Here is a 121,896-nt window from a genome sequence, read left to right on the forward strand (position 1 = left end):
CATCCTTGGTGAACTTCCCCTTTAGACTTATCACAAATGGTAACCCATAATAGATAGAGCAATTTACATTCCGTTCATTGCGACGGCATGCCGACTCCTATAGAATTTATTACGCATATATTACATTTCAGAGCTGTTTTGAATAAAAGTGTGACACCCGTTTTGAACTGTCCTTCCTGCGGCAACGTAAACTTACAAAATTTATCTTTACAGTGGCCATTTATGGCAAAACATGAAAAGATAAGCTAAATGTGAATGGATGGTTTATATTGTCATTTAATATTGTTTTAAAACAATATAGCGGATGTCTATTTAAGCATAAGTACCCCCACCCAGCCTATAATGGACGAAAGCAAAATTTGCACAACGAGGCGGAGCCGAGTACATTATGGAGTGCAAAGTTTGCTTGATGAGTCCATTGTGGGAGGAAGGGGATATATTTATGCTAGTTTTTGAGATGTCACTGACTTTGAAGACGTAGAAAACATCTTTGGTAGCAATGATGGATAATTGGATACATTATCTGTAAGTATCTGAGGGTATGAGGTCACAAAATTCACTGGTATTGACAAAGCTATAATAATATTACACCTCAACTACAGAACAGATCTCGTGGTTGGATGAAACTCCGCAACGTGACATTCCAAAAAAAGTGTGACATAACGTGGCTTGAATTGCTATTGCGTCTCCGTCGAAATAATGGAACCACCTTCCTACATAAAATATTATTCATGACCCCTTTAAAAGTGATAACAAGCGACCTAACATCCAATACAGCTCCGCTGTGTTTTGTAGAGAATAACTGCTTGTGACACATGTGGTATGAAGAAGGTGGAAATCTTTGATAGCTCATTTCCGGATGACCTGACAAAAATGTCAAAAATAGCATACACCATTGAAGATTTCATCATAATTTGAACATATCACATTAAGATCATCCCTTAGAACATGTCAACCAAAGCTATGAGGCGAATAGTCTTATGAGAAACAAACTATTTTCCAAAGAGGGCAAAAATTAACCCCAAAATACAAAATTGCAGATTTCATCAAATTTTAATATACCATATTAAGATAACCCCTAGAAACTTGCATACCAAATATCAAAGCTATCAGACGAGCAGTTTTTGAGTAATTGTTTTTACCAAAAATAACAAAATTGCCCCTAAAATACAAAGCTGTAGATTTCATCATAATTTGAATATATCACATTTTCATCATCCCTATGAACCTGTATACCAAACATCAAAGCTGTCAGACAAGCGGTTTTGATGAAATAAAATTTCGACCAAATTTGACAAAAATTGCCTTAAAAATAGAATTCCTGCACAATTTGAACAAATCTGAAATTGGTCATCCCTAGGGACCTATATCCCAAATATCAACGCTATCTGACGTGCAGTTTTGAAGAAGATTTTCAAGATTTTTGACCGAAAATGACAAAAAATTGCCTTAAAAATACAAATTTGCATATTTCACCACAATTTGAAAAAACCTAACTGAGTTACCTTAAGTGAACTGTATGGAACGCCGTAGCTATCATAAATGCATTTTAAACATATTCTCTTTCCCATTTTTAGAACTTGTATGGCATTTTTAGAACATGTTAGGCATTACTCTTACGTCACTCTGCATTGAGATTATCATTTTAGGCATTTGCAATAACATTACTGACATTCAACTGATCGTGTAAGGCATTTCAAACAATGTTGTAGGCATTGAAATTATCATTTTAGGCATTCGCAATAACATTACTGACATTCAACTGATCGTGTAAGGCATTTCAAACAATGTTATAGGCATTGAAATTATCATTTGGATTCGCAATAACATTACTGACATTCAACTGATCGTGTAAGGCATTTCAAACAATGTTATAGGCATTGAAATTATCATTTGGATTTCGCAATAACATTACTGACATTCAACTGATCGTGTAAGGCATTTCAACAATGTTATAGGCATTGAAATTATCATTTTAGGCATTCGCAATAACATAACTGACATTCAACTGATCGTGTAAGGCATTTCAAACAATGTTATAGGCATTGAAATTATCATTTTAGGCATTCGCAATAACATAACTGACATTCAACTGATCGTGTAAGGCATTTCAAACAATGTTATAGGCATTGAAATTATCATTTTAGGCATTTGCAATAACATTACTGACATTCAACTGATCGTGTAAGGCATTTCAAACAATGTTATAGGCATTGAAATTATCATTTTAGGCATTCGCAATAACATTACTGACATTTAAACGATCGTGTTAGGCATTTCAAACAATGTTATAGACAATTAAGGTGATTGTTGAAGGCACTCGATTGTTCACTTTCGGCATTTGCAATACTGTTATAGTACTGTGCGGGCGCTGTTCTGTTATTTTAGATTGACCAACCCATTACCATGTCAATGGTAGGCTTGCACAATACAGTCAAAGTCATTCAGCTCATCGTCTTAGGCATTTTCATCATTGTAGAGCCCATTTGTGAGGGCGCTGTTCTCAACTCCGAGTCTGCGCAATAGGTCCGAAACAACAGAGCGCTCCCGCGAATTCCGCGCACTTTTAACCCACTTTTACTGCTATCGTCTCCAACGGGCATTCGCATGATATTGTACGCATTGAGCTCGAACTTTTCGCCATGGCCATGAAACGAATCCTCGAACAATGTCTCTCAGTACTTTGGCTTCAAATTTTGAAGCTGAGCGAATCGATCCAACGCTTGTTCCATCTATGAGTATTGTTCACTTACATTTGTAACACATCTTGATGTACCATACCATACTCTCTGTTAGTATGTGTCGAGTAAATAAAGATTGATTGATTGATATGAGTGAGGGCCAACTCATGCGACTGGGAGTTTGCACAATGGGTCTCCAGATACGTCTTAAACAGATATCAAGCAGAAACACAGGAAAGTGAAGGTGATCGACGCCGCCGTGTAATAAAGGGAAAGTGGCTTCACACATCAGCCACCTCGTCTTGTATGTGCTTTGGTGTGTTTAGTGTCTGAGTTGTGTTTTGGCTGTTAGTGTGGAAATTAACAAACGAGTCGTTAATTTTAAATAAGCCATGGCGAGACGTGGGCGCAGTCAGATGTGTTCTTGACAGCGGTGACTCTTTTTTATCCCCACGTTTCGAAACCAGAGTGGTCTCTTCCTCAGTCGCCTAAGATATGTGCATATCTTTTTTGTTTTATGTCATGTCGATATTGTTGATCTCCTGTGCTTCTAGCAGTGAAGCCAGAATGCTTATGTTTGGATCGTAATGTGTTCGTTCGTTCATTGACTTGTTTCTAATGCAATGGTTTTTAGCCTTAATCAGTGTGTCGCTTATGTTCGTATTTCTTTGTAAGCGATGATCGGTTGTTTAGGAAATAAATTCCTTAATGTTTCGTCCTTTTCTATGTGATCCCAGTTTTCACACTTGTCTTTATGTATGGGCTATATCTTGTTGTGAACACAAGTGTGTTTTTCGTTCTGTTTTTTGTTCGCTGGTGTTGTAATTGCGTAATTCTGGTGGCGAACTTTGTTTGTGATGTAAATTCTAGAGATTTCATCCTGTTTGTAGCCACGTTCAACTAATCTTGCATTGAATGAATTGACTTTAGCACTAAAGTCATTCTCATTGTTGCAAGTTCTGATGTACCTTAGTGGTTTCGCCTTTGATCAGGCCTTTAAAGGTAGAGTTTGGATGGCATGATGTTCTATGTAGGAATTGAAACGTAAGCTTATCTGTGGTTTTCGTGTGTGTTCTTATGTCCAGTATTTTCTCACTGTTATGTCGTTGACCTTTGTATACCACAAGATCGAGATCGAGATACCACAAGATGTCCCTCAAAAGTATCAATTACGTCCCCAAGGTTATGAGAGGCAAGAATCTCCGCCATCGTCTTCATTTTGAATAGATATTAGTATCAGTTCAGTTCTAGGTCAGTACAGTGAGCTTACACTTGCTGTGAAAGCAATGCAGTGTTGGAAAATCATTTATATTCTTTTCATGTGACTTACATGTGGTGATTCCTGTCTGAGAGTCACAAAATAAAGTGTCAACCATGTGAAAGCCTAAAAGAAGATATTTCATACGTTTTTGTTAGTTGATCTGATCATTTTTCGCGAATGACTCATTTGGGTTCAGAGGTCACTCGGAAATAGAATCATTTGAGGTTAGAGGTCATCCCTCCTTGAAAAAAAGATACTTCAACGGAATGTTAAAAATACCAACCATGATGTCATACTTGTATGCAAAGCTATTGCCAGGCCTGTATTGCTAATGCCTAAGATAAATGGCGAAGTGTCTATAGTAACTTTTACATTATTACAAATACCTGTCATAATAGATGAAACGCCTTAAAAATCTCGCTGATTCTTAAAATCATTACTTACATGACTCCAACGTTTGTAAAGTGGTAAAATAATTAATTAAAAGCCTATCAAATTGTTAAATGTTCGTAAATGACCAAATAAATGCCTAAAAATCAGTCACAAGGATATAACAGTAATAAAAATGCTTACAATTTTAAAAAAATGGTTATATCAGTGTTTGAAATGCCTAAAATAACAAACTGAATGCATTTAACAGTAAACTAAATTTTCTGTAACATTTATGAAAATGCCAATATAAATAACTGAATGCCTACAAAGCTATTGTGAATGCCTATCATGATTAACTAAATGCAAATGATGTTGCTTAAAATGCCAAACATAATCAACTAAATGCGAATGATGCTTTTGCAAATGCTTAACATGATTAACTGAATGCGAATAATGCCATTGCAAATGCCTTACATGACCATCTCAATGCTTAATGCCGTAAGAGTAATGCCTAGCATATGATTAACTGGATGCGTACAAATGTATTGCAAATGCCTAACATGATTTATTGAATTCCAATAACGTTATTGTAAATGTCAAAATGTTCATCTCAATGCATAGTGACGTGGGAGTAATGTCTAGCATATTATGAAAATGCGAATCATGTTCTGAAATTGGAAAAGATAATATGCTTAAAATGCATTTATGACAGCTACGGCTTTCCATAGAACTGCATATCAAATTTCAAAGCAATCGGACAAAAGGTTTCGGAGAAGATTTTTTAACCGAAAACAGCAAAAAATGCCCCATAAATACAAATATGCAAATTTCACCACGATATGAATAAACCCTACTGAGTATGAGGTCGACCAAAGTGAACTGTATTTCAAATTTCAAAGCGATCGGATATGCTGTTTCAGAGAAGGTAACCGGGTGACGGACGGACAGACGGACGACGACGGAAAATCAGCCTACTTGATAAGCTCCACGTCGCTGACAAAATTGATGAAACAACCCCCTCCTCCCCCCCCCCCCCCCCGCTGCACGCCATCGCTTTTTAGGAAATTTTGATATCTCATTATTTCGTAATTTTTGTAAAAGCTACAGTGTCAGTAACTCTACTGACATTTTTTTCGTTATTTTTGTTCCATGTACCAACTACAGTTTCTTGGCCCGGTCTACTTCCTATAGATTTTTGACATACCAAGTATCTTTAATGCAATTTGTCAGTGTGTCATGTTACATAGTCATTGTTGAAAACTCAAATTGAAGTCTGGACCTGAATTGGACCGTCAACACTAACAATGCAGGACACAGTGTCAACAAGCTGGGTATTTCAGTACGCTCTGGGAAGTACACACAGAAACGTAACTGTTGCTGACACGCAACAAAAGATGAAAAATAATTGTCAAAAGTTACAGTTAATACTAAGCCTTTAAATGCAGTAATGATCATTATTATAGATGTGAAATCACAGTCTGTGCATATTTATTGGCAGTCTCTTTTAATCTAGAATTAAATCAATTCGTTTACAATATAATGGCCGTTACCTGTACTTATGTATATACTTTTCACATGCATTGACAGGAGTATCAAGAACATCATGTTTTATATGTAGTATGGGCCCGTTTATCAGAAAGACTGCGTCACGTAGCTTATTGGTTCCAAGTAGTTATTATAAGACTATTGATTTTGAAACTTCAGATACTGCATTTTAATTAATGTATCTGAAATGAGTCTCACTTTAAGACACATCCACCATGAAGTAAATATAATTTAGTCAACTGTCAAAGGTTCTATACGCAATATTGGCCCATGTATAGGGTGTAGGCTAAGCCATGTCCCATGTTTAAACATTTCGCAAAAGTTTATCAGAAAGCCGTTAATATTGAAACTTCGAAAGAAAGTACTGTACTTATCCGAAGTAATCTTACTCTGATTACGATCCACCAGAGAGTAAAAATGATTTGTGAAAAGTATCATGTTTCCTGTTATATGGGCCCCAAATGTATAAGGTGGTTAAGCCATGTCCCATGCGTTAACTCTTCCAAAATTTTCATTAAAAGGCTGCCGGTATTTTTAAACTTCAAATAAATATAGCATTCTAAATGTATTATCCTAAATAAATCTTACTTTAATACAGATCCACAATGAAGTTAAAATAACTCAAATTGTATCGCGTATCGTATGTTTTTCGTTGATATATGGGTCCATATACAAGGTATATGCTTAAAGCATGTCTCACAGCTTACATGCACCTAACTTCAGCCACAGCATGCTAAGAACCTACCATTCCCGCCCTGCTGGTAAAAGTTGTTATAAGACTATATATGTGGACTTTCCAGGACTAAATGTTATGAGGCAGAAACCACATGTTCTTGTATTCGGACCACAATGTAATGACTTCAGAGAATGAAAATACACCAAGAATCACCTTTCATTTCCTGGAGTGTGACGGTTTTGGTACAGTGAAACGAGTATTTTTGACAAGCTGAAAATTTTTCTGAAAATCGAATGACCGATCGAATGACTGATCAAATCCCCCACCCTGGATTTTGACGACCCATCTCCGTCCATGATAACTGAACGCTCTCTTAATACAGGATCTGCGATTGATTTGTAGTAATAGTTCAGTGCACATTCGTGTTCCAGTGGACCAGTGCAATTATTCAGGGTCCATTGTTTGACGCCCTCTATGTTTGGTTTTTGTTTTCCGACAGCTCGTTCACTATTAAATATCTACAAGTATGCGCTCTTGCCTGACATACTGTTTTCGGCACCGTTTCGCCACTATTTGCACACCACTGAAACAGTAACATTCCCAATGTATTTGAAAGCAAACGATCATGGACTCGTTCGTTTGTTTGTTTGTTTGTTTTCAGAATTATGAAATTATGCGTGTGACTACCCATATAGTGCATTTTACAAAATATCCCGTACGGTTCATGTACATTTCAACGTAACTACACAAATGGACTTGAATGAAATGAGGCAGAGTTATTGGAACTAGCTTAAATATCGCGATGTCGTAATGGCATCGTAAGTTTCCGCTGAAACTTACTTAGTAAGTTTCCGCTGAAACAGCGTTACCAACACATGCGCAAACGCTACACTTCTGAAAGGACAGTGAAAGATCATATTGCGGTCTTCCTGGTCAAGGCATTTCACATAAAACGTAACACTAATGCCACGAAATGACTTTATCTTACAAAAGAACAGACTTGAACCAAATCTATTGCACACATATTGTTAAAACATCATAGGAAGGCAAGAAAGAAAAACTAAGCTAAGGCAATCGACGTAGAATAACTTGGATCAAGTTATTTGCATATACGTAAATTGACGAACCTACTAATCACAACGGCCCAAGTATTTCTTTATAGAATAAATTCTCTGTAGAATCCTGCATAGAATAAAATGTTCCCAGCTTGCCCTAAAATAAGTCCCTTTCCAAAGCAACAATAAAAACGGCACAAAAAACAAGGGTGGTACTTAATCATGCCGAAAAGTTTCATTTAAGACAGGAGGGGAAACCCCACACAACATATTTTAGGACATCCGCCCTCATATTCCTAGAAGTCGTTTGCATACCTATTGTTATCATTTAACCACAAACAAAATCAAGCTGTTTGTGCTACACTCGGAATTTAGTAAATCGAAAGCTACAATTCAACGTCGAAGGTGACGTCTGGCAAATTTTGTTGGGGTGGGGTTTTGACCGCAATATATGTCTACATTTTACAATACAGAATTTAAATACAGTGTACTATATGATGACGGTATTTTTCAGCGCTGTACCGTAACCGTGTCTGAAGGGAATGCTAATTGGACAATTCACACTCGGTCATGTACATTTGCTGCCAATCTAGTGACATCCTGCCAACATGCATGGAAAAGTAAATTCTTCACTGATAGGTCCCTATGTCCGCATTCTCGATGTACCATCAAAAACCTCTCTCTCTCTCTCTCTCTCTCTCTCTCTCTCTCTCTCTCTCTCTCTCTCTCTCTCATGACTCGGATGGCATCAGTGAAGGGTGTCCACTTGTTCGGGACGAACTGCAAGGCCACTGCACAGCTTTTAAACGCCGTATAGTACAAAGAATTTTAAAGCTTATCGCATTACAAGCGATTGCAAAGATTCCAAAAAATTCTAAATCTACGGGTGATCTGCTCAGATAGTAGTTCTTCACGAAATTCATGTTGTCGATAGTTCTCCGTGTTTCCAAGCCTGAAGGCCGATTGGACCAAGTAATGATGAGGTAACATTGTACATATCCGCATCCATGGTGACGCATAACGAGCAATGTTAGAAACGAGTGCATATGAATTACTCAGTCACCCACACGACTAGTACCTAACATCGAGAATAAGGGCCAGTATTGCCTCAAGTACACATCCCCATTCATTTTAGAGCATGCTTGTATGGTACATGTACTATAAGTTTAGGGACTGGTCAGTTTCTTCAGCCTGGGGGGGTGGTGGATTATTTTTGCCGACGTCAAAAACTGGTTGACCCCCCTATTCCAAATTTTGAAAACAGGGTGACCCCCCTATTCCAAATTTCGAAAACAGGGTGACCCCCCCCCCCCCGGCGCGTGACATAGGTAAAACAAAAGGGACATAAATTATATATATATATATATATATATATATATATATATATATATATATATATTATATATATTGTATTTTACATTTTATATATTTATATTTTAAAAAGTCATTCTATGTTTTAATGCAATTGTTGACATGTCAGTTGTAAGATAGGAATTTCAAAATGTAAATCTTAAAGTTTGAATACAGTACATTTTGAATGAGCTGTATTTTGAATGAGCTGTGAATGTATTTCACACTTTCTATGCTTAACCAGATGTCCTGAACTGTTGTATAGAAATGGATGTCAATCATTAATATCAAAGAGGAAAAAGCAGTGAATCAAAAACTTTTATGGGTGTTAAGACTTGCCAACCATCCAATTAAATCTCCTGAGGAGCCATAGATAGCTTTTTTAGCCAAATCTGATGTGTACAGTGTCTGAGAGGACCTTTTCTTGTAACATTGAAACCATAAAAGCACAGGTAATAATGACAAAAACTGCCCTTTTTAACTGTTATTTTGTTCATAAAAAAGCATCTTTCTACAGAAAACCAGTGGCACAAAGGAAAATAATTGCATCAATGAGAAGGAAGATATCTTGTCATTTTTCTATTTCTAAAATAAGTCACTGTATCAAATATATATTGTGAAATATTTGTGCATGTTGCTTTGTCATACTGAATTCTCGTAGAGAGAACAGAAAAGTATCAGGAATTTGTCATCCTTTTCATATGAAATGCAGATTTCATAATGGTACACTTTCACTTAGCAAACATCAAGATATCTCTGAAATATTAAAGTATGGCGCCCGAAGGCGCGCCGAAAAATATGAAACATCCTGATATCTCCGATATATATGCCTTGTATATTAAAGTCATGCACCTGAAGGGCATGCTGAAAAATGTCTGATATATAAAAGTATGAGCTTGAAGAGCACGCTGAAAATATTAAACATACAGATATCTCTGATGTATGTATGCTTGATATGTTAAAGTTGGGCGTGCTGAAAAATATGACTGATTATTAAAGTTACGAGCCCGAAGGGCGCGCCGAAAAATACAACTGAATGATGAAATTTGTGGCTGACACTAGCATTTTAGGCAATGATGAGTCTGTGTCAAAATTCAAAAACACACTGACCCCCCCCCCCCTATTGGGCATTTCAAAAACATGGTGACCCCCTATCACCAAAGTCAAAAACAGGATGACCCCCCATGAATCCACCGCCCCCCCAGGCTGAAGAAACTGACCAGTCCCTTACGACAAAAACGATGTTGCAGAGATCCAAAAAGGAGGGAAAATTAAATACTGAACTATGACAACTTCCACCACGTGATGACAATCCCGTACACCTTTAAATTTGGAGCCTGTCTTACATGTCATGAGATAACACTTTAAATGAGTGACAGTTTGCTGAAAATTTACGAAACCATTCATGGTCTTTGTCACGTAACAATTTGTTACAATAAAAGTATTTCCCGGCTTGAATACGGACGCGGTACCGAGCACGACGTGATCATCTCACGACCTCAGCTCCAGGAGTGAGCAGGTGCACATGGGATGACTTGAGGACTTTGAAGCATGCTCTCGGCAGAAAACAAACAGAAACACTGTCGCTCAAGTACCAGTCGATGAGACAGTCAGCCCAAACACGGCGTTCTAACCGTGTAACATTCCAGTCGACCTCAAATGGAGACAGTTGTGCTTTTCTCTTCAATCACCAACGTTACTATTTGAGGAACAAGACTTTGAGACTAAGTGGAATCCGCGACACTTCCTGCGAAGTTTAGAGCAGATATCACCTACTGTACTTTATTTTGAGGGTTGTATATCGCTGTGGCGTATTGGCGTCTACAGCAGCTACAGTGGAGGAACTATGTGTAGGAATACTTCACGTGTATGCGTGTTGAGGGACTATAAAGTTTGGCATCTTTATCTTCAGGGGAGGCACTCACCCCGAGCTAGAGAGGAGTGTACCCAGGCCAGTTCACTGAGTTCAAACTGCAAAGCATAAACTTCAATTTTTCGTTAAATGGTAGCGGATCAAAAATATATGCATGTTCGTACAAAATGATAGGTCAAAAGTACTTATTTTGGACCGAAGGTTGTACTCGAGTCAAAAACTGCTATGTCAAAAATGTACACGAGGCAAAGAGGGCGGTAGCTAAAACCGCGGTAGATATGTATACATGTACGCCATTTCTATAGTTGTGCTCTTCGGCCGAGCTTTCCATCCTTTGCCACACAGATCGATGTGATGAAGACTAAGCATACGAATGCTCAACATTTCTCATTTGTTTCTCGGAAAGCTGAGCTATTTGATCATCCTGTAACCATAATCGTAACCATAGTGAACTTACATTTTTGGGTGAAATTCCAATAGCATAAGCTTATTTGTTTAACATAAATGGACTTCTTACCACCGTACCCAACTACACACATGTATGAATGCAAAGATTTAATAAGTGTTTTTTTGAAAATGAGCTATGCATGATGGCTAGCATCATGTATATTTGCATGTAGCTGAAATTAGCTCCAACTTTGGTTGTGATCGCCTATATCTATATGAGAGAGAGAGAGAGAGAGAGAGAGAGAGAGAGAGAGAGAGAGAGATTTATACAGTATACCACTTTCATCTGTGCCATTCAAACAGCAAACATCTATATATGAAACATGGTGTGATGTATACTGTGGGGCAGCTATTACAATTCTTGTACTAGGTTTATCAGTTTATTGTGAAAAGTTTTTCAGTTATGTAAATAACAGATTGAAAATTTGCATTCATCATAAGATTAGCAAATATAAAATGCTACCCTCCCCTAGACCAAGTTTGTAAAATGTGACCCTCTTCAAGGCAGGTTTGTAAAAAAGGACCCTACCTAGACTTGGTTCAAGTCGATCTACCTAGACTTGGTTCAAGTCTGTGATTTGTGAGTGTCTGAGTGGGGTAAACGCGATGATTCGTGTTCTGTTTTCATGTGAAACGCGTGAGTGGGGTAAACGTGATGATTGGGGTGAACGCTATGCAGGGGAGTTTCTCCCGATGAATCCGGCGGAAACTAACTCACGACTACACATATTGAAGGCAGCGCGTGCAATCGCTAGGAAAACCTGGCCTGGCTGCCAAATCAAATAGGTTTGTATGAAAAAGGAGAGACACATGAGAAACAACTGGAAATGATTTTATTTTTAGAAATTCACCGACTTGAACCAAGTCTAGACCCTACCCTAATTCCCTGGCCAACCACCTCACAATAACTGGAAAGCTCCCCACTGGTGTCCGACGGGCTTTATATTATAATGCAGTGGACCTTATGCGTGGTGCGTACGTTCCTTCGCATATTTGTCCAAGCCTTGAGCAACAGGTGGTTTCAAACACTTGAATGTATGGAGACGTTTGCAGCTTTTTTATTTGCTATTATAGAGAGAAACACAAATCACGCAATACCTAGAATCAATCTTTATTGGCAATCTAGTGTACTGGATAAACAAAATGAAGTGAGAGTTAATTAGCGTCAGTTGCAGGATAGAGCGGCCACCCCTACAATTGAATGGCATACGCCATAAAGATGTCCACATAGAAATATACGTCATCACTTCTGGCGGTCCCAGCACAGAGGCGGAAGTGCATAGTCGTGATTCTCGGATACAGAGAGTGCGTGTCCGTCTGCAAAGTTGTCACAACGACTTAATGGTCCCAAACACGTCCGAAGTGAGTTGAAATGAAATCAGGTAAATCATTTACACGTTTACAGATTCCATACATCTCCTTGATTGAAATTCACGCCTCGTAAAACTTTCATCACTCAACTTAGGCAGCTGTGTGTACATGTACGGCTCTGCCACTGTGCCAGCCGACTGACAGACGCTATCTCAGTATCTGTGTATTCTCGAGGAGGCGTTTTCGGGGACCACGGTACTCTGAGCTTGCAAGCTGTAGGTATCGTTTTGTTTTGCATTTTCACTTTCCATGAGATCTCACTCAGGTCATGGCATCACGGTTGCATAACCCAGTTACTGTCTAGCCGTAGCATGGTTCAACACGGGACAATTGTTTGAGAGGGCATACCAGCGTTCGGCGGGCTGTCAGTGCTGCTACTGGGCAAAGTAGTTTAGCGTGTTCTCGGTAATGAGTAATGGTGCGATCGAGAAAACACACAATTCACGGAACCCCATCGCGCGCTCGCTCTCCCAACAATTACACGATTCTACCCTTACGCGCGTCATCCATGTTTACATTGGATTGTGGGAAATATAATAAAGGTCACGAGGTCAATCGTGCCAAACAGCGCAGCGGTAGCAGACGATCGAGGAAGTAACATAAGCGCAGCGCCACTTCTTATCTCGCCAAATTTCTTTTGTTTTTGGAAAGTTTTTCGCTCAGGAAGGATATTTATATATACCAACACGAAGAATCTGATACGTAAGTGTACATAATTTCATCTAACTTGTTTAAAATTATTTTTTTCGTGTAAAATTACGCGTTGTATAAGGACGCAGTCTTTCATGCTATAGAGCCTATCGATAACGAAGCCTTGGCCTAAAATACAGTTGATGACGGACCACTCGGAATATTTGCATTGTTTTGTGATTTTTTTTATCAGGACTAACTACAATGTGAAATGTTGTAAAACATCTCTGGGCTACTTTTGACGGGAAAAATTTCTATTAGGCCTAATTTCTCAATCTTTGGTCCAAAGACGTTGTGACATTCGGAACAACAACTCACACCTATCGTATAAGAACTTTTCATCATTTGACTAACTGGTATCTTAGACGTAGGCCTATCTGATGATTAATTTTAGGAGATATAAAATCGAACATAAGCAAATCTCCCCTTCTGTTTTGTCATAGGTACTCAGTGTTTGCCATAATGGCAGCTACAGATGAAACCCAAATGACACCTGATTTGTTCCAAACATGGTCTGTGAATTCTCTTAAAGAATACGTATCTCAAAGAGGACTCAGTAAAGACGGTACGAAGGCTATGCTTGTTTCTCGCGCTTTTGCGGCATGGGAGATGCATCTACCCATATTAAAGACACGGGAGCAAATGCTTAAGGAAAAACAAGAACTGTACAGTACGCTGTTACAAACTACGAGTGGTCAACTTCCCAATCCGTTCCACTTAGAGGATGGCTGGTTCGGTGAATCAAGTAATGGACTAAAGAAGTGGCCCCCAGTATATTTTAATGATATCTGCCAGTTCGTTATGATTGACCATCCAGGTGGCGATATAGACTTACGAAAAAGAATGTTAAATGAATATAAAGAAGGGAAATCTTTCCGATTTTTCGAAAATAATTGGATAAAAGAGATATTTGTCCACGAGATTTCAGAAACTTGCAATTATGTGTTTCTGCGTTCAAAGTGTACACCATCACAACGGTTAAATTGTCCTCCACATGACTTGTGGGTATGTGCGACAAAGGAAGGCAACATTCACTCTGCATACTGTACTTGTACTGCTGGGTAGGTGTATATATTATTTTATATTATATTATATTATATTATATTATATTATATTATATTATATTATATTATATTATATTATATTATATTATATTATATTATATATTTTTCATGTCACGTCACATCACATTATATCACATTAGATCATTGGTACAATATACTATATCATGTCAAATCATATTGTCTGATATTGCGACATAAATGATCCCTAATAATATCATATTCAAGACAACATCGATAGATTTTGATTACATCAAAGATTTAATATGTCATGCAACTGTTCTTTTTTCGAATTTGTTTCAGATTAAGTGAAACATGTTGTCATGTAACGGCCCTGCTCTTCAGGGTTGAGGCAGCCAATCGGTCCGGGATGACAAACCCAGCTGCAACACAGGAAAGATGTAGATGGAATATTCCTTCTCAAAAGACGTCCATTCCATATATAAAAGTGAGCGATATGAATTTTAAACAGGCACGATATAATGCTACAGGTAAGTATCGTCAAAGTGAGTATTATATCATTTAACATGTGTAAAATGTTCGGTGTGGTTCATCGATCTTTTGATAGAGACAGAGAGACGGAGACAGAGACGCATGTAGAGAGAGAGGGAGGAGGAGAGTGTGGGAATACATTTAATTATCTATTAATCATTAATTATATTACTTATAGTGGTGATATAGCGGAAATTGTATAAATCAAAATATTTACGCCGCCATGTTCACTTCTCATTCATTTTCAGGATTTGTGAAGAGGCCACTAGTAGCCGCGACGAAACGATTCTTTCGACCACTCCCAGAGGATCACAATACATCACATGACGACAGGCATATTATTACTTTGCACGATAAATTAAAAAGAGTTGTACCTAATGCTTGCCTCCATACGTTGTTTGAAACACCAATTGCCGAGAATTCTGTTTCTGATAATAGCAACACTGTAATTGATAACTGTGTAGAGAATGCATACTTACCGGACTTGGCGATCAGACTTAATGATAATTCAGATACTTGTAATTTAGATGGCAGAGTTGAAAGATTTCTCACTTCATTGCCCCTTTATTCTGACAAAGATATTAATCATTTTGAAACACAGACAAGAAAACAACATGACAATCCAATGTGGCATAAACTCAGGTCTGGGAGAATAACAGCTTCCAATTTTTACGCCGTGTATACGAAAGTTAAGAGTATGAAAGGTCACAGTATGTCTGGTGACATAAACGTATCATCTTTAGTTTCACGCTTAATGGGATACAATGCTGTAAGCCCAAACATTGCTTCTTTGAAATACGGCCGAAACATGGAACCTGTAGCTAAAGTTAAATATACGGATATTTTGCAACGATGTCATGTTGACTTGTCTGTAAGGGATTGCGGTATTTTCATCGATAAAGAGCGGCCATATTTAGGGGCAACACCAGACTACCTTGTCAACTGCAAATGTTGTGGTAACGGTTGCTTGGAAATAAAATGTCCGATCAGTATTTCACATACTACTCCAAAACTCGGACATCCAAGTTATTTAGTCGATGATAATGGTAAATTAGGTTTAAAACAGAATCATGCATACTATGCACAAATTCAGGGGCAGATGGCCATCACATGTCGTAAATGGTGTGATTTTTTTGTTTACACATCACATGGCTATCACATTGAGAGAATTATGTTTGATTGTACATACTGGGACAAAATTGTTACAGCTTTAGATTTTTTTTTCAATAATTTTCTTGCAAAAGAGCTTGTAAATAGTCAATCCAAAAAAAATTCAATTCAGCCAGATGTAGAAATTAGCGATTCAATTCATTCACCGGACACAAAGCAGGCCTTCGCATTTATGGACAACGCCATTGAAACACAAGTACCTAAAACCACAAAAACAGAGAGAAAGAAAAGCAAAGTTGATAAAAGGAAATTAGATGAAATGAAGAAAGTCATTTGTCCTTCTTGCATTGAGGTTTGTTTAGAACCCAATGACATCCAGAGTTTTGAACAACGGAGCATTCAATGCGACGGTTGTGACAGATGGTATCATTTTAAATGTGTCAAAATAATTTCAGCATCAGTACTAGAAAATATTGGCGCAATCTGGTTATGTAAGTCATGTACTGAGTGAATAAGTGGTTTCAATTGTGTTGTAAAATAACATTGAACATTTTTTTAGTATTTAATATGAGCATTTCATTTGGAAATAGAAAATGTATTTTTGAATTGATACCAGTGTTTTCTCTGCGTGTTCATTGAAAGGGGCACATGGTGCCCCATTCATAAAAATTATGGGGCAGATTAGGGGCAGTCACTGTTGATTTTGATTTTGACTTCCTAGGAATCACTTCCCCGATATCATTACGATCGTCACCGAGTTCAATTTCGTTGTCTATGTCGCATGCAGCACCCGTACTAACATCGACATCATTATATTTATCATCTTGTGATGTGCTCAGCTGCTCACCATCTTCTGTCAATTTTTCAAATAATTTCCCAGGTTTTCAGATTTTCGATAACGCTCGAGGTAGAACGGCGAGATTTGGTAGACACCCTGGTGGTGTTTGTACAATTGTACGCAGTCACCTTGGAAAATATGTCAAACAGATTAAGTCAAATCTCCATGATTGTATTTTTCTTCTGTTTGAAGGAGGTATTTTTAATTTAGACAAAGATCTTCTTTTTTGTAGTATTTACATTTCTCCTCGGTACTCTACTGTTTACGAAAAATTGTCCTCTTTAAATGGTGTAGAATTATTAGAAAATGAACTGTGTAACATTCTGCAAAATTACCCGAGGTTTATTTGATATCACTGGGGATTTGAACGCCCGTACTGGTGAAGAACGGGATTATATAATAGATGATGACACAGAACACATTATTGATTGTGCGTATGTGTACGACAGAGATTTTTTCAATATGCAACGTGTGTCAAAAGACAAAGAAGTAAATTCCTTTGGTCACTCTCTTCTTTCTCTGTGCTGTACTTTTAATTTGCATATTGTAAACGGCAGAGTTGGTATGGACGCAAATATAGGTGAATATACATGTGTTGCAAATGCTGGTACGAGCGTAGTTGACTACACTATAGTATCGTCAAAGCTGTTTCTATCCTTTCATCTTTTGCTGTAGAAGAGCGCACCGAATCCGATCACTTTCCTTTGTCCTTTTCTGTTAAATCAATGGATAAGTCTGATGTCGGGTGCGTGCATGATCATAACACAGTAGCTCTGAAAAAATGTATGTGGCGTCCTGAAAAGGAAACTTCCTTTTTAAATGTTTTCCAGTCAAGTGAAGTTAAGGACAAACTTGATGAATTAGTCGCAGATACAAACTCAAATATTGGGGATTTTATCCATGAAATAGTTGATTCATTTATGTTGCCGCAGACAAATGTGACATGGTAAAAAAGGCTTCAATATTTCAAAGTATAGAAAACAACCAGTTTGGTTTGACAGAGAGTGCTCTGATTTAAAGAGTAGAAAGTACTATTTTTTAAGAAGATTTAGAAAGTCAAACAGTACAAATGATTTACAGTTGTATAAGGAATCACGAAATCAGTTTAAGAATCTGTGTCGTAACAAACAACGTGTTTACAACGATGATGTAAGAAATACACTAACATCACTGTCCAGTTCTAATTCAAAGTTATTTTGGGGAACTTTGAGACGTTTGGTATCTTCTTATCCAGCGCAAGTTAATATTATGCCAAGGGAATTTTATGTTTATTTCAGTGAGCTGTTTGCACTCGATGAGTCTTTTGTAGATGATTTTGCTATGTCCGATGACCTAGAAAGTCTTTTAAGAGGGGTTGACATGTTTGAAAACTGCGATGAGGTAGAGTATGAAATTCTAAATCGTCCTATTTCAAACGATGAGATTGTTAAAGCAATATCTAAATTAAAAAATGGAAAAGCAGCTGGGCCAGATTGTCTCTTGGGCGAATTCTTTAAATCCACTAGCAACTTTTTGGTTCCGTATCTCAGTGTCCTTTTTAACAGGCTTTTTGAATCTGGTACTTTTCCAGAGGATTGGTCCAGAGCTATTATCATTCCATTACATAAGAGTGGTTCATTTAATAATCCTGAAAACTATAGGGGAATTTCTTTGCTTAGCATTTTCAGTAAAATTTTTACTTCCATTTTGAATAGTCGTTTGACTTTCTGGTCAGAAGCACTTGGAAAAGTTGACGAAGCACAGGCAGGTTTTCGTGGTGGTTATTCGACTGTTGACAATATTTTATTCTTCAGTCCATCGTCCAGAAGTATTTGTCACGTAAAAGAGGCAAATTTTACTGTGCATTCGTCGATTTTTCCAAGGCTTTTGATTCAGTGGAGCGCAAGCGACTTTGGTATATCCTCTTACGAGGTGGAATCAAAGAAAAATGTTTAAGATTCTATATGCAATGTACCAAGATGTGAAATCATGTGTACGGGTAAAACATCAAGATACAGGTTACTTTGATTGCCCTATTGGCGTACGCCAAGGTTGTATGTTAAGTCCTTTTCTGTTCTCCTTTTTTATAAACGAATTAATTAGTGAAATACAAAATAGAGGTTATCGTGGCATCCAACTTTTTCCAGATTTAATAGAAATTTTTTGTTTGCTATTTGCAGACGATGTTGTATTATTTTCAGATACGATTGTTGGCTTGCAACGTCTACTTTATTGTCTAGAGTCATATTGTAAAACATGGAAATTGTCAGTGAACCTAGCTAAGACAAAAATTATGGTATTTAAAGCAGGTGGTTTTCTTTCAAAAGCTGAGAAATGTTTTTCAATGGGAAAAGAGTACAAGTTGTTTCTTATTATAAATATTTAGGTATTATGTTTTCATGTAGACTGATATGGTCGATGGCAACTAAAACGTTAGCACAGCAATCACGTAAAGCTTTAATGGGTATTTGTAAGGCTAGCAGAAAAATTGGTATGCTTCCTTATAACACATTCTTTAAATTATTCGACACTATGATTTTACCTATTTTGACATATGGTCAGAGGTTTGGGGTTTTGAAAGACATGACAGTCTAGAGAGAATTCAATATTATGCCTGTCGTTATTTTTTAGGAGTTGCTGGAAATGCACCAAATGTCGTAGTTTTAGGGAATGTGGTAGACATCAAATCTTTTTATATACGGCAAAACGGTTGCATTAAATATTGGACAAAACTTCTGAAAATGCCTTCAAGTAGATACCCAAAGAAATGCTACACATGCTTTATACCATTGACAATCAGGTGTTAGATCCAAACCAACATGGGTACAGCATATTAAAAAATTGTTGCAGTTATGTAATTTACATGATGTTTGGGAAAACCAAGAAATAGATGATGTAAATTCTTTTATGCAAACTTTTGTTCAGAGATTTAAAAATTACCTGTATGATAAGTGGTATAGTGAAGTCTGTTCACTCGAAAAGTTGACATGGTATACAGACAATTGAAATCATACATTGAGCCGGAAAAGTATCTTTTTTCTGTGAAAATCCTCGCACATGCGCGAATGCTTGCAAGGTTTCGCACTTCTTCCCATTATTTACGGATTGAGGTGGATCGTAAATTCGGAATAGATCGAGATTTAAGATTTTGCTTACTATGTGATAGAACAGAGATTGAGGACGAATACCACTTCCTTTTAATTTGTCCTTTTTTTGAAAATCAGAGAAGGAAATACATTCCTGTAAGATTTTTTAATCCACCTTCTGAAAGGAAATTTATTCAATTGATGACAACTGATGATATAGCTACTTTGCAATGTTTATCTGCATATGTTTTTCATTCAATGAGACTGAGAAAGAGTTGAATGATATGTAAAAATGTTAGTGTGTGATATTCTACTTTCCTGTCACTTATTTTCATTTGAATACTATGTAAAGTATGATGGGCCGAAGGCCTTATATTACTGAATAAAGACCTTAGACAAACAAGAGTTCAATTTCGTTGTCTATGTCGCATGCAGCACCCGTACTAAAATCGACATCATTATCATCTTGTGATGTGCTCAGCTGCTCACCATCTTCTGTCAATTAGTAACCCACAGGTTTTCCCGACTCAAAATTAGACGCATTTGTTCCCTTACACACGATTTGGTCCGAACTTTGTGATTTAATTCAATGAAAATATGCGCCGATCAAACGATTGTGTTTTATTGCGATTGAGATATCGATTTATCGTCACCGCAGCAAAGCTGGAATTTTCTACTATTGCCTCATTGATAGAGTTTTTCAGGTTCTGCTTTCAAACTTTACCGCTACCAAAACATGAACGTAAATTTGCTCTTGTATCCATGGAGACTGCTACAACATCCTTGCTGCTCTTTTCGATCTGTACACTCCAGTCAAGCATGTCACCAAAGTTGAAAGACAGGCGAATTGTCTTTTTCGAGGGAGTATGACTAGAAACAACAGCAAATTCAAAGGTCGCTGTGCGCTTAGGTCAACCTTATATATGTGGTCGTCTTTGCTCACTGTGTTTTGTGTGCAATTTCTGAGCTATCAGTATTTTTTTTGTATAATATCCCTACATATAAGGTTTAAATAAAATCTATTTTATTCATTTTTTACAAAGTGGTGGGTACAAATTGCACAGTGCTGAACAAACAAGGACAATGTCATCTAAATGCTGAACTAAAGTAATTGGTAATTCATGTTTCAAAATCCTAAATGTTTTTAATCGTCTAATGGCCATTTCAACATAAATTCTACGATTAGCAATTTCCTTTGTTTTTTGTACATCTGATTTACACATCTGTTCGTTACCTCTGCGTCCGGGTGGAATACACAGATAAGCTCTCCGAATGGCAAGATCATCGGCAATTTGGAACCCCCTATCAGCTAACACTAAATCATGGGTTTCCACAATATCTAAAAAACCCGACTTCCGTGTCACGTGGCAGTCTGATGTCCTGCCACCCCAACCACCCGATACGAAGTTAAATGCACCCGTCGGAGTTATGCTGACCAAGTATTTCAAAGTGTGATGGTGCTTGTAATCTGACCAAGTTGATGCCTGAACTCGTAGGTCTTTGGGTGTCTCTATAAACAACTCTGTACAGTCAATTATATGACGACAGTTTTTAAACCGCAAGTTTGAAAATTTCTTCGGTAAATTTTGCAAAGCAACATCTCTTGATGGATTAAAAACCATCCATTTCAATTCCCTCTTTAGAAACTTTATCCACGTTGCAAAAATACTACTAACCGTTGACTTGGAAATGTTAAATCTATCTGCAAGATCCTTATGCAGCAATCCTAGTTTGAGTTTCATCAACACTAAAAGGAATTCGTCCTTTCCTGACAATTTTCTGTTATGGCCGAACTTTTTTGATGATTGTGAATTCAATCTGTACGAAGTCGAAACTCTACTAGGGCCCTTCCAGTAGCGAATTTTAGGCACCTTCTCTGAGATATGTTCGTACAACGCATCGAAGGTAGCCCTGTTTGGGAGTCCCGTATAAAAATTGCATTTTTCATCAGAGTACACATCTTCGTGCCCGAACGATTTTTCTTTAGTCACGAAGACAATACGTTTGTAACGTTCTACCTCCCTTTTTAATTTATCAACTAACATCTGCAGGTTTTTGATTTTCTTTGCTTTCATTGAACATTTTGTGCATTGTTCATATTGAATGTCATAGTTATGAAAATAATTTTGTGATACAAGTCGCTCAACGCTCTCTTCTGGTAACATCGGTCCCTCTGCATCGGCATCATCCGGCGTCATCGCACTACATGACAAACCCTCATTTTGAAATGGCTTATGCTGAGAAACAGGTGTTTCTACTGGTTTTGATTCAGTTTTTACAGGTAACATAGGTTCTGTTTTTTTCTCATTCTTGATACACCTTTTTTTCTCCGGTACACAAGGGTTCCTATACACTGGACCTTTCCTTGGTTTTGGTATGCTGCCTGGTTGGTATCCGAGGTTTTCTGTCGGATACGGATGAATGCTGGTTGGTTCACCATCAACAAAATGGTCCGAACATATCCTCGAGTTGGAATTAGGCGACCAAATTTTTACTTTCGAGGTCTGTCTATTGATTAATTTGATCCAGATTTTCCGGGCTTCTGGATCTTTCTTTTCTGTTGGAAAGGGGAAAAGACGGAAGGGTGGAGGACAAGTACATACTCCGGTTCCAAAGCTGCACCCGTGTTTTGTACATCGCCCTTCTTTCCATTTAGCAAGACGGTGCATACTGTTGTTGCAGCCAACCACCGCACAAAGCCTATGCGACATCGTATATGAGTCTACAGGTTTACTGAAATTAATTACAATAACATATCATTAGTCCCCCTCAGAATATTTATAAATAATGTATCTTTAGGCTATGTAGGATAAATGCGTATGACATTCCCGTTCATCAGTGAAAATAACCTCAACATGCACAGGTTGATAGTCCTATCCCATCAGTGTTTATATCACATATTGTAAAACATATCGAAATGCTACGTAAAATTAAATATTCTAAACTATAAAGAAACATTTCACATTGTAGTTAGTCCTGATAAAAAAAAACACAAAACAATGCAAATATTCCGAGTGGTCCGTCATCAACTGTATTTTAGGCCAAGGCTTCGTTATCGATAGGCTCTATAGCATGAAAGACTGCGTCCTTATACAACGCGTAATTTTACACGAAAAAAATAATTTTAAACAAGTTAGATGAAATTATGTACACTTACGTATCAGATTCTTCGTGTTGGTATATATAAATATCCTTCCTGAGCGAAAAACTTTCCAAAAACAAAAGAAATTTGGCGAGATAAGAAGTGGCGCTGCGCTTATGTTACTTCCTCGATCGTCTGCTACCGCTGCGCTGTTTGGCACGATTGACCTCGTGACCTTTATTATATTTCCCACAATCCAATGTAAACATGGATGACGCGCGTAAGGGTAGAATCGTGTATTACCATATACTAGTTACGAGGCGAACCCTCTAGCGACAACGAATAGTTGCGCTGAAAGACAAACTCTCGAACTTCGTAAAAATTAACGACCCACTATTCTTTCTACCTGGTGCAATCAAACGTTCGGTCGCTGTCAGTCTCAGTCCGTTGAGAGTCTGGGACACAACTGGCAGTGACCTCCATCGAAGCGCCGTCCAGTCAGGTTGACAACACAATGTTGACAGACCACAGCAGTGCGCGATTGTTAATCTGATGCCTTTCAAACAACAGAAAGAAACCCATATTTCTAATCCTGCGGGTGGTATTTTTTTTTCTCAATTCAAAGCTTATCAAAGTATTTCCAAACACCGTGTAACAAAAGGTTTCTGCCGGCCAGCAATCCTCCAATTATCAATCAAGCATTGTTGTACTCAGGTCTTTCATGAAAACAATCCGTCAGTGTTTGTTTATGCTGCTGTGGTGTGCGCCGGGTCTCCCTTTTTGCCAATATCTTTTTCAAAAATATTCAATGCCTCACAGGGACAAAATTGCGATAAAGCTGCTTAAGGAATGGTTTGATACCTGAAATTACACTCCCACCCAATGATTCACCTTGTTGATGTTGATTCTGCAAAATAACAATAACAACAACAACAATAATAATCATAATAATACATGTGATAATAATAACAATTGGCATAAGTGTACTAGTTGTCTTGTTGAGGGACATTGTGTTGTTGCTTTGATTAGATTGTGTGATTATTAGTATACTGGTTGTTACTAAGGTAGGAGTATTTTCAAATCAAGTCAACAAAAGTACAGGTGTTTACTGTGTGTTGTTCCTCTTCTGTGTATAAAAGCCAGTGTACAGTGAAATTGTTGGAACATGCCTAACAGCTGCATTTCCAACTATAGGGTACCATAAACCATTTACCGTATTTAGATTGCTGGCTAATAATAATTAGACATTTCAGGTATGTGAAGGTGTGTTACAGTATTATTTATGTGGCAATTCCTTCTTTTTTACTTGTTATCTCAACATATCTACTTTATATAAGAGGGACAAAACAAACCATATTACTATTTTTAGGAGTCCTGTCATTCAATGGGTGACATTCCATTGCTTTGCACTGTGTACTGTACTTTATGATGTACTGTACACTGCAGCGCTAAAACATATATTTAATGTGTGCTTAAATCATCATAAGACTATAGGCACGGTGATAAAAGTAGCATATCACAAGGGCTATGATTTAATTGATATTATTTTTACTGTTAAACGAATTAAATGTATAATATGCATGGTCACAGTGTAGCGACCTCAACAGCGATAACCTTGGGTCTGTTTTGCAAACAACGCAATGAATAACGCAGAGTCCATGCACACTGAAGGTTGTATTCACAGCTTGCAATATCAGATGAGTCATCACATTTTGACATCAGTCAAAAGACGTACCCAAGTCACAGTGAAATCGATCTCAGTGAACATGTCATGCTGTGCACCTATATGAAGATCATCAGAATAATGACAGCTTTGTAGGGTTGTCTGGTATTTGCACAATTTATCAAATTCAAGAATTGTCAGTCATTAGCAACTGCTATTTTTTCAGGTTAAAAGTGATTGACATGTCATTGTTATACAATACATGTACAGTATGTTATTCTCATTGTGTGTCCAACCTGTTCTCCCATAGACCGTACCATAGTGTTGATCAGTTTATTACTTTGATTGTGTCCCTACATGTAATTTGATAGAGAAATACCTTGATGTACAATCTTCCATGTACATGTCAATGTGTAATAATGCATTCAAGTTGGCAATCATCGTAGGCTGTGTGACCAAAGTCCATTCACTTTGGATGGTAAACAACAACTCCCACAGAATATTTGAAAGCATTGTTTTTCTCAGAAAAAAATAATAAGCAGTCCACATTTCTTCAAAAATCAATGTTTACCTCAGTTATTGGAAAACTCTGTGTTCACTCATAGAGAGGTCTATGGTTTACTCAAAACCCATTTTATGTTTACTGAATATCCATTAAAATCATTGCTGTGTATTTCCACTGAAAAAAAATACTTGGTATGAAAATGATGATATTTTGCAGCAGAGCTGATGTGCCTATGGATTGTACATATTAAAATCTGACCATTCAGTTTCAGTGCCTGTTCATATTTGGAGGGTATTATCCCTTGGTACTACATCTATATGGCCATGTATTAATTCTTACTATTGTGTATGTCTAGACTCAATGGATTGCCAAGTTTGATTCCCTTGAAAAGTATCTTGAAATCATTTCTCTGCCGTGATAAGTCGCTCAGCACAATAGTAAGTTCATATTTCCTACATTCTCATTTGCTTTAATGCCCCTTCATGGTAAGTTTCAATTTTTCTCTGGGCAGAAGTTTGCAGAGTCTGAGTGCCTGACAAAATTGTCCCATACTCTGTTGCTCTTTGGTGCTGTGGTCAATTTGTTTTCGCTGACATCATCATCAATGAGGAAAAACATGTGATACATGTATGATACACAAGTAACTTTGTTTTTCAGAAAGAAGTAGCCGATATTATTACAGCTGTAAAAATAATTTCAGTGTTGTTAAGTTCAATCTCATTAATGACATTGAATTTTCACCAAATACCGGTAAAATATTTTCAGAATGATATGAAAGGAAGAGGTGATATATTGCCTAGATACAGGATATTGGCCCTTAGGGCAAAAAAGAAGATTTTGTTAAGTAGATTTTCATCAGCAGCAAGAAGTGGGCAACACACTAATGCAAAATAAGTTGTCTTTCTTTTCAGAGATTTGCAATGCATTCATGTGTAAACCATTTTTCATAACTATTTGTGAAAGCACATAATGCATACTCATTTGTCCTTGTCGCATGTTTGAGTTATGGCTGGTTATTTTGAATTGCAAAATGCAGCGCTCACGCATGGTAACTCGGAAACTTTCATTAAAAAAAAAATTGATGGTTAGATTCATTTTATCCAGATTTTTCAACTCTTTATGCAAGAATCAGATTTAGGCCGACATGTGCAGATGAACAGTTGCTAATATTTCATATCATTACAAAAATATTTGACATGAACTGGAAATATAGAATAGCACTGGCTCAATATAACCATATACCGGTATAGTGTACTTTGAACTCTCATATGAAAAGACCAGGAATTCATATTGATGGTGGAATTTCAAATGAAATTCATTCTTAAAGATTTCAGGTCATAAAATGCTTTTTTTTGTGACACATATACATGTACACATCGTCTTCAAGTTGAAAGTTTGATGAAAGATCCTAAAATTTATAGGCAATTGAAATTTGTGATAGCTGGTAAAGAGCAAGGTCCAATACCCAGACAATTACAGCGCTTTCAGCGTGACAAATGTTCCTCATTGTACAGAGTTCAGGTAACATCTGTAAATTAAAATTTGAGTAATTGAGAACCGTTGTATAACGTTTCTGCACTTCCCTTCCAGGATGATTTTTTCTTTTGATAATGAGATAGGGAAGTCAGGTGAAATAGCTGACATATTCACCAATCACATGTATAACCTCATGTAATGCACTCAACAACGACACATTGTACTGACTTGAAATGTTTTGGGCAGGGTGTGTACACTGTACAGCTTACAGCCATCCTATCCAACCTAAATATTCACAATGCTGCATGAAGCAAAGACCATAATTTTTTTGTCTTAGCAGTGCTCATAATTCCTAAAATTTACTTTTATCATTATATTATTTTTGTATGACAGACTTACATGCAGCAATTATCATGAATGAATACATTTTCAATTCCATCCAGAACAGCCAGTTGGACAAGAAATTTGATGCTAATAATTTTGGTACCACTAAAAGAATACAAAAAACAGAGTCTTGGTAAATCTTATGTTTCTTAAATCTTCAGTAGAGATAGTTTGACTTTTTGTTAACTCTGAAAGATTTGACAGGCAAATAATAATCATCAAGGGAAATAATTCAAGCATAAATTATAAATCTCTATGTGTAACTTTAGGTAAGATTCATTTAAAAATAGGTTGTTTGCTTAATAAAACTTAATTTCTTTGCAATGAAATTTTATTACCCCAGTACCAAAACATTTGAGATGTACTACCCTGAAATTGCATGTACATAGGTCGCTTGTCATGTGATACACATATCTATCATAAAATGGGAAATTTCGAATATATTTTAAGATAAAATGCATTGCTCATGATAACTGTATATTTGCTAAAAATTTTGACGTTGACTATCTTCCTTGCTTCCGTGCTTGTATTACAGACTCTAAGCTCTATGCCTACATGCACAGGTATCTGTAAGCTACACTGCAGTATCACTTCTTTTACCAACTACAGATTTTTTCATTTTTCTATACACACAGAAAAGAGATCTTGAAAGAAATTTGAGGAAGATTATTGTGTACATTACATGTATAAGAAATGTTTTACATTGTCATAGTCAGTCCTTTGTCCATTGTCTTTTGTCAAGGACAACTGAACTTTATGCAAATTTTCTGATTGACATGTGATATGGAGATACAGTACATGTACAGGATGTCCGGGTGTGCTAACCCCCTTCAGTAATCCTTTACGACATGTTCAATGTACCCCTTTCAATAAATCTTTTATAAAACTAGGCTTTCCTTTGCTAATCATCCTATATCCTCCACAGATATTTCCTTCAATTTTTTTTTATTCTTGAGTCAAAATAAACAAAATATAAAGCAATGTTTGTTGAAAAAGAAATAACATGCAATTACATGTAGTGTAAGGTATTTCATCATTTTTGACTTGGCCAAATTAGTCCGTGGGCTAGAGGGGGTCTACGTGCACCCCCCCCCCCCCGACAGGATAACAAACCTGTATTTTTCAGAACCCTTGGGATCCCTAGAATACGAAATGGAATTTTAACAGGAAAAATATAGGGACGCAATAGCTGTTATGGTCATGTTTTGAAGGGTACCGCAAAATCACCATTTTCCAACCCAAATGCATTTTCGTCAAATCTGTCTTATTGTAAGTCATGTGCTGACCTTTTTTTTAACATAACCTAACTTGTTTGGTATAATTAGAAAGGGAATTTATTCCTGTTTAAGATGACATATTGTACTATGCAATATCTTCTACAGTTTTTGTGAAATATGACTAAAACTTACCCCATACCCCAAAATTTAACATTGCAAATTACAGTAAATCTCAAATTCTACCAATTTTTTAGCTTGGCATAATAAAATATGCATTGCTTTGTCTGAAATCTGTTTTATTTGATACAGGGACATGTCAGAAATATGAAATAGACTTTTAACAGAAAAAATATTGGGAATCTACAGCTGTAACAGTCATATTTTGAAGGGTACTGCAATATAACAGTGTTGCAGATTTGCATGCATTTTTGTTAAAACTGTCTTTTTATAAGTTATCTGCTGAGCTTGTTTTTGAATATAACCTGGCTTGTTAGGTATCATTAGAAAGATAATTTACTAATCTTTGAAATGACATATTGTAACATGCAATATCTTCTATAGTTTTCATGATATATAACCAAAACTTACCCCATACCCCAAAGTTTACATTGAAAATTGCAGTCATAGCTAAAATCAAATTCTACCATTTTTTTAGCTTGACACAAAAAATCTGGCCGTTTTTGCTATTAAATCTGTTTTATTTGGTACAGAAACATGTCAGAAATATGAAATAGACTTTTAACAGAAAAAATATTGGGAATCTACAGCTGTAACAGTCATATTTTGAAGGGTACCACAAAATCATAGTGTAGCAGATTTGCTTGCATTTTTGTTAAATTTGTCTTCTTATAAGTTATCTGCTGAGCTTGTTTTTGAATATAACCTGGCTTGTTGGGTATCATTAGAAAGATAATTAACTAATCTTTAGAATGACATATGGTAGCATGTACTATCTTCTATTGTTTGAATGATATATAACCAAAACTTACCCCATACCCCAAAGTTTACATTGAAAATTTCAGTCATAGCTAAAACCAAATTCTACCATTTTTTTACCTAGACATATAACATCTTGCCATTTTTGCTATTAAATCTATTTTATTTGGTACAGAAACATGTTAGAAATATGAAATAGACTTTTAACAGAAAGAATATTGGTATTCTATGGCTGTAACAGGCATATTCTGTGGAGTACTGCAAAATCACAGCAGTGCAGACTCATATGTGTTTTTGTTATCTTTGTCCCATTGTAGGTCATCTGCTGCGCTTATTTTATTACATAACCATGTTTATTTGGTATCACTAAAAAGCTAATTTACTACTGTTCTAAATGACATATTGTTATATGCCATATCTGATATAGTTTTCATGGAATATGACGAAAACTTACCCAATACCACAAAGTTTATATCGAAAATTACTTTCGTAGCTATCGTCAAATTCTACCAATTTTCTAGCTAGACATAACAAATAAGGCAATGCTTTATATGAATTCTTTTTATTTGGTACTGGGGAATGTCAGAAATATGAAATAGACTTTTAACAGAAAATATATTGGGACTCTACAGCTGTAACAGTCATATTTTGAAGGGTCTCGCAAAATCACAGTATTGCCAACTCGCTTGCTTTTTTGTTAAATCTGTCTTCTTATAAGTCATCTGCTGAGCTTGATTTTTGACATAACCTGGCTTGTTAGGTACATATGTATCAATAGAAAGGTAATTTACTAGTCTTTAAAATGACATATTGTAATATGCAATGTCTTGTTTAGGTTTCATGAAATAGGACCAAAACTTACCCCATACCCCAAGGTTTACACAGCAAATTACTGCAAATCTGAAACTCTACCTTTTTTTTACAATTTATTAACTTTATATACCAAAGGTAATGCTTGTATGCAATCTATGAAATCTGTGTTTTTGTTAAAAAAGTATGTCACAAATATGAAATTAATTTTTAACAGGAACATAATATGATTTGGTAGCCTTTTGGATCATATTTGGAAGGGTACCCAGGTATCAGGGCAAATTTGCCGAAACACATACATTTGCAATATTAGGGTTCCCCCTCCAAAAATGATCCAAATGGCTACTAAATTGTATCATCTTCCCGTTAAAAGTTAATTTTATACTTCAAAATATGGCTGTTACAACTATACAGTCCAAATATTTTTTCTGTTAAAAGTCTATTTCACATTTCTGACATGACCCAGTACCATATACAACAGATTTAATACCGAAACAGAGCTATTTTTATCATGTCTAGCTAAAAATACACGGAATTTGATCACGTTATCTATGACAGTACTTTCAATATAAACCTTGGGGTATGGGGTACGTTTTGCTCATATTCCATGATAAATATACAAGATATTGCCTGTTACAATATGTCATTGTAAAGACTATTCAATTACCTTTTCAATGATACTAAACAAACCCAGTTATAATCAATAACAAGCTCAGTAGACGACTTATAAGATGACAGATTTAACAAAAACGCATGCAAATCAGGAATACTCAGATTTTGCTGTACCCTTCAAAATACAGCTATTACAGCTATAGAATCCCAATATTTTTTCTGGTAAAAGTTCATTTCATATTTCTGATATGGTCAAGTACAAAATAAAACAGATTTCATACAAAAAATTGTCTAATTTTTTATGTCTGCGTAAAAAATTGCTTGAATTTGACATTAGCTATGACAGTAGTTTTCGATGTAAATTTTGGGGTATGGGGTAAGTTTTGGTCATATTTCATAAAAATCTGTACAAGATATTGCATGTTACAATATGTCATTCTAAAGATTAGTAAATTATCTTTCTAATGATACCTAACAAACCAGGTTATATTCAAAAACAGACTCAACAGATGACTTATAAGAAGACAAATTTAACAAAAATACATGCAAATCTGCAACACTGTGATTTTGCGGTACCCTTCAATATATGACTGTTACAGCTGTATATTCCCAATATTTTTTCTGTTAAAAGTCTATTTCATATTTCTAACATGTCTCTGTACCAAATAAAATAAATTCAATAGCAAAAACGGCCAGATTTTTTGTGTCAAGCTAAAAAAATGGTAGAATTTGGTTTTAGCTATGACTGCAATTTTCAATGTAAACTTTAGGGTATGGGGTAAGTTTTGGTTATATATCATTCAAACAATAGAAGATAGTACATGCTACCATATGTCATTCTAAAGATTAGTTAATTATCTTTCTAATGATACCCAACAAGCCAGGTTATATTCAAAAACAAGGTCAGCAGATAACTTATAAGAAGACAAATTTAACAAAAATGCAAGCAAATCTGCTACACTATGATTTTGTGGTACCCTTCAAAATATGACTGTTACAGCTGTAGATTCCCAATATTTTTTCTGTTAAAAGTCTATTTCATATTTCTGACATGTTTCTGTACCAAATAAAACAGATTTAATAGCAAAAACGGCCAGATTTTTTGTGTCAAGCTAAAACAATGGTAGAATTTGATTTTAGCTATGACTGCAATTTTCAATGTAAACTTTGGGGTATGGGGTAAATTTTGGTTATATATCATGAAAACTACACAAGATATTGCATGTTACAATATGTCATTCTAAAGATTAGTAAATTATCTTTCTAATGATACCTAACAAGCCAGGTTATATTCACAAACAAGGTCAGCAGATAACTTATAAGAAGACAAATGTAACAAAAATGCATGCAAATCTGCTACACTATGATTTTGCGGTACCCTTCATAATATGACTGTTACAGCTGTAGATTCCCAATATTTTTTCTGTTAAAAGTCTATTTCATATTTCTAACATGTCTCTGTACCAAATAAAATAAATTTAATAGCAAAAACGGCCAGATTTTTTGTGTCAAGCTAAAAAAAATGGTAGAATTTGGTTTTAGCTATGACTGAAATTTTCAATGTAAACTTTGGGGTATGGGATAAGTTTTGGTTATATATCATGAAAACTATAGAAGATATTGCATGTTAGAATATGTCATTCTAAAGATTAGTAAATTATCTTTCTAATGATACCTAACAAGCCAGGTTATATTCAAAAACAAGCTCAGCAAATAACTTATAAGAAGACAGTTTTAACAAAAATGCATGCAAATCTGCAACACTGTTATATTGCAGTACCCTTCAAAATATGACTGTTACAGCTGTAGATTCCCAATATTTTTTCTGTTAAAAGTCTATTTCATATTTCTGACATGTCCCTGTATCAAATAAAACAGATTTCAGACAAAGCAATGCATATTTTATTATGCCTAGCTAAAAAATTGGTAGAATTTGAGTTTTACTGTAATTTGCAATGTTAAATTTTGGGGTAAGGGGTAAGTTTTGGTTATATTTGACAAAAACTGTAGAAGATATTGCATAGTGCAATATGTCATCTTAAAGAGGAATAAATTCCCTTTCTAATGATACCAAACAAGTGAGGTTATGTTAAAAAATGAGCTCAGCACATGACTTACAAGAAGACAGATTTGACGAAAATGCATTTGGCTTGGAAAATCGTGATTTTGCGGTACCCTTCAAAACATGACCATAACAGCTATTGCGTCCCTATATTTTTCCTGTTAAAATTCCATTTCGTATTCTAGGGATCCCAAGGGTTCTGAAAAATACAGGTTTGTTATCCTGTGGGGGGGGGGGGGGTGCACGTAGACCCCCTCTAGCCCACGGACTAAATCGCTGGCCATTCTATCGTGGAGAACTTTGCTATGCAAGGAATGGTTGTCATCTTTCAGAGTGTGTGGCATGCATTAGAGATGTCATGATGATCTTGTCTGTGGTAATTGAGTGTCCTTGTACATGTAGGTTGACCACTAAATACAGTGTACGTTTGGGAAAATTCAACATATCTGTGTAAATGCTTGGTTGTTTTGATATAGAGCAGATCCTTTTGCCATTGATGACTTTTAGGAAAGAATTTGGATGCCGACCACATCGGTTGTTTTCAAACAACCATTTTCAAACTCCACTTCCTTATAATGCAATTATTATTCATATTTAATAAATTATTCTTATTAACATCTTCATTTCCATGTGCAATGTAGTATTATTATATCACTGGCAACCAAAAGATGATAAAATAGGTAGCATCGTCAAAAGTACCACATAAACTAAATGATAAAGAGTCAAAACGTTCATAAGGTGTATTAAGATAAATCATTAACTGGCAGCAATATTACTGATATAAACCCTCTCTGATTCCATATGAGCAATATAATCATTATGACTTTACAGTCCACAAATAGTGTTGAACTGTAAGCCTTTGTGACCAGACATCCACCAAGGATGGGATTTCATTCTGGATTAAACTTGCCTCAACCTGTGGCCTTGGTGAGTCTTATCCAGAATTTCCAAAGGATTGTTGTTTAATCTTGTCTTTAAATTGTGCTGTAGAACCAATCATTGTGGCAGCCCTATCAATTGGCACGTTCAGATTGACGACTTTGCGTCGGCCCCGGTCCGGACCTGGGCCAGGGCCGACGTAAAAACCAATGTGGACACGCTGAGTCGGCCCTGGGCCGACTCAGTTTGGTCCCGGTTAGAAGGGGGGGGTTCAGGGCCGACTCAGGGCCGACGCAAAATTTGGTCCGACGCAAATCGCCAGTGTGGACACGTTACGTCGGCCCTGGTCCCAGTTGACCAGGCCTCCGCCATGGATCGAAGTTGAACTAGTCACCCTATTCGCACAAAACAAACGACGTTTGAAACTAAAGTTTACACCTATCAAAAGTTTTCAATCCAGTCTTTACATTTTAATATCATCCCATGTACGCAGAACTTCCCACCAACCTTTGTTCCGCAAACGAGACCATGTCATTCGATTCCACAGTGCACATAATAGACTAGAGAGGCATGTCAAAAATGCCGCGCACTGGTTATTTCTCCACGGCGGTCTTATACGGTATATACCATATGCTCATCCAATAAATAGTGAAGATCTCTCCGATGATTAAAAGGGTGAGTGGTAGTCATATTTACCCTTCTTGTGCGTAAACACACAGGAAAATCATGAACAGTAGAAACAGCGTGCCATATTCAAATGCGCCATTTTGAACTTTGACAGGTCAGAGGTCACAAAGGAAGGTAAAGTTACGTCGCCCCTAATTCTGGTACCGGTAGGTGTGGACACGGACCAAATTTAATCCCAAAAGGACAATTATTTTGCGTCGGCCCAAATTTCAGTTGGGTTGCCAATGTGAACAAGATAAATATCACAGCAATACCTAATAATATGGTCATTACTGCTAGATTCCTGAACCAAACACCATCCATTCCTCCCCTTTCTCTGAAATTTTCTTAATGCAGATAATAAGTTATAATTGTTAATAATTGCAAATATTGCAAAGCTGTCACCTGGCCTTTGCAGGTTGGACTGATGTTAAATAAGTGCATTGAAAGATGCTATTAGATTCATTTACAAATAGAACATAATGTCAGATTGGTTGTAGACAAGTCAAAAGCTGCAAGAAATTACTGAGTCCTTTGAAGTGAAAGTAACAGGATTTAGGCCAACTCATAGCTCATCAGAAGATGTAATACTCTGTTTGTTGTAGGATGTATACACCATTTACACAATTTCACAGATTGGTCTAATAATGAAATATACCGTATAAAGAAATGGACCAATCATATACCGTACAGCCTTGCTGCTGAGCTGTAAGCACGCCCATAGTTTTAGTCTGTATGAGTCTTTGTGTAAGTCTGTGATTAGTCTGCTATGCCACGGTGTCTTTTTACGAAAGGTACATTTCAGAGCAAAGCTGCACACAAACACACAGGAACATTCTCTGATTAATTATACATATTTGGAAATGTGTTCACCGTGCATTATCTAACTTTCATTTGTCACGTTGAGACAGCATCTGTAACATGCATTGGAACTTTCTCAGAATAGCACGGTGATTCATTGAAAACCATACCGAAATATTTCAAATGTGGACACTTGATTTTTAACAGGAACAAGTTGGGTAGTTGGTAGAAATAAACATTGTACAGAGAATACTGGTGTATACTCTTATGTAAGAAGGATACATGTCCTGGCTCTACATTGTGCCTTTAAACCCTATATCCTACCAGATAGTATCACTTCTCCATCTGCCAAGTCAGTAAAAAGCCGTATTGAGCTGAAACCTATTCGGATTTTCACCTACTTGGCATGACATATTGTAGCATGGCGTAACAAGTGACAATACAGTAAATGTTCATCTTAAAACACTTAAACAGACACACAAGGCACCTCAATATTGAAAATTGATACGCATTTTATGAGGAAGTTGATACATAAACAGTCACAGAGATCCGGGACTCTCTTGGGAAAGTTCAAATTTTGTGTGATGTTGTTTTTATGAATGGTTCATTGGCATGATACTGAGTAGAGCACATATCCAGGACCTGTACATGTGTAGAGGTTAGTTTTGCCCATAGGACTGGTTGTAGATTGAGTTTCAGTATTTGTCCAGGCCTGACCTAATTGGGGTGACTGCAAGCTCTTCACAGCAGGATATGTGTTAGGGTACATCATCAGTCTCATCTCGAACTGCAGGTGTTGTTTTGAGTTGATATTACTTCACAGGCATACTATTGCTGGTGATATAGACAGGTTACAAAGCTCAGATTTCAGACTTCAGTCATTTTATTAGTAATAGAAACAAAGCATACGTCATCTAGGCTGTAGATTTGTTAATTAGAAATCCACAAAAGTCACTTTGTCATGTTTGATACCACCAATTATACTGCGCTGTCTATACAATGTAACCTTGCCTTAGTGCCCACATGTAGGGTACAGTATACTGGTAGACACACATACATACACACACATATATATTGAAGTATACATGTACCTGTACAGATGTCCTCATATATATATATATATATTATATATATATATATATATATATATTATATATATATATATATATATATATATATATATATATATATATATATATATATATATATACTGAGAATCTAGAACTTGTAGTTGTCACTCTACAGGCTGTTTCATGCGCTAAGCAATCATCAGGAGTGAAGGTTTGGCGGCAATTGAACTGTTTATATTGTGTTGCAGGTGGGCATGCATATTCAAATAAGCGATTGTGGCCAATGGCAAGTCAGTTATTACAGAGGAGGAATTTGCTGCGGTGTCTGCATTTTGAGAGGAATTCAGCACGTTTGTTGAGGGTTGATTTGCTATCTGAATAAATTATATGGAGTTTTTCTGTTATGCAAAGGTTGCAGCGTTTGGTTTTATTTGAATAGGGGGGAGCTCTGTCAATGATTGACCATTTGATGTCGTAGTTTATGTTGTTGCCTTTGAGCTTCCATATGAATTTTGAGAGCTCTGTGCTATTTCTTTGCTTGGGAGTTTTGAAAGTGTACTTGTGATACGTGTATCTTTGTTTGAAGGTTGAGTCCGTGAGTCCAATGTAGTGTTTCTGATCGTTGCTTGTGGTGACAGTGGCTTTGTATATTACTGAAGAGGTGAGGCAGTTTCCTGAAAGTGGACAATCGTCTTTTTTGCGGCAGTTGCACCACTTCTCTTGCTCCCTGTCTTTATGTAGTATTTGGTTGTTGTGGGCTTTGATTATACTTCCCATGTTTCTGGAGCAACTGTAGCTTACTTTTACGTTGTTTTTATTGAAGAGCTTGTGTAGACGGTGGCCTTCTGAAAGTGGGTCTTAATCAAGTTCAGGAATGTTCTGCCGATGTTGGTTTTCACTGCCATGTTGAACGGGGGATTGTACCAAATGATTCGTCTGCTGCGTTTTCTTTGTTTTCGTTGCTTGGTGACGGGGCTCGTACTTCATTTTGTATGTGTATCCACTTTGTTTAAGCGCCTTTTCGAAGTCGGGGGCTGCTTTCTTGAATGTTGTTTCACAATCTGAGATGTTTGATATTCTGCTGTTGACTGAGATAGGTATTTGTTCCAGGATTGGCGGGGGTGGTTGGATCGTCTATCGACGTAGAGAAGCTGGTTGCTTGGTTTGCTGTATGGTTGGTAAGAAGCATTTTCCAGATTGAATGTTACGTCAAGGAAGTTAGTGGTCTTGATATTTGCTTGGATAGTTATGCGGAGATCAAATGCGTGGAAATGGAAGTGAGTTCCTTTTTCAGTTTTTCACATTGCCTTGCTGATTTACTGCTTGTGATGGCGAGCCCGTCGTCTCGGTAAAGGCCGGTGTTTTCTTTGCCGAGTTTCTTGCTGAGGTGGGAGAGGATGTACGATCCGACGAGCTCACATATCTCAGCTCCGTCAAAACTTCCCATGGTTATGTCAAACATGTATTCTGAGTTTCTCTTGGTCCATACGGAGTCATTGTTGAACAGTACTGATTTTCTTGAGTGCATTATGATTTCTTCTTCTTCGTCGGAGATGTCGGTGTGTTTCCGTTTGTGATGGATGGCTTCTGTTAGCAATTTCTTTGTGATTGACGGGTAGAATTCTATAATGTCAAAGGCGATGAAACTTTTGCTTGCTTTCCGTTGAATTCTTTAGAACCAGTTTATGACATTTGACGTGTTTTTCCATTGATTTAGATTGGTTTTGGAGAGTACATCTTTGTTTATGCGGTCAAGAATTGTCTTGCTTATGGTGCCGATTTCTGTTTTGGATGGATTGATGAGTCTGCAGGTTGGCTTGTTTATGAAATTGTCCTTGTGGTCTTTTAGGGTGATGAAGGCTTCTTTCTTTGCTATTGTTTCAACCCTGTCTTCGATGTGTACTTTTCGGTGATGGATTTGGCCTCCTTGTTGATTTCGTAGATGCTATCATCGTTCACTTTTTGATTGTATGATTTTAGTGATGTTGTCGTGTAGGAGTTTATCGTAATGTTCCTTTGATGTTTTGTAGAAGTTAGTGGTTTTGTCGGCCGGGATGATAAGTTTATCAACATTTCTTATCATTTTCAGGTCTTGTTTGAGTCGCTTTTGGAAATCACACTTGACATCACGGAATTCTACAGTTTCTACCATTTTCTGGACATCGTCTTCAAAGGCCTTCATCTCGTCGATTTGGGGTGGGTACTTACTGGTTTTGAAACCGAATGTTTCCCTCCTCTCTTCGGTGTCTTCTGTTTTTTTGTGAAAGTGTAGTAGTTTCCATCTCATGCGCTTCAGGACGCTCTCTGTTTTCTCGATCAACCACTTCTTGTATTCCTTCATAGGTGGTATAGGGATGTTTTTCATTGAATATCCGAAGTTTACTCGTTCCATGTTGGATGCCAGTCTTGACTATAGTGCTCGACACTAATGGGAGCAGTTTACGAAAATGGTTTGCTTGTCAATGCAGGCAAAGTACCGGTAAGTTGTGTCTTTAAAAGCAGTGTTCGTCATATTGCAGAGAGTTTTATGTATGTCTTGGTCAATTTTGAAACATTTTCTCCCCAAGTTGTGGTCTATCTCCCACAAGGTACTAAATAAAAAGTTGAACCTAAACTCCAAGCTCCTTGAACTTAATAATTGTACTGTTACCAGATTCTGAAAGTACCTCATTTAAATGCGGGTAAAAAAGAATTTCTCTTTTCAGTGAAGTAATTAGATGTAAAAAGAAAGTGGTTGGTGTCCTCTATTTCGTCACAACAACAAAGTTTACACTTTCCATGTCTTTATTATTTGCCCAGTTTAGTTTATATCCCTCGAGATCGATTGAGTTTGTTCTAATTTTAAAGAAACACCATAATGGTCTTGAAGGTCATTCACATAACTTTCTGGTGTATTATTTTTTTGGACCAAGGAATAGTGTTGCAAAGATAACTGTATATAAATTTAACTTTGATTTGTTACAGTACACGGGGGTGACACTTTGTTTGCTTTCTTGTTCTTTTCACGAATATTTTCATACTTCGGATTCAGCGTAGAAAAGGCTGAACTGACGTCACAGGCACAATAGAGATGATAGAAGACATCGTGGCGTAGGGTGCAGGGTACTGAACTCGCTTTCTAAGGATTGGGACTTCGAGACTTGAGCACAGTGTTGTGTCCATTCAAGGACTATAGACACCTCACATTTGCAAAAGAGCATACCTAACTTTGTATTTGGCCTTTCGCCTCTTTGAAAATACAATGAACAAATAATAAAAGTTTTCTGATGGTTTAATGAAGTTTCATGAAATACTATAGACTGTGAGTAACTATGGTACCATGGAGATATACATACATGCGTCACACTACTATGTATAATAAATGATGAATTGATGAACATTACCCTAGGTCATTCCTCGCACCCTCACATGTGCATGAACGGTCACTTGCCTGTCTCTTACTAAGTAAGAAAAATAACATACAGTGACATAGGCCAACGACCTTTCCTTTCTGCTTATATTACAGCTTAGCCATCGCAATTTGGACTGTCTTCTCTGGAACGTTTGACGTGCCTTACTGGAGCGGAATGTCGAAAGAGTGGAGACTAACCGTCTGCTAAAGCACATGAGTGACTTTTGGGGAGGGACTGTGGTTAAAGGTTTGCCCTCCTACAAAGAGCACCGCCGCACAGCAATGGGAGGATGTTGATCATAATAGTAATATTGTGCCTATTTGTCTCATAATGTGAGCTTAAAACCAAACAATATTGACATTTTCCCGGGAAGGTTGCCTATCCATTAGTTACATTTCACTTGATGACGCTGAGGACCTATCTACACGGTAGCACGGTATTTTTGAAAGGGGGGTGGGTGGTGCCGGTATGTTATTTATAATGTGCATGTTGGGCGGGCAATAGGAAACACGTGCAGTGATTCTTTGGCTACAGGACTGATTTAGTTTCTTCGACACAAGGGGACCGGTGGATATTTATGGCTTCAACCTGATTTGGATTTTGGTTGTGGTGGTGTGTGTGTGGAGGGAGAGGGCGAGGAGTCATCATTTTTTGATAAAATTCCTTGTTTGGTGTTAACGAACAGGTCATGGAAGAGCATTTTTAAGAAACATAATTGCTCATCCCCCTATTTTTCTTGGAGGGGGAGTCCCACTGCTTTCCAATGTTGGCAAGGGGGTCATCTTTTTTCCGGTAATTGTCGGCCACTTTTGATGTCCTTAAAAAAGTCCACCGCAACACCTCAACTGGAGAAACCGAATAACTCCCCTGATGGTCTTCGTCTTTGAGCCATCCACTTTTTGGGCCGAGCAGCAGTGGTCGCCAAATCCACTCATGATTTATTTGTAATTTGCAAAGTATTCAATGTCTCTCCGAGTTGACAGTCGTTACTGATTATTAAAGGTGCATATCGACGTGATTACCACATGTGTAATCCAGTTGCCGTCCGAATGTCATTCTCTGCTGACGCTGGTCACCACATGTGTAACCTAGTGGATAACCTACTCTGAATATCACATACTTCACTGACCCGAATAATTTCATTCGTGCAGCCTGAGAGTATGTGCTATTATTTAATTTCCTGTTTACGGAGTTTTGTATGAGTTACTGAGCGTTTTGCACAGCTGTGTACAGACATCCCGCCCGTAAATTTTGAGTATGCCTACACCGGCATGGATAGTTCGGCAACACGATCATTTCAAAAGACTTCACGTGCATCCATAAGATATTTATGAATATTTACCAGCTTCAGAATGAGAATCATCGTGTCCTTTGCGGAGAGAACTCAACCCTGACAGAGCGGGGAGTGAAGTATCTCTAAAAATGTATGACCGCGAAAACTTTGATCCACGAAGGATGTTGCATGCATGGCCACCCTACAGAGAGAGAGAAGCTGAAACGCTCGACTGGACAGAAGCTCTGGGATTGTTTATAGACTTACGTTCTTGAGGAGAAGCAGATGCATTCACGGGATATCTGGAAGAAAGACAGCACTGCCTGGACATTGTGGACAGTGACTCTATGATATGCATACATCTCTCTGGGGTATTCTATATGTCTATATTCTGTTCTACCGATTTCCACTTCAAATGAGAATTACGTATGAAAAAAATTTGAATCTCTCACAAGGGAAAACAAGGAATTTCTGTCCTTTCTGCTCAATTACTGCCTATTTGTTTGAACAGTTTGGGACTAGATACTAATTGTCTTGTCGTAAATGTAGTCGATTGTTATCATTATTTAACTTTGGTGGCGCTATTGTTTGTGTTTGTCGAGAGAATGTTAGTAAGTCCACATGGTATTGAGTCCAGGTACTTTTCCAAAAACGATAAATGACATACATGTAACTTTTCATGTAAACAACCAGTGTGTATTTATTTTCCGTGAAACATTGATAGGGATCTGTAACATGAAAAAGACAGGGCTTATTTGGTTTTTATATTTCAAATGGAGCAGTTTGGGAAACTCAAATGTGCTACCTGTGTGCTATCTCACCTTTATCATAACTTGTATCTAGGCCTCAATAAATTTCCCCATTTCTTGATCCATACAACTGCGAATGCAAGCTTTAGCTGTGCTCTTTGAACACTCTTTTACATCTGTTTGTCACCCTGTAATAGGCTAGGACATCCGTCCGGGCAAGAGGTTTTCGCAAAACTCTGTATAGCGATGACTCATCAAGGCTAACATATAGACATAAACAAATGATGACCGTTTCCTCACCTAGGCTACGAGCTATCCATTCGATGCTTACTCTACGGTTTACATACATTGATCTAAAAGAAAAGTCAAGAACTGTGTGAATATAATGTTGAATTGCCGCACGAATACTACGAGAATCATCGCCATTACAAACAATCAAAGGGGCTTCCAAGATGAAGTACTCAGGGAAAACACAACATTCACAGCCCCTAGATGTTAGGTCTAACTATATTTCTACTTGAGTGTACTCAATGTCTTGAACCATTTCTCCCGTGATTGAGGTATTCACCTTAAAGGTGAAGCCTAAGGCATACAGACCCTCTAAATGTCCGTATGCCGGTTTTTTTCTTATATTTCGTCAAAAGTAGGTTTACTTTCATTTGTCTCCATACGAAAACCCAGATTCCCAACAGTTTCTGCTATGTGCATCGAAAACTTTGCAGCGGTTTTAAATAAAGCTCGCGTTTTCTCAAAATCCAAGTCTCTTTCCCTTTGATTGTAGTCTTTGGAAAAGAACGTTCGCTTCCTTTTCTGTAAAAGCAAGCAATCCATGTAAGTTTTAAATCTTGCAGTACTTGCAGTACTTTATTATTTTTATTTTATTTGCTTTATTTTACTTCAGTGTATGTTTATTACTGAGCATTATTGAATATGAAATAAAATTTGTATTTGACTGGCCCTCTCTTTCAATCTTTGTTCTCCCCTTAATGCGACGTTATCTCTGTGTCTCTGTCAGTCTTTGTCTCCCTGTCTGTCTCTTTGTCTGTCAGTCTGTCTTCTTCTTATCCTCTCTGTCTCTCTCCCCTCCCTCCTCTCTTTCTCTGTCTTCTCTCTCTGTCTCTCTCTGTCTCTCTGTATCTCGAAAGTAAGTAAGCAAGCAAATAAACAAACAGGAAACTGACTTAAAAGGTCAGCTTTTAAAGGTCATTTAAAGCTGAAAATAACGAATCCTTATTACTTGTTTGTTAACGGTCTTTATAGCAACGGACGAAATATTTGAGCTTTGCTTCTCGCAAGCGCTTTGAATTCTTTACCATAGCAACCATAAAGTTACCACCCCGCGCGCCGATGAACCGAGGTTGTTGTCATAACAGGCTGCCCTTTTCTTGACATGGTTCAAGAAATCTAGGTCATACGCAAACACGATGCTGTAGCTCACGGTTTTCTAATTTTCGTGGAAGAAGGGAAAATGCAAGCTGCAGCAACACAGCCAATCACTCGCCTAGTGCTTTTCGGTTCGCAGTAGTTTTCTCAGTGGTCGCTGGCGGCGCTATCTATCGCCAAATAACATTACACAGCATTGCACAGTTGTCTGGACGAGTACTGACATTTCATCCGAATTCCATTTCTAATTAGTTGAAATATTGTGCATTGTCGTCAGCCCAGGGACTTATATATGTGCCATAGCAAGACTTTCTGCTGGAGTTAAATTCTTATAAGATACATTGTGTAGACATGGTAAATATTTCCAACCATTTTTATCATTCACTCACCCGTGCCAGGATTAAGCTTACCGGTTCATGTTCCAATAACAACCCGAGGACCCTCACAGTGGATTGACTTTAATGTAGAAATGACCATCTACATTTCGTCGTTTGTCGGTGTGAAGGCTCTAAATTCTTTCCAGTGCAGATTATGAACCGCAGATAATGTAAACGTACATGTACGTGTGGCAAACAAAAGTCATGTGTTTAACCTCTCCTCCGGCCGAGTCCTCTTCATGACAATTTGAAGGTTCAAAAATCCGACAATGAAATGACAAAACGAAATCACACATTACATTATAATGATGAAACATTGCTGGAATAAAATTTAAACTTGTGAAGGTTTTTGACGAGCAAATACTTTAAAACAAAAGGTGTTGAGTAACCGTGTGTGAACGAACGATTGAAAATTGCAAACGCACACAATTTCTACAGCTTCACCGAGGCATATAGTTAGTTTTCGAATTATAATCGAAATACGAGGAAACCATTTGCCTAAATGCGATGAGTTTGGTTCGTTTCGCTCTACTTTTCTTTGCAGATTCCCAAAACAATCGCCACTGGTGTCGCCAGGCCTCACTGTGGCATGTATGAAGCGAATACCTCAAGCACAGACAATGTTACGTATGTGGTCAGATGGTGAAAAGAAGGCCATAGCACGGGCAGCCGTTGACGCGACCTATCTGTGTTACGTCAAATAAAAACACATCGTCACTGATTTTACTTCATAACATATTTAGTTTTAGGGAGCCTTCTGTAATAACAGGGGGGTTGGGCCGGGGGAATTTCGCGCACACCTGTACCGTAAAATGTGACCCTCCCCCTATCCTTCCGTCTAAAATGTGATCCTCCCCCTTGTCCGACATTCTAAAACTTGACCCTCCTCCCTATATGCTCCCCCCCAACCACTGCGGTATTCTCCCCAGGAATAACTAAAACAGTACCAGCTAATTTACATAACAATTGGTTCAATTGTTATGTTAGTGACAAATTACAAAGGGGAGGGCTTGTGTTTTTGGAGGGACAGTCGCAATTTATCCCGCAAGAATTTTTTAAAGAGATATGGTATTTCATACATTTAAGGGAGGGTCACCGTATTTTGTGCAACTATAAGAAGGAAAGATGTGGCTGATTTAGTGCCTCAACCAAAACATCAAATCATAATACATGGGAGTCTATTAGGCAAATTATTGACAATTTACCCACAAAACATGCTATATACCGTATGTATATTTTATATGTTTGATAATGTATTTAAATGTACTTTGCTTGAATAGGGAAGTAAAATGTGCATATTTGTACAAGAAATTGATTTCTGAATTTCATCTGAAAAGTTAGTTCACTATTCATGGTGTCTATGATGAAATTATGAAAAGTTTTTTTTCCAATACAAAAATAGGTAAATTTTCGCATTTGTGTACTCTTGATTATTGATGTTAATGTTCTTGATTCGACTTGAGTGGTTACAAGACTATGGTTGTGCAAGAAATTTGATTTTTGAATTTCACTGAAATGTCGATTCACTATGCATGGCGGTCTATGATGAAACTATGAATACTTTTTTTCAGTACAAAATTAGATAAATCTGTGCATTTATGTATGCTTGATTATTCACATTATTGTTCTTGATTAAACTAGAGTGGTTACAAGTCCATGGTTGTGTAAGAAAATTTGATTTTGGAATTTCACCGAAATATCAATTCACTATGCATGGCGGTCTATAATGTGTAGGTATTTTGTTGGTGATTCCAATTCAGGAAATATCACATGGACAATCAAAGTTTTGGCCATAAAATCAGCTTCTGTCGAAAGTGACCCTCCCCCCAAGATAGGTTTATAAAAAGTGACCCTCCCAATTGAAGTGTTTTCTAAAAAGTGACCCTCCCCCCTTCCCCCGGCCCACCCCCTGTAATTACTGAAGGCTCCCTTACCACAACAGGTCGGTCCGGTTATAATCATGTTGAATGGCGGCTCTAGGTATTGCATGTCTATATATTGACGTAAAATAAACTAAACAGCACCGCTAAGGCTAACATCCCAGTTTTAGTATGTTCGTTCGTGGGTTTCTGCGGGCACATGCTTAGCTGTAATGTCTGGAGTTACCACCGTTGACGGCGGCTCGTGATATTGTACTGGATCTGGAGGTCTCTCCATTTCATATATTGCATTCTCTTTGACTTCCGTATTTATATCATCATTTACTCCAAATTTCATATCCTCCGTCGCATACTGCAATTAATTACTATAACCGGCAATTGCGAGGCCTGAAAGAATAACCTTCTCACTAGGCAGTAAAAGTAAATTCGGCGAAATTGCAAGGTCTAGCTTTACACCTGTGTTCGTTATTGTATCCTGATAGCGCCTGTAACTTATAACTTTGTCGTTATTACTGATTTCATCTTCAAGGAGGACGGCGAATTCTTTTCTAACCTGTTGTGCGCTGCCTGTGTTTCCTATTATAGTGCTTCGGTCTTCGCCTGGGCGCCCAATATACAATAAACATAATCTATACTTTCGTTCAACCGGGCTAATCCTGCGTTAGTTAACCCCGCCTCATCATTGGCTATGAAACTATTGTATTGGGTCTCCGTTCCATCATTTCTAAAGAAATAATAGTGAGCTCTGGCACTATCTGGACGAATATGCTTTTTCTTCCCGAATAATGTATCCGTATAATAAACATTGTAAGCAGATATGAAAAAGTCATGACCATTGTATACAGCATTGTTTTGACGAACAGGTCCACGTCCAGTGTAATACTCGTAACTATATCCTAGCCCATTATTTTGCCCCTTGCGGTACCGAAAATCAGACATCTCCGAAATTCCAAATTCACTGCAGAGAAGCTCATACTTTACTTTGTTGTAAGGATTGTCTAATGCATTAAATACAGAATCATCTGGTAATGCGACCTCCATTTCATGTAATATCCTTCGAATTGTAAAGTAGACGTGAAAACGGCAGAAAGACCTGATTTAAAGGTTGCTGTTAAATAGGTGATCTTTAAACGAAATACCGCAACCTGTTGTTGCGCACCAAACGGATGCGTTCGGAAGCATCTTAACTTTGAAGATTATAAAGATTTGTTTGAAACTGGAAAGACCCCAGAACCAGCATGTTTTGTACAGTTTGTGCGGCGACCTGGGAGTGTTAGAAGCGAGGCGCGCAAGAAGATAATGGCTGCCAATGATATTAAAAGAGTACAGTTATATGATCAAGATACTAATGAATGGTTGGCGGAAACTAGGCCGATTGGTTATGCAGTATAACCATTAAGTCCCGCTAATCTGCAGTATAACCATTAAGTCCATAAGTTCTCATATAGCGTTCCAGCGGCGGACTAAAGTTGTCCTGTTTTCTGTATTTCTAGTGCCTGGCCGAATATATCCTTAATTAGGTCTGGTGCTTGCACTGTTGGCGCCTTTTCTTTTATTTGTGTTAGTAGCTGTTTATATTGCACGTAATAGTGTTTATATTTTTCCCGCCTTTTAGAGACCCCTGTTTTGCCTTGTATTATTTCGATATTGACTCCGGGTATTGGGATTAAAGCAACAAGTACAGGAACCGCAGGTATCGCGGCAATGACGGCCGAACTTACTAGAATACCTTTTGTTATACTTAGACCCATATCTATTCGCCCCATCAGCTTATAACTGTGCCATAGGCGACGCTGGTTCGTTCTAGTCAGCTAACTGTTCGACGGATTCAACCACTGATATATGCATTTTCTATATAAAGGGGGGGGATTTAAAAATATTTCCTTTACATTTCCAAGGTTCACATTTTTACATAAATATTTCCAGGGGGTTTACATTTTCACATAAATATTTCCATCAGCTTGGAAAATAAATCTGTTACCCGTGTCCTTGATGAGACGGAGAATCCAATATTCTTGTAAATGATGAGCTTCTGTATCATCTTCGGCGTCCTGGAAGACTCCTATGAATTCAAGGCGCTTAAAGAAATTCGTCTTCTGGCAATCCTTTACGAAAGCAAGTATATTGTGGTAAAGATTATCGGCTGTGCTCGAAGGCACCAGTCTAACGCCAGGATTTGCTCGAAGTATGTGTCGGTTTACTCTCCGCAGCTTACACCATTCCAATTCGACAGAGAAACCAAATAGGTCCTTATGTTTGCCTAAAAACTTTGTAATATTTTTCTCACCAAACATGCCGCTTATGTTATATATTGAAATTAATTAAAGTTCCGCTTATGCTATATACTTATTAAAAATAACCAAAGTCAATCCCGTTAAAAATATCCACAGCTGTTCACCAATGAACCCAACAACAGAGCCTGATTTTTAGTATAAAACTGACAATTGTTCCGATGAGGCCTGGTAAAGCAGCTACACTTTTTGCGGCAAGAAACTTCAACCATTCACCAAATTTTTTCACTACTTCCTTCGCCTTCGTGTATGGCGTTACAGGATTTTTTGAACCTGTAGGGCTGCCGCCACCGCCGCCTCCATGGGTAACAGCTGGAGCAATAGTTGATATTGTCATTCCCACTGCAGTAAGTATTGCAGCGATGGTTATTCCCCGCCTTCTAAATAGCTCTGTAAGTTTCAGTTTTAGCGTCAATTCTGGGTCATTGATGACGTCCCGAAGTGATCTTGTTTGTGCTAGTCGTTCACGCGCACCAGAAATCATACCATGTTGTACTCTATTCAATCGTTAATTTTTGCCAACCTTGTTCTAAGTTCAGGCCGTAGGGTAAGATCTCCGCCAGACAATATTTTATCCCTCTCATTATACAGTTCATCGAGTTTCATGTTAGCCATCTCTAATTCCTGAACAAAAGCTACGTAATCAGAATTCATATTATTCCACTCATCAATTTTATTTTCAATGGCTTCTATGTGGTCTGCATTACCGCCAGTGTCACTGCGTTACACTGTTAATTCATCCCTTAAACGCCCATATCACTAGGAGTTAGATCTTCGGTTGCCACTCTTAATTGTAAGACATCCTCATTACGTAATTCAAGGTTCACGTATCTCGGTTCCTCTGGCTCTGCTGGAGCATTAAGTATGTCTCTCACAAATTCAGAACCTTCCGGTTTTCCTAATAATGTAGAGGTTGCATAATATCCTTTTCCGTTTTTGTATGTCAACTGAAGTATTTTTTCACTGATTTTTCCATCTTTATCAATATAAGTTTCATATGAGTAATACAACATCTTCCCCTTAAGCCTAGCATTCAGACGAAATAACTCTTTTGCCTTTTTATAAGTGATATTCTTCTTTTCTATATAATCATCAACAGTGAAGTCTGTTTAGGTGGATCTCTGTACTAATGTTGTTTCCACCGCAGGATCTTCCTCGATTTTATATCGCCCACTGGTCAAATATGGGTCAGCTTCACTGTATGGGTTGTCGTCAATAAAAGATGTTTCTTCTCCAACTTCTTCTTCTCCATCCTGGGCGGCATCGAATTCACCGAGTGGAATATTTTCCCCTCCTGCCATATTTATTTTTATAGTTGTATATAATATAGACAGAAAAGAATGCCGTAAAATAATTCATTGTTACCGAGCCACAGTGATAAAATTCCAAACGGAACGAAAGCAGTGAGAACTCATCATGTTGAAACTAATAATCCTAGCCAAGTGCGGCCGGGAGAAACACTCTATATCTGTCTTCCAAAACTTGAGATATATCGTCCTCGTCCCAGATTCGTTCAATCTTGTATTCGATGTTATAATCACAGGCCACGCAAACAACAGAGTAGTAAACAATCTGGCTAAAAATATTATTAAATATTTGATATTAAAATTTGAGGGGCATAAACTCCTCGAATTTAGCTACCATAATTACATAGAATGTTATCGTGATCTATACTTACATAAAAGGAGAGAATAGATATGATTCTTTATGGAGTACAGGAAGAAAATTTACGCAAACTTCGGAGCGGTGCAGCAGATGCCGTTGAAAATAATATTGGTGATAACTTGCTCTACGGAGTATACAAGAAAAAAGCTATCAAATTAACACATCCGGTTATAACGGGTCATGGCGTTGCATATCCTAGTTCACTCGGGTCGCACATAGAATGGGAGATTACGCTAGCTCCGCCTGAGAGCACTATAGTTAGTGAGGGAAAGGCAAATTATGAACTCACTAACATCCAAATGGAATATGAAACACTAAGAGATGAGGAGCTGACTAGAAGTACAGCCAGTTATTACAATAAGGGAAAGAGTTTCCTTTACGAGCATGTGCAATACTTCAAGACAACGAATTTCAATGAATCAACCACCATCATTAACGAAAATTTAAATCGGAGCATTTGCGGGATAGCTATACTATTTAGAAAACATCAAAAGCAATTAGAACTTAAGAGTGAACAGTTCATAAATCCTTTCATAGAATAAGAGTTGATGTGATGGTTGAGGGGATTGCAAATAAAGTTTATGCACAGGGTTTAGAACCTCGTCACTTTTGGAAAGAGGCTCGCAGGTATTTTGCTGGAAATAGGAACTGCTGTGAAATTGATATGACAGAGGTAGACTTCTTGAGGAATAAATTTTGCCTCTTCATTGATCTTAGAAGTTAGGACTTGTTAAATCATGGAAATGGCCTACAAATTATGAATACTAAAGACGGTGTGCAACTTCAAATACGAAAAAAAAGATACATCAGAAGATATAGACCAAAGCATTACTACTACTAAGACGTCAGGCGATCCAACTCCATTTGCGCTAACATGGAACAGAACTACTGAAAAATTCGGGCCATATAACATTCCTCGTAATCTCACAGAAGTTCTAGACAGTACAATAGCTTGAGGAGTGAAAGAGCCGCCTGGTACGCCAAATATTATTTACTTTGATAGTAATATAAATAATATAAATAAGTATCGCCTGAGAGATGTACGACATTACTTTATGCCGGAAAATGTGAAAACTAAAATACTTGGTATACCTCTTCACCTGAAAATTGAGCCTCTATTATGAAAGCTGATAATACCCTTCGGAGATGGATAAATTCTGGCGACTGGTATACTACCTACATGGCAAGTGGCGGATCAGCCAGTACATTTTATGATACAACTTTGAAAAAATTGGGGCTAAAGGCCGACAACACGGCCGCTTTCTTGACTATTAAAACAGCGAGTCAACAAATGACAAACGATCTGAAAATACTTAAACATGGAACATGCTTTATACAATGTGTAAAACTGGCGTCAGAGAATGAACACGATGATTTGATAAATGGAATAGCCATTAAAGCACAAAATCGCATTGGATGTGTTATTGTTATCAAAGTTGATAAAGGCAGGTCAAACATGCACTTTGAATTAATAAGTGGTGAAATAGAGTTCGCGCAAGAAGATACTACTAGCCATACGTTAGATTTAAATGCAATTACTCTGAAACGAATTATCTTGTTTGATATAAAAGTATTCCCAACCGAGATATAATGGAGCAGCATAACTTGTCTCATGGTGATTTAAGACGTGACGGGAGTTCAGAAGGCAAACAAACCTGATCAAATTGCAATCTTTTAATCTAGTTTATAGGAAAAAGATGGGAAATGCGGCCTGTTATAGCCTCGAAGCCTCCAAAGCAAATCATGTACAATAATATACAAATAAAATACGTATATGGACAAGAAAAATCTACAGTAGGTTCTGATACAATTTATCATATATTTAAACATGGGAATCGCAGAATATTTTATGTCGTATTGGGTCACTCACGTAAAATAAGTGGTTTATAATATGGAAATCAAATTTTATAAAGATGCTGATGCAATATCGACAGTGCACTTGGAGTTGAAAAGGATGTAATTATTGTCCAAATAATTTAATATCTTTAACCAGAGAAAGTTATAGATATGACATTAATATAATAGGTTATTCAGGTTTATTTGTCGAGTGCAGGCTTAGAATTTTTATAAGGATTCTTGACTTAAATAAGATAAAAGACTTAAACTTGTGTTTATCAGCAATATGAGGGCGCTGTAAACCCGTTGAAAACATTTCTGCCGGTAAAACCCATCTTAAAATTTTTCCTGGAATTTGTGTATTTTTAGCACATGGGAAAATCCATCTAAGTATTTTCCTAGAATTTGTGTAATTGTAGCGCTGGGAAAACCTGGGGAAACCCCACAGAAACACACACTGTAACTGTCACAGAACTGCCAGAAAAACACACACTGTGAGGTGAATGTCCTATGCAAATAGCGGGATTCCCAACCTATTTATATGCAAATCATGCAGGGGTTTCCCAGCGCCGACATGCTGGTACACCGGCTCCCGGGCATTGATCAAAATCAAATTTTTGATTTTTATTGTATTAGTGACGGCTAGCGGTTCGCCTGCATTGAGTCAAGAGCCTGTGCACACCATATAAACACCGTACAAAGGAGACAATGCGTCATAGTTCACCAGGGAACGAATGCACGTCGGTATTATGTATGACCTGATAATCCTCCGGAAACCTCCGTAGAAGATGCTGAAGATGGGTGAGTCCTTTGGGGTTTTTTTTGTTAGTGGTACACAACTCTTATCTACTACTGTCTACGTCTGCTTTTAAAGGCAGGGGGAGCCTATAAATACCCCCTATCTCCCTGGGCATTCATAATCCAACATGAGTGGCACATGATAACAGTGTCAACGAATGCTCCCGAAAATCTGGAGCTTTCAACAACCATGGTGTAAATTAAAGCATTGTTCCAACATATTACGTTTTGTGAATACTTGTGGCATCACCTTGTTGGCGAAATTCTCTCATTTTTCCATTTTAAGTTGATTTTTGATGCCAAAACTGCTTCGATGCTGTGTTCGAAGCGTCCAACAAACAATAGATGAAAGCATTCAAACAGCTGCCAATCACGAGGGGACGCGCAAAGGTGCAAAACGATCAAACATTTGTTGTGTACATCCGATCGATTACGATGTCAACAATGAATAAACGATTCGTACAACTGAGCAAAATACTTGACCAACGGTTACTGAACACGAGTCTCAGATGAGTTCAGACACAAACGGACTATTTCATGGTTTCAAACAGATTGCCTCTCCCTGTTTGTTTGTTGATCAGTGTACCTCTAGGCCTATGAATGGGTGATGTGTATGTTGACCTGCGGTACGATATTTTACGATCGATCTCTTTTGGAAGTATGTTGTCGCCTAGCCCTGCGTACGATGCCGTGTGTTCCCGGCGTTTATACGGCCTCCCACCACAGCTCTGCTGATTGCCATGGACAAAACCGGCAATATGCGGATCCAATTCGGACGGAACACGAAAAACTACTTTTCGAACTGTTTTCGGCCGAAATCAACTCGATTCCGATCTATGCAGCCAACCCAAATCACTCAACCGCTCACAGACTGCGAAAAAATGCTCTCGTGACGTCCAAAACCGTTGTTTGCTGGCGATGCACGGTCAATGCCCCATGGACGGCCATTGGATACGTTCACGCCACGATTATACAGGTGCCCATGAGCTGCATTATTTTCTGTCGGGGGTCGGGGCGATGAAACTAAATCGCGATTGCTTCATCTCTGTCAGATTTGACCAAAAAGAGATACTTGACATAGATTATAGCATCAAATGTTGACCGTTCAGACTGAAACATGATAAAAGGTTTGAAGATCGCCGTGATGTCGTTCTTCTCTATACGTTTTTCTGAGCTTGTTTTTTTTACTAAATTGCTCTAATATTATCTGACGTTTTTTTGAAATCTTAATCAACTTTTCTTTCCCAACCAGGACACAACATTACCTTTTTACTTTCATAGTAACTTAGGATTCATTTAATTCGCAGATTAATTGACTCTTGTGTTCTTCCTCGATTGTCTGTGACTGATTTTGCTATCCCGATACCGATATTGCGTTCGCACTCACATGTCTTGAAACTTACGTCATTCACTGAAATAGTTTTCGGACAAACTCAAGAAATTCGACAACTACTAAGGAATGTTCGGTAAAATTTACAGGGACTAGCAATAATAATTATGGTTATTTTACCGTCTTTAGCTAAGCGGACTCGCTTGGCGGAAGCAGTATATAACGCTCTGAGTTCACATTTTTACCCTACCGTGTGAGTGTAGTATTAGAACGGGTGAGATCATAATTTTACGCTGTTCCGAGTGGCCTGGAGATTTTTTTTTTATATACAATGAATTGACTGTATCAAAATTACTCTGTTTTACAGTGCTTGGATATTGATATTTTTCTATACTTTTTTACTTTAAATTTGATTTGAAGTCTTTTGATTCTCCATTGGCGGCAGTACATGTACGGTTACAACCGTCATGTGATGACCGGAGTGTGCTTGTAAAGTTGTCGGCAAGTTGTCGGGAAGTTGTATTTAGAGGTTGCAGTTAGGGATTTTTCAAGATGAACAACACATTATACATTTCCTACATCTTTGAAACGGGGATTACGGTAATCTTTCATGTGATGAACATTTTTTGAACGTCTTTGCAATGTGTTCCCACGATGAGTGTGAGCTGATTCTTTGTTTGTAAAAATCGTCAGAAATGGTCCAGTGACCGTGTTAAAATAGACACAGATGTAAAACCATTGCGAGGAAAATAGTAAGAAATTCACGTTGCAATATTTGCTGTCGTATTTCTCAGCAGGAATAATCAATTTTTACACGTTGTGTATAAGAACAGCAAGCAGGTGTTCGGCGGTCAATTGCTTCTATCATAATGATCTTGATCGCAGCTATTTGGCGATATCATGTCTTTGTAAAGAAAATTTTCGATCGGAGGCAGCTCAAATCAACAGCTATTGTATATTGGGAATAGTGTTCTCACTGGACACCGAACTACCTGCTATCAACAATACGTTATGTACCATCGGCGGTAACACATTGGTCGTAATCTGTCTCATTCTGCCCCGCCTTTTGTACCGTCCAGAAATTTCAAAACTAGATTTTTTTACCCTGACATATAATAAAGCGACCTTGCACACTAATGATCATTCCACTGTTTCTGTTGGGATTTGTTGGTTTTTTAATTTGTTCCGTGGCCCCGGTAAGATTTTTTCAATACGATACACAGTTTGAATTTTTTCAAGGTAAATTTAGTATATTCCCAGTTTGTGGGGTAAAGTTGTCTGGAGTGAAAGTTTGAGTTGACGCTGATAGAGTAGACGTCGAGCCCGGCACAGTTGACTGAAATCCGGTCGGTTTGGGGTCGTTTAGTCCAGAAACCTGCAGAGTTCTGTATGATCACCGTTCGGCATTTGGGTGATTTTTTTTGGTCAAAGTAATTCAGTAACAATATACGCCAGATTCCTTGTGTTGTTTTTGTCACTGTCATACGCGTATACGGACGGTTTTCGATTAAAAATGGTAAAAATATCCAGTGCTCGTTAATGCGTGCAAAATTTATTCAGTGACTGTTTACGCAGCAGTCGTAAATACGACTAGGATTTACCACCACGTAACAACTGTAAACACCGCATCAACAGTCCATACGAAAATTTTGTGCTGAATCGAGGGAGATAACAATTGCGGTAGAAAAGGTCAGTCCACCATCTGTCAAGTTGTTGATAGGAAAAATCTTCACTGTTCACAAACTACATGAGTGGCTGTTATAGTTGTACACGTAGTTCCATGAGCTTTCCACTGTCCCTTGTTACGAGCTATGTTCAAAGTGCGTCAAGCTACGAATATTTTCATGTATGGAGTTACAGACATCGGTGAAGTACCGGCTACATTTTGTTCAAAACCCCTGTCTGTTTGTTCCTCGTGTTGTTTTTTGTGTCCCTAACGTCGACTGGCTCTATGTGCGTACAAACATAGCAGTCGGGATTAAGATTTCCTGGATAAATAGATACACTCATCATTTATTCCGCCTCTGACGCAAAGATACACACTGTTTTACATGTACCACTCCTAGGCCCTGGGATCGATTTCCATACCTTTAATACACTGGTAAATACTTTGATAATGGCTGAGTCCGGGTGGTCCAGTCGTTCGCTGGCAGGGCGCACCACTCTATGTTATATTTCCATGACAGGCTTGCAGCGGATGTATTGGTGTTTGTGACTCTCTTTTCCCAGCCACCCCAGTGCTCGTCTTTACAACATCCAATGCAAGGTCGTCTAGGGCAATTGTCCCCACGGCCGACAATAAGGCATGAACGAGAGTAGCAAGCGCATAATATGGCTGAATGATAGTATAATGTAATAAATAAAACTAATGTCCGAAATCACATATCTCAGACCCTTGGAAAAGGAATCGTCCCAGAGGTTTCAATTTTATAAAAAATTAAACTCTGCCAAAATACGTTAGGCTGCGTTCACAAATAATGATTAGGGGGGGGCTGTAGGAATCTCGATTGAAATCTTATTTTTTTTCAGATCCCCCCCTAAGTACCCTAAAAAAATTTCAAATGCCCCCTCTATATGGTCAAATTTTTTCAAGTCCTCCCCCCAACTATCACAGGCCCGCATATTTGTAAAGGATGTGAGCGCAGGAAAAATAAACATGTATTGCACCGTTCTGCTCACAGGTGTTCAACACTACCTGTATTTGCACTTTGTATAGTCATATTCCCAAGGCAAGTTCTTTAAATGCATCAGTTAATTTTTTAGATTTATTGGTCTAAAAGCCAACTTGAGTTAATCCAACTCTGGCCAGGTCAATTGCTCCTGTTGAAGAGCACACAAAATGCAATCATGAGAGAGTAGGAAAATTGTGAATTCTGGCTAATTGCCGTATTGCACAGTGAGCTACCCAAAAAATTGTTTCAAAACTACAAGACCTATATGAATTAGATGCTACTCAAAATTGACAATACCGGAAGGTTAAAATATTCCATCAAATAAATGTTTTAATCTCTGAAATTTTGGGTGTGATAATTGCAAATTTGGTTAAAAAATAAATAATTCCATTTGGTCACATATTTTTTCTTTTAGTCTTTACTATTCAAAGTTTTACTTCTGTATCATTAGTCCCCACGGACACCGTCCGAGGGGACTTATAGGTTTGGTCATGTCCGTGTGTGCGTGCGTCCGTCCGTGCGTCCGTGCGTCCGTCCGTTCACGCAGATATGTCAGAGACGCCTGCAGCGATTTCATTCAAACTTGGTACAAGGATTACATCATATGTCATACAGATGCACATTGATTTGTTTCCTGATACGATCAAATATGGCTGCCAGGCGGCCATTTTATTACGATTTTTTCATGTACAGAGCAATAACTCAGGCATGTTTCAACTGATTTTATTCAAAGTTGATACAAGGACATTGACCAATGTCATAGATATGCACTTTAATTTTTTTTGTGATACGATCCAATATGGCTGCCAGGCAGCCATTTTATTACGATTTTTTCATGTACAGAGCCATAACTCAGGCATATCTCAACTGATTTTATTCAAAGTTGGTACAAAAACATTGACCTATGTCATACATATGCACGTCAATTTGTTTTGTGATACGATCCAATATGGCCGCCAGGCGGCCATTTTATTATGATTTTTTCATGTACAGAGCCATTACTCAGGCATGTTTCAACAGATTTTATTCAAAGTTGGTACAAGGACATTGATCAATGTCATAGCCATGCACATCAATTTGTTTTGTGATACAATCCAATATGGCCGCTGTGCGGCCATTTTGTTACGATTTTTTAATATACAGAGCCATAACTCAGGCATATCTCAACCGATTTTATTCAAAATTGGTACAAGGACATTGACCTATGTCATACACATGCAAATTGATTTGTTTTGTAATACGATCCAATATGGCCGCCGTGTGGCCATTTTATTACGTTTTTTCATGTCCAGGACCATAACTCAGACATGTAACAAGCGATTTTATTCAAAGTTTGTAAAAGGAGATTGACAAATGTCATACATATGCACGTTAATTTGTTTTGTGATACGATTCAATATGGCTGCTGTGCGGCCATTTTGTTATGAGTTTTTCATGTACAAAGCCATAACTCAGGCATATCTCAACCGATTTTAATCAAAGTTGGTACAAGGACATTGACCTAAGTCATACATATGCACATTGATTTGTTTTGTGATACGATCCAATATGGCCACCATGTGGCCATTTTATACCATTTTTTCATGTCCTGAACTACAACTCAGACATGTATCAAGCGAATTTATTCAAAAGTATTTTTATCACAGACCTAATGAAGAGGACTCTATCCTCTCTGAGGACCTGTAATCAAAGTACCTATTAACAAGTGGGGACTGTGTCATCAACGATGACTTGTATAATAAGAGTGTGAAAATTTAGAAAATCAAGCATGGTGACCCCATCTTTTTTCTTTAATATTTGATTATTCTCATATGCCAGAATTCAAACATTTCTATGTTTTCTTCCATGTGTTGCTCTCTGGCCTGATCTTGTGTACAAGTGAGTTTCACTGTCATAGATAGCAAGAAACTGTAGTTGCTATATTGCATAGACATATTGCAGAAATCATTAACAGTTGCAGCTTCTGCCCTGTTACGAGGCTCAAGTTTGTTTTTTACGACAAATAACACGTTAAGATTTTTCGAGATAAAAGTCATGAAATGTGACAAAATGGTTCTAGATTTTTAAATTATTACTAACATTACAACATTTTTATGACATAAAAAATGGTAACTTTGAATTGGAAAATGTAAACTCAAAAGGGACCCGAAAATTTTCAAGTCCCCCCCTACAGGTAGAGCAAAATTTTGAAGTCCCCCCTCCCCTACCTCAAAATTTTCGAATCCCCCCTGAATTCCTCCAGCCCCCCCCCCCTAACCGGTTTTTGTGAACGCAGCCTTACCTTTGGGTTAACCAATTTGTCAAATATGATGCAAAATTGTAGAACCGTACAACAAATGCTGTACTCAATCCAACTCCCATGGAACAATTTATTTCATTTCTTGAGTATTTAAGTCCTTTCTCAAAGACGTCTATTTTTTAACTTTGCATCGTTACTGCACTTTCTACTGATAAATGAATTCAAGGATGTTAAGTAACCAAAAGCATAGCAGCATTAGTTGTCATATATTGGCTCCGGTGTTTCGGGCAGCGTCAACTTTTTTTGCTATTATTGCACAGGATCGAACATAAATACTATTAAATGAACTTGGAGCATTATCATTTTACATTGTGTATAGGCTTGATTATTAGAACTTTTGTCCTCCATCGTTCAACTGCAATTTGTTGTTGGTCATCCACAACTTTCCTTGTCGAAACTCATTTTTTTCCGAAAATGCTCGTTAGATTAAATTTCGTTGTGCAGGTTCCTAGGGATAAGAGGCCTACTCGTAAGATATAATTAAGTCGTGCAGATACATGCTAACGGTTTGTTTCGGGCAATTTTCACCAATTTCGGTCAAAAATGTTAAAAATCTTGTTTTCTGACCAAAATTATACAAACTCTATGCGGGCTAACTTTTGTTACAAATTGGGTTGATTGTTACAAATAGGGTTGACGTGTCAACCCTATTTGTAACAACCAACCCTATTTGAAACAATCAACCCTATTTGTAACAAAATTGAACCAAGTTGTAACAAAACCTAATTTTCAAAAACACTTGGCCGCATTTGATGAGATCTTGATGAAATAACACTAGTATGTTTGGGGGCAATTTCTATTTTTCTCCGAGTCTGTCTGATAGCTCAGTAAAAGCTTCGTGCTTTTCCGATTACTATATATGTGTGTACTTTGTGTGTGTGCTGTGTCTGTGTGTCGTCTGCTCCACGCATACCGTGTTGTTCGGTCTCGCACAGAATTGAAACATCTAAGTCGGTTACTGTGACCAACTCTTTTGGGTTGGAAGCAGTGGCCGACTGGTTTTGTGAGGCCTAGCAAAATACAAATATAACAATTAGTACATTTAAGGGCAATTTTTATTTTTTCCTTGTTGAAACTCATTTTTTCCGAAAATGCTCGTTAGATTAACTTTCATTGTGCAGTTTGCTAGGGATAAGAGGCCTACTCGTAAGATATAATTAAGTCGTGCAGATACATGCCAAAAGTTTGTTTCGGGCAATTTTCACCAATTTCGGTCAAAAATGTTGAAAATCTTGTTTTCTCAACGAAATCTTACCAAACCTATATGGGGTTAGGTTTCGTTAAAAATTGGTTAAATTTTGTTACAAATAGGGTTGATTGTTACTAATAGGGGTGACGTGTCAAGCCTATTTGTAACAACCAACCCTATTTGTAACAATCAACCCTATTTTTAACAAAATTTAACCAATTTTTAACAAAACCTAATTTAAAAAAAAAACTTGGCCGTATTTGATGAAATCTTGATGAAATATATATTGTATACGGGGCAATTGTCTTTGTTTTCCTTGTTGAAACTCATTTTTCCGAAAATGCTCCTGAGTTTAAGCTCGTTGTGCAGGTTCCTAGGAATAAGAGGCCTACTCGTGTGATACAATCAAGTCATGGAGATACATGCCAAATGTTTGTTTCGGGGCAATTGTCACAAATTTCGGTCAAAAATGTTTAAAATCTTGTTTTCTGACCGAAATCTTACTAAACCTATATGGGCTTAACTTTTGTTACAAATAGGGTTGATTGTTACAAATAGGGTTGATTTGTCAACCCTATTTGTAACAATCGCAGATATCTCAGACATTTTCACAAAATGTCATGTGATGGCGGTGACCTTTAACTTCAAATATACATATTTGTCCATAACTCACTAACCACAAGTGCTACACCCTTCATATATGGTATGATGGGACACCTTATGACGCCACATATTGTACCTCATTAATTATGTACATATCTAATTTTGAGCGAGCCAATAGAGCTAGAAGTCTGATTTTTGGTATATAGGGATAACTTAGCAATACAATTTTTTTGACAAAATGTCACGTGACCTCAATGACCTTTGACCTGAAACATACATATTTGTCCTTAACTCAGTAACCACAAGTGGTACACCCTCCATATTTGGTATGATGAGAGACCTTATGACGCCATATACTGTACCTCATTAATTATGCACATATCTAATTCCGAGCAAGCCAATAGAGCTGGATGTCTGATTTTTGGTATATAGGGATAACTATAGGATAGAAATTTTTTGACAAAGTGTAATGTGACTTTGATGACCTTTTACCTAAAATATACGTTTATGTCAATAAATAAGTACCCATAAGTGCTATGTCCTTTGTATTTAGTAGGATGGGAGACCTTATGACAACACACGCTTTACCTCATTAATTATGCACATATCTAATTCTGGGCAAGGGAATAGAGCTAGGATTCATAGCAATACAATTTTTTTTCAAAATGTCACGTGACATCGATGATCTTTGACCTTGATTATACATATATATGCATAACTCAACATAGATCTCAACATATACACTCCAGTGATACTTCTTAATGACCACATTTCCCTGCCCCATCAAGACTAATACTCCTATTACAAGTGGGGACTATGTCACTGTCAATGACTTGTTATTTTTAATTTATTTGGCAATATTATTGTCATTTTTTTTATCAACGGATGTGTGGAGTTCCAAAAAGTATCCGGATCAGGCTGAAATCCGACTGGTCACTTGCAAGAACGTCCAGACCCTGGGATTGCGTCGCGATTCGCATCACCTCAATACCTGCTGGTATCTCTTAAACTGCTTAGTGTCGCTTTTCCGACAAGCATTACCCCTTGGCCTTATCCCCTATCCGTAGAGTATGATGCATAATACTGCGCTGCACGTACGACGATTAGAAGTCACCCCTATTGACAAAATTAAAATAAACAACACCTCTTTTTCAGAATTCCCACAGCTTCAATGAACCGTTATTAGATTTCTATATAATACTTATACCCCCTAACCTTGTAATAATAATAATTAATATATTAATAATAAGTATTATATAGAAATAATAACACGAATAATAATAACAGGTTCAATTTCCGTGAAAATTTCACCATCAGGGTATTTTGGGTCGAAAGACCAAATATGATATATGATAGCGATTTTACTGCCCCATGTTTCCATGGTAACCATTTTAGGGGTTGAAAATTTCAGTTTTTCTAATATCCAATAAAAAGTTACTTTGATTGATATGAAAATTATCTAGCAGGGGGAGTTCGGGTCAGAGAACACAAAACCCAGACTTATGTTAATGTTTTGAGTTGCCATGGTAACTATTCTGGGATTGAAAATGTTACTTTTTCCCTAATTCCTATGAAAGAACTATTGATTGATGTAACCAGATATGAACTGAATATGCTCACGTGTTTTACAACAGGTTCATTAATAGTAGTGCGCTTCACGAACAATGAGATATATGTTATCACTATATGTAGCAGGTTTTTTTCAACTTCGCACAGTACTCTCAGAGTTTAATCACTAATTACAAAACTTTATTTAATATGCAAATGAGCTGTTCATTAACTTGACACTGCTCAATGCTTTATGGGACATTAGATATCCATCAGATCAACATTTGTAGCACGTTTTATTTAATTTAATGCTGTAATTTTAGAGTAATGTCACTAATTACAAAGTTCATTAAATATGCAAATAAACCCTAGATTAACTTGACACTGTTCAATGATTCATAGCATAATTAAATATTTATCAAATCAATATCTGTAACACGTTTCACAAAATTTTGGTGCCGAAATTTCAGAGTTATATACCTAATTACAAAGTTTATTAAATATGCAAATGAACCCTTAATTAACTTTACACTACTAAATGCTTTACAACACAGTTAGATATCTGTCGTATCAGTATGTGCAGCAGTTTTCATCACATTTGATGCAGTTATTTCGGAGTTATATGACTAATTATAGGACTTCATGAAATATGCAAATGAGCTAATTATTAACTTGACACTGCTCAACGCTTCTCAGTACAATTGGATATTTATCAGATCAACATCTGTAGCAAGTTTCATCAAATTTAACGCTGTAATTTTGGAGTAATATCACTAATTACAAAGTTTATTAAATATGCAAATGAACCCTTAATTAACTTCACACAACTAAATGCTCTACACCACAATTAGATATATGTCGGATCAGTATCTGCAGCAGATTTCATCACATTTGGTGCAGTTATTTTGGAGTTATATCACTAATTACAAAACTTCATAAAATATGCAAATGACCTATTTGTTAACTTGACACTGCCAAATGCTTCTCAGTACAATTAGATATTTATCAATACAATATCTGTACCTAAATTCACTGACTTGGGTGCCGTAATTTCAGAGTTATATACCTAATTACAAAGTTCATTAATATGCAAATGAACCCTTAATTAATTTCACACTACTAAATGCTTTACACTACAGTTAGATATCAGTTGGATCAGTATCTGCAGCAGATTTCATCACATTTGGTGAAGTTATAACCAAAATCTAATTAAACACGGAATAAATATAAAACACGTTCTGTAGAAAAAATGGATTTTAACATTCCAAAAGCAAATTTATGTATGGGTCAGAGAAGTTTTAAATATCGTTCATCGCAAGTATGGAATTCTTTACCCAGTGCATTAAGACATGCTCCAAATATAACAACGTTTAAGGTGAAAGTGAAACAATTTATAAAAGAAATGTTCCTCTGTAATTAGTAATTAGCTTTGTTTTTTTTTGAGATTTTTGCTCTTTATTTGAGCCCCGACGAAAATTACTCCTTGAGTAACTCGGTCGCTCAGTAAAAGTGTAAATAAATAAAAATATATCGGAGTTATATGACTAATTACAAACCTTCATAAAATATGCAAATGAGCTAGTTATTAACTTGACACTGCCTTATGCTTCTAAGTATAATTAGATATATATCAGATCAATATTTGTTGCAAGTATCATCAAGTTTGGTGCAGGAATTTCAGAGTTATCTCACTAATAACAAAAGTTCATTAAATATGCAAATGAGAAGATAATTGACATGACACTCACAGTATCATCATAATGTTCCTAGATTGTCATCTGTGAAATGTTTCATGAAATTTTGTGCAGTATTTCTTGATATATGTCTACACTGTCATTACCGTCTCCATAGGGAAACCATTGTACGGAAAAAACGATATTGCATAACTTCATTAATATGCAAGCAACACTAACCAAAATCTAATCAGTTCTTGCAAGTAGCATATGGTACCTGTGTACCAAATCTGACTTGAATCCGTTCAGGCGTTTTTGAGTTATCGTGTAAACAGACAGACAGACAGACAGACAGACAGACAGACACACACACACACACACACACACACACACGGACAGACAGACAGACATCGCTATGACATTAGCCCACGTGTTTACACACGTGAGCTAAAAATTGATATTAAGGGTTTTTCTGGTTAGCACACCGAAAAAAATCACACTCATTTTAATGTAAGATGTTTCCATGGCAACCATTCAGGAGTAAAAATTACCAGTTTTTCAAAGATTCCATCTAAAATCCAGGAATCAACAGAATGTGTTATATCAAAGGGATATTTTGGGTTAGAAAGACCAAATATCCAGTGTAAAAATCCAGTAATCAACAGAAATATTATACCAAAGGGTTATTTCGGGTTAGAAAGACAAAATATGATATCCATTTTTACTGCCCTGTGTTTCCATAGTAACCTATTTGCGTTTTAAAATTTCAATTTTTTCCTAAGTCCATTAAAAGTTATCCCAGTTACTATGCAAATGCTCTCCTAAGTGTATTTATAACAGCATGAACTCCATGTTCATTTTTGTTTTATGTTGCCATAGTAACCATTTCGGTAACCACAGTTTTTTTATTTAAAACCATAGACCCTCGAGAGGGTCTATGTTAAAACATAATTCACTGTTTTTATTTATTTTATGGATTTCTAAGTAACAACTTTTAACATTTGTACTATAATTATAATAATAATTGTAATTTCTTTGCCTTCATTCTAGAAAGAATAATAAAGATAGTGTATATTGGGGCCATTTTGGTCAAAATTATGTTTTCCGTTTATTTAGTGTCAGAATTAATTTTACATAGACCAGAAATAATATTTCAAGCATTTTTAATTGTGTTTCATGCAGTCATCCTAAATAAGTGTTATGTGGTATATTGCTAACTTATTGTGCATTTGTCGAATTCAGTTTATGCCTTCAAATTAATTTTATGTGCAGGAATTAATTCTACTAGTATCCGAACCCAATCCTCCTTATCACCCAATGTACCATTATATTTATCACAAGCAGTAACAGTAGGGCAGTTTTTTTTGTTTTATTTAAAACATAATTCACTGGTACTTATTTATTTTATGGATTTATAATTAACGACGTATAATAATGTTCATTTCATAATAATTTATTTTGATTTCTTTGCCTAATTCAAGGAAGAATAATGAAGACAAATTATTTCTGATTGTTTAACTAAAGTAAACTTATGGCCATGTAGTGGTGCATTATTTTTTGTGTGACCTGGCGTGACCCCATAAAGTCTATTATTCTGATGATTAGCTAGATCTCCCCTTTCCATGGTAGCAATGGCTAAATTTGAACATGGTTCCCGTATACCTTTAAAGCCGCACTTTTCGATCCAAGGTTTTCGCATTAGTTGAGTTCTCCTCCCAGTCAAATCCTTGGCCAGTACAATGTTTGATTTCTATAACATTGATGACACAAACTGATCTCAACCTTTTGTCACATTTTACAAATCCTGCAAACAGAGTTTATGCAAGCTTTTGATTGACAGTCGGTTCAAATCGCCAACGGTCATTGATTCCCCACCACAAACGCTCAAATTTCCTAAAAAATTGTCTTCTAGTCGCGTTACACTTTGAATATAACCACAGAGTTCGATTGGCAGCAACTTCGCGCTGACCGCTTGGCAGTCTGTCTGTGTTTTTGCGGCCGGGGAAAACTAAAAAGTGGCATTTTCTGGAGCGTGTTGCCTGTTTGGTGTCAACTCACACAATAAACGCCGCCATACCTTGGCGTCCTTTTAAAGGGAGGCTCCGCCTTTAAACATTTTTTTTAAACCCAGAAGGCCAAGACAAGGGGAAATATTACAAGTTAAATGTTTCATGTTTAATATTGCTTTTATTCCCTGGTAGTCCACTTGGGCAACCATATTCTGAAGTTGGTAACCCGGTGACACTGGCTGGTAGCCCATGCATATTTTAGATCAGGGGTAGCTTTTTTGTTAACCAAACAAGAAAGGGCTATTTTACAAGGTTCTGCCCTTGAAGTGAATTTTCTAGTCTTTTGATGTGTACACTTGCACACCTTTAATGCCCAAGGAAACAGGTGTAATGGACGACAGTGGGACTCAAAAGTTTTGTGACCTATAAACAACCCGTTTCACTGTCACAGTTGTATGCAAATTTTAAAAGTCGCCATGACAACATGACAACAATATGGCCTTTTCAGCACTGAGACATACTGTAGCAGGGCTAAAAATAGACCATGGCCCTTCTGTTGGGAGGAGGCATAATTTCCGTGTCATTGTGATACATTATTATCAAAATGCAACGAGAATGTTTTTTTTTATTGGCCATCGTTTCCTGTGCCTGTCATTCAAGTACATGTACGTCAGTTCAGATATGGAAACTTTGTTACAAAGTTCCACCGCACGGCCGGTCGTCTCCAGAACAAAGTCATACTATGGCAAATTTCTATGCCCAGCTGGGTTTGACTGCATTTATCTAGCTTGTTCCAAAGTGACGGACGCATCTTTCAACCTTTCAGCTTGGTGAAAAACGCATTTATTGATTCGCCAAAGGCCTGTGGACTCGCTTATTTTTGCACAAGTGCTACATGGACATAGGAAAAAGTTGTTTTAGTGAATCCGCCATGACGAGAGTTCTCAAATCAAAAAATGTTGCCGAGCTCGAATACAAATGTCTTCTCATTAAATAACGTTATTGTTATATAAGAGTTAGCATTCCAAAAGTCTGTCACCTTCAATGGGATACAATATCATTTCAAAACAGATTCAATCTAATCCAATAACTACCATGTATAGTAGATGAACATTTTCGGTGAAATTCCAAAATCGAATTTCTTGTACACCTATTCTAATCAAGTACAAATATTTCAATTATCCCATGTCTATATATGCCAAAGTATAGCAAGTTTAACATTGGAAATAACTTATTCATAGTTTCTCCATAGACTACTGTGTATAGTCGATGAACATTTTCCGTGAAATTCCAAAATAAAATTTATTGTACATATATGCACTTGTTATTACGCTGTTCTAATCAATTACAATTATGTCAATTATCCATGTCTATATATGCCAAAGTATTGAAGGAAGAGAGGTATTGTCAGATCTTGATAGTTATACCATGGCAGCATAGCATGAATTAGCATGGATAGCAGAGCCAGTGATAACGCAGTAATTCCACCGTGAAGCATAGCATAAGTTTTCCGTAGCAGTTAGTGAGATGAACAAATATGAAAAGGAAGGATCTCCAAGCCACTAGGAGAATTCAGAAAAGATTCATGGGCAGAAATAAATAGAGATAAAAGCCATAACCAGTAATAATTATCTTTTCCTTAACCATTGAGTAGTCTAATGCCGCCCTAGAATTTGTGAAAAGACCACACCAAGTAAAAGAATCATTAAAAATTCAAAACACAATTTTTGCCAGTCCTAAAATTGTGTTCTACTTGGCATAAACAGACAAAATTTACAAAGATGACAACTTGTGTATTCTTGAAACATTGTGAAATAAAGATCTTGTGTATTATCATACATGCTATGCCTGTATTGCCATTCTTCTATTGTTCAGACGGTACTGATATGAGCCCATATTTTAACTAGTGAAAATACGAATTATATTTTCACTGTAACCGAACTACTTACAGCGACGCGGACACGTGACCTTCGCTGTATGCATGACCTTCGTTGGTATATGTACATATAAAACAGCTGAGCGAATAAGACAAATGACAATCCGAAACGTCATTATGATTATGGTCAAAATTCTGTTGTTTGCAGTCACTTCATGGGCATTGCCCTTAGGCACAAGTACAGTTGTACCAAAAACATACAAACAAACGTATTGAAATTTGTATAATTTGCCGACACCTGTCAATTCACGGCCGGTCCCGTGGCGGTGCACGGTGCAGTGTTTTCGTGTCGTCTACGCTGCTGAATATTTACACCATGGAAGTATCATTACACGTAAAGATATCGGTTGACAGAGCATCATGATAGAATCGGTTTACGACAAGTTTCCTGTTGATGAGCTTAAAGTATCTGGGCGGTGAATTACATCGTTTACAGTCGTAAATGAGCCACGAAAATCCAACCGCACTGAAAATACTCGCGACAGACAAGGTTGTGTATCATATATGTTGAATTTATAGGTTGTGTATCATATAATGTTGAATTTATAGTAATCCAGGAAACCATGTCAAGTTTGTTCACTATTTAATTTCCATTGAATTGCTAAGGACATGTAAGATGAGAACATGGGCATTTTATGAAACACATGATTAGGCGTTTGAGTAATGCAAATTGGAAGGGAGACTGCTTTGTAAAGAAGCTAGTGCTTCAATAATACCTCAACATTGGGCCGAAAACATTCTGCTAAGACCTTAGTAACACGAGAAGGTTTTTTTATTGGCGGTGGTTTCACTATTTATCATGCAAATGGTTGGGGATCATTAGATGTTGTTTAAACACTTTGGGGAGACATATTGAGTGTCACATATTTGTTATCCACCCTTGCCTCAAAGCCGTCAAGTATCAAGTCCCTAATATTTTCTATAAAAAATGGGTCGAAAACAAAATGGGGAAGGGGCTAGGTTGCTCTTAAATCTAGGGTTCCTCGCCCAAAAATTGCAAAATTCTCTGAACATGTTTATTCTCCTACTGTATCATGTACTCTATCTGATCTTGAACTAAATATGAATATATATATATATATATAGAGAGAGAGAGAGAGAGAGAGAGAGAGAGAGAGAGAGAGAGAGAGAGAGAGAGAGGTGATCGATATAATAAGGAAAAATAATGTACATTGGTTCGAGAACTGGTTATGAAATGGTTGATGGACGATTTCGACTGTACAAAGCTAGTGTTTGAACTTTATAACGGAAGGATTTATAAAGGGAACAGAATACATTAGAGGTGATCAGTAACAATGTTGTCGCATGCAATTTTTTAATTTATCCTAGTTTATTTAATACACATTGATTATGGCGTACTTTGAATGACCTCCTCTAAATGGTTGGTTTCCTAGAAGACTCTGCCAACCTTATTGTCTCGTGTACCATGATGGGATGGCGTACTTTGAAAGATGTCCACTAAAAGTTTGGTTTTCTTGGGAACTATAAATCTAAAAATAGGATGGATTTATAAATGGAGCAGAGAACATTAGAGGTGATCAGTAACAAAGTTTTCGCATGCAATTTTCTAATTTATGAATTCCGAATTGAGTATGGCGTACTTTGAATGACCTCCTCTAAAAGGGTGGTTACCAAGAAGAGTATTAATCTAAAAGTAGTCAACCTTATCGTCTCGTTTATCCCCGTAGCATGGAGTACTTTGAAGGATGTCCACTAAAAGGTTGGTTACCCGGGGAACTATAATCTATCAAGTCATTGACAACGACATAGTCCCCACTTGTAAAAGCAGTATTAGTCTTGATGGGGAAGGGAAATGTGGTCATTAAGAAGTATCACTGGAGTGTATATGTTGAGATCTATGGGCACATAGGTATATGTCGTTGTTCCCAATTTGAAACACATGAGGCATGTCTAAGTTATGGTTCTAAATTGGGAAAAAAGATCAGACCTCTAGCTGTATTGACCAGCCAAGAAATACATATGCGCATATAAATGAGGTACAAGATGGTGACATCTTGAGGTCTAACATCCTATCAAAATTGGAGGGTATAGAACTTGTGGTTACTGAGTTATGGATATATATGTATGATGAAGGTCAAAGGTCATCGAGGTCACGTGACATTTGAAAAAAAAATGTATTGCTAATTAATCCCTATATGCCAAAAATTAGACCTCTAGCTCTATTCGCTTGCCCAGAATTAGAAATGTACATAATTATGAGGTAAATCGTGTGTTGTCATAAGGTCTCCCATCCTACTAAATATAAAGGACATAGCACTTGTGGTTACTGATTTATTTACATAAACGTATATTTTAGGTAAAAGGTCATCGAGGTCACATGGCATTTTGTCAAAAATATCTATCCAATAGTTATCCCTATATACGAAAAATCAGACATCCAGCTGTATTGGCTTACTAAGAATTAGATATGCGCATAATTAGTGAGGTACAGTATGTGGCGTCATAAGGTCTCCCAGCATACCAAATATGAAGGGTGTAGCGCTTGTGGTTACTGAGCTATGGACAAATATGTATGTTTGAGGTCAAAGGTCATTGAGGTCACGTGACATTTTGTCAAAAAAATTGTATTGCTAAGTTATCCCTATATACCAAAAATCAGACCTCTAGCTCTATTGGCTCGCTCAAAATTAGATATGCACATTATTAATGAGGGACAATATGTGGCGTCATCAGGTGTCCCATCATACCATATATGTAGGGTGTAGCACTTGTGGTTACTGAGTTATGGACAAATATGTATATTTGAAGTTAAAGGTCAACGCCATCACATGACATTTTGTGAAAATGTCTGAGATATCTGCATGAACGGATGGACTCACGGATGGACGACACGGACGGACATGAACCCAATCGATAAGCCCCTGGACTTCATCCGTGGGGACAAAAAACTGTGTCACTGCATCCTTTTTGCAATATGAATACGATGAGAAACTAAATTTTTATTTGCTCACGTGTTTACACACGTGAGCATATGTCGCAGCGATGTCTGTCTGTCTGTCTGTCTGTCCGTCTGTGTGTCTGTGTGTATGTCTGTCTGTCTGTTGGTCCAATATCTCAAAAACGGCTGATCAGATCAGAATCAAATCTGGTACATATATTCAGTTAGCAAATGGTAAGAACTGATTAGTTTTTGGTGGATGTGGCTTGCATACTTTTTGCTCATTTGCATAATTAATGATTTTAGAAAAAACGGATATACATTAAAAACGACTACACACAATTTGATGAGATTTGCTACAAATGTTGATCACACCAAGATATATCAGCAGTGGGAACCATTAAGGGATGACATGAAAGATAAATGCTAATTTGCATATTTAATGAACTTTCCTAACTAGGGATATATGTCTGATTTGACTTGATCAAAATTAACCAAACTTTGTATGTATATTAAAGATACTATGATTTAACATTATTGAAAGTCATTAAGCGTTTTAACTTCAGCCAATTCCTAATTTGCATATTTCATGAACTTTGCTAATTAGGAATATATATTTGAAATGACTGGACCAAAGTTGATGAAACTTGCTACATGTATTGAAGCCACTATGATACAACATTTTTGAAAGTCATTAAGCATTTTTACTTCAGCGAATTCCGAATTTGCATATTTGATGAACTTTCCCAATTAGGGATATATATTTGAATTAACTTGATTGTAGTTGTTGAAACTTGCTATATACATCAAAGATACTGTGATATAACATTATTGAAAGTCAAAAGACATTTTTACTCCAGCCAAAACCTAATTTGAATATTAAATGAATTTTCATAATTAGGGATATTTATCTGAATTAACTTGATCAAAATTGATGAAACTTACTATGTACATTAAAGACACTATAATACAATATTATTGAAAAACATTAAGCATTTTCTCTTAAGCCAATTCCTAATTTGCATATTTAATGATCTTTCCTAATTAGAGATATATGTCTGTATTGACTGACCAAAGTTGACAAAATTTGCTACACATATTGCAGATACCATGATACAACATTATTGACAATCATTAAGCATTTATACTGAAGCCAATTCCTTATTTAAATATTTAATGAACTTTGCTTATTGGGGATATATACCGGGATTTACTGCAAAGTTGGCAAAACATGCTATGTACATTTATGATTATACCAGGTACTAGGTCAAAACAATATCGAAAGACATTTCACATTTTCATGTCAGCTAATTTATAATTTGCATATCTAATGAGCTTTCACAGCTCGGCGTATATGGCTTGAAGGACTTGGCCAACGGTAATTACACTTGCTATATAAAGTGGTGATACAATAAGAGCAGTCAAATAACTTAAATATTTTTATTTCAGCTAATTACATATTTGTATACTTCATGACCTTTTAGAATTAATCGGCGTGATTATTGTTCATTATGTTGATCATAATAATTTCAATGAAGTTGCAAACATGTGGCAAAGGTTCAAATTTACACCTAACTTCAATATATAATGAAACACGTGAGCATTTTCAGTTCATATCTGGTTTTTCTTGGCCTTAAACATGGAAGTCCAAGGAAAACTGCCTTATACATGGGAATCTATGGAGGTGTAAACTAAAAAGTCCTCTAACACGGCCAAATTTGATCACCTTGTGAAACAAATCGACGTGCATCTGTATGGGGTAGGGTACTATCCTTATGCAAAGTTTGAAAGAAATTGACCAGGGCATGTCTGAGATATCTGCGTGAACGGACGGACGCAAGGACGGACGCACGGACGGACATGATCCCATCTATAAGTCCCCCGGACTTCGTCCGTGGGGACTAAAAATAGCCAACCTTATCGTCTCATGGATATAGCCCATTGTTAAGGATTAGGGACTCGAAGGCAGGGATTGTGGAAGTTATATCCAGGTGAAGAGTAAACCATATTTGGGGTTGGTGGGTCGGATTGATACCTTTATCTTATGCCTTTGGTGTCTTTCACTGACCATTAGATCTCTTCTTAAGGTGTCATCTCTTCCAGCAGCCTGACCCTTTCTGAGCGAAGAATGGCACATGCCCTGGTACTACCTTCTTTTTATTTCGTTTTATATTCGTGAATATTTATAAAACTTAACACCTGGCATAATCGTTTGCACAGAGATAGAGTTTTGAAAAATAGAAGATTTAAAGCCCAATCACTCCGCTCATGAATATAACCTATTGTTAAGGATTGCCGACCCGGAAGCAGGTATTTTTTTCGGCAATCCATTCCATATATTAAACAAAATATATTCTCCTCAACACTTAATCCCATTCATATAAACCCATATCCTCAACACTTAATCCCTTTCCTATAAACCCATTTGTATACCTTTTCTTCTCATACCAACCTATACACATACCCAAAACAGATAGCCATTCCACTGTGTGTGTCTGTGTGTGTGTGTGTGTGTGTGTGTGTGTGTGTGTGTGGTGGTGGTGTGAGTGTGTAGTAAATCTTGAGGGTGAATCAGCTAGGATTTTTGCTGTATTCACATGTTTACAAGATTTTGTAAGTCAGATATGCATGTGAGGTCTGTATCATCCTCTTGGCTGTCTATGTTTTAGTTAGTAATGTGCTGTCCAACTTTCCACTCCTACTCCGTCACCAGGGTTATTGTTTTCTAGTACTACGTCTGATTGAATAGATCTCTGGTGCAGTACCAGCAGGATTTAGAAAAAATACTAATTTCAGAAATACTCTCTACATTACACAAATTTATAGAAGACTTCTCTCGCACGGCCACTCCTAAATAACAATATCTTACTAATGTAAACGTAGGGAGACACGTCTATGGTACGGGCCACTGAGGCTACGTGTATTTTGGGCTCATTGTTCATGTGAACTTTGAAATCAATAATTCGGGAATTAGGTAATTTAGGCCAATCATTAAACATAGATAGCGGAGGGAGACACGTCTGTGGTACGGTCACTGACGCTACTTGTATTTATGTAAACTTCGAAGTCAACAATTCGTGCATTACGTAGTCTAGGCCAGTCATTAGACTGTCACATTTCTATAATTTGTCCCGGTTGCTGTAAATCTACCTTCTGGTAATTCGCCAAATTTTCAACATTGCGCCACTTGGGCATGAATAATCTCACAAATTCCCAAGATTAACTTCTTTTGAAATTGGCGGCAAATTACATTTTCAAGTCTCTTTTTTGTAATTCAATGGCAGCGCCATTCCAGGCACCCGCATGAAGCGTGGTTCATGTGATTATTGCGAAAGAGAAGCACCGACCTATTAGATGGAAAGATGCAATGCTATAACACCGTTTGTCATGTGATCTCCTGACTTCTGCTACGTGGGTTTTGTATTTTAAACGAACATATGATAGTTAAAGCCCTATCACTCCGCGCGTGGATATAGCCTATTGTTAAGGGTTGGGGACTCGAAAGCAGGTATTGTGGAAGTTATGCCTTTGGTGTCTTTCACTGTCCATTAGATCTCTTCTTAAGGTGTCATCTCTTCCAGCAGCCGGACCCTTTCTGAGCGAAGAATGGCACTTGCCCTGGTACTACCTTCTTTTTATTTCGTTTTATATTCGTGAATATTTATGAAACTTAACACCTGGCATAATCATTTCGCAGTGAGATTGAGTTTTGAAAAATAGAAGATTTAAAGCCCAATCACTCCGCTCATGAATATAACCTATTGTTAAGGATTGCCGACCCGGAAGTCGGCAATCCATTCCATACATTAAACAAAATATATTCTGCTCAACACTTAATCCCATTCATATAAATCCATATCCTCAATACTTAATCCCTTTCCTATAAACCCCATTTGTATACCTTTTCTTCTCATACCAACCTATACACATACCTAAAACAGATAGCCATTCCACTCTGTGTGTGTGTGTGTGCGTGTATGGTGGTGTGGTGGTGTGTATGTAGTAAATCTTGAGGGTGAATCAGCTAGGATATTTGCTGTATTCACATGTTTACAAGATTTTGTAAGTCAATATGCATGAGAGGTCTGTATCATCCTCTTGGCTGTCTATGTTTTAGTTTAATGTGCTGTCCAACTTTCCACTCCTACTCCGTCACCAGGGTTATTGTTTTCTAGTACTACGTCTGATTGAATAGATCTCTGGTGCAGTACCAGCAGGATTTAGAAAAAATACTAAATTTCAGAAATACTCTCTACATTACACAAATTTATAGAAGACTTCTCTCGCACGGCCACTCCTAAATAACAATATCTTACTAATGTAAACGTAGGCCTAGGGAGACACGTCTGTGGTACGGGCCACTGAGGCTACGTGTATTTTGGGCTCATTGTTCATGGGAACTTTGAAATCAATAGTTCGGGAATTAGGTAATTTAGGCCAGTCATTAAACATAGATAGCGGAGGGAGACACGTCTGTGGTACGGGTCACTGACGCTACTTGTATTTATGTGAACTTCGAAGTCAACAATTCGTGCATTACGTAGTCTAGGCCAGTCATTAGACTGTCACATTTCTATAATTTGTCCCGGTTGCTGTAAATCTACCTTCTGGTAATTCGCCAAATTTTCACCATTTCGCCACTTGGGCATGATAATCTCACAAATTCCCAAGATTTACTTCAAGTATACTTCTTTTGAAATTTGCGGCAAATTACATTTTCAAGTCTCTTTTTTTTTAATTAAATGGCAGCGCCATTCCAGGCACCCGCATGAAGCGTGGGTCATCTGATTATGCATGGAATGTCTCACGAAAAGTACAACTGTTGCAATCAGGATGGTGAATAAGCGCACTTGATGAACAATGACTATGGTTTAATATATATAAAACAAAAATCGGTGGTAAGTGGGGGTAAGTAAATTACATTTTACTATCAGCACCCCTTGGTGAAGATTGAGATGAGACGTACTAAAATCGCTTGTATCAGTTCGTGTTCTCTCCAAATACACTGTATAGATAATTTTTAGAGCACTGCGCATGTGCACACCATTATTGCTTAAGCCATCCCAGTGAACGGGGAAGCGGAATTTTCCTCAGGCTATGAGGTACTTTTGGCTCTCGTATATGGTTATGGAGTGTCATTTTCGGTCGAGTTCAGAAAAGACGTTCAGTCAATGTCATTGCTACAGGCGAGCGTGAAAAGTTCAGAATTTCCGTAAATTTCGGGTATAACTTTCTGCTGTCCTCTCTAAGTTTCCGCCATGATGGTCCTCCAGAACATTTTTTGGTTTCTATTGGCTGTATTCAAATCTATCGTACAGTGTCTTTTTAGCGGACCCGTTTATCCAACATGAACGATTGGTGGACACAATGCTAGCATTCTATGGCCAGTTGCAAAATGGGGGACGCTCGGCAATTTGTTCTATGTATTACGCATGGTTGTGGTGGTGGTGGTAAGAGTAAGTGTACCGTCGCGTACAATATATTTCCGAAAACGAGCAGTACTGTTATGTAGAAAATAGAGTTGCTTTCATGCTTTGAGATACTTCGATTTGCTTGTTAAGGTAATATTTCAACTTCGATTTCATCGAGATATTATAAGACATGGATATCAGAGGGAGACACGTCTATGTTACGGGTCACTGTGGTTATGTGTATTTTTGAGTCATGTCTGGTCTGAAATGGCATCATTTTCTGTGTGAACTTTGAAGTCAACAATTAGTGCATTACGTCATCTAGGCTGGTCACTCATAATTCTCACCTCATGAACCTTAATAATCAATCATGCTTGTATTAAATTTGAACCTTTTATTGTAAATTTTATAAATTTTATTTCGGACATTAACGTCCATATAAATATTATGAAATATAATTACAGATTCTTTGAAAAATTCTTGATCCTTTTCATATTTTTTGACAAGAAGGTCAACCAGTCAAACAAAAAGAAGCTTATTCCACACCTTATCTATATCAAATTAAAGTACAGTAAGTATACGTACAATTGTCTAACTGCTGTTTAAAAGTCGCTGTCTCAAGCCATAAATCTGTTTTCGCATTAGAGCGTCAAAGTTACTGATTCTATTGGTTACAAACATTGAAGTCGCACTACCTATTTTTTCATATCCCAATAAGAGTCGTGCAGCATTTTTGTAAGCAACTTTCAATTTTTTCATAACACCCACAGAGTAATTACTCCATAGTGGTCCTCCATATAGCTGGACGATATGCTTTAAATAGAACACACTTAACATGAAACGTACACTTACACAAATTTTTCGTCTGTCGCTCAGTGGCATCATAATTTTTAAAGCGATCAGCTAAGACAACTCCAGCGTATTTTCCCTAGAAACAACATCCAATTTTACCCCCTTGAGATATATAGAAGGAATTTTACAAATCCTACTGTGATTAGGAAAAATACACATACAGCAGAAGACTGTTCCGGCAGAACCATTTAGAATTGTGATGTATGAAACATAGTTTTGGGCTAAATGCAGCCTTGGCTGGGTGAAAGGAGGCGCATCTGTTCAGCTAAGCGAAATGGTTGTAGCGGCGAGAAATCCCCGCTGCAGAATGCAGCAAATGCAGTCTTCACCAATTGTACCCACATAGCTAGTAGTTTTTATTGGAGCTCCATTTACCACTTTTGAGTGTGTTGTCGTACATATTGTAGACCTCAAGATAATTTCCACTGACATTCGACGGATTGCACCTGTAGAATAGCGAGAATGCAAAGTAACGTGGCCCACAGCCAGGTGCAGCCAACGAGAAGTTCACTTGTAAAAAGTTCGCATTTCATGTCAGAATGTATTTTATAGGATTATAGATGTAAATTGACTAATTTTTAAGTCTAAAGGGTATTTAATTAGCTGTTTATAGGGTGCCCTCATTAGGAAAAATTTCTGTCTCCCCTCCCCTACTAAAACGTTATTTTTATCCCCTCCCCACATATTTTGTCGGCTTCTCTTCCCAACGGTATTTTGAAAATCCCCTGCCCAGTGAAAAACATTGATATTCCCCTGCCCTGAAAAAAACTTTCAATTCCCCCTAATTCCCCTCCATCGTCATTTCAAGCCCGGCCACAAGACCAATCACATAAAATATCTGCAAAATATAAAATGTTCCCCATAAGCTAAAATGTTGTTACCCTGCCCTCAAAAAATATAAAAAGTTCCCCTGGCCTGAAATAACTAAATGTTCCCCTGCCCCCACAAAATTGCTATTGGAACAGCTTTTTCGATGAACAGCTACGTTGGCTGCACCTGCACAGCTCTCATGGTTTTGCCAGACAGGTACGAATAGCACTTGCTGTCGAGCTACCTCTACTGAAGAAAATAATAGGCAAGCGTTCTGCTTTAACGGCACTGTTGTATTTGCACAGTCAGATCAGGCCATTTGATGTTCAAACTTTAAATAATATCACTTTGCTTACCCTACAAGTTTAGTAACGTACACTGTAAGCTGAAGCCTTTAAGCTGTCACTCTGCAGAAGGCAAGCAGAGAGTTGCCGAAGTGTTGCTTTGATATCAATATAGTTTTGAAGTATGAGCTCTTTGTTGCAGCAGCCGTTTTTCTACAGCCACTGTGACGTTTTTAAATACGGTTTGCTACGTTCAGTTTGAACGTTGATATTAAGATTTTCAGTATGCGTGTCACGCTACTTTCGCTGACGGTAGTAGCAGTAACATAATGAAGGTATATTTTTTATTTGTTAACAAATTTCATCAGTGGCAACTGGTGTTAAAAGTTTATCGCGTGTTTACCATATTACTCCAAACTTTGTCTCTCACTCAGTATCTAACTGTAAGATATTTTGATTTCGGCATAATTGTGATAAGAAATTAATGGCACTAATCGTGCGGTAGAGATGAATAAGGAAGCTACCCAGATAACTGATGATTTTAATTCTAAATTTCAAATCCCTGTAATGATTTGGTCTTTGCATATGACTGCAATGCAAGTGTATAGCTCAATCGGCAATACATACATTTCAAACTTTTATATAGAAATCATTGACAACTATTTTATAGAGCAAAGGTTATGACCCAAAATCAATACAAAATGGTCAGCAGGTAGTCATTGACAGACAGAATCAGATGTAATCAATTCGCTTCATTTTGAATTATCTTTTGTCACCTTTGTAATAAGCTAGAGATGACCTGTACTGCATTGAATGTATGACATAACCAGATATGAACTGAATATGCTCACGTGTTTTACAAAAGGTTCATTAATAGTAGTACACTTCACAGAACAATAAGATACATGTTATCACTATATGTAGCAGATTTTTTCAACATCGCACAGTACTCTCAGAGTTTAATCACTAATTACAAAACTTTATTTAATATGCAAATGAGCTGTTAATTAACTTGACAGTGCTCAATGCTTCACGGGATAATTGGATATCCATCAGATCAACATTTGTAGCACGTTTTATTTAATTTAATGCTGTAATTTTAGAGTAATGTCACTAATTAGAAAGTTCATTAAATATGCAAATAAACCCTAAATTAACTTGACACGGTTCAATAATTCATAGCACAATTAAATATTTATCAAATCAATATCTGTAGCACGTTTCACAAAATTTGGTGCCGTAATTTCAGAGTTATATACCTAATTACAAAGTTTATTAAATATGCAAATGAACCCTTAAATAACTTTACACTACTAAATGCCTTACAACACAGTTAGATATCTGTCGGATCAGTATATGATGCAGATTTCATCACATTTGATGCACTATTTTCGGAGTTATATGAATAATTATAAAACTTCATGAAATATGCAAATGAGCTAATTATTAACTTGACACTGCTCAATGCTTCTTAGTACAATTGGATATTTATTAGATCAACATATGTAGCAAGTTTCATCAAATTTAATGCTGTAATTTTGGAGTAATATAACTAATTACAAAGTTCATTAAATATGCAAATGAACCCTTGATTAAATTTACACTACTAAATGCTTTACAACACAGTTAGATATCTGTCGGATCAGTATATGATGCAGATTTCATCACATTTGATGCAGTTATTTTGGCGTTATATCACTAATTACAAAACTTCATAAAATATGCAAATGACCTGTTTGTTAACTTGACACTGTCAAATGCTTCTAATTACAATTAGATATTTATCAAAACAATATTTGTAACCAATTTCACTGACTTGGGTGCCGTAATTTGAGAGTTATATACCTAATTACAAAGTTCATTAAATATGCAAATGAACCCTTAATTAATTTCACACTAGTAAATGCTTTTCACTACAGTTAGATATCAGTCGGATCAGTATCTGCAGCAGATTTCATCAAATTTGGTGAAGTTATATCGGAGTTATATGACTAATTACAAAACTTCATAAAATATGCAAATGAGCTATTTATTAAATTGATACTGCCCAATGCTTCAGAGTATAATTAGATATATATCAGATAAATATTTGTTGCAAGTATCATCAAGTTTGATGCAGGAATTACAGAGTTATCTCACTAATAACAAAAGTTCATTAAATATGCAAATGAGAAGATAATTGACATGACACTCATAGTATCATCATAATGTTCTGAGATTGTCATCTGTGAAAAGTTTCATTTGGATTCCGTCCGTCCGTTCGCAGCCGTTTCTCAGACACCTATATATATAACGCTGATAAGTCCAACTTACTAAACAGCCGTTGTGGTCTTGTCTCCAAATGTCGTCATGAGAACAAACAATGCCTAGCAAATATCTAACTTGAGTCAAGAACTAGACATAATACACTGCAAGGAATAAATTTGAACATTTCGACTGATGATTGCATACTGCATGAAACAGATCTGTATCGAACAATCTTAGTTTCTGCTTGAAGCTATTATTTATATTTATGCTCTGCATATCTGCATTGAGCACTCTTCTTCTCCGAGAGGACACATTTTTACTGTTCTGTATATATATATATATATATATATATATATATATATAATATATATATATATATATATATATATATATATATACAAAATGTATACAATGTGCCCTCCCGGTTATCACCATAATGGTTATATATATATATATATATATATATATATATATATATATATATATATATATATATATATATATATATATATATATATATATATATATATATATATAATGTAGAACAAAGCAGGTCAAGACGCACCAACTCAGGACACCAAGCTCTTCATTTATAAAATTTATTACACCGACGTTTCTTGGGAGTAATCCCACTTTATCAAGGTTAAAACAATCTGAAATAAAATAACAACGACAAACTTAAAGTAAAATACACATGCTAAAAAAGATTGAATCATACAGAGACTGGAAAACGTGTAAAAGTTAAAAATAAAAATTGGCGCCAACTTACAAAAAGAGCCGAGCAGAAAACTGCCCCGCTTTCCTTCGAACCCAGGAGTCGAATGGTCAAAGTGTGGGTATTGTTTCAAAACAACGTCAAGGCTTATTTATACTTGAAAGACATTTGCATATTAAAGTGTAGAAAAGGTGGCAGTGCAAACCACACAGAAATGACGTACTAAAAATATCCGACTCTAAAAATACAGCTCAAACAGGTGAAATTATGAACCGTGGACAATAGCGTACATCCAAGGACACTTATGTAACAACTGAAATTGTACAATACATCCAACTAGAACAGTTACAAAGAAAACTAAAAATGAGTACTGCTGAAAGAGTGATGCCTACTAAAAATCGTCAAAATGAAATGAAGAAAGAGCTGTAAAATCTGCTTACACATCTAGAATTTTTGTGGTGTCTCTCTGTTCAAACCCTGAGGATACATTGTGTTGAGTTGAAATATCCACTTGGACTCTGTGAAGTCTCTGGAGAATCTGTCATCTTTGTGTACTTTTTGGAGAATTACAACTTTCATATTTTTGACGGAGTGGTTAGATGAATTAAAATGTTGGCTCACGAACATTGCAGGGTTATTAGGGTCAGACTTATTGGATTTAATCATACTCCTGTGTCCAGCCATTCTATATCTAATTTTATTCTTGGTTTGTCCAACATATTGACACATGCATTTATAACAGTAGATACAGTATATAACATTCTCAGTGTTACAATTATAATTCCCTTTTATTTGAAATATTTTTCCATTATGGATATTAGTCATTTTGTCCGTTTTAGCTCACGTGTGTAAACACGTGGGCTATTGTCATAGCGATGTCTGTCTGTCTGTCCGTGTGTGTGTGTGTGTGTGTGTGTGTGTGTTAGTGTGTGTGTGTGTGTCTGTCTGTCTGTCTGTTTACACGATAACTCAAAAACGCCTGAACGGATTCAAGTCAGATTTTGTACACAGGTACCATATGCTACTTGCAAGAACTGATTAGATTTTGGTTAGTGTGGCTTGCATATTAATGAAGTTATGCAATATTGTTTTTTTCTGTACAATGGTTTCCCTATGGAGACGGTAATGACAGTGTAGACATATATCAAGAAATACTGCACGAATTTCATGAAACTTTTCACAGATGACAATCTAAGAACATTATGATGACACTGTGAGTGTCATGTCAATTATCTTCTCATTTGCATATTTAATGAACTTTTGTTATTAGTGAGATAACTCTGAAATCCCTGCACCAAACTTGATGATACTTGCAACAAATATTGACCTGATATATATCTAATTATACTTAGAAGCATTAGGCAGTGTCAAGTTAATAACTAGCTCATTTGCATATTTTATGAAGGTTTGTAATTAGTCATATAACTCCAATATAACTTCACCAAATGTGATGAAATCTGCATTGAATCTGCTGCAGATACTGATCCGACTGATATCTAACTGTAGTGTAAAGCATTTAGTAGTGTGAAATTAATTAAGGGTTCATTTGCATATTTAATGAACTTTGTAATTAGGTATATAACTCTGAAATTACGGCACCAAAGTCAGTGAAATTGGGTACAAATATTGTTTTGATAAATATCTAATTGAATTGAGAAGCATTTGGCAGTGTCAAGTTAACAAATAGAGTCATTTGCATATTTTATGAAGTTTTGTAATTAGTGATAGAACTCCAAAATAACTGCACCAAATGTGATGAAATCTGCTGCAGATACTGATCCGACAAATATCTAATTGTGGTGTAGAGCATTTTGTTGTGTGAAGTTAATTAAGGGTTCATTTGCATATTTAATGAACTTTGTAATTAGTGATATTACTCCAAAATTACAGCGTTAAATTTGATGAAACCTGCTACAGATGTTGATCTGATAATATCCAATTGCACTGAGAAATATTGAGCAGTGTCAAGTTAATAATTAGCTCATTTGCATATTTCATGAAGTCTGATAATTAGTCATATAACTCCGAAATAACTGCATCAAATGTGATGAAAACTGCTGCACATACTGATACGACAGATATCTAACTGTATTGTAAAGCATTTAGTAGTGTAAAGTTAATTAAGGGTCATTTGCATATTTAATAAACTTTGTAAATAGGTATATAACTCTGAAATTTCGGCATCAAAGCTTTGTGAAACGTGCTACAGAAATTGATTAGATAAATATTTAATTGTGCTATGAATCATTGAACAGTATCAAGTTAATTTACGGTTTATTTGCATATTTAATGAACTTGTAATTAGTGACATTACTCTAAAGTCACAGCATTAAATTAAATAAAACGTGCTACAAATGTTGATCTGATGGATATCTAATTGTATCATGAAGCATTGAGCAGTGTCAAGTTAATTACAGCTCATTTGCATATTAAATAAAGTTTTGTAATTAGTGATTAAACTCTGAGAGTACTGTGCGAAGTTGAAAAAAAACCTGCTACATATAGTGATAACATATATCTCATTGTTCTGTGAAGCGCACTACTATTAATGAACCTGTTGTAAAACACGTGAGCATATTCAGTTCATATCTGGTTACCATATGTGAACACATTATTTTACGATTACTATCTCCACATGGTCCTGAACCGTAATTTATATTGTCACTACGTTTCAATGTTAATTTATGTCTACCAATGAGTTGGCCAAGGTTTGCGCACACTCTTTGTGAAATAAGAGGTGAATGGGGCACGACTTTACGCATTCTTTTGGAAATTTTTATTATATCTTGGTGTTTTTTGGCCATTTCTTTTATATTTGGGCGCAGAGGATGAAGATATATATATATATATATATATATATATATATATATATATATATATATATATATATATATATGTATATACACACAAAATACACAAATATATATATATATATAAAAATACACATATATATATATATATATATCGCTCATGCTCTGTCCTTATTCGCTAAAATCAGTCACGTGATAGAAAAATAGAATGACTATTTCCGTAGGGAAATACTCACATCAACTATTACCCGGTCACAGCAGGTCACGTTGAGTATCAAAATGGCTGCTGCTAACGATATCGTCCGCCAACCTCAAGAGAAGCTATATGAATTAATGAAAACAAAAAGACAGAAATGAGCCGTACACTTTCCAGTACTATTCAAGGAAGTTCGTCGACAAACGAACAGATAAAAGGAGAGCTAGAATAGTCATCCCTAGCTTCGATGATGACGTCGCTGGTGCAACAGATGGAGGTCATCTGAATAGTCTAGTTCAACAGACAAAACTGCAACAGCATGCAGAATATGAGGTTTATCATAAAACACATATTACCTGGCCTGTATTCGGGCTATAACACCCGTTAATTACCCCTCGTGACTGTGAGTTACCAGAATCATGCTATTTCCCTCGGCCTGCGGCCGAGGGAAATAGCATGACCTCGGCGGCCTCGTGAAATAGCGTGATTGTGGTCCCTCGGATGTAATAAACGGGTGCTATAGACCTCATGGCCAGGCAATATGTGTTATATATATATATATATATATATATATATATATATATATATATATATATATATATATATATATATATATATATATATATATGTCAAATTTTTTGCGATATATGTCAAATTTTTTGCGATACGATCCAATATGGCCGCCGGGCGGCCATTTTTGTTACGATTTTTCATGATTTTGTTCAAACCTGGCACACTAACATTGTGTTGTAGTGTTAAAATGTCTACGCCAAGCCCTACACAACACCACGTAAGATCAGTCTTATCAGTCTTTGGGTCGTGAAGTCAACTTCTATTCCTGTCAAGCATTGCGTATCCCCCTTTGTCAGATAAATGGCAAGTAAAAGTGGCGGGTGGGCGTGTACTCCAAAGTCAGTTTTGTCGACTTTTTCCGCCATTACGAAGTGAATCCGACTGCTTATCTTAAGCCAGACATTAAATAGTCTTTCACACCCCCGTAATCTCCTCTTAGTAACAAGGGCTTCCATGACAAAGCGAGTGTCGTGCTGTTTACTCGCCGCGTGTTTACTGAACGTCTGTGAGCAGTATTTAATTGTTTATTGGGCGGTTAGACAAGTCCCGCTAAGTACTGTCTACGTAATTTGGCGCTGTAGAACCATATGCAAATCTCACTGCCTGGCTTGGGTGCGAATTGCTCCCCTGGTCCTAAGGTATAGAAAAAGTGGCAAATTTCGCCGCTCGCGTGGATTTGTCGGAACTGACACAATATACAATGCATAGAAACACTCCATAGGTGAAATTTTGACGCGAGAAAAAAAAGAATTTTCTTTAGGGTTGGCATAGACACTTTAATGTGCATGTCAATATTTTTTTGCGATACGATCCAATATGGCCGCCAGGCGATTTTTTCATGTTTTGAGCTGTAATTCTACTATTCCTGTGTTGGTACAAAGATAAAATACAATGGCATATATATGCACGTTAAATTTCTTCGCGGTACGATCCAATATGGCTGTCAGACGGTCATTTTGTTGCGAATTTTTCATGTTTTGAGTTGCAATTCTACTTTACCTGAACTGATTTCCGATCAGTGTTGTTACATAGATAAAGTACTATGGTATGTATATGCATGTCCATTGTTTTCGCGATATAATATAATAATAATAATAATAATAATAATAATAATAATAATATAATAGTAATATTGGGTTCTTATATAACGCACATATCCAGAAGTACATGTGATCAAGGCGCTTTACAATTATTATTACCCCTGGTCACTGGACCTAATATGATACCACTCAACTCCCTGGGGAGCAAACAACAGCCAACATGTGCAGCCCATAAGCGCAGCAGAGCTAAACGCACACATAACAACCTCTGTCCTACCAGGTACCCATCACTCCTGGGTGGGGAGAAGCAATGAGACTAAATAAAGTGCCTTGCACAAGGACACAACACCACAGCCGTGCCGGGGCTCGAACTCACCATCCTTTGATCGTGAGTTCACTGCTCTAGCCTAACTGGCCCATGATGCCTCCATATGATCCGATATTAGTTAGTAATGTGCTGTCCAACTTTCCACTCCTACTCCGTCACCAGGGTTATTGTTTTCTAGTACTACGTCTGATTGAATAGATCTCTGGTGCAGTACCAGCAGGATTTAGAAAAAATACTAAATTTCAGAAATACTCTCTACATTACACAAATTTATAGAAGACTTCTCTCGCACGCCACTCCTAAATAACAATATCTTACTAATGTAAACGTAGGGAGACACGTCTGTGGTAAGGACCACTGAGGGTACGTGTATTTTGGGGTCATTGTTCATGTGAACTTTGAAATCAATAATTCGGGAATTAGGTAATTTAGGCCAGTCATTAAACATAGATAGCGGAGGGAGACACGTCTGTGGTACGGGTCACTGACGCTACTTGTATTTTTGTGAACTTCGAAGTCAACAATTCGTGTATTACGTAGTCTAGGCCAGTCATTAGACTGTCACATTTCTATAATTTGTCCCGGTTGCTGTAAATCTACCTTCTGGTAATCTCACAATTCCAATATTTACTTCAGTATACTTCTCTTGAAATTGGCGGCAAATTACATTTTCAAGTCTCTTTTTTTTAATTCAATGGCAGCGCCATTCCAGGCACCCGCACGAAGCGTGGGTCGTCTGATTATGCATGGAATGTCTCACGAAAAGTACAACTGTTGCAATCAGGATGGTGAATAAGCGCACTTGATGAACAGTGACTATGGTTTAATATATATAAAACAAAAATCGGTGGTAAGTGGGGGTAAGTAAATTACATTTTACTATCAGCACCCCTTGGTGAAGATTGAGATGAGACGTACTAAAATCGCTTGTATCAGTTCGTGTTCTCTCCAAATACATTGTATAGATAATTTTTTAGAGCACTGCGCATGTGCACACCATTATTGCTTAAGCCATCCCAGCGAACGGGGAAGCGGGATTTTCCTCAGGCTATGGGGTATTTTTGGCTGTCGTATATGGTTAAGGAGTGTCATTTTCGGTCGAGTTCAGAAAAGACGTTCAGTCAACGTCATGGCTACAGGCGAGCGTGAAAAGTTCAGAATTTCCGTAAATTTCGGGTATAACTTTCTGCTGTCCTCTCTAGGTTTCCGCCATGATGGTCCTCCAGAACATTTTTTGGTTTCTGTTGGCTGTATTCAAATCTATCGTACAGTGTCTTTTTAGCGGACCCGTTTATCCTACATGAACGATTGGTGGACACAATGCTAGCATCTATGGCCAGTTGCACAATGGGGGACGCTGGGCAATTTGTTCTATGTGTTACGCATGGTTGTGGTGGTGGTGGTAAGAGTAAGTGTACCGTCGCGTACAATATATTTCAGAAAACGAACGGTACTGTTATGTACAAATTCGAGTTGCTTTCATGCTTTGAGATACTTCGATTTGCTTGTTAAGGTAATATTTCAACTTCGATTTCATCGAGATATTATAAGACATGGATATCAGAGGAAGACACGTCTATGTTACGGGTCACTGTGGTTATGTGTATTTTTGAGTCATGTCTGGTCTGAAATGGCATCATTTTTTGTGTGAACTTTGAAGTCAACAATTAGTGCATTACATCATCTAGGCTGGTCACTCATAATTCTCACCTCATGAACCTTAATAATCAATCATGCTTGTATTAAATTTGAACCTTTTATTGTAAACTTTATAAATTTTATTTCGGACATTAACGTCCATATAAATATTATGAAATATTACTACAGATTCTTTGAAAAATTACTTGATCCTTTTCATATTGGTTGACAAGAAGGTCAACCAGTCAAGCAAAAAGAAGCTTATTCCACACCTTATCTATATTAAATTAAAGTACAGTAAGTCACATATACGTACAATTGTCTAACTGCTGTTTAAAGTCGCTGTCTCAAGCCGTAAATCTGTTTTCGCATTAGAGCGTCAAAGTTACTGATTCTATTGGTTACAAACATTGAAGTCGCACTACCCATTTTTTCATATCCCAATAAGAGTCGTGCAGCATTTTTGTAAGCAACTTTCAATTTTTCACAGCACCCACAGAGTAATTACTCCATAGTGATCCTCCATATAGCTGGACGATATGCTTTAAATAGAACACATTTAACATAAAACGTACACTTACACCAATTTTTCGTCTGTCGCTCAGCGGCATCATAATTTTTAAAGAGATAAGCTAAGACAAATCCAGCGTATTTTCCCTAGAAACAACATCCAATTTTACCCCCTTGAGATATATAGAAGGAATTTTACAAATCCTACTGTGATTAGGAAAAATACACATACAGCAGAAGACTGTTCTGACAGAGCCATTTAGAATTGTGATGTATGAAACATAGTTTTGGGCCAAATGCAGCCATTGGCTGGGTGAAAGGAGGCGCATCTGTTCAGCTAAGCGAAATGGTTGTAGCGGCGAGAAATCCCCGCTGCAGAATGCAGCAAATGCAGTCTTCACCAATTGTACCCTCATAGCAAGTAGTTTTTATTGGAGCTCCATTTACCACTTTTAAGTGTGTTGTCGTACATATTGTAGACCTCAAGATAATTTCGACTGACATTCGATGGATTGCGCCTGTAGAATAGCGAGAATGCAAAGTGACGAGGCCCACAGCCAGGTGCAGCTAACGAGAAGTTCACTTTTAAAAAGTTCGCATTTCATGTCAGAATGTATTTTATAGGATTATAGATGTAAATTGACTAATTTTAAGTCTAAAGGGTAATTAATTAGCTGTTTATAGGGTGCCCTCATTAGGAAAAATTTCTGTCTCCCCTCCCCTACTAAAACGTTATTTTTATCCCCTCCCCGCATATTTTGTCGGCTTCTCTTCCCCACGGTATTTTGAAAATCCCCTGCCCAGTGAAAAACATTGATATTCCCCTGCCCTGAAAAAAATTTCTATTCCCCCTAATTCCCCTCCATCGTCATTTCAAGCCCAGCCACAAGACCGATCACAAAAAATATCTGTTACCCATAAGCTTAAATGTTATAACTCTGTCCTCAAAATATAAATGTTCCCCATCAGCTAAAATATTGTTACCCTGCCCTCAAAAAAATATAAAAAGTTCCCCTGGCCTCAAATAACTAAATGTTCCCCTGCCCCCACAAAATTGCTCTTGGAATAGCTTTTTCGATGAACAGCTACGTTGGCTGCACCTGCACAGCTCTCATGGTTTTGCCAGACGGGTACGAGCAGCACTTGCTGTCGAGCTACCTCTTCTGAAGAAAATAATAGGCAAGCGTTCTGCTTTAACGGCACTGTTGTATTTGCACAGTCAGATCAGGCCATTTGATGTTCAAACTTTAAATAACATCACTATACTTACCCTACAAGTTTAGTAACGTACACTGTAAGCTGAAGCCTTTAAGCTGTCACTCTGCAGAAGGCAAGCAGAGAGTTGCCGAAGTGTCGCTTTGATATCAATATAGTTTTGAAGTATGAGCTCTTTGTTGCAGCAGCAGTTTTTCTACAGCCACTGTTACGTTTTTAAATACGGTTTGCTACGTTCAGTTTGAACGTTGGGTTAAGATTTTCAGTATGCGTGTCACGCTACTTTCGCTGACGGTAGTAGCAGTAACATAATGAAGGTATATTTTTTATTTGTTAACAAATTTCATCAGTGGCAACTGGTGTTAAAAGTTTATCGCGTGTTTACCATATTACTCCAAACTTTGTCTCTCACTCAGTATCTAACTGTAAGATATTTTGATTTCGGCATAATTGTGATAAGAAATTAATGGCACTAATCGTGCGGTAGAGATGAATAAGGAAGCTACCCAGATAACTGATGATTTTAATTCTAAATTTCAAAATCCCTGTAATGATTTGGTCTTTGCATATGACTGCAATGCAAGTGTATAGCTCAATCGGCAATACATACATTTCAAACTTTTATATAAAAATCATTGACAACTATTTTATAGAGCAAAGGTTATGACCCAAAATCAATACAAAATGGTCAGCAGGTAGTCATTGACAGACAGAATCAGATGTAATCAATTCGCTTCATTTTGAATTATCTTTTGTCACCTTTGTAATAAGCTAGAGATGACCTGTACTGCATTGAATGTATGACATAACCAGATATGAACTGAATATGCTCACGTGTTTTACAAAAGGTTCATTAATAGTAGTACACTTCACAGAACAATAAGATACATGTTATCACTATATGTAGCAGATTTTTTCAACATCGCACAGTACTCTCAGAGTTTAATCACTAATTACAAAACTTTATTTAATATGCAAATGAGCTGTTAATTAACTTGACAGTGCTCAATGCTTCACGGATATTGGATATCCATCAGATCAACATTTGTAGCACGTTTTATTTAATTTAATGCTGTAATTTTAGAGTAATGTCACTAATTAGAAAGTTCATTAAATATGCAAATAAACCCTAAATTAACTTGACACGGTTCAATAATTCATAGCACAATTAAATATTTATCAAATCAATATCTGTAGCACGTTTCACAAAATTTGGTGCCGTAATTTCAGAGTTATATACCTAATTACAAAGTTTATTAAATATGCAAATGAACCCTTAAATAACTTTACACTACTAAATGCCTTACAACACAGTTAGATATCTGTCGGATCAGTATATGATGCAGATTTCATCACATTTGATGCACTACTTTCGGAGTTATATGAATAATTATAAAACTTCATGAAATATGCAAATGAGCTAATTATTAACTTGACACTGCTCAATGCTTCTTAGTACAATTGGATATTTATTAGATCAACATATGTAGCAAGTTTCATCAAATTTAATGCTGTAATTTTGGAGTAATATAACTAATTACAAAGTTCATTAAATATGCAAATGAACCCTTGATTAATTTTTCTTTTTTATTTTTATTTCAGTCCATCATCCAACGGGTGCTTTGCCCATTTACAGGATGAGGTACCCATAACCCACTACCCCAATGGAGCACAGAGGAGTAAAGTGCCTTGCTCAAGGGCACAACACCGTGCTAGAGTCTCGAATTCACCGTCCTCCGACAGTGAATCTGCTACTCTGGATCTACCGGGACTTGAACCGGGTCTCGAACTCACCATCCTCCGATAGCGAGTCCGTTACCCTAACCACTGGTCCACGGTGCCTCCTATATTTCACACTAGTAAATGCTTTTCACTACAGTTAGATATCAGTCGGATCAGTATCTGCAGCAGATTTCATCACATTTGATGAAATTATATCGGAGTTATATGACTAATTACAAAACTTCATAAAATATGCAAATGAGCTATTTATTAAATTGACACTGCCCAATGCTTCAAAGTATAGTTAGATATATATCAGATAAATTTTTGTTGCAAGTATCATCAAGTGTGGTGCAGGAATTACAGAATTATCTCACTAATAACAAAAGTTCATTAAATATGCAAATGAGAAGATAATTGACATGACACTCATAGTATCATCGTAATAATAATAATAATATTTATTTCTTTAAAGCGCACTACACATACGTCTCAGTGCGCTTTACACATTTAAAATTGATAAAACATCAGCAAAGCATGACAAACTAAAATGTTAAAACAATCGAAATTGGCTAAAAACATAAATGGTTAAAAATGATGAAAATTTCTGCAGAGTAAAAACAGTCAAAATACAAAAAACATTATTAAAATTATACAGAGTAAGTAGCAGAAAACGTAAAATAAATCAAGCATCAGCGGTTCCGGTAAAATGGTGACTTTCCAAAACATTAGTAATAGTGCTTTGCAAAAAGGTGAGTCTTTAAAACGCGCTTAAAACAGTCAACGGAGCTGGCATTACGAATATCAGGAGGCAATGAGTTCCATAGAGAAGGTGCGCAGACAGAGAAAGCTCTCTGCCCATATGCCTTGTTGAACATTCCACGCGGTGGCACTAAGCGTAACGAATTACTCGATCTGAGATCTCTGGTAGGGGTGTATATCTCGATCAGATCCATGAGATAAAGTGGAGCAGCACGATGAACTATTTTAAAGGTCGTCAACAAGATTTTGAATTTAATTCTAGCTTCTACTGGCAGCCAGTGTAGATCAATGAAAACGGGTGTGATATTATCAAATTTTCGAGTACGCGAGACAAGGCGAGCTGCAGCATTCTGAAGTGATTGAAGGCGTCCGAGCTGAAATTTCCCAACACCATACAAAAGGCTGTTGCAGTAATCCAGCTGAGAAGTTACAAATGCATGGACCATCTTTTCTGTGGTGGGTCTGTCCAACAATTGACGGATCTTACCAATTCTACGCAATGCATAAATGTAATGTTCTGAGATTGTCAACTTTGCACAAGGATAGTACCCTACCCCATACAGATGCACATTAATTTGTTTCACAATGCGATCAAATTTGACCATGTTAGAGGACTTTTTAGTTTACACGTCCATAGACTCCCATGTATAAGGCAGTTAACCATAGCCTCCCATGTATAAGGCCAAGCAAAATAAAAATTTAGTTTCTCATCGTATTCATATTGCAAAAAGGATGCAGTGACACAGTTTTAAGTCCCCATGGATGAAGTTCAGGGGGCTTATAGATTGGGTCATGTCCGTCCGTTCGTCCATACATTCGTCCATCAGTTCACGCAGATATCACAAATATTTGACAAAATGTCACGTGACCTCAGTGACCTTTGACCTCAAATATACATATTTGTCCATAACTCAGTAACCACAAGTGCTACACCCTTCATATATGGTATGATTGGACACCTTATGACTCAACATATTGTACCTCATTAATTATGTGCATATCTAATTCTTACCAAGCAAATAGAGCTAGAGTTCATTTTCGGTATATATGGATAACTTAGCAATACAATTTTTTTGACAAAATGTCACGTGACTTCAGTGACCTTTGACCTTAAATATACATACTTGTCTATAACTCAGTTACCACAAGTGCTACACCCTTCATATATGGTATGATGGGACACCTTATGACTCCACATATTGTACTTCATTAATTATGTGCATATCTAATTTTGTGCGAGCCAATAGAGCTAGAGGTCTGATTTTCGGTATATAGGGATAAGATAAGATAAGATAAGATAAAACTTTATTAAATCCCTAAAAGGGCAATTTGAATGCCTGCTTGACGAACGATACAAAAATAAATACAAAGTCAAAAAGCACAAAAAAACAAGACCATGAAAGCGAAAAACAGAGACACAAAGAACATGGCCGTTAATTTCCCACGATTAAAATTTGCGTTAAAAGACTGACAGCTTGTGGAATAAAAGAGTTTGCGTAACGCTGGGTACGGGCTACCGGTGGCCTAAGTCTGCCACTTCTAACAATGCGTTTATCGACCAAGTCGTGATGTAAAGGATGAGTCTCATCGGTCAGAGTTAGGGTTACTTTCTTATCAAGTCGGTCATGGTAGATAAGGTCAACTTGTCGCTGTGAATTTCCGATGATTGTTTCCACCTTTTTATGATTTTGTCAAGCCTAGCCTTCTCTTGCTTTGAGATGTTACAACCCCAACAGACAATACAATAACTTAAAACACTGCTGATAACGGCATTGTAAAATGCAGACAGGATCTCTTTCCTTACATTAAAAGACCTTAATTTTCGAAGACAATACATACGGGAATTAAGCTTTTTCAACATTGCTTCAACATGAAAACGCCAGCATAATATACTATCAATAGTGATACCCAGGTACTCATAAGTCACAACTCTGCAAACATTTACACCTTTTATAACAACTGGGTCAGGCTCAATTGGCTGCTTACGAAAATCAATTAACATTTCCTTCGTCTTATTAACATTCAAAACCAAGTAATTTCTATCACAATAGTTGACAAAGCGTTCAATTTCAAGTAAGTAACTTGAGTAGTCATCATTGCTAATCAAACCCACCATGGCGGAGTCATCTGCAAACTTAACTAAAGGACAAGTCATTTCTGTTGCTCGGCAATCAGCAGTATACAAGGTAAAAAGAAAGGGAGCAAGCACAGTACCCTGTGGTGCCCCTGTACTTGAATATGTAATTCCTGATGACACAGAACCCAATCTTACATACTGTGCCCGATTGGTAAGGTAATTTGTTACCCATGATATCATTGCACTTGGGATTTCCATTGACATTAATTTTCTTGCTAATAGGGATGGCTGGATTGTGTTGAAAGCACTTGAAAAATCAAAGAACATTATTCGAACTGAATTGCCAGCTTTATCAAGATGTGAATAAATCTTATGTAACACCGTCAGAATTGCATCGTCAGTACTTCTATTTTGTTGATAGGCAAATTGCAAAGGATCAGTGAATTTAATGACAAGTTTTTTCAGATGTTGCAGTACAATACGTTCACAAACTTTCATGACAGCGGACGTTAATGCCACTGGACGTAGATCATTCATGCAAGTAATGACATTCTTTTAGGGACTGGGACGATACAAGACTTCTTCCAAATTGCAGGGATGTGTTGACTAGAAAAACACATATTAAAAATCTAAAAATCTAATCTAAAATCGGTTCAGGTATAGATGAGACACTTTTATTTTTACAGGTGTAGCTACTCATGAGCTTCATGCTATCCCAAACTTTTTTCATATTATTCATGGTGAAATATTTCTCTATTCTACGCTTATAATTCTCTCTCTCTATTCTGATTACACGCTTAAGTTCTTTCTGTATAGTTTTTAACTGATCCCTGTCCTTCCTTTACTCTCTTTGTTATCCATGGTATCCATGGATAACTTAGCAATACAATTTTTTGACAAAATGTCACGTGACTTCGGTGACCTTTGACCTCAAATATACATATTTGTCCATTATTCAGTAACCACAAGTGCTGCACCCTTCATATATGGTATGATGGGACACCTTATGACGCCATATACTGTACGTCATTAATTATGCACATATCGAATTTTGAGCGAGCCAATAGAGCTAGAGGTCTGATTTTTGGTATATAGGGATAACGTAGCAATACAATTTTCTTGACAAAATGTCACGTGACTTCGGTGACCTTTGACTTCAAATATACACATTTGTCCATTACTCAGTAACCACAAGTGGTACACCCTTCATATTTGGTATGATGGAAGACCTTATGACACCACATACTGTACCTCATTAATTATGTGCATATCTAATTCTGAGCAAGCCAATAGAACTGGATTTCTGATTTTTGGTATATAGGGATAACTATAGGATAGAAATTTTTTGACCAAATGTCATGTGACCTCGATGACCTTTTACCTAAACTATACGTTTATGTCTATAAATAAGTAACCACAAGTGCTATGTCCTTTATATTTGGTAGGATGGGAGACCTTATGACAACACACGCTTTACTTCATTAATTATGCAAATATATAATTCTGGGCAAGCGAATTGAGCTAGAAGTCTGATTTTTGGCATATAGGGATTAATTAGCAATACAATGGTTTTTTTCATAATGTCACGTGACCTTGATTACCTTTGACCTTGATTATACATATATATGCATAACTCAGTAACCACAAGTTCTATACCCTCCAATTTTGATAGGGTATTAGACCTTAAGATGTCACATCTTGTACCTCATTTATTATGCGCATATGTATTTCTTGGCTGGCCAATACAGCTAGAGGTCTGATCTTTTTTCCCGATTTAGAACCATAACTTAGACATGCCTCATGTGTTTCAAATTGGGAACAACGACATAGACCTATGTGCCCATAGAACTCAACATATACACTCCAGTGATACTTCTTAATGACCACATTTCCCTGCCCCATCAAGACTAATACTCCTACAAGTGGGGACTATGTCATTGTCAATGACTTGTTGAACCATAACTCAACTGACCCTGAACAGATTTCGTTCAAACCTGGCACACTAACATAAATATATATATTGTAGTGTTGATATGCATGTCAATTTTGTTTTTTAATACGATCCAATATGGCTGCCGGGCAGCCATTTTCTTGCGATTTTTTCATGTTTTTGAACCATAAAAAACTGTCCTTGAACAGATTTCGCTCAAACTTGGCACACAGATATTGTATTGTAGTGTCCATGTGCATCTCAATTAATTTTGCAATACGATCCAAGATGGTTTCAGACGCGTTTTGTTGCAAAATTTTGTCGTCTTTGAATCCTAAATGTACTATCCCTGAAAACATTTCATTGAAAGTTGGTACATGGACATGTGTATTATATATAGTGTGCATGTGAGTGACAGTTTATGGTCCAGTGTGATCCAATGTGATCCAATATGACCGGTGTGGTGTGATCCAATATGTGTTCCAGACGGCCATTTAGTTGCTTTTGCTACATCTACCTGTAGAACTATGAAAGAAATTGCATAATCTACCAGGCCAAAAGGCATTTGAAATGGACAAATGTGACATGCATATGATATAAAGTTCAGTGCAACCAGCCAAGTGAATAAAGTATTGCCTCCCATTAGCCATTTTATTGTGGGATTTTCATATTTTTAGCGCTAACTCAGACATGCCTCAGCCAGTTCGGTTCAAACTTAGCACAGAGCTGATGATCATGACAAAAAATGTCCGCCAGGTTGAAAGCCCTCAATTTATGTCAAGAATACCTATATTAAAGTTCGAAAGATTTAAACAACGTTGAATTTGGTGGAGACTGTGGCATCGATTTGTGACTTGTTTATTGTTATAACACGTTGTGAAAGTCTGTAGATTTACCAAACGAATTTTGCCATTGGTCGCCAAGAAACGAGGCGTCGAACGTTTTATTGAGATTGAAGCAGGACACGTTTTCCATATCATACAAATAAATTTAAAGGAAATTATCTGAATTTTTGACGCAGATGTGTCGTTCACTACACTTTTGGTAGAAACTGTGGTTTATTCCATAGATCATAGCCTGCACTCAAAGCTAGAGGTCCCATGTTTCAGCACAAGCACGACAGTCAGTGTTGCTCTTTTTACATCAAATTTGCTAATATCAGTAGAGCCACAGTTTTGTTCGAAAGCTTTATCATATTAATACACATTGCCTCTACTACGCAAAGAAATCTTCCTTTGCTGTGTACCATGATGGTCGCGACGAGTTTAAAGTTAGTTTAAGTGGAAAGTGTTGCTAGTGCACGTTTCTTTCAGCGAAATCTAATTATACTCAGCTTACACTGTGCATGAAACACATGTACACTCCATTCGCTTTAATAGCTTTTTCGATGTAAGTAGCTTTGTAAAACTTGTGCAACAAGAAGTATGTAGACATTCCCAGCGAAAAGCGCTGAGATCAATAGAATTTAAACTAAAGAACCAACAATTCCTTACCTAGCACTGTTCTCAGTGGAACAGTGAACATAATTTATTAGGATACATTATAGTGAAATACATAAGTAGAGACTTTGTGGGAATAACTATTTTATCACTCGATGCGTTTTACTTATCACTCGGTGAAAGGTATTTTCATTTTTCTCTATATCCATGGCAAGCAAATGAATAAGCCTTTTTAAAGTACATTTTGTACCATGGTGGTACATGAAACGATAACGTTGGCTATTGTAAGATTTATAGTCTTCTGGGTAACCAACCTTTTAGTTGACATCCTTCAAAATACGCCATCCCATCATGGTACACGAGACGATAAGACTGGCTATTTCTAGATAAAGAGTATAAATAGATAAATAGTAACCGAACTTTAAGAGGACACACTTAAAAGTACGCCATAATCAACGTGGATTTGATAAATTAGAAAATTACACATGACGATGTTGTTATTGATCATCTAATAAATGTATTCTCTTCCTTTTATAAACCCCTCGTTTCCAATGATCAAACACTGAAGGTGCTAGCTTTGTACAGTCGAAGTCACCCATCAACCATGACAGCACGTTATATTTCTATCTTTACGATAGTTGTAACAGTAATACATTGTGCGTGTATCTCATTTTTCTGAAATAATCCATTGCATGACCAATTATCGAACCAATATACATTAATTTTTCTTAGAAAATCAACCACTTACCATCCTGTTGGTTATATATATATATATATATATATATATATATATATATATATATATATATATATATATCTTTTGCTATGTATTTCCGATTTAGGGGTAGTCATTTGCTTTATTTCGTCGTTTATCATTTTAAAATCGCTTTCTCCATTATATTTCAGTGTGTCTGCTGTCCAATGTACGCGCAAACACAGACTGCCAAGGTAAGATAAAAAAATCAATATTCGACATTTTATATGGCGATGTTTGTTGTGTGCAAAAAATAATTGGTAACGAAATGTTACTTAATTATGTTTATGTTTATGCTTATGAAAAGGAATATTATTGCATTCTATTGTCAATGATAGATAGATATAATATCAATAGCTAACTTTTAAATGGAAGAAAACAGTAAACCACAACTGGTGAATCAAATTCTGTCTTCACCTTTCGTTTTAGAGTGGTACGTGTGGTCGTTTTCTCCAAATATCCACGAGTTCTAGTTTTGATTTCGAATGAAGCCAAACATAATGATAACACATAAAAAACAGTGTACAATTAGTGATGTGGATGGTCGTTTCTGTAATTGTATCTTGAGTAAGAGACAGAGAGGATGTGCTATCGGTAAAAGTGGAAGAACTTCGTTTCTTTTTGTGAACATGGATGTTTATAATCTCCTTTTAAACCATTACCGAAATCCACAATAGAATATGGATGTCACCGTGCTAGTTATTGGAATATACGACCATGAATTTAGCCGATAATCAAAAGTATGGTGAGTCAGCATTTTGTTTCATGAATGGTTTTCCAATGGAAGAAAAACTTTATTGAAGTTTATATCAAATTGAGCACGATGGCATATTAATGGTTTAGTTCGTTGAAGTTAGTTCCTTTTGAATGGGCTATGCATCAAATGAAATAATAGAACCGAGCTTTCTATCAATCCCATGTAATCCTATGGTATCAGGTGAATAATCTGTTCGTTTGCTGCGCGCACATCCTTAATGTTGAACATTTCCCGTATCTTGGTATCTCGTTGTCTATCCATCTTGTGGCTTATATCATTTTCGAAGTCGCCGAGTAAATCTCTCCTACACAACTATCGGCAAGGGCTCTTAAAACACTGAGGCGACGGGTTCCCACAAGGCCGATCATCACTAGTCTATGTTAGTCGGTCGGAAGCTGTCATGTCAGTTTGAGCAGTTATAGTCAGAACTACCCTGAGCTGACATGCGATCTTTACTGTGTTGATGTATTTGAAGTTCGTACAGCCTAGGGAGCCGTATGTAAATGTCGAATACTATTTGCATATGATAAAAATATTTTTATTACGCATTTGAGAGATGACAGACCGGGGAAATCAACTGTTAGCTACTCAGATGCATTTTTCATCGCACACCGACTCGCTCTCTGCCAAAACAGGAACTGCTCTGGCTGTGACCTTGTCTAGCGATCGTCCGATGCAATCATCGTTGTAACTCGATCATTACCCCGAACGCAAACGTGTTAGACTCAATCATTCACTTCACACAACCATACACAAAACGTACATCGTACTCACCGATAGTTTGCGAGTGAAGGTTTTTTTTTTATTTCCATGTCAACTGTGAAATAAAGCGTTGTAATACCAACTAATGTTCAGTCCATGCATAGTCAAGTTCTGCGGTCCTCTGCAAACGGCATTCACACATTGTGCTTGCGCCAGCACGCTTGTCTGTACCGTGGATGACACAGCGGTAACTGGCAGGTGAGGCAACAGTTGATTGTCTCATGAACACGATTGGGACGAGTTCCATGGCCTACTATCCGTCCTGCACGTCGACACATCATGCACCTACGTCTTCCGTCCGAATTGCCACCCATTCGATGACAAACTCTTTCCACATTGGTAGGAAGAGACGTGGTGCCGTCAGACTGGTTTGCTCTTGGGGGACGTTGCCGTAATGAGAAATTACCGATCAGCTGTTTTGCTACTTGTGCGCGAAACATGAGCTGACGTCTGTATCTCGATCCACATTTACCGTATCCATGAACTGATGCCATGTTGTGGAAAGCGTTCATGCGGGTATCTGCTAAAGTGCGGGCGGGTAAGCCTAATTTATGTGCCACGTGCCGCGTGCCAGAAGTAGTTGTATTTTCACTCCAATTTAATTCATTGATTCATTTTCATGAATAAATCAACAGTCGGGCTTCAACGCCGCCTTCTTAACGCATGAACTGGGGACAAGCGAATGACCAGCGAATTCGGTGCGTATGCAGAAAGGGACTCGAGAGAAATAATAGGAAGGGAGGGCCAGTATTTTTCAAAATCACACTGCACGTAAATTTGTAACATTAAAACTTGATCAATCAAAATTCTGTACATTGATTTTGTACAAAGACCATATGATAAGGTTGCTGTATTGCAAATATCTAGGTCCTATGGTGTCTATCGAACTGTGACTTGTATGGGCGTAAACCTATTGGCAGGTATCGATCAAAACGTTGCAAACAGGTTTATTTTGTCGGCAAGTCCACCATCCTGCCAACTTGTATCAATCAAAATGTTACCAAAACGCTGTATTTCGCACGCGTGCAAGTAAACCACAGTCCCACCACAACACATAGGCTGCGGGCAGGCCTACCATGAACGCGATAGGCATACTCGTGTCAGACCAGGTCAACATCGATTTTCGAAACACGGTACAGTCTTGGCCAGTCTAGGTGTCCTAATCACGGGCAAAAGACGACTCTCTCTTTATACCTCCATGCGTAAACAAATGCATTTCCAGTTAACCACTGTGATGCTAACCAGAGACTTTCCTTTCTTGTTCAACGAATTTCAGGCTGGAACCACGGTCCCTCCACAAACGTATACGTACATGTGACCGATGGGCCCACTATCGCATAACGGTGACAAATTAAAGAGTGTCGATTTGATGCATTAGGCCGCGTTCAAAAAAGTGGTGAGGGGGGGGGGGCTGGAGGAATTCAGGGGGGGATTCGAAAATTTTTGGGGTAGTCGAGGGGGGGGACTTGAAAGTTTTGCTCTGCCTATAGGGGGGGACCTGAAAATATTTTGACTCCCAACATTTTGATGTTGTCCAATGGTTCTATTGTTAGTAATAATTAAACAAAATCTAGAACCGTTTTGTCATATTTTATGTCTTTAATCTCGAAAAAGTCTAAAAATGTATGAATGCCATTCAATTGTCGTAGAACAAGTTGGCTTTGTAATGGGGCAGGAGCTACAACTGTTGATAATTTTTCAATATTTCTATGCAATGTATCAAACACAGTTTCTTGGTGTCTCTCTACAGCATGCTGAAAAACACAATATACAGTTTGTCAACAAAGCCCGTTTGTCTAAATATTGGTGATAATTGAATGATGCAAATGCAGGGTACACGTAGGCTGTGTTGGCAAGCTGAATACTGGATAGCTCAACATTCTATAGGGAATAGAACAAGAACACAATTGTATAAACTGAACAAAAATATTGTCAAAATAAAAAGTTAATACAACTACTGCCCTGCTACTACATACTGGCAGTGACAGTGATACATGTAGCTCTGACTCTGATGTAGTTTAAGAAGAGTTTCGGTCATAGGACACTCAATTGACAGTGTAACATACAATTACTTGTACACAAGATCCAGCCAGAGAGCAACACATAGAAGACTAGGGGACTAACAGTTACCATGGATTTTTGAATTCTGGCATATGAGAACAATCAAATATTAGAGAAAAAAGATGGGGTCACCATGATTGATCTTATACAAATATACGATGAAAAGTCAGTTTTTCTAAAATCACTTAAAATTAATATATAAAACCATTCATCTCATTGTACCAATAACACAAAAGTAAAACTTTGAACAGTAAAGACTCTAATTTAAATGGAAAAATGTGTGACTAAATGGAATCTTTTATTTTTTATCAAATTTGCCATTATTACACCCAAAATTTCTGAGATTAAAACATTAATTTCATGGAATATTTTAACCTTCCAGTATTGTCAATTTTGTAAAACATTTTATAAGTGGCATCTAAGTTGTATATGTCTTGTACTTTTGAAAAAAAAATTTGGTAGGTCACTGTGCTCATTTTTTCACAATTTGGTTAAACGTAGCTAGGAATACACAATTTTCATACTCTCTCATGATTGTCATTTTGTGTGCTTTTCAGCTGGTGCCATTGAACTGGCCAGAGTTGGATAAACTCAAGTCGGCTGAGACTGAGAAATCCAAAAAGTTCACTGATGCATTAAAAATGAATCAATTTAAGAACTTGTCCTAGGTATATGGCTCTACAACCTGCTGATAAGAGGTAGTGTTGAACATCTGCGTGCAGAACGACACATTACGTTTTTTTTACTCTGCGTGCATTCCTAATAAATATGCGGCTATATGGTAATTGGGGGGGGGGACTTGAAAATTTTTGAGGGTATTGAGGGGGGGACTTGAAAATTTTTGAGGGTATCGAGGGGGGATCTGAAAAAAAAAGATTTCAATCGCGATTCCTCCAGCCCCCCCCCCCCCCCCTCTCACCATTTTTTTTGAACGCGGCCTTATGCAGGATCAGGACTCTGCCTCAGTCGATTTTCAGTGCAGTAGCGTTCCAACCCATAGGGCGATACTATTCGTTAAGGGGCAGAAATCAGTACGTGTTGCAAATAAAAAGCTGCTAAAATTAGAAATGTCATATGGACATTCCCATAGAACAAACTGAATTTTCCACATTCGAGACATGCTGCATATCAGATCTCGGGGGAACACTGTTGTTGAACAAAGATAAAGTGCGTATCGTTAACTTCAGTTATCACGGTAATTACAAGGGAATGTTGATAACAACACCAAGCGGTCTTCCTACATGACTGCTGCTCTCTCCCTTTCAGTCCATTGCACGTTATGGAATACGGCAGTATCTCTGGTTTGTGAGGCCGGAAATATTTCTACTCTATTTTTGTCTCGAGTAGACTATTTTGTGTTCTAAATTTTAGCATGGCTGGTAAGATTAGTGCTTGTGACAGAAAATCCATGGCTTCAAAAAAGCCATGCTGATGGTTTGTAGTATTCCACAGAATATGCAGCCTTTTGTGACGCAACTCGCAACATTGCACCAAAGGCGGGAAAATAGAGAAAAACTAAAATTATCAGCAATAGTATTTCACTTTGTCTTTTCGGCATCGACTTTGAGTGTGAATTGCTTCCGACCTAGCGATCACGTGAACGGATAGCGTATCCCGTAGTAGCCAACTTTTCTACCTACACACTGTGTTATTACCGTAACATTTGTTGTTCCGCATTACTTCAATTTACTTTCTGGTAATGAAAACAATTACTGACACCCTTTCCCAAATATCACTGTGATTCACCATCAGTTTGTCACAAAGATAGCGAAGGTTTTGCGACAAAATGCACAATTGTACCGGTCTTTACATGCCAATAAGTTTGAATACAATGAGAACACGGCCGGTGGCAAACTTCTCCGCTCTGCGACAACTCGGCTCCGAGACAAAGTCGGCCTCTCTGTGTGAAGAGGTGTTGAAATTGGTCAAACTCTAAAGACTTTATTCCATCTAATTAATTTCAATCCCCGACTTTTGTAAGTTTGGCGTAACAAAGGTAGTGTTGAGATGGGTATTGTGGTGTTGCCTGAATATACTCTGGGCATGTATAAACTAACGAAATTCCTAGATTCCGTATATTCTTTTTTAATTAGGCCCTCTCTCCCTCCCTATAATTTCTCACGAGTCCCTGGCACGCGGCACGCGGCACGTGGCACGTGAATTAGGCTTACCCAGTGCGGGCTGCGGGTTGCTGGTTGCGGGCTGCGGACTGCAGGTTTTTAGAATTAGGGCTAGATTTCTAATATATGTAATATGGCATTTAGTATATAAGAAATAAAACCTTTAGAAGGTGTCTATTATCAATAATCATGATCAGGTCTATCGTACAGTATCCCTTTTCCTGCCAAGTCCATATTTCAGCATCAGGCCAAGATTGTTAAAATTAATGAAACACAACTTTATGGTGTATTTTAACATTATACTGAACATTTGAAGGCTGTTGAAAACATAAATACTGTAAACTTGTTTTTTTTGGACTAAAAAGCTATAACAGACCAAACCAAGTGGGTGAAAATACGTCATGTTTCTGAAAAAAAATTAAAATCTGCTAAACTAAAAGCGGCGATTCCGAGGACCAAATTATTTATTCCGAGCTGCCTGGCCATTACAAATAATTAGGGATCTGAAATCACTTTTCTTTCTTGCCATGGATGTGAGTAAGAAATAATACCAGACTGACAAAAAAAATCGCGCCTCGGAAATGTCGCCACTTATCGTGGAATGAAAATTGTTACATTTCTAGTATCAGGCTATAGGAAGTAAATTCTTTGTAATGCATCCATTCACAATATTCGGTTCTAGGGCAACACATACAGAAAATTAAACAATGCCTACTTAAATGCAATGTGTAAGGAAAGTTTTGACTTAAAAAGCGTAGAAGTGATGTGTATTAAAGTGGCACTCCCACTTGGTAACATTTTTAAAGCACATTAAATGCCAACGGTCTATATTTGACGTGGCGACTGCGCGCCGATCGCGAGATATCGATAAAAACATGTTTTCAAAAAAGTAAAAGTTTGAATTCCGGTGGCCCACCTAAATTCAACTTCCGAACATCGAACGTTCGGCACTGGGGCCATTGTCAACTAAGCTATGGAGTACGAGTCTACGCTTACGCTGCTGTATGCCACAGTACCACTCGCCTCAGTGATCTGTCATGCCCCTGGGGGAAAGCCGAGTCTTACTGACTCTGAGAAAAAACAGAAACAAAGTTTGATTCCACCAGAATTCGCATAGGTGACTAACACAGTTACGTGCGGTTGATACATAGCGGCCGCCGAATGGTATGCATAGACGCATACCACGCGCGCGGCGTACTGTGTGGCAGACGACAAAATGTAGTCATAGGAGGCGGCTAATATTTGATACGTAAAAACTGATGTTTATGTGGTAGTGGTTAAAAATATAGTACAACTGATTAGAATAATGAAAACGATAAAACCGTAAGGAAAAGTTTTACAAAACTTACCTGAGGTAGTAGCATAATGCTGTACATAAAGTTTTTGCAGTTGGAAGTAAATTAATTGCGTCGTTCGAACTTATTGTAGACTCCCTAAAATATCGTCAATCAGCACGACAACAAACCTTCGGGGGATTTCGGGACAAAATCAGAAACGATCGTAAAACTTCGGGATGTGAAAAATACGCTCGGATAATGACATGTTTCTATCGATATCTCGCGATCCGCGCGCACTCGCCATGTCAAATATCGGCCGTTGGCATTAAAAATATGTGTTTTAAAAATGTTACCAAGTGGGAGTGCCTCTTTAAAATGCCGTGTATTTTTCATGAAAGCTTTTAACAGAAAAAGACGTACAACAAAGGACTTAGATTGCTTTGCCGTTTCGGTTCACCCGAGGTCGCGACCGCAGAGAACGACATTCAGCAAACATTTTACGCGAGAATTTCAGCGGGAAAAACACGCCGGTGCGTTGACTTATTTTCAGGAATCGATCTAATAGGAATATTTTTGGATGAGTTTGTGTTCTGCAGCTCTCAATAATTGTGTCTTTCCTAATATCATGAACGAATTCTATTTATGACTAGCAACTGCAGCATGATAGTCGCTCCATGCATTTGATCCAGCGTGACTATGAAGAGTTTCCGAGGACTATTCACCACAATAAAATAATTTTAAACGGCATTGAAAACGATTTTGAAAATTGTGCTTTTATCGGCGGTTGAACTAATCTGAAGTGTGAGAAGGGCATGGCATTCTATGAAAAAGTAACAAATTATTTATAGGCGTGTCGAGTTTCAACGAACTGAAGTTCATCTCCCAGTTCATCTGTGCTGTCAACGATCCGAAACTTACTTCTAAGCTATCCATCCTAATCATAACATAAAAAGTTAATATAGCGAGTTGTTGTGAAATCTGTCTTGTGCTCATATTATTACCCATCCGTGTTCAGTCATGTAATTTCGAAAGCTTCGATCGGCAGTGCGCTGCGCAACGACGAATGTTGGATAGGAAATGGACTATTCTGACGTTGGTGGCGCTTTAACAGATGTAAGCTCAAATGACGGCATTATTCAAGAAGTTCACGGCTTTTATTCCATAAACAGATACATCTAGCATTTATTCTAATTACTAGCGAAAATGATACCCAAAACACACATTTTTTTATGCCCGCAACCCGCAGCCCGCAACCCGCAAAATAGCGCATCCGGTTCATGAGTGCCTTGTTCAGCTCGTGGTAAAACACAACTCTGTGAAACCGTGGCGATGATAGACCTGGCGTGTAGTAAGCCAGCTGTTGATCAGTCAAGTCAACACCTCTGAAGTACTGATTGTACATTACGGCAACGTTCGGGCATATTAGGGACGATTCAGAATTTACTTCAAGGGGAGGGTGGAGGATTTTCTATTTTCTGGGTGATTTTTTTCCACGCCCCCCCCCCCTAGTAAATTATAGAAAAAATCTATGGCCCCTCATCTTTCCTGTTTTTTTTCCATGGCCTCCCTAATATGTACATGCATGCCTATACACTATAGACATATCCAGTCTAACAAGTTGCAGGAACTGTAGTGGACATTTAATCGATGATATAACAAATCATTTCAGGGTTATGTTACTATAAAAAGAATGATTTGCAGGGACTGCAAGTGGCACACTTAGGAAAGGGTAGCAATAAACATATCTGGTTGTAAATTTCTGAAGAAAAGTTAATTACCAAATATGAATACTTTTTTCGTTATGTCTCACATATGATGCACACAAAGACAAGCAAAGATGTCAGTTAGAAATGGTGAATAGAAAATCATAGGAGCAGATAATTGGCAAAGTGATATATATCTTGAAGTTTAATGGTACCGTGATCATTTGCAGATATCCAGAGATTTCTGGAAAGTGAGATGTACATGTACATGCACAAGTTCAGCATACATTTTCATTTGATGATGCTGAATATTTGCAGACTCACGGTGAAAGTTTTAAACATTTGCAATTAAAATTGGTGAAAGCCAACCTGTTTTTAATTTTCTCTTTTTTTCGTTTCTAATTTGGTTGTAATAAATCAAGTAGCTGCCACTGAAAACAACAATGCTGAGGAATATTTTAGAGCATTTCCTGAACAAAACATCTTATCCAAAACATGAATTCACATGTTATTCTGCTCATTCCATTCACAATCCAATGTTCATATTAAAATGCAGATAACCCTGTGAAAGTCAAAGTTCACATTTTGTCAGCAGTATTTTCAAAATTAATAGAGCATTCATATTTTAAATTTTTTTAAGAAACTTTAGTTATAAAATAGTCATGATGCGCATGTTTTCAGAAGACACGAAACAATACATGTTAATTTGTCTTTTTTTTTTTTTTTTTTTTTTTTTTTTTTTTGCATTTCTGCCAGCCGCCACTGAGAAATCTTTGATTATACATATCAGAATGAATGGGACACAAAATTATTAGCATCAATACACATAGTGTTAGCCTATCCACATTTCTCCCAGCCTCATACACACTGAGATCACTTCTTGAACTACAGCAAATTTCTTGTGTACACAATATTTCAACAATCCGACACTATGGCACTGATGCAGTGCCACATGATCTTCTGGATGCACATACAGGATTATTGGAAAATCAACCCTTTTGTAAATTTTTCACCATATATTTTTGATAGTAATACATAATATTTTTATTTTCAACATTAAAAAACTATTTGCTGAAAAGCAACTTGAAGATGAGACGGCCATAAATTTATTTTCAAAAAAGTTTATAGTAGATGTAAGCACTATAAAAATAATGTAGAACATTTAAAAAAATTAGAAAGGGTAAAACTGATGAGAATGAAACATAGAAAAAAGGAGCAGAAAAGAAGGATAAAAAATACGAGGACTATGACTGGTTAAAGTTACTCTTGAGTGGGAACCTTCAAAATTTCAACGTAAAAGAATTAGATAAATACCTTGATAAACATAAATTACCAAAAATAAATTGAAAGCTGAAAAATTTCAAATTATGACCGTACATATACATGCACAACCTTCATTCAATTTAAGAAACTGTCAGGGAAAGGTATTGTAACAACGTATGTCACAGATGAGTCAGAGTCAGATAGCAGTGACTCTGAATTGGAAACCTCTGTCATTGGAGTCATTGAGAGTGATGATGATGGTGTTGGTTCTGTATATGATAGTGACACAGACACTGACATAGACAAAATCCAAGAGAACCAACGTGACCATGTTACGTTAAGAAATGGCAGAGTAGCAAGACGTTTTGTTTTGAATTAAGGTGGAGCTGCATGTTGCCAACACAGTTTTTTTCAAAGCAATATTTCTCATCAAAGATGACGAGGAAACCCCCTCATACCATATATTTTCAAAAAGCAGAGAATCTAAAGTTTAGTATGGTAGCAATAGTTTACTAAAAGGATGAAGTGGGTGTATATTTGGGGTAAAAAACCTCAATTTTGGTATTAATGATAAAAATTAATTTAAGTCAAAAACTAGACAGTATTTTCTGAAATGTAATATTTCACTTGAAAGGAGAGTATATGTAGAAGAAAACAACTATTTTATTTGGCATTATCCATCCTCATTTTAAAATTGTAGGAGTTTAAAGACTGACACTCTAATAATTGATGAAAATCATGATCAGCAAAATTAAAATGCCTCTTATTCAAAATGCCTCTTATTAAAAATGTAAGAGCTTTATTGCCAAACAAAACCAATTGATAGTCGTTTTGTTATATAGCATTTAAAAAAACATAATGTGAAATTTCAGAAAATTTGACCAAGCCGGAGTGGAGTTACATTCTTTGGAAATTTGAAATTGGGAGGCAAAAGAAGCCAAGAAATCGGGTGATTTGCATACATTTGCATAAATTAACACTTCTTTATCATGCAACTTTCAACTGCTTTACAAGCTACAAGGTAAACCCAACCTTAAAAAGACATTTGCTGTAATTTTTAGCATTTGTTCAATGTTCATCTCTCTGTATCAGCATTTGTTTGTTATTCTATCACTACATAGAACACCCAATGCTGTATTTAGCAACATACCAGTGTGAACATAAATGACCATTGTTATTGTTGATAAGTGAATTATAGTCTGCACTTGATCCGAGATCTCTTTTCAACAAAAACAACCCTGACTGTTCACTGTATGGTTTGTGTCGACATGCTAAATACTGGACATTTCATGACGCTTTAAGGAGGAGAACAAGATACTGCAGTAGATGCATAAAACAAACCACTGTGAATATTACCAAATTTGGCATCTAAAGGAGTTTAACTAAACATGTTGAGTTTATCTGTCACCAAGGTAGCGTCTATGGTTCTCTTTTGTAGAGATCAGAAATTCTGGGCAAATATTGCATTGATGTTTTTTTCCTTGGCCCCCCTAAAAGATTGTGGTATTTTTGTCTGGACCCCCCTAAATTTTCTTGGGAAAAATGGGTGCCCCCCTGAAAATCCTCCACCCCCTGGAAGTAAATTCTGAACCGTCCCTTACTTCAATTTGTTCAAAAGCACCGGTTCTTTTATCTTTACATCGACTCCTCACTAGCGCTCGATTCGGTCTTCATGCAGAGACTGCCGTACTCATAAATTTTACCATTCATTTTTGAGTCTTTCCAAGCACAAACTGTCATTGCGCCGTCTTGAAATACCGAGAAACTACCACGTGGCCATCGCTCTTCGTCGTCAGCATCAGGCGGTACGACTTGTGGATCATAGTTTCCGGCATTTTTTATGTCATCGGGTAAACCTAAGGTGTACATCTTGCAAGTTCCCATGGCAGCAATATTATGCACGTAGAGACGAAATGACCCTATATGACTTATATTTGCATAACAATCGATTACAGTCTGTGTATCTCCTGATACTACCTTAGCTCTCTTTGCTGACGACTCTAAATGTTTTCGTGTGATAAAAAATAACAAGATTGTCAAGCTTTGCAGAGCGATATTCATGCTCTTTATAACTGGAGTGTCAAATGGGGTATGACTTTTAATACAAGAAGGTGAAATGTTCTCCACTTTACATATTGTAAAAATTATTTGAATTGTGATTATTCCATGAAGGGAAATAGTTTAACATCAGTTGAAATTACTGTGATTTAGGTGTGGATCTCACCTTCGATCTGAATTGAAATACCCATATTGATCGTATTTGCATGAAATCTAACAGATTGCTTGGCATGACAAAATGCACTTGTGGCTACAAATGTGACGCCCAAACACTTAGAGGGTGGACCATTTGAAATCCTAGGGGGTCTGGAAGATTTTTGGGGGCATTATTTATTTTCTACATGTTCCACTGTAGGCCTTTATTATATTTTTTCCATTGTGAATCCTGGCTTTTTTTTTGCATTCATCCTTCAAAGATTTTTTTTAAATGCAGTGATGTTGCTGAATCAATTTGTTTGTCATACATCGACAGACTTGTACATAAGTACAAAGTTCATAAAGAAACTAAATTTTAATCGACATAACATGGCACACTGACTTAACATGGGTCGATCAAAGGTAGATGTGTATATTGAAATTATCAAATGAAGAAGCTGGAAGATGGCCTGCTGAATTGAATTCAGCATAGGCATACAATACAACTGTCTTTTAATCCCTTTCTCCCATTAACCATTAACAAAAATTACAAAAGAACTTGGGGAAAGGGAGACTAATTGCCGTCTTTAGGATTCAATAGATCTAATATCCTTATTATGGATGTATTGTATAGCAATAAGATAACAGTAGTGAAATGTTGAAATATGATTTTGCTATGAATTCTTTTAGACGGTGTTTTCATTAGATTTCAATGTAACTGGGAAATTTACAGAGGTAGGCGGTGTCATAAAGCGTGTGAGGAAAGTGAGCTAGCGTCGAGTGAGCAAAGCAAACGAGGGGGAAGAGCGCGAGAGAGGGGTGTTCCCCCTCTCGCACGACGAAAAATGAAATTTAGGACTGAAAATGGGGTTTTCTGGTGGCATATGAAGTGACATTTGACTGATTTTTTCAATGGAACTGGCAAGCAAATTTTTGTCTTTCTAACACAAAATGAAAAAAATACCAATTAAAAAAGGGTTGGTTCTAAACAAATGTTCGGTTCTAGCACAATGTCACTTGTTTATTATTGGTTTTGCCCAGAGAATTACTTGATCATTGAGAAAATTATCATAGTCACGTTGCGCGTTGCGAGCCTGCAGTATGCTACATGCAATACTATTACAGCATTGGTAACTAACTTGACGGTACTGTGAACTCCGTCGTTCAAAATCACTTCTCTTTGATGCTTTTCTCTCACAAATTCAGCAAAGTTGAAATACGGTATGCAGAAACTGAATTATTCTGTTTCAATCAAGTATACCTTTTGATCAAGCTTTCTTAGGGAAAAATATTCCAGAAGATGATTGACACTATATGTTCAAACAAGTAGTTTACCCCTGCGATTGTGCCTGGACAGTGGCTCAGGTTGAGATTTGTTTGACAGTTAATTCAATAATCCTTGATGTTTACACTTGTTTGCGTTATCGAAAGATTACGTTATTTTAAAGTTAAAGTTATTTATTAAAAGTTACCTAAACTAATGTTATAATGTTATAATGTTATAATATACAGTCCTCTTTATATGTAAAACCCTTGGTTTCCAAATGTCTTTATTGACATGATAATACTTGATGATGAGTTTTGTTTTAACATCTTCTGAAATTCTGTCATTTGACTTGTCAGCAGTGTAATCTGTCCATGTTGCAATAACACGAGAGAACAATATTATTTATTTGTCAACACACAGGAGATGATATGCATGTATCTACAGAGTGTGTTCACTTATCTAGAATCAGTGAACAATTCAAAAGGCTAAATGTAACTGAAAATTAATTTCAAGAGGTTTTTGGAAAGACAAGAAGGGTGCTCGGAAATGAAAAATTACATCCCAAAAGGTTCTTGCTGATACTGTGATAGATTTTTTTAATTCTTCCACATTAACTTGCCAGTTTTTTTTCATAAGTCATCTAAGGCAGACTTTTGCCCCTTATATCTGCCGGGGATTTTTTTTTCGAAAATCTTCCAGACCCCCAGGATTTCAAATGGTCCACCCCTTAAAGCGCTTTACCTGTCGCTAATGCGTAGCCATTTGGGGTATGCAAGTGTTGTTTGGGCAGCCCAGTCTAAGTGTAACTTAGTTAAAATTGAAACATCCAAAAGAGCTGCTACAAGATACATTCTCCATTATGCCACCGATATCGATTATAAACAGAGGTTAGTTGCTGTTAACCTTTTATCCCTGTCTTTTCGCAGGGAAGTTCTTCATCTCGTTTTCTTTTATAAATGCACTACTGGGATGTACTCCATAAATGTAAACAAGTATGTTAAAACTCGTCCATCCAATTGTCATGATATCTCATTTTCTAAAATTGTACAGCACATCTTGTATTTCTATTTCTATCTAGTGGCTACCCGCATAAAACGCGCCAAAATTCTACCTTCGACGATTTACACCTTTGCCTTCCCGCCAATTCTCTTTCCGACACTTTTTGAAATGCATTCTGTCCAGCCAATGTGACTCTCTCACACAAAGCATTCATTCACATAATTGGCGTCATGTGTGATGTGATCTTTATCAGAACTGTAACTGTTAAATATCGCTTTTCATGTTTTCACGGCTTGGGTCTGAAACAATAGTGTTATTACGCGCTTTATACGGGAAATGTGGTAAGTTGTTCTTTGTTATCGTTCAAATGCCTGTAAAAGTTAAAGTTTGTATTGTCCAGTTGACATAGCTAATATTTCTTATAAATATAGGGGCTTGAGAAACGTATGATAGATTAGTTAAGATTTGGAGAGTGAAGACCGTGTCACCCACGGGACTAGAGCAATAAAGAAGTTCCTGCTACACCGTACACCTGTGGTCACCTTGATTCTTTGATGTATTACACAATGTTACCACACATTCCAGGGCCGATTCAAGTGCACTGGATATCAATCGTTTTAAAACTCACTTTCCAAAACCTCCTTTTCAAAGAATAATCTTTCTCTGGAACAATTTACCAGCCACAATTAGATCAGCTACTCCACTCTCGGGATTTTGTCAGGCAGTGAAGAAAAGGTACTGGGAGAATTTTTAAAATGTTTGATCCAGATAAGACTTGGACATGGATTTCTCGTTGTTTGTGTAGTAGGTGTAGACCTATGTAGATTTGTATCAGTTTTTACTAGCTCTTTTTATTGTGTTTTTTTGTTTCTTTTTATTGTTACAAAGTGTTTGTTGTTGTTTGTTGCTGTTTGCTATTTTTCACTTGTATATCTTTCATTTCATTTTGGGGACTGACTTTGTATAGGTCATTCGCACCTTTTTCAGTCATCCTATCCTTTGCATCTGTACTTTGTATGTTTGCCATGGATGAATAAAATAAATAAATAAAGATAAAATATTTTCATCTATCACTAGCCTTCTCTAGATTGCGTTATCAGCAATAAAATGGCAGTGAATCAATATGATACAAGTTTATGAGACGTCAACAGTTTGGCAGTAACCTTTTTAACCAAATTTAAGGAACAGATATAATAACAATAGAACGGGGATTTGAACCCGATAAAGAACCAATAGTTTGAAAAATAAAAGGACGGGAAAACATCTAAAGCAAGACCCAGAAAAAAACCTGGTCTTGTCAAGGGAGTTGTTTTTCTAAAACAAACCAGTCAATCCTAACCCTTAGGGCGACATCAGACTGCTCAACGGTTAAGGCAAAAAAGAAATGTTTCTGGTTGTGGCTTTTATCCCAAATGGGTTCCGCGCATTTCTTGTTCGCTCCAGTCAGTCAGTCTTCTTACCAAACATGTATAATACATTATTTGCTTAGTATTAAGGTTATTGGAATACTTGGGGAAGATTTGTTGTATAAAGCATACACCATCTTGTGACTTGATATACAAAGCTGGGAAGGGTTGACGCTAAAACAAATGGTCGACAAATTTTACTGAATCTCGAACTTTCAATTCCACTGTAATGTATGCAGGTTCGACATTTCGGATCAAATTTGCACGCCATGGGCAGTGATACTGGATTAGCGTAAAATGATGCGAACTGGACAAAATCGTGAGATATCGCTTCATTCACGACCTGAAAATACCTTAGATGACATATTGGTCAAAGGTTATATGGACCACTTAGGCATCCACAATTGAATGCATGGATCTACAATAGTAGAGTTTCGCAAGCAGATGGTTGTGTCACATACATACATACATAAATACATTAATTGAGGTTTAAAATTAAGGACTTACAATAAATTTTGTTTGAATTTCTAACCAACAGACAAACCAAGCAGCAAGTATGAAGAAGCAAATCAAAATTGTCCACATGGTTCAAAGGACAGGTTGGTCAAACACTGCTGTTGCACTTACATATGCATACATTGTACATGCACATGTTTAATAACCTGAAAACACACAGTTACCTACAGGTTATAAACAGCAATCGGGTGTATTTGGTAGCGGATATAAGACCCCTAAGAGGAAATATTTGGCGGGAAATAATCACCGAGCCGAGGTTATTATTTCACCCAAATATGCTAATTTTCCTCTAAGAGGTCTTATATACGCACCAAATACCAAGCGAACCGTTATAACCTCATAACAATATGTTAAAGTTTGATAAAAGTTGAAAATATGGTTCTTGTAAACGCGTTATGTAAATCATGCCTCATTGTTTACTGTTCTGGAATACGTACGCTGCGCGCGTTCAATCTTGGTCTTGAATCTCTAAATGCGCGCGACTTTATTCCACAACCAGTAATTCAAGCTTATGTTCTATTTTCTCTTCAACTTGTTCCATTTCGGTTATTTTTGTAATTATTCACCCTCTAAGGCCTCGTTTTTCTTGGGTCTTCTAGTTCAGAATATAAAACCTGCGCTCAGCCTATCAGGAGGCTGGATTCATACCAAGCATATTATAATGAGAATTACCATCTAAAGTGTAAATGTGACTAAAGTAGAACATTTTCAAAACCACGCGAGATCTGCCGAGATCACAGGCAACTAAACATTTTACAGGACATTTTTGCGGGACACAAAGCAAACTGCACATCACCCACTGCGTTCAATACAGGACAAAAGTTACAATATTTGTTACAGTTCGCAACAATATTATCATATAAAATCAAATTTTCTGTACACATTTGTACTTTTAACCACCCTAGTCTAATCAAGAACATTAATAGCAATAATCAAGCTTCTATAATTGCACAGATTTAGTTAGTGTTGTACTCGGTAAATATTATTCACAGTTTCCTCATAGACAACCATGTATAAGTGAATCAACATTTTCAGTGAAATTCCAAAATCCAATTTCTTATACATATATGCACTTGTAACCACCCTATTCCAATCGAGTACATTTATCATTTAAGAAACATCTATAAATGGCCATATATTGCTAGGTTTACTTTGAAAAAATATTATACAAATTGCCATGCATAGTGAATCAACATTATCAATGAAATAAAAAAATCAAATTTTGTGTATACTCATGCACTTTTTACCTGCCACTTCAAGCAGAGTAGATTGACATGCATTATCAAACATAATTAATATTTAAATGATTTCATATTTTAGAATGAAGCACTGCCAGGTATATCAGCCACATTTTGCCTTCTAATAGTTGCGCAGAAAATGATGACTGCCTTCAAACGGCATGTGTTGAATTTCATTTGACCCTTCAAAAATGCTTGCGCAAAAAAGTCGCCCACCTGTAATTTTTGTCCAATCCCTTTGAGGGGATTTCAAAATTATAGCAAGTCAGAGAGAGAATTGAATGCACTGTGAGTTTGTTAGAGAGGGCATTTGAAAAAATACGTGAACATTTGTTGGATTCGATTACCCCTATGCAGAGGTATTTTTGAATGCAGCTTTACTCAGGCAATGGGGGGGGGGGGCGGAAAAAAAATTTTTGTCATCTCAAAAGTGGGAGTCATTAATTTTTTGGTGCAATGGGTAGGGGTTCACTTATTTTGACTAATCCCACCCTCGGTCATAATAACTGAAAAGTTCCTTACATAGAGCTATGCTTTGATGGCTTCTTGTTGTCTCGTTTCAGCAGTAAACCATTCCCAGCGCTGAAAGCGAAACCAGAAGAGTGTATGTTGTTTATGACAAAATATTTCGACGCAGGAATGAACAATGAGTTTTTCACCAATGAAATACCTTGTCCCACAAACATCAAAGACAGACTTGTAGAAACCGACCAACTGACTGCTGTGACAAACTTCACTATTTACTACGCCACAACGGGGTTCCTAGGTGACTCAAAGTCATCACTGATGTTTGCCATACACAAAGGTGTCCTGGACAACAATCCTGGTATTGAACAGGTAAAACAAGTGCTTTCATTGAACAATTAAAATCTGACGTTTCTTTTGGTAAACGTAATAAAGGCAAACGCAGATTATTCAAGCTACGGTGGGCCAAAATGTCCTCATGTTCCGGAAAAGAAATACAATTGTGATTAAGTAGAACAACCACTACTATGTCTAAAAAGGAGTTACAATTGAGTGGCCGAAATGTTCTAATGGAGCTCGATAATTAATTTCACACATGAGTACGTATCTTGCAATGGTACATGCTGTCCTTAAATTATTTATGGTACTTACTCGATCTTTTATAATGGACTTTTCTCTTGGCACCTCTCAGTTTTAACGTTTCCAATGGATAATATGCATCAAAGAAAATTACTGGATATTAGATTTTTTAATGTTCTTATGTTCTAAAATGTCTATTAAATGCACAAACACACAACCGGGACTAGTCTGAATTCTGTCTTCACCAGTAATTTTTCAAAATTAAACGCTTTACGCTACATTTTAGATTGTTGGTGAACAAAAGGGAATACACTGTTTACTTGCCGTGAATACGGTATGTGTACCAGCTATACAGATAGAGACTTCACTTGGTGAATACATGCTTTACTATTTGTATAGTGAAAACATTTTTTTGTATCTATACTGAAAGAAAATGGCCCTTTGTCATCTAGATATGTCCACTCACAAAAACACTAGTTTGCATGTGAACGCATGAGCTGACTTTAAGTGCATTTCTCTTTTTATTTGATACAGGGTGAGAAGACTGGATATCCAGTGGAAGAATGTGGGATATGTAAAGCAGACATCTTCCCAAATAAATGGATTCTTTTCAGATGTCATAGTGTGGATTTGAAGACAGTAAGAGTTTTTTTCCTAACTTATCACATTTGCTTCTCTGAAGTCGTTAGTATGTATTCACCCTACTGTTAGCTAAAATAAGATATTTCGTTTTACCGTTAGCTATGTTTAAATGGATGTCTTCGTTATACTTTATGTTTAGGTGTTCTTGTTTGCTTATGGTTTGAATTAATTGATGTATCTATGTTCAACGTTCATTACCCGTGGGTGATCTTTGTTTCAAAGGATTATTAAGTTTTAAGATAATTGAAAAACGTGGACTCCTAACTTAATATCAATGTACAGCATATACACAAATTCATTTGAATTGTCGGTTATGTGCTATAAATTTAATATCATTCTCGTTATTCTTATTACAGGAATGCCCAGAACCAATTAAAAAGGACATACGCTTCTGGCCACCAGAGCCAGCCTTTATAAACCGTGAAGTGTCCTATGAGTATTGCTACTACACTGAAAGCAACAATGATCCCAGATATCTCTGCCATTTCTACTTTGTGTACAAAGATCTTGTTTAAATAGTACCGGTCTGTGTGTTTCACAAAAATCAATCAAGATGTGATTTCGAGGAAGAAGTATAGATAAAGAAGTGGATGTTTAATGATCCAGTCTGTCGATATTGGAAAAATCTGATTATTGACATGGTATCATGATTATAATTCTGTCAAGTTTCTTTGTGGTGTGTTTTTTCGGTTTAATTGTAAACCATTACTGAATAAATAACTTGTACAATGTCATATTTCTCAAAATTGTGGGATGCGTATTATTTCACAGAGGAATGTAAACTGAACATACTACATCTGAAAAAAAAAATGTAATTCAAGATATAGAAAAATCACAAAGTAATGAAACAGAGAATGAAAATTTTACTGAAAATGAAAAAGTTGGGAAACTTAGTATAAGTCAAAATCTTAAGACCTACATGACTACCAAATAAAGAGGAGTAGAACTCTTTAAAAATCAAAATAACATGTCCGTGAACAGACACCCATCTTTCCTTAACATGGTATCCCTCGCCCTCTTATGTCAAGAGAACCATCTTAGTGTAGTACTTCTTTCATTATTTCTAATTGCTCTGTTGGTATCTGGGACTAGAAGTAATCAGTTGGAAACCCCATCGTTTCGAGAATTCTTTGAATTCAGCTGCATCGAATGGCATGTTGTTAGCTATGATGGTTTCTGGAATTCCATGGCAAGCAAAGATGATATTCATTGCTTGGATCACAGAGCTGGCTGTTTTTCTGTGTAGTCTAGCTATTTTTGGATACTTGGAGAAGTAACCGACGAGGATAATATAGTCTTTCCAGCAAATGTGAAGATGTCTGCACCTAATTTGTGCCATGGTCTTTCAGGGACGTCATGCTGTTGAATAGGCTCTCTTCTGTTTCTAAGCAGGAATTCTTAACAGACTTTGCAGCTGGATATTGCGTCTTCAATATCCTTCCCATTATCTCTATAGCCAAACTCTTTGATTTCTCCACTCCTTAGTGTCAAGCATACAGTTTCTCAAGCACAAACTGATGCTGTCCTTCTGGAATGATCAGTCGGTTAAACGGGAAGAGAAGATCATCCTCTTCATATATTTCATCTCTAAGATAATAGTATGGATGCAGTGTGGGTGATAGCTTGTGTCTCACAAGCTACCCTTTCTGTAGGTATTGTTTGATGAGTTGTGATGTCTCATCTTGCTGAGTTGTTGCTTTGTACTCATCAATTTTGTTTTGAGAAGCTGGGTAGTGTGTCATCACTGAGTGCACATGCATGTTGGTGATTCATCCAGTTGTGGCTTCTCATTCATGTAAGCTCTGCTTAATGTGTCAGCAATGTGCATCTGACTTCCTGGTTTATACATGAGGTTGAGTTTGTATCTCAACAGTTTCAGCAGAATAAAAAGCTGCAATCTGGTAGAAACTTTGAGTAAGTCTTTCTTCTGGATTGCCTCTACAGGTCGATCATCGATGTGTACTGTTACTTTGATGCCGCAGATGTGGTAATGAAACTTCGTTGTGGCAAACACAACAGCCAGCAGCTCCTTTTCGATCTGAGTATAGCACTGATCTGTTTCACTGAGTGATCTAGAGATTTATGAAATGGGTCGGCCATCTTGAAGAAGGCAGGCTCCTACGCCACTCTGGCTGGCGTCTGCTTGGATTGTGAGGGGCTTGTGCTCACCACTGAACTTCAGCACTACGTTGTAACTGAGGATTTCCTTTACCCTTGCTACTGCTCTTTCTTGTTGTTTTCCCCATTAACAAGGCACTCCATCCTTTACAGGCTGTCTTAGTGGCTCTGTCAGCTGAGCTTTGCTTGGGATGAAGGCGGACAGGTAATTGATTATGCCAAGGAACTGTTGCAACTCCTGTTTGTTTTATGGTTTAGGCATATCTTTTATGGCTCTAATCTTGCTTTCATCAGGCTGTATTCCATCTGCAGATAGTTTCATGCCATGGTACACCACTTCGTTCTTTTTGAACTTTATCTTTCCAACGTTGAACTTTACACCATTTTCCTGAGCTCGCTTCAGTACTTTGGTGAGTGCTATGTCATGTTCTTGCTCCGTCTCAGTGGCTACTAGCATGTAATCAGCAATTATGTTGACATTTTTAATGTCACCGAATACCTGGAAGCTTTTCTTCTGCGGGACTTCACTCGCACTGGAAATACCAAAGGACATTCTCTTAAATCGATATCTGTCATAGGGAGTCTGAAATGTGGTCAGGTCTCTTGAGTTTTCATCAAGTTCCTCCTGCCAGAAAGCCCATGACTGGTCAAAAATAAGGAAGAACTTTGGCTTGCTTAGTTTGGAAATTATTTCTTTGAGAGTTGGTATCATGTCATGGTCACGCTTTATGTATTTGTTCAATTGTCTGGATCCAGACACAGCCTTAGACTACCATCTTTCTTTTCTGTGCACACTATACTGTTTACCCAGTCTTTGGGATGGTCAACTTCCTCAATGGCATCTTGCTGTTTCATCTCTGCAAGCTTTTGTTTGAGTTACCCTCTGATTTTATGAGGTATTCGCCTTGGAGCATTTATCTTCGGTTATGCATCATTGGTTAGTGTGATTCTGTACTGCCCAGGATATTTACCAAGCTTACCATCAAAACTGATTTGTAATCATGTTTCATTTGCTCTTTGGTGATGCTTTTGTACCTTCCTGTCGAGATCCGGTTTACATGTTAGCTCGAGTTTAGACCTCTCTGAATCAGTCCTAAGCCTGTAGCTGTATGCAGACCAAGTATTGGGTCACTCCATTGCTTGGTTACAAAGATCTCTGCTTTTGTTTGCATATCACTGACCTTAAAAGTGACCTTTGCACTGCCATTGTGTTGAATCTTGCTTCCATTGAGTGTTTGCAGCTCTGGTCGACTAGAATATGTCATTCTATGTGTTGCCAATTGGGCTCAGTACAAGTATTATTGTTAGTCAATTCAATTCATATAAAAGCTCCTTCGTAAAGTTTACAACCTATCAAGTCACCAGGTATATAAAAACAGCAAAATGTAGGAACCCAAAATCTAATAGTTTTCTCAGGTAGAGGTAAGGAAGGGCTATTATTGATTTGAAATTTGGTAAATATTTTGTGTGTTATCCTGTTTTTACCTCAAAACCTACCTGTCCAGAGATGGCAGACAAAGACTTTCATTAAATGAATTTAAGGGCTAATTAAAGCTTGTTAAAATGCCAAGTATTGATTGATATACAAAAGGTCTCTAAAATTATGGAGAAACATCCGTAGGTACATGTACTATGTGATTGAAAGTGACTTGTTTACAGAACATTAGTATGTGGCTTGCATGACTTTTAAAACAGGCACACTGAAATTGTTCATTTGGATTTATGTTAATATACTGATACTTTTTTGTAGGAGGAAGAAGAGAACCAGTGACATTGAACCATATTTTGCAGTTTGTTACTTGCGCAGATGAAGAACCTGTATCAGGTTATGAGCTACACCCATCTATTGTCTTTTCTAAAGTGAAAAATTCATTTCTGCCTACTGCCAATACCTGTGGTAATGTTACGCAGCTACCTCATCCAGGTGCTGACAATGACATTCCTCCAGAAGATAAACTCTTTTCATTGTATGACATAGCATTTTCTTATGCTTACTTTGGGAATGTGTAGCTTTTTTGGACAGTACATATGAAAGTTGTTTTTGTGTGTTAAATTTGAAGTAGGCCTAGAAAATCGTTACCAGTCGGCTTTGTGAAATCATTGTGTTCCTTGTTAAAAAGCTGTTTTTGCCGGATGAGTTGAAATGCCTTTATGCTGTCAGCGTTTATGAACCAAATTTACTTCGAGGTGTGGACAAAAACTGTAACTGAAAGATGTGTTATCCCTGCACTGGCAGTGTCAGATAGACCATAAATTTTGCGTAGAAAGACTTGTAAAATATCACATTAAAACCCCAATTGATCTCAAAATATCCTCAGTTTTCCAAGTTTTCTTTGAATAAGTTGTAGACTGAAAAAGTGTATAACACTGTCATACATGTCAAAAGCGGCATTTTAATTCAAATGTTTGCATCATTTTAGTTTTCCCGCTATTTTCAAAAAATAATCATATGACAGAGAAAATAAAGATTACTCCAACAAAATTTTGGCATCATGTGTTGTACATTCAAATAAATGGCATCATGCTTGTTTCTTGTATGATTACAATGTGTATATGCAGGGAATACTGTTTTTTGTACTCTTCCGTGAGGGCACCATGTTATGAGTGCAGCACCAATTTATTTATTCAGCATGGTAAAATGTGTAGTATGGTCCTTCAGTTAGCACATTAACACCAACAAACCTTGGTTTGAAAATAAAATGAATATAATGCATACAATTCGCAGCTATTTGGGCTTTAAACAAACACGTTCATGTCAACAAAATGCTAGGATGTAAAATTGCATGCATATGGCATATTGGCAACTACTATTTATTTTATGTGTTCTTTGTTTGTAAACGTCCACACCAGAAATTCCCTTTAGTTGACTACACATTCAGCTAAGCAGACAGTGTCGTATAGTACAGTAAATAACATAGGCGCCTGTGTTTTTGCAAAGTCATCAAATATGTATAATAGTGGTAATTTTGTCATCCAGTGACAATAACAAATACCTGTGTTCAGAAACATAGACATTCAACTCAAGTAACTATGTACCTGATGTTATTGGTATCGAGATTTCTTTTGTCATTGTGGCCTTTGACCTAAACAATGTCATTCCACCTGAAGGTCAGGCAATAATTATCATATCTGCCAATGTTGTTCAGTACAATTTAAAGGTGAACGCTATACTATTATATGTGTTGAGAATGTTCGTCTACAAATTTGCCCAATTTCAGGAAGAGTGTAAAGATGTACTTCTAGAATTATATACCAAAGTTGAATATTACCAATGATGCACAACGTTGAATTTTGTATTCTAAGTCTTCAACTTTACCTTTGATTTAAATTGTTGGTTTATCACCATTCTTTGTTACATGCAAGAG

At 37.1% G+C, this 121,896-nt stretch overlaps 1 protein-coding gene across 9 annotated transcripts; it reads left to right on the top strand.

Annotated features, from left to right (window-relative positions):
• The first annotated feature begins 12,472 nt into the window (after positions 1-12,472).
• Positions 12,473-117,159, top strand: LOC139134726 (uncharacterized). Of its 9 annotated transcripts, none has more exons than XM_070701704.1 (7): positions 12,509-12,642; positions 51,533-51,697; positions 97,318-97,359; positions 113,512-113,572; positions 115,291-115,564; positions 116,306-116,410; positions 116,770-117,159. In XM_070701704.1, the coding sequence occupies exons 2-7, from the start codon at positions 51,685-51,687 to the stop codon at positions 116,926-116,928; spliced, it is 654 nt and encodes a 217-aa protein (XP_070557805.1). In that variant the 5' UTR covers positions 12,509-12,642; positions 51,533-51,684; the 3' UTR covers positions 116,929-117,159. The 9 variants fall into 9 exon arrangements, with proteins under 9 accessions (XP_070557799.1, XP_070557808.1, XP_070557806.1 ...); XM_070701706.1 differs by lacking the exon at positions 12,509-12,642 and adding an exon at positions 47,664-47,742 and having other exon boundaries at positions 115,294-115,564; XM_070701703.1 differs by lacking the exon at positions 12,509-12,642 and adding an exon at positions 47,666-47,742.
• Positions 117,160-121,896: the final 4,737 nt, after the last annotated feature.

Source organism: Ptychodera flava, chromosome 6, assembly GCF_041260155.1.
Source record: "Ptychodera flava strain L36383 chromosome 6, AS_Pfla_20210202, whole genome shotgun sequence".
In the NCBI taxonomy this organism is placed as follows: Eukaryota; Metazoa; Hemichordata; class Enteropneusta; family Ptychoderidae; genus Ptychodera; species Ptychodera flava.

Excerpts from the sequence above, each read along its gene's own strand:
- LOC139134726 (XM_070701698.1), top strand. The coding sequence starts at position 13,784 with ATGGCAGCTACAGATGAAACCCAAATGACACCTGATTTGTTCCAAACA. Across the intron at positions 14,383-14,685 it reads TACTGTACTTGTACTGCTGG|ATTAAGTGAAACATGTTGTC; the intron begins GTAGGTGTATAT and ends AATTTGTTTCAG. Across the intron at positions 14,874-15,122 it reads GGCACGATATAATGCTACAG|GATTTGTGAAGAGGCCACTA; the intron begins GTAAGTATCGTC and ends ATTCATTTTCAG.